At 34.1% G+C, this 126,087-nt stretch overlaps 12 protein-coding genes across 13 annotated transcripts; 6 read left to right on the top strand and 6 right to left on the bottom strand.

The window, feature by feature from the left end:
* The first annotated feature begins 13,121 nt into the window (after nucleotides 1–13,121).
* LOC109165863 (GDSL esterase/lipase At1g28590-like) lies at nucleotides 13,122–15,641 on the top strand. Its single transcript, XM_019314822.1, has 5 exons — nucleotides 13,122–13,502; nucleotides 13,609–13,836; nucleotides 14,528–14,676; nucleotides 14,768–15,044; nucleotides 15,132–15,641. The coding sequence occupies exons 1-5, from the start codon at nucleotides 13,244–13,246 to the stop codon at nucleotides 15,383–15,385; spliced, it is 1,167 nt and encodes a 388-aa protein (XP_019170367.1). The 5' UTR covers nucleotides 13,122–13,243; the 3' UTR covers nucleotides 15,386–15,641.
* Nucleotides 15,642–27,845: 12,204 nt separating this feature from the next.
* On the bottom strand, nucleotides 27,846–38,198 carry LOC109164605. Its single transcript, XM_019313124.1, has 2 exons — nucleotides 36,374–38,198; nucleotides 27,846–27,970 (listed from the first exon to the last, which is right to left on the bottom strand). Exon 1 carries the CDS (start codon nucleotides 38,068–38,070, stop codon nucleotides 36,412–36,414), a length of 1,659 nt encoding a protein of 552 aa, XP_019168669.1. The 5' UTR covers nucleotides 38,071–38,198; the 3' UTR covers nucleotides 27,846–27,970; nucleotides 36,374–36,411.
* Nucleotides 27,872–29,729, bottom strand: LOC109164606. The gene has a single exon (XM_019313125.1). It carries the CDS (start codon nucleotides 29,654–29,656, stop codon nucleotides 28,010–28,012), a length of 1,647 nt encoding a protein of 548 aa, XP_019168670.1. The 5' UTR covers nucleotides 29,657–29,729; the 3' UTR covers nucleotides 27,872–28,009.
* A 9,017-nt stretch (nucleotides 38,199–47,215) lies between the features above and the next one.
* Nucleotides 47,216–49,593, top strand: LOC109164632 (phospholipase A1-II 1-like). Its single transcript, XM_019313151.1, has 2 exons — nucleotides 47,216–48,070; nucleotides 48,973–49,593. Exons 1-2 carry the CDS (start codon nucleotides 47,408–47,410, stop codon nucleotides 49,573–49,575), a joined length of 1,266 nt encoding a protein of 421 aa, XP_019168696.1. The 5' UTR covers nucleotides 47,216–47,407; the 3' UTR covers nucleotides 49,576–49,593.
* Nucleotides 49,594–51,734: 2,141 nt separating this feature from the next.
* On the top strand, nucleotides 51,735–53,967 carry LOC109164633 (phospholipase A1-IIgamma-like). Its single transcript, XM_019313152.1, has 2 exons — nucleotides 51,735–52,372; nucleotides 53,221–53,967. Exons 1-2 carry the CDS (start codon nucleotides 51,788–51,790, stop codon nucleotides 53,848–53,850), a joined length of 1,215 nt encoding a protein of 404 aa, XP_019168697.1. The 5' UTR covers nucleotides 51,735–51,787; the 3' UTR covers nucleotides 53,851–53,967.
* A 6,622-nt stretch (nucleotides 53,968–60,589) lies between these two features.
* On the top strand, nucleotides 60,590–62,935 carry LOC109164698 (phospholipase A1-IIgamma-like). Its single transcript, XM_019313240.1, has 2 exons — nucleotides 60,590–61,340; nucleotides 62,189–62,935. Exons 1-2 carry the CDS (start codon nucleotides 60,753–60,755, stop codon nucleotides 62,816–62,818), a joined length of 1,218 nt encoding a protein of 405 aa, XP_019168785.1. The 5' UTR covers nucleotides 60,590–60,752; the 3' UTR covers nucleotides 62,819–62,935.
* Nucleotides 62,936–69,559: 6,624 nt separating this feature from the next.
* LOC109165760 (phospholipase A1-IIgamma-like) lies at nucleotides 69,560–72,429 on the top strand. The gene is made up of 2 exons (XM_019314679.1): nucleotides 69,560–70,307; nucleotides 71,722–72,429. The coding sequence occupies exons 1-2, from the start codon at nucleotides 69,720–69,722 to the stop codon at nucleotides 72,349–72,351; spliced, it is 1,218 nt and encodes a 405-aa protein (XP_019170224.1). The 5' UTR covers nucleotides 69,560–69,719; the 3' UTR covers nucleotides 72,352–72,429.
* Nucleotides 72,430–76,906: 4,477 nt separating this feature from the next.
* Nucleotides 76,907–78,756, top strand: LOC109165759 (phospholipase A1-II 1-like). Its single transcript, XM_019314678.1, has 2 exons — nucleotides 76,907–77,494; nucleotides 78,026–78,756. The coding sequence occupies exons 1-2, from the start codon at nucleotides 76,907–76,909 to the stop codon at nucleotides 78,656–78,658; spliced, it is 1,221 nt and encodes a 406-aa protein (XP_019170223.1). The 3' UTR covers nucleotides 78,659–78,756.
* A 2,164-nt stretch (nucleotides 78,757–80,920) lies between these two features.
* Nucleotides 80,921–84,511, bottom strand: LOC109165758 (protein trichome birefringence-like 38). Of its 2 annotated transcripts, none has more exons than XM_019314676.1 (7): nucleotides 84,140–84,511; nucleotides 83,296–83,467; nucleotides 82,413–82,512; nucleotides 82,184–82,259; nucleotides 81,767–81,925; nucleotides 81,382–81,678; nucleotides 80,921–81,278 (listed from the first exon to the last, which is right to left on the bottom strand). In XM_019314676.1, exons 1-7 carry the CDS (start codon nucleotides 84,448–84,450, stop codon nucleotides 81,164–81,166), a joined length of 1,230 nt encoding a protein of 409 aa, XP_019170221.1. In that variant the 5' UTR covers nucleotides 84,451–84,511; the 3' UTR covers nucleotides 80,921–81,163. The 2 variants fall into 2 exon arrangements, with proteins under 2 accessions (XP_019170221.1, XP_019170222.1); XM_019314677.1 differs by having other exon boundaries at nucleotides 80,966–81,287.
* A 7,563-nt stretch (nucleotides 84,512–92,074) lies between these two features.
* LOC109164630 (ervatamin-B-like) lies at nucleotides 92,075–93,833 on the bottom strand. Its single transcript, XM_019313149.1, has 2 exons — nucleotides 93,362–93,833; nucleotides 92,075–92,732 (listed from the first exon to the last, which is right to left on the bottom strand). Exons 1-2 carry the CDS (start codon nucleotides 93,801–93,803, stop codon nucleotides 92,152–92,154), a joined length of 1,023 nt encoding a protein of 340 aa, XP_019168694.1. The 5' UTR covers nucleotides 93,804–93,833; the 3' UTR covers nucleotides 92,075–92,151.
* Nucleotides 93,834–96,954: 3,121 nt separating this feature from the next.
* LOC109164629 (zingipain-2-like) lies at nucleotides 96,955–98,496 on the bottom strand. Its single transcript, XM_019313147.1, has 2 exons — nucleotides 98,003–98,496; nucleotides 96,955–97,753 (listed from the first exon to the last, which is right to left on the bottom strand). Exons 1-2 carry the CDS (start codon nucleotides 98,445–98,447, stop codon nucleotides 97,170–97,172), a joined length of 1,029 nt encoding a protein of 342 aa, XP_019168692.1. The 5' UTR covers nucleotides 98,448–98,496; the 3' UTR covers nucleotides 96,955–97,169.
* A 13,705-nt stretch (nucleotides 98,497–112,201) lies between these two features.
* LOC109164628 (ervatamin-B-like) lies at nucleotides 112,202–114,135 on the bottom strand. The gene is made up of 2 exons (XM_019313146.1): nucleotides 113,636–114,135; nucleotides 112,202–113,024 (listed from the first exon to the last, which is right to left on the bottom strand). The coding sequence occupies exons 1-2, from the start codon at nucleotides 114,081–114,083 to the stop codon at nucleotides 112,441–112,443; spliced, it is 1,032 nt and encodes a 343-aa protein (XP_019168691.1). The 5' UTR covers nucleotides 114,084–114,135; the 3' UTR covers nucleotides 112,202–112,440.
* Nucleotides 114,136–126,087: the final 11,952 nt, after the last annotated feature.

Below are 126,087 nucleotides of genomic sequence, written 5' to 3'. Positions count from 1 at the left end.
TATGATGCATACACATTCTTTAATTTAATTATTTAGTCTTCATTTATTTAAGAGTTAGGTTGTCTTAATTTGTAGTTGGTTGCATTAGTGTTGCTAAATGAATCCTTGTAATTATACCGGTCGTTTGTAATGTATTAAGACCTCACTTATATGGATTGAGAATTATTAGTTATCATTAATAAATATGGAAATTTTTACAATGTCATGTGTTATAATGTTGTGTTTTATTATAAAGTTATATATTGTGGTTTATAAGTTGTAAAATGTCGTGTTCTTTGTTGGTCATTTTTGTACTATTGGTAAAGCAGTAAAACATAATCTTCATCTTCACAAAGAACAATGTATTGTAAAATTTCTCTCATTAAAAAAATGAAGATGGTTACGTTAACTGGAAAAATAACACATAAGGACCAAATAACGCCCAACTCTTTCGATCTCTCTAAGAACTCTCATAATTGATTACGAGAGATTCCCAAGTCTCTCTATGCATGATTGCTTAGCTTTCTCAACCAACTTGTCGATTATTCTGTTTGGTTCATGTATTAATATATTAATAAGTGGAACTATATTGACAAATTGTAATTATATATTATCATACTAAACATAAGTAGAACTATATTGACAAATTGTAATTACATGTTATCATACTAAACAAAAAAAAAAAAAAATTAGAGAGAGAGAGAGAGAGAGAGAAGAGAGAGAGAGAGAGAGAAGGAATTGAACTTGATTTGTTGGATTGAACCTAGCAAACCAAGCAAGTAATGACATAAAGAGTACATGTATATTGAAAGGAGATGCAGTCAAACATAATAAATAACGTCTGCTTTAACACTAGCTCCAAAATTAACAGTTTTAGTAACTAAGGGTTTGTTTGACATATCTAGCATATAAGTTAGCGCAGGTTAAAGTTGAAAGTTTAAAAGTTAGTAGCTACTAGCTTATTTTGAAGTACTACCTTTGATAATGTTTTAAAATAAGTTATTATTATTATTATTATTATTATTATTATTATTATTATTATTATTATTATTATTATTATTATTATTATTATTATTATTATTAATCAAAGCTAAGGGAGGGGATAAATAAGCTATTATTTAAAATTTTTTAAATTTTACCAAATAAAGTTTATAACTTATTTATAACTTATTTTAAGTTATAAGCTCTAAAATAAACGGTACCAAACATAACTTTATATGTTTTTGTAAGACTCAAACTAATAAAATCAATTCAAGAACTCCTTAATTAGTTAAATATTTTTCTTAATTTTGGCAAAATTGGCCACGGCAACCTTGAATCACTCAATCACCAAATTTTCTATTGATGCGTGCATCAGGGAATGTGATACATATGTGATATGCCACTATGTCATATTTATTGATTTTTGTTAGTAGTGAAACATCCTTAATTTGACCGAAAAATAAATTAAAAAAAAAGGAAGAAAAATTAAATGATCAGGAAAAGTGACACCCGGCCATTTGATATAAATTAGGAGTACTTAAAAAATTGGTAGTTCAACTCCTAGTGAACATTACGAGGTTAATCAATGATTATTGTGTTTGTATTCTCAAAACTTTGGCCAAAGTCTCAACAGTAAAACGTATGGTTGGTTGGTTTTCACTACCAACTTCGACGGCAGTGACGTTTGACTTTGGATGTGGTTGGTGGGAAAAGCACAGCGCTAAAACAAGTTGCCGTTTTCTTCCCACCTAAATGAAACTATGAAAGTAATCTTATCAATAATGCACTGGCGTATCCATAAATTTTCTTCACCGGAGACGAAAAAATAAAATTAAAGAGATATTTTTAAAAAATGAAACGCTTACAGCACGTTTGGTTCACGGAATGAATTTTGAGGTAATAGGAATGCTATTCCATAAGGAATGTAATAGGCAAGAATAGAATAAGAATTGTATTCTATTGCTTGGTTCACGGAAGGAATAGATTTAGGAATTATATTACTGGTTGATTTAAGGAATAGAAATGGAATATGTTTTAAAAGACATAAATACCCTTATAAAAATATGTAATGGTGGCGATGGTGGTGGTGGTGGTGCTGGGGTGGTAGTGGTGGTGGTGGCGGTGGCAGTGGTGGGGGCGACGGTGGTGGTGGTGAAGGTGACGGTTGTGGCAGTGGTGGTGGGGGCGGCGACGGTTGTGGCGGTGGTGGTGGTGGTGGTGGCGGTGGTGCTGCTGGGTGGTGGTTCTAGTGGCGGTGGTGGTGGTGGCGGCGGCGGCGGCGATGGTGGTGGCGGTGGTGGTGGTGGTGGTGGGGGTGGTGGTGGTGGGGTGGTAGTGGTGGTAGTGGCGGCGACGGCGATGATGGTGGTGGTGACGACGACGACGGTGGTGAAATACGATAAATTTATATATAGGATAAAAAACTAGGTTAAAGAAAGGGGTAAAAAAGAAAATATATTCTAAAATCTATTCCTTAGCGTTCAGTAATAGGCTAATACCAAGGGGGGCCCTAGTAATAGCTATTACCTTATTTGAGGTAATAGGCTATTACCAGGAATATTATTCCTGGTAATAGAAATGGTTACCAAACAAAGGAATATGCCTATTACTGGGAATGCTATGCCATTCCCGGCCTATTCCGTGAACCAAACGGGCCATTAGAGAATAGATTCATAAATATTGTTGAATGTTAACTAGAGATGAAAAATTAAAATACATCAAGATAAAAAAAATATGAGTTAATACCATCTAGAGTCCTCCGAGTATAGTGATCTTATCTAGGGCTGTGCATCAGACGGGTTCGGGCGGATCGGTTTAGAAAACCGTTCATCCGCTCGGATTTCGGATTGGGAAAAACTACCCCAATCCGTTCGAATTAAGAGGGAAATCCTATCGGATTTCCCATGTTCAGATACGGTCGGGTGGGGTCGGATTTCGGTTTGAACTCGGATTAATATAAAACATACCAAAAAAAAAAACTGTAACAATGTTCAAACTTAATAACCATAATCTAAATTACCAAAGCTATCAGCTATGTAGGCATTTAGATTTTAGATACATAATTACATATTGCAGTTTCCAACTTGTGTTCAAAATTCAAAAAGCAAAAATGAAGTCCACAAAATGAGTTTTGTCTACAATACTCAAACAACACTAAACTACTAACTACTAACTACTAACTACTAAAGTACTCAACAAGTCAGCAGTCAGCAACTCAGCAAGTCAGCAAGTCAGCAGTCACCAATCAGCCATCAGCAATCAGCATTCATCCATTCCTCATCTTCCTGCTCAATTACAAAACCAGTAAAGACTTTAAACTTTAAAGCCAATAAAGACAAAGAGAAGTAGGGAACTAATAATACTTAATAAGAAAGGCTCAGATTGCTTTTTTTCATATCATTTTAGAGTTGGGGGCAAATTGCTTCATGAGTTTTGTCTCAGAACAACATACCAAACACCCAAACTCTTTTTAATTCAGACAAATGGTGGAAGCATCATCATAGCCATAAGTCCATAACTAAACAGAAATGAGAATATGAGAGGAAGGGAAGTGATATACCAGAATTCCAGAATACCAGAGATGTAACTGAGTAAGGGCAGCAACATTTATAAAAAAGTTACCAAGCCACTTAGCAATTAGCAGTTCTGGAATCTTACCTGATTTGCCTCAAAGAGTCCACACATTTATCAATCAAACTAAACAGAAAGTCAGAAAGCAATGTTATATTGTTATATAAAAGTATTACAGCAATTGTTGGGAGTGTTCCAACAGTACTTGGTAAAGAACCAGCAGCTCCAGTGGACAATTCTGCACAAAAAGGAAAAACAAAAAAGAGTTTAGAAAATGTAAGTAACAATTAACAATTTATAAAGTAGAAACCTACAAAAGATATAAAATAAAAACAGTACCCTTCTCTAATCTTTCAACATCATCCAAGTTTTCCTCCACAGAGATTGGATGATTGGGTGCTCTCAACCAATCTTGTGCACATACTAGGGATTCAACAATTTTAGGAGTTAATGAACTCCTAAAGGGATCTAATACCCTACCACTAGTACTGAATGCACTCTCAGAGGCAACAATTGAAATGGGAACAGCCAGCACATCCCTTGCCATTCTAGAGAGTATAGGAAATCTATCACTGTTAACTTTCCACCATCTTAGAACATCAAAGTCCACATTTTCTTCATCTTCCACTATTTTTTCACTTAGATAAATCTGGAGTTCAGTTTCTTTACTGCTTCCACCAGCCTCCATTCTCTGTTTTTTAAGCTGGCTTTTCATTCTACCCTGAGGTTTTCCAACTGAAGTTTGAGAATGGACTGGTTCAGATTGGGTAGATTGCACAGTAGGGGATGCAGACTGCACACTGTAGGTGGCTGTATAATCATTAAACAGGACAACCATAGAAGATTGAACCTTTTCAAAGCATGATTTTCCTTTTTCATCACCATACAACTGAGCAAATTGGGCAGGCATGTACTCAATCTTATCCCTAGGATCCAGAATATTGGCATAGAATATCAAGAAGTTCATTTTTTCAGGATCTCCCCAATATTTTTCAAATTTTTGTTTCATATGGGACCCCATATCCTATAAAACAGACATAACACAGAAAAAATTAAGAGATGCATACAAACACATTCAGATAAATGATACCAGTTTACAGTTTACCTTTTCAGAGGTTGAAACAGAGTTAACCATGTCATCCAGCATGCAACCTAAGTCAGAAATCTCAGAAAAGAAAGTATTTGAAGTGACATATAGAGAACCAGATATTCTCACAGTCATCTCATAGAAGCCTTTCAGGAAATGGACTAAGCTTTGCACAGAAAGCCAATCCATAAAGTTTGGAATAGAATCAGGTAAGTCAGCATTCAATGAGGCATCATTCTCATAAGCTTCAAAGGCCCTCTGGTATTGAAGGGCAGTGTTAAGCATCATGTATGTGCTGTTCCATCTTGTTGGAACATCAAGTTGTAATGCACATTTGGCTTCCACCCCATTAAGCACAGCAATCTCTCTAAACTTCTTAAGTCTGGCAGGAGAACTCCTCACCCATCTCACAACATCTCTAACTTTCTTAACAGAAGGACCTGCATATCTCAACCCATCCTGGACCACTAAGTTCAACACATGGGCTATGCACCTCATGTGCATATATTGAACCCTAACAGAAGACCCACCCCAAGACAGAAGTTTGTTCTTGAAAAACCCCAAAGCTGTGTCATTTGAAGAGGCATTATCAACAGTAACAGTGAACACATTTCTAATCCCCCAATCAAGAAGACAACTCTCAAGGGCTTTGGCTATATACTCTCCCTTATGAGAAGAAATTGGGACAAAGGAAATGATCTTTTTGTTTAGCTTCCACTGATCATCAATGAAATGTGCAGTAATGCACATGTAATTGATCCTTTGGACAGAGGTCCATGTATCAGTGGTCAAGCTGACCCTTTGGGTGCTCACCTTAAACAACTTTTTTAGGGTTATTCTCTCATCTAGGTAAATCTGATAAATGTCTCTAGAAATGGTCCACCTAGAAGGGATTTGAAACCTAGGACAAGCAACTAAAATGAATTTCCTAAAGCCATTTCCCTCAACAATCCTAAAGGGAAGTTCATCAACAATGATCATCTCACACAATGCCCTCCTAATAGCCTCTTGGTTGAAAACCCAAGTCCCCAAAACCCCCTCAGAAACTTCTGTTCCAGAGGCATTAAAGGTGAGAAGAGACTGCCTTGTGTCCTTACAATGAGGATTTTTTAGGCAGGCCTTCATATGGTTTCTCAAAGAGGAAGTGCCATGCTTTTTACTTTCACATTTATAGATTTTGGCACAATAAAGGCATTTGCCCTCAACTACTGGTCCCTCAATTTCACCTTCAGCAGGTGGAGCACGGATCTTTTCAAAATGATCCCATACTATAGATCTAGACTCCACCTCTTTCCTCTTCTTTGTAGGAACAACAGGAGGAGAGGGCATAGGATTTGTCTGAGGATTTCTCTCAGTACCTTGAGCTTCTACTCCATGCTCCTCATCAGTTGAGGTTGGAGGGTGTCCAGTTGCACTGATGCTTTCCATCTATAAAGATGGGCATCAGTATCCAAATAAAGCAGACAACCAATCATACTAAAGCTTCCACCATACAGTACTCATACATAGAAGTATTACATATTTACATATTACTTATTTACTTTCAGTTAATTTCACATGTCATCATGTATGCAGAATTGCACATAAACAATTTAAGGGTCCCATATCCATAAACTTAATACAATTTACAATTTACAAAGAAATCCATATTCAGGCATTCAAGCTAAGTGGATGTATGCCACTTCATAATGCTCATCATATATATGGATTTCACACAAAGGGGCTAGGGCTTCCACCAGATTAGGGACAATTACCCCTTTAAGCCTTTAACTCAGTTAGTGAGTTACACACATACAGATTAAGCTTTCACCAACAATCTTAAATTAGAGACAAGTGAGTAAGTAATCTGGAACTTCTCAACAGATCACAGTCCTCACAGTCCATACAAATCACAGAATCACAATCAGAATAACCCTAATCAAACAATCAAAGTATCAATCTTAAATTAGAGACAAGTGAGTAAGTAATCTGGAACTTCTCAACAGATCACAGTCCTCACAGTCCATACAAATCACAGAATCACAATCAGAATAACCCTAATCAAACAATCAAAGTACCAATCTTAAATTAGAGACAAGTGAGTAAGTAATCTGGAACTTCTCAACAGATCACAGTCCTCACAGTCCATACAAATCACAGAATCACAATCAGAATAACCCTAATCAAACAATCAAAGTATCAATCTTAAATTAGAGACAAGTGAGTAAGTAATCTGGAACTTCTCAACAGATCACAGTCCTCACAGTCCATACAAATCACAGAATCACAATCAGAATAACCCTAATCAAACAATCAAAGTATCAATCTTAAATTAGAGACAAGTGAGTAAGTAATCTGGAACTTCTCAACAGATCACAGTCCTCACAGTCCATACAAATCACAGAATCACAATCAGAATAACCCTAATCAAACAATCAAAGTATCAATCTTAAATTAGAGACAAGTGAGTAAGTAATCTGGAACTTCTCAACAGATCACAGTCCTCACAGTCCATACAAATCAAAAAATCACAATCAGAATAACCCTAATCAAACAATCAAACTAACAATCTTAAAAACTAGGGTTTAGAGAATAGAGATTACTTCGTTTCTCTAAAATAAACCCCCGAGAACAAAGGGCTTCGATTCCTAGCCAGCGAACTGCAATCCACCGGAGTATCGCTCCCACCGGAGACTCGCTTGGGGCTTGAGGGCTACCGGAAACGAATGGGGCTTGACTCTTGAGAGCTTCCACCGGAGAATAATAGCTTCCACACTACAGAGTACAGACACTCACACTCTCAGGCTCTCAGCGTCTCAGAGGCTCAAAGAGACTGTCTGAGAGAAGAGACTTTGAGAGAACTAGGGTAGAGACTAGAGAGAAGAGAGAACTGAGAGAGTTCTCTGGAAGAAGGGAATGAAGAGCTGCGCAAATGAGACTAGGGTTTGCGATTTCTCTGCTTCTTCTTCTATTTATACTTAGGCTACACGACGTCGTATTACATAGGGTTATACGTAGGCTTAGAAATGTTCGGGTTATCGGACGGGTTCGGGTGAAAAATATAACCCCCTCCCCGCCCCAACTAATGCGGCGTCGTTTTCGGCCTCGGATCGGTTTTGACTATTCGGGTTCGGTTCCCGATCCATTCCAGAATGACGGGTTCGGGTTGGTCGGGTTGGGCGGGTTGGACGGGTTATGCACAGCCCTAATCTTATCACGTTTAGTTTTAAACTTTCAAATTACCACCCATGGTCCTTCGACTTTTAAATTGTTACCATCTGTGGTCCAAGTTAATCACACATGTTCCTTCAACTATCAAATTTTAACCACCCATGGTCCTTCCAAGAGGACCGCGATTGGTTTTGAAAGTTGAAAGACCATGGGTGGGTAACTTGGACTACGGATAGTAATAATTTATGTAATAGCTTATAAATTATAGTATTATACAACGAGATTGATTTTAAAAACATTAACAACACGTTTGGTTCACGGAATGAATTTGGAGGGAATAGGAATGTTATTCCACAGGGAATGGAATAGGTAAGGAATAGAATAAGAATTGTATTCTGTTGTTTGGTTGGCTGAAGGAATAGATTTGAGTAATTGTATTCCAGTGTTTGGTTGGTTAAAAGAATAGAAATGGAATAGGTTTTAAAGACATAAATACGCTTATACATAATAATAATAATAATCATAATAATAATAATAATAATAATGATAATAATAATAATAATAATAATAATAAATATGATTATGATATACTAAATGTTATATATATATGATATACTAAATGTTATATATATATATATATATATATATATATATATATATATATATATATATATATATATACACATGTATATGCATGTGTGTGTGAGAGAGAGAATAATAATAATAATAATAATAATAATAATAATAATTATTATTATTATTATTATTATTATTATTATTATATAATACAAATACATATTTATATTTATATTTATTTTTTCACTTATCCCACATCGGTTGGAGAAGTAAGGAATGGAGCCTTAAGGCTCCTATAAAAGGACCATCAAGGTTCCATAATTTCAATTGCAATGCTCATCCGCTAGGCAAGCTTGCAATGCCCATCCGCTAAGCATGCAGATGGGCAGATCGACTACTTAATTTAGGAGCCAAAGCTCCATAATTAAGGAGTCTTATACAGTTAATTATATATATATATATATATATATATATATATATATATATATATATATATATATATATACACACACACACACACACACACAAATAATTTATTTAAATATATATTTATTGATAGATAAAAATTATAATTAATTAAATATATACATTTATATAATACATTATATTTATTAAATAAATATAAATATTATATAATGTGCAAAGGGTATTTTTTGGTATTTGTGATATAAAAGCTATTCCCAATGGTATGAGAATAGCTAATACCAAGGCCCCCCCTAGGAATGACTATTCCCCTTGCGAAGGTAATAGCTCATTCCTAGGCATGCTATTCCCATGACAAAATGATCCAACCAAACGATGGAATAGGTCTATTCCAAGGAATGTTATTACATTCCTGACCTATTCCATGAACCAAACATGTCATAAGAATAAGGGTCAAATAGGCCACCCAACCACACTAAAATGCAATTAGGCCACCGAACTTTAAAAAAATATGCAATTGGGTCCCTAAACAAAACAAAATTATGCAATTAGGTCCAAAATGACCTGTTTACCTGAAATTGTAGGTTACCGATTTTAAAAATAATTTTTAAAACTAATTTTAAATAAAATAATTAATTAAAATTAAAATTAAAATTAAAAAAAAATTAAACCTGCCGGAGACGATTGTCTCCGGTAGGCTTCGTCTCCATGGCCATGGAGACGGATGTCTCTTTGTCTCCATGGCCGGAGACCATCCGGAACCTTCGTCTCCATGGCCAGGGAGACCAACCTTTGTCTCCTGGTCATGGAGATGAAGCCTGCCGGAGACGATTCGTCTATGACACGTTTAGTTTTTATTTTTTAATTTTTTTAAATAATTATTTTATTTAAAATTAGTTTTAAAAATTATTTTTGCAATCGGTAATCTATAATTTCAGGTAAACAGGTCATTTTGGACCTAATTGCATAATTTTGTGTTGTTCAGGGACCTAATTGCATCTTTTTTGAGTTCGATAGCCTAATTGCACTTTTGTGTGCAGTTGGGTTGCCTATTTGACCCTTAGTCCAAAACATTATAAAAGTCAAATATCTTATAATTTGATGACATCACTATTACTATTCCATACAGAAGTCACTGATTCAAATCTCAATCCTAATTAAGGATGTTGGCAATAAGAGACAAACATGCGGTTACTATCCGAGAGTGTACACAGGTAAATCCCATTATTATGTAATAATCTACTAATAACCATACCGAGTAATACTACATTACTACACATACTTTCACTTTTTTATTCCATTTTGTATTCCTTACTTACATGACACTACACTTTGATTCATTCAAAAAAATGTGACCCACATTTTTATTATTTTCTTTTCTTCTTTCTCCAATAAAATCAAGACACGTGACAAGAGTTTTACTCCCTTGATGTTCCGTTATCATTTTCCAATCATACTAGGATGACCATGTACAATAGCTTTGACCAAAAACGTTTTGACATGACATGTACTAATTGATTAATGAAAAAATAAACAAATATTTTAATTATTATTTTTTCTTCTAATAAAATATGAACAATGTAGCGAGAATTTTATTCTCTAAGAATACACTTATCATTTTATTTTATTTATATGCATTATCATTGACTAATAATAATAATAATAGAATTATATACAATTTAATAATTACATTTATGAAATATTTAATATATAAAAACAGTGATCCGTAATCACTATTCAAGGGTGCAAGTACATTAGATAAATTTGACTTTTATAGAAAATAAAAAAAGTTGGAAAGGGCATTTATTTGGTCGTCAAACTTAAGAAGTAATGGATGGATAAGTACAACCCAACAGTACTCATTTGGTATAATTTGTATCTCCATTTTTAAAATTGCTTTAATTTTCCTCACCTACAAAATAATTTGTCTTTTTTATTTGTTGTCCAAGTTGACGACGTCGATCGGACCGGTTGAATAAATCATACTAGTCAAAAATGGGGCCAAGAGAACCGGCCACTTGGCCAGCAGGAGACTAAGCTCACCACGTAGCCAGACAAAAACAGGTAGGTTAGCTGAGCTGGCGAGTTCCATCATGGACTTGGTAAGTGATCATACCAACCAATAACCTCCGGTCAAATTTGGGGAATGATGATTATTTGTGTTCATTGACTACTATTGGTGTTTTTTCAAAAAAATTTGAATTTTCGATTTAAAAAAAAAAATTACTTTTAGTCTTTGATTATCCTATGTTTGGATAGAATTTCATATATTTATACACTTATAACGAATAATAGGTGATAAGAAATTGATACAGATTATCCATGTAGTTAAAAATAGAATTTGGGAAGATTTTGAAGAGTTTGTGTTTGAGTTGAACTCTGTAGAAGTGTATATTCTTTTTTTTTTCTTTTTTCTTTTTTTTGGTTGTTAGAATACTCAAAAGCAAATGGTTAAATAAAGTCGATTTTAAAATTGAAAACCAAATATAAAAAAAAGAATTAAATAATTGAGAAATACATGGAATTAGCTCTTGAGATTTTAATAAAAAAAACAAATTAAAGAAATATTCTCATACATACCGAGTTGCATGACTCTTTCCTATAACAAATGGCAATGAATCATAATTAATATAATCAAAACATTGCAAAATGTCAAAAATGTAACACACCCGACACTCCAACACCCATATCCAACAATAATTTGATCCTCCTTAATATATAACTATTCAACAAGAGAAAGAAACCAAACACTAATTAATTAATAAAAAATTCTTAATAACTAGTAAGGGAAAATTAACCTGTGGACCCGAGCCCACCTTACATACTAAAAATACAAAGTGAATCTGAGTTCAAAAATACATAATTTACACTCTGAATGTTCATAATTTACATACACAATTACATATTAAAACATTCAATACATACATTATATTATGAACATTTACTATGTAAATTGTGTATTTTAGACTCGGGTCCATGGTATAATTGCTAGGAAGATTAGCCAACCACCCCCACTCCACCTTTCGGCCATGGTGGTGAGACTGAGGGGCCCAGGGGTGCAATATATGGATAATCTCAAACCGTTGGCTTCCTTGCTGCCTACCAATATACATAATACATTTATTTTTGTTCAACATATATGTCTTTATGCATCTATACTTCATATTCCCTCCCCTCCATTATTTCCTATTTGAACCTTAATGAATGGAGGATATTGAAATACCTTCTTCATTTATCCATATAGCAAATATTTTGTATTATATTATTTTATAGGTATTCAAGAAGAAGATTTTTTTTTTTTTTTTGGTACCCAATTCTTATGCCATCCATATGATTTCACTATTTGATGGAGCGAAAATGACAGTTTGTTGTCATTGTGTTTATACAAAATACGAAGTAATAATTTTAATACATCAGATGTTGTCTTGTTGACATGAGTATTACTAACTTTTTATTTTTTTTTTAGGTGATGATTATGATAGTTTTGATTTTTTGACGGGTTAATTCATATAGATTTTATGGTTTATAATTGTAAATTATTGTTTTGTGTCTATATTCAGTAATAGACTGTATGTGTTAGACTATACTGGTCTCTATTGTAAAGGAACCAAAATCACCATCTTATAAAAAAAATAAAAATTAAATGCTTAATAATACTCATATTAACAATTGATAAGATACTAAAACCGATATTCCATATAAATATATGAACAAACAATGTTATTTTTCATTTGATTATTTAACTCGTAGTGGGTTGGTTAATCACATGTCACAATGACATTATATGATGCAAAATTTGTTAAAAAGATTTTTTTCTCAACATTAAATTCTTTCATTATCTACTTGAATTTATTAAGATTGACTTTCATAAATATTTATAAGAATTGACTTTAATTTCATTTACTATCCAGTTTTTTAATTAAATATTTAATTATAAGACTAATTATGGGTTATACTTTTCATTTTTTATATATATACCTACATTATATATAGTTTTTTGTCGGATTTTTTTAATAACAATAATGTATCGAGTATTGAAGACCATCTAAATACGGATTTATGTTCTTAATTCGACATTCCTTCAACTTAAATGGAAATAATATATGATAATCGATTTATATAATTAATTACATATTAAATATATATTCCGTACTATTTAATTTATGAAATACATCCTGAATGCATGTAACAGAAGCGGGAGTTAGGTGGGCACTATTACGAAAATATTATTTTAAGAAAATAAAATATTAAAATTAAAATGGTGGTTGTGGATAAGAGGAATTTTACATTTTAGTCCTTGGTAGGTGAACTCCTTCGTCTATAAAAGTGCGCCAAAAATACAAAAACCACCAGAGGACTTTCAGAGTGTAAACTGTAAAGCCTCTTGTAGACGACAGTTGTAATAATAAGCAATATATCAATATATACAAATATTTTTCTTTGCAAGAAATAATAACATTAAGCATCTGATCTGCCATGGCTTCTTCTTCTTCTTCGTGTAAAGGTTTTGCGTTAATTTATGTTGTTCTGAGCTTATTAGCTTCGTGTGGGTACGTTAATGGCCAGTTCCGGGCCATGATTAGTTTCGGCGACTCTCTCGCCGACACCGGAAACTTAGTCCGGATTTCTCAGTCCAATAAGCGCGTCGTCTCCGGCGAGCTTCCGTACGGAGAGACCTTCTTCCACCACCCCACCGGCCGCTTCTCCGACGGCCGTCTCGTGGTTGACTTCATCGGTACGTAAACTACTAATTAAACTGTGTTTTTACAACGTAACTAACCGCGCCGTCTGAATAAATTAAATTTGACTAAATTATTGGAGCATTGGTTATATATATGCAGCCCAGAGCATGGGATTCCCACTCCTGCCACCGTCTGCGGCGGGGAAAAGCGCCAACGCCGCCAGGGATTTTACCAAAGGTGTGAACTTCGCGGTGGCCGGAGCCACGGCGGTTGATATCTCGTATTTGGTGGCGAGAGGGGTGAGTAACCCTAGCACGAATGTTTCCTTGGGAACTCAGCTGGAATGGTTCAAGCAAATGCTTCCATCTTTATGCAACACTCCATCAAGTAAGTTAATATTTTATTAAGTCACCATGATTTACCAGTTCACTTTTTATCTGATTGAACAGATATTGTTATTAGTAAAATGAATCATCGTGATTTATCACATCCACAAATTCTATCAAGTCAAGATGTAAGATTCGAGATCGAATAATTTGGCCTTTTGTGAGTCAGATATAATTAATAAAAATAAAAATTTTTAAAAAATGAAGAAGATAAAAACCTGAGTGTAAAATTTTGAATTTAGGCCGAATTTAAGGGGTGGGTTTTTACTTTTTAGTTTCCGGCTTTAATGGAAAAGTAAAAAATATATATTTAAAAAAAAAAAAAAAGCATAAATAAAGAGTGTAACCGTTGGTAGGTAAATAAAGGGACGTTTGGCTCCACGATATTGAAAATGTCAATGCTTCCACGACCGCCGTTGTTGAATCTTGAAGAAAACGGCTGTCCATTTGCGTGTTCTGTTTGGACAATTTCTTTCTTGCTGGGAAAAGGTGTGGTGGGTTAGTCTTAACTCACCAACTACTTTTAAACTAATCATACAATGATTATTGCCGGTCGAAATTGAATTTAATTGGATTAAGTACAGAATGATAATAATATGAAACTATTTATTTAATTTAAAAGAAATTATTTGAATTATATAGTGGAAGTATTTAATTTATAATATTTGTAATTTTTGAATTATGGTGTCCAGGTTGCAAAGAGTATCTTCAAGAATCGCTTATTATGATGGGAGAAATTGGAGGAAATGACTATAATCACCCCTTCTTGCAAGGTCATTCCAAAGAAGAAGTCTTAACATATGTTCCTGATGTTGTCAACTCCATCAGCTTAGCTATTAATGTAAGACCTTTCACCAAATTTTATTGACCATGAATTTTTCTTTCATTATTATTTTTTGGTTTTCATCTTTGTGTTTTAACCATTTGTGCAGGAATTAATCGAACTCGGGGCTCAAACACTAATCGTCCCGGGAAACCTACCAATCGGATGCTCAGCTGCCTACCTTACATTTTTCGCCAGTGATAATAAGAACGATTACGACGCCACGACTGGTTGTCTCAATTGGCTAAACGAATTCTCCCAGTACCACAACCAACTCCTCCAGGACGAACTCAACCGCCTCCGCCAACTTTACCCCGACGTTAACCTTATTTACGCTGATTATTACAATGCTGCCATGAGAATCTACCGTGCCCCTAGCAAATTCGGTACATCTCAACTCCCATGCAATATTTTCCCACACGAAATCTTATTATTATCTTATCATAAACTAAATTTATTTCTTCGTGGGGCAGGATTTGCAAGTACCACAAGTGCATGTTGTGGAGGGGAGGGTCCATACCACTATCACTCTTCCGTCGACTGCGGCGGTCCCGGGTCGACGACGTGCGACGATCCGTCAACGTACGTTAGTTGGGACGGCGTGCACTTGACGGAAGCCGCATACAAATTGATAGCCACAGGATTGTTGCAGGGCCCATTCACCATTCCCCACATGAGTGAACTCTCTTCATTTACTGGCTTCACCATGGGCAAATCCGACCATTAACCATAATACGTACAATATATATTATAGTAATTAGAAACTGTTTTGCCATATATATATATATATGTACGTAATTACGTACTATATATATAGTCTGTCTTGGATATATCCTCCAGGAAGATATTGTACAGATGGTCTTTCTGGGTTTGGATTTTGCTTTTATGATGCCTTGATTGTATTTCATCAACTGTATGTAACGGTGATAAAAGAGTATATTATTAGAGGATTCTACAAGAATAAGACCACCCCTTCAAAATAATACTGATGTATTTATTGTTTAGAGAAAATTTTATGGTGTTGATTAGCACTTGTTACTCTTATATCTAATATATCACCAAAGCGAATAATAAAGATTTTAAATTTGTATCGAGTACAAAGTCAATATTGTTTCCACATTATTTGATGTTAAGGGTGTGTTTGGTTGGTGAGTTTTGCCCATAGGAATGGGTATGAAAGTGATTGTTGTTGTTTGGTTGATAGGTTTTTAGAACACTACTATGGGTTTCGAATATCCCATTAATTGAAAAACCCATAACCAAATAATATAAGGATTTCATTCCCTTATTCCTTCTCAAGCACTACTATTAGTAACTATTCTCATTCCACCCTACTACCAAACATGTTAAATACTTTCACCAAAAACTCATTACCATTACCAGGTATTTGATACCCATTCTGATTCCGATTACTACGTGCGAACCAAACACACCCTAAATTTGTACAAGGACTCAAGGAGGCCTCAGCTATTCAACACCATATCCTTTTCTTAATTATTTATGTTTTACTATTATTGAACATTTATTTAACCGCATAATATGAGATATTTGACTAGTGATATACTGATATGAATAAGACAGATATTATTTTCTCATCTCAAATTTATCTCTTAAAACTCACGTAGTAATACAACACTTTATATTCATTTATTTTTACTGATCCTATAATGATTTAAAAAATTTAATCAATAATTAAATATAAAATGTATAATTAGAATGTAAATATTAAAAAAAATTAATTAATTTTAGAGAATATATAACTTAATTATATGAATAGAAAAAATAAAGAGAATGGAGGACCCACCTTAGTACCTTACCAAACCCGCAAGGGCCGCATACATGAAAGGAGCCCTATCTATAAGGTGCAGGTGGGCCAACCGGCCAAGAAAAATAAGGAATCTAATCCACTTGAAGTTGTTTACAAGTGGCAGATATAACTGATTCTCTTCTCTGCGTACGCGTCGGTCATTGTTGTCGGTCGAGAGTTGTATCCCTACTATGAATATTGGAGGTTTAATTTTAGATTAGATTTTGTGTACATTTTAATATTAAGTTTTAAAGTAAGATTAAGTTGATTTATTTCTTTATAAGCCTAAAATAAGTTCAGATGCAAATTATATTATGGATCATAATTTACAATATATAGTTATTTTCAGTTAATAAATTATATGTACATATATAAATAAACATGCTTCATCATAGACATGGTAGATCTTGATCTACAATATAACAATTGTGAATTCTTGATATTTAGAATATAATTTGGCAAAATAAAAAAAGTTTTAAAGATAATAGAGCCTTGGTGACACGTTTGTAGTGTAATGCTATATATATATATATATATATATATATATATATAATAATCTTAATCATGTATATATATGCAATAAGATTACTAGAAAATGACCAAATATGGAAGCATACAATATCAAATAGCTACAAATATTAGTTGCATTTCAAATTGTTCATCATCATATATTTTGACTAATGCCACGTTTAAAAAAAATAAAAAATAAAAATAAAAATCATCACTTATTAATATTCATTCTATGATATGTTAGAATTAATTATATACTCCGTAATACTACTTTTTTTCTAATTAAATATTATGTAAATTTTTTATTAATTTCTAATTATTATGTTGACTAGTTCATGAGTAATTAATTGAAATAAAGAATTTTCAAAATTTTTATTAACAATGTTTCTATAGAAAATAAAATTATATAGTAATTTTAAATAGAAAAATAATATTCTTTTTTCATATATCTATGACCCTTAATTGTAAATAGTAATTTACCCATCTTATTTAGGAAAGCAAAGCTGCAAAGGTGTTCTGGCCCCTTCATTTGGTAGGTTTGATGTTGGTATCTCTTTAGGTTGATAGTTATCTCAATTTTGTCAATCTATAATAATAAGGATTAATATTTGATCAGTGTATAGCATCTATACATCGGCGGTGCATCAAATATTAATCCTTAGATAAAAACATGAGAGCCAATGATCTTGTGGTCCAGTGTCACCAAATTACTCTTTACTCTTTATGTTTCAATTGGAGTTAACAGATACTGCATTGGCAAGCTTCTCCTAGATTAGACGAAGACCCTTCAAAATTCAAATTAAAATCACTCAAGTCTATGCTATTACAAGAAAATATTTGTAAGCATGGAAGAAAATAAACATAATTTACAAGCTATCACTATAGTTTTATTTTTGTTTTTTTTTTTTTATCAACATTAAAATCTTACCATTATTACCTTTTCTATAATTTTTAGATTTTAAATTTGACCAAAAAAAAAAAACTTCATACAATTTTATATTCATAAAAATTGTATAAGACCATTTTACGTAAGACACATAATACTTTATAGTAAAAATAAAATATTTTTATGAGATTTAAGAAAAAAATTGTATTTTCATTATATATATATATATATATATATATATATATATATATATATATTACACGTGTGATGTGATACAATTTTACACTTAAACAATCGCTAATATTTTATGATTCCGATCCGTAGATGGTATCAACTCACTCGGTTGTTGCCTTGTTGGGTTGTTTAGCCAAAGCAAATTGGATAATGTCATTCTCAACTACTCCGTATTGTACATTGCATCTTAAAAGTTTAGCAACACAACTTAATCACTATAAGCATATCTACATACGTTTTTTTTTTTTTTTTTTTTAGTGACGAAGAAAATTCTTAACCATTATCCTAGCATGTGCATTGGATAAACTCTTGGCACGGGTGCACCATCTCCACCCATACCTCCGACACTAAGAATACCTTGTACAAGATGTTGTTAGAGGATTTTTACAAAAAATTCAAAATAGAATAATCCTTAAAAATTTTCAGTCCACAAGAACTAACAAAAATTCAATGCGCGTGATACTTATAATTTCCTTAAAATCGATTTGCTTCTTCCTGAGTGTTAGGAATGTTGAAACGTCAATTTTTCAGGATACAATGAATTACATTTAAATATTTGAGCACTCAGATATTAACTTTTCAGTGAATTTGAACAAAGACGCAGTTCGTAATTTATAATAGTGACAGAACACATAGAAGTAGAGAGATCGTAGGTAGAGAAAATTAGAAATTTTAGAGAGCAAAAGTACCAACATATTATGCCCAACAATTTGACCCAATCGCGACGTGTTCAGGTCAAGGGTGCACACGTGCCAAACTTTTAAGGCACACTCGTTATCTTTTTTTGAGCGTATAGTATAATATATCAAATTAAACATCATTTAAGAGAACCTTAATATATTTTGACTTGACCCAAATCAAAATTGGACCAACTATACAACAGAATGGCACTTTAAATATCAATTTAAGTAATTTTTAAATAGAGGTAAGTTGCACAAAAAAAATCATGTGCGATAGGTTGTACTCAGAGAGTACTAGTAAAATTGAACTTATAACCTCCAAATACAAGAATTACACTCCAACCTATCAGCAACCCTTTCAGGCCATTCGCAGTAATTTTTTATTGAATGACTAGAGAAACTTGTAATTACTACCTAAAGATGTGTACAAGGTAAATCTCACCATGTGATTCTAGCCGGTAAAACCACAAGGAGATAAACTGATTAAGTTACCCATAACTGAGTGACTCAAATCAAGAAGGTCAATACATCAGTCTGCTAAGTGAAAATCAAATTTGTAACCTTATCATTATTAAGTCAAAAAGAGAATAGATGGTGTTTTTCATGGTGTTTTTCAACAATAAGTGGTTGGTGGTTTTCGTGTGAAATAATATGACTGGGTTAGCCTCGTCAGTCAACACGTTACGACACGTCATCTACCATAACGACATAACGTTGCCACTGGCTAGGTATTTTCTTTCAATTTTGTTTTGCAATACAAGTCAGTTGATGCTCCACATACGATTTCTACATACTTCGTACGTACATAGTTTGTTTTACTACACAACATTTGTGTCGACTTGTCGACAGAAAGAAATAAGATAAGTATAATAAGTAATAAATTTACGTACACATAACAAATAATCATAAATTAATATCATTTTCTCAAAATATTGATACGTACATAGTCTCCTTTATCCACTATTTGTGATAATTAACGTAACCCACCAGTAGCCTGTTGGTATCGGTTGGTGTAGGGATATGGAAGTGGTGATAACTTGCACTTCATTTAATTGAACTGCAAATTGTACCTATTAAATATATGTATTGGTTCATTCACCTGTTATTATCGTCCATTTGACCTTCAAAATATCTAATGTTATGATGTAACCATCTTAATTACACTTATTAAGCATTGCTTTTTGTTTTTGTTTTTTTTTTTTTTTGTTTTTTGTTTCTTTTAAGTGACGAGAGAAACTCTCAATTATTATTTATTGATATGCATTAGTTAAATCCCGTCAAGTAAAAAACTAAAAATTAGTGTAGATTGTTCATAATTAATACTCGTTGACAGTTGAACTTGTAACGTTGTAATTACTAAGTCATCAATCTTACTAACATGCATGGCTAGGATTGGGCCACTTATTAAGCATTGTTTCATTGGCAATATGCATATACCACCAAAAGATGTTATCATCATATCACGTACATATATTTTATACACAAGTTTGTAAATGTCAATATAATTTTTATATTTTGTAGTTAACCCATCACAGAAACGTATCTCTATATATAATATAGCAGAATCAAGGTGAAAAAATTTTCCCTCCATTTGGTGCATTTGAGAGTTATGGAATATCAAGGGTTTAGGAACTTCATAATCATCATAAATCTTTATTTTCACACACACACACACACACACACACACACACACACACACACACACACACACACACACACACACACACACACACACACACACACACACACACACACACACACACACACACACACACACACACACACACACACACACACACACACACACACACATATATATATATATATATATATATATATATATATATATATATATATATATATATATATATATATATATATATATAGGTTTGGCCCATAAATTTTAAAAAAATGTAATTATATATTGGCCCAACATTTGTTATATTACAACTTTTATTTTTTTATTTTGTTATATATATATATATATATATATATATATATATATATATATATATATATATATATATATATATATATATATATATATATATATATATATATGAAACAGATTGTTGAGTTTATACAACACAAAGATGCAAGATAAAAAAATGCGTATAAATTTATAAATTCATGTAATCATGAATTAATTAATTTCTACGAGTATTATATATCAATTTTGATTTTATATATATATATATATATATATATATATATATATATATATATATATATATATATATATATATATATATATACTAACTTTTTAATAGTTTGTAATTTTGATTAGTTTTTAATAATTTATTTACAAAGAAAGTTAGGTAAAGTAAAATTAAGTAGGGAAAAAATTTTCCCGCCTAAGTGTGAATGCATATTAATAGATTTGTAAGATCATTATTTTTTTGTGTGTAAACCACGAGGTGGTCCGGGTCTTTCTCTGTCCGTTTAACTTTGTAAGATCATTATTGCAAATGAGATTAGCAATATGAATGCATTTTTTGTCATGTATTGTCTTAATATTTAAATATTACAATAATGTATAATTATACTTACATTTGTAATAAAATTAATTCTGCTTTGTATCATAACATTACAACAATACTTATAAATTTTTGTCCGTGTATCGCACGGGGCAAATACTAGTAAAGATTTATTACTGTTAGTACGAAATTAATAATAAATATATTAATTGAGTACATGTTTTACTTGTTATTGTCATATGTTGGTTCAAAGCTAAGTAGTTTAGTACAGTCTCTGTAGTATTGTTATTTTAGTATTTTGTAAACCAATGAGTCTACTTTTTAGGAGTTGAGATTTGAGAATGAGTCCTAAATGAGTTGTCATAAGTGGCAAGATTATCTCAACAAATGTGTGGTTGTAAATACATCATGGAGGGGTTGTGTAACATAAAACATTGAAGTTTCAGGAATTAAAATACATAGAATTTATTCCTGAAAATACTTCAAGCAAAGGGACAGATTGGGGTACTATCCGGAGAAGCTGCTCAACTTGATACTATTACAAATTGTGTGAAAATTCATGTCGTCGGTATACAATTTATATAGTTGTCATATTAGCTCAAATTGTATATATCTTCAAACTTTTTACAAAGTTGTATAAACTTGATGTTAAAAATATCAGATATACCTAGCTAGTTTTTGTAAATTATTAGAACCTTAATTGTACTTATAAAAACGTCGGTTGATCTAGTGGAAAGTTTTGGGCATGATCCCGTAGATTAGGAGGTGTTCTCTGACTGCAATAAAAATATCTTGTGTATATATTATTGTTTATTCGGTGGCTGCGGTTTTTGCACATCTGATCTATAACCGAGGCTGTAAAAATCGCTAGGTGCTAGGCGCCTTTTTTTTTTTTTTTTTTTTTTTTTTTTTTTAAGACTTGATAATTATAAACTATTTAATACTTTAATAGCTAATACAAAAATATTAAATATTAACATAAAAAACATCTAGAATTGTCAATTCTATATAGATTTAAAGAATCAAAACACAATTCCATAAAATCACAACTCACAAAGTATATATTAATATTATAGTAGCTGATTTTGATTTTTTTTAAAAACATTTCTTTTTGGGTTTGCGACCGATTTGAACGATTTGGAGTTATTTTACTCAAAATGACGTCGTTTTGACCAAAATAACTCTTTAAAAAGAAAAAAACGGAACAATAGCTAATCGGTCGCCTAGTCCACCGCAGCCTAGTGTGTTATGGAATATATATTTAATATATGGAATCTCTATAAATTAGGCAATCTTAGGGATTTGGGTAGGTAAGCATATGAAAACTTGTTTCCTTATTCGAAGTCTTGTAGCATGTAATTATAGGGTTTTATATTCTTTTTTCTATAAGACAGTATTCTATTTTAAGTACGAGTTAGTATTTCTTTTTAGTCCTGCAAGTCCCCCTTGTGTTCTGAGTAGCGCGTGAGGCTCATGTGTCGGCGCTTGAGGCTCCTCCAACGATTGGAAAACGTTTTGGTCAACTTGTTCCTGGGTTGCCTAAGTCAGTTAGTCTTGAATTGGTTCTGGACTTAGTTTGGGCCATTGTCTTCTGCTTTACGTACAGTCGATTTGTCTCGTACACCTTCATGCTCCCTTTATTGTGTGTTTTGTGATCTTTGTTGGTGGGTATGGCTTAGTATAAATGTGCGGTTTTAGTGCTGCCTCAGGATCTTATCACGAAGAGGGTGATTGGCGAGGGGCTTGCGTCTGTGAGTCTCTACATTTGACCTCTAGAAGGATGGAGTTCATTGCTTGTTTTGGTGTTGTCCCTCTCTTTTTTGATGCTCATTGTTGTTTGGGGCATGTTTCCCTTTCGTTGGTAAAGAATGTGTCACCTCCAGTTCAGAGTTTGTCTTCTTTACCTTGTGTGTCCAAGCTTGTTCGGCCTACTTTGTGGCGCCTAGGCGTTTTGGACAATTTTTGCAACAATGTCTATAACCAACTAATAAGTACTGATTCACTGAATAACCAAAATTTTTAAAAAATTTAATAACTGATAACTAACAGAAACCCGAAAATGCAGTTGGTTCGGCTATCGGTTACTGGTTTCATGATTTTCGATAATTATGATCACCCCTACTTCTAGTAACAGGGTGGGGTTTTAATTTTGACTACGAACATTGAATTTAGGTTTGGGTTTGAATTGAATTTCTTGTAAGCAGAGAATGTACAGTTTAATGTTTAATGTACAGTTTAATGTTGAGTCTTAAAGTTAACTCATTTACCTCATGATCCTGGAATGGAATCATGGCGTCGAAGACTCGAAAATATAACTTAATAAAATCGAAAACCTAAGTTATCAAAAATAAAATATTTCAATTGGAATGCATAATGCAACGAACTCATCAAAGTCCTACAATGATTTAAGATCAATATTACGAGAATATTTGTTGTAATGGGCCGAGTTCCACTATGGGCTTCTTGGACTGAAATGATGAGTTTCGGCCTTGTAATTTATTTATTTATTTATTTTTTGAAGAACGACCTTGTAAATTGAATTGTCTAAATTCTGTCATTTGTTTTGATTCTATGGGTAGTTAAGAAGAGTTTGTTGGATTTAATGGATATGACGATTTTAATTTTGCAACATTAAACCATGTAAGCCTTCTGTCAGTCCTTATTCCAGGGACCATGATCTATATATTTTAAGAATGTTAAAAATGTGTATTGCATTCATATAGTCTATATAATTATGTGAACGATGGTCCACACATATCGTTTTCGATGAAAATCTAACAATTATTATTTTATGGACCGTAGTTTACATAAATAGTTGTGTACATTTTTAATATATTAAAAATACATTATTTAAGTAAGAAATATACATTATTTTGTATAATATTAAATAATATATATTATACAATAAAAAATAATATATATTCAATTCATAAATAATATACCTTTAATGCATTAAAAATATACCTTTTATTCATTTCCATAACAAACTTTGTCGAACATTTAGATGGTTGTATTTGTTCTCTAGATGAATTAACACCAACAAAATATGTAAAAAGTTCTCGTTAAGTTGATCTGAATTATCATTGAGGATTTTGTTTGACAAACAGTCAAACAGTCTCTTTTTTTTTTTTTTTTTTTTAATAGTATTCAATATTTTATTTTTGATGACATTCAATTGTTGAGTTAATGTCAAATGTAGTCCATTAACTATTAACATTTATTAATTTTTATTATCTTCGACTTTCAATTGACTATATAAATTGTCAATTGACTATTGATATTTATCAATTTTCATATTCGACTTTTAATTTGACCGTAAATAGTCTTTTGATTATTGATTTTGTATCAAATTTCAATTTGTATCATTGACTTTCAATTTGACCATAAATAATCAATGACACATCTGTGATTCTCTCAAATGGTGGTTACAAGTTCGAACCCTAATGAGGGCATTGATTCTATGGACATATATACTACATTGTAATAGAGGAGAATTACGCCTAGTGAAAACGAGATTTATAGGACATTAAAATATACTACGAACGAGATTAGCAGACATGACTTTTACAATTTCAATTCCAAGACTATCATTAATTGATTGGAGTTGAATTTAAAATTCAAAATCAGTATTTACATGAACATTTACACCTATTTCAACACTATATATAAATAAATCATCATACCACATCCATTATTACAATTTTGTTTTCATCATGGCTGGAATTGGAAGGATAATCCTGGCTGAAATAGGGAGAAGATTAACTATTCCTTTCCAGATCATCTTAGATATTTTATGGGGCTTTATACAATTTTATTTTATGAATATTTCTGGGAGCTGAAAAACTCAAGTAAATTTTTTGTTTCTTCAACCTTTATTTCTTTGCTACTTCTGACAGATTGGGTGCATGACGCAAGATGACTTAATAGTTGGAAATTAAAAGTTTCGCATAAGAACCTTAGCAAGTGAGTGATTTTTGATATATATATATATATATATATATATATACAAAAGAGACGAAAATTGATAAATGTCAATAATCAATGAACCATTTATAATTCAATTGAAAATTAAGATAAAAATTAATAAATACTAATAGTCAAGAGATTATTCCTAAAATTAACAGTTGAATTGTTTGTGACAAAGTATCAACACCATCAATTAATCTTTTATTTGTGACTTTCAAGTGCTGGCACTGTGACGAATATATTAAATTGAGCATCAATTCTCAACTCCTAAGTCTTTATCCATGACGTCGTAACGTGTTAACTTTAGGGCAATGTAATCAAAGTTTGTACCAGATCAACAAGTCAATTAATATGAGTAAACGCCAGCAGCCAGTATGTGTTATTATATTGTTCTTTCTTCCCTATATATATATATGTGTGAGTAAACGCCAGTAGCCCGTAGGTGTTATTATATTGTTTTTCTTTTTAAATTACGAAAAAGTCAATAATCATTATTTAAAGGTGTGCGTGGGTTGAAACTAGTTTTATGACTTTAATCGGTAAAGGAACACAATAATGTAAATCAACATAAATTATTTGTGGTTGACTGACTGAAATCAAGAAGACCAATATGCTGCTCCAAGAGGGTGGCAATATTATTTCTTGTGACAATTGACTTTGTCCAATATTATAGGCAGTTAAAATGCTAGGTATTATGTAAGCTAAAGATGACTTACATAATTAAGTAACACGTATATATAGCTAATAGGATATATAAGCGGGAGTTCACTTCTATATATATATATATACCACCACTAATTTGACAATTTCAAATCATAGTCATCACTAGTCAGCATGTAACTTAGTTGTCAATAAGTCGATCGTGACTAAGGGAGGTGTTTTCAATCAAGACTTTTATAAATGTTCATAAATTTTTAACAACTTTAAAAATTTGGTGGTATTTGATTTACACTTTTAAAGAGTCTTTAAATCGATATTCGATTCATATTTTTAAAAAGTCTTTAAAAATATACTGATATTCAATTCAAACTTTTATAAAGTCTTTACAAATCTACGGATATTTAAAAACTTAATAACTTTTATAAACTCTATCATAATACGATTTTTGTAGACTTTTCCTTCACAAATATAAATAGTTGAAATCTAACCATCTCACCACAAACTTTTCAATTTTCTCTACATTTTTTTTTCTCTGTCTAAACCAAACAAACTTTTAATCTATTTCTATCAAATTTTATGGTACGTTTTAAAACTTTCATAAATATTCATATACTTTTAATTTTTATCTTCTTATTTTTACACATTTATAAAAAATCATAGCAAATAGGTATACATGCTAGTTTGATCACTTGCACTAACTTAACAAGTTGAATTTAGAAGACGCTTCATAGCCAAGATCAAATTAAATTTTCTTGGAATTTAAAAGGTTGAATTTTTTTATTTATTTTTATTTTTACTTAAAGAACGTTTGGGTCAACTAAAAATCTAATTCCAACCTGACAGAGCATTTGGGAGTATGTAAATCATGGTAACTCAACTGAACATGGACCACAGAGGCTAGATCGTGATCACTGCGCACAAGGAACCCCCCTCACTGTTTGGTGAGACTCGATCCCTGGTCATTCTTTCAAAGTTTCACCTCTGTGACCAGTTGAGCTGCCCATGCGGGTTAAAAAAAATTTAATTCCATGCTATTACGAAAAGTAAATCTAGCTTAGGGATAAGATTATTTTTTCTGAGTGTTGGGAATGTATAAAATTCATAGAGCATTGTTACCGAAGAATTTTCTTATATTCTTCTAAAAGGTTGAACCCCAACCCTAAGGGTCCTCCCACACATCGACCCGACAGAGCATCTGGGAGGATGTAAATCAAGGTAACTCAACTAAACATGAACCACATAGGCTAGACCTTTGCTTACTGCGCACAAGGAGCCCCTCACTTTGGAATTTTCTTATATTTGCTACATATATAGTTGTTAAAAATTCCGAGTGTTATACATGCATACATATATAAAAATATATTATATATTATTCAAGTTTTTGTAAAAAAAAATTATAAATAATGTATTAATAGAAGTTATGAAATGTTTGTAAAAGTGTATTCAATTTAGAGTTTTAATGACTTTTGTAGACTTTTTAATATGAAAAAGTTTTAAAAATTTTATAAATGGCGGAGGCAGTATGTGTTCGTGAAGCTCCATCTTGGCAAGGGAACGGGTCTTGGTGATGTGGATGTGGAGACGGATTCCCAACTTGTTTTTTCTACTTTAAAATCAAATTAAACTCTTTTTCTCCTGCTTTTGTTTTTAATTTATTATTGATTATTGATGACATTAAAGAAGTTGCCTCCGAAATACACAGGTAGATTTCTGTTTCGTAAAGCGATCTGTGAATCGTGCTGCCCATTTTGTTGCTCGGGAAACCGTTTGTGTGTCAGGTTGCGAGGAGTGATCCTCCTCCTTATCTTCCCGATTGTTTGCTATCTGATTTAATGAATTGATTTCTTATTCTCAAAAAATTTAGAAATGTTTGTCTTACAAACTTGTATAGACTCTACATTCTAGGAAAACATAGAAAGATTATATGAAAATCATTTAAATCCTATCACTTTAAAATGCTAAAATAATTAGGAAGCTAGAGCAGGGAATCGAATTCCATGAAAGAAGGCATACATTCCTTATTGCACACAGAAACAAGAAGAAATTTAAACCAGATACATTATAAGCAGACCTGCATGCAAGCATAGTATATATAATAATAAATTAATTGTTATCCCGAAATTTTCATGGATTAAGAATCCCAAATAGGACCAAATGCAGCAATACCAGCATCTTTACATGCATCCACCACATCCCTACTCCCTTCGGGGTTGCTGGTGACTATCACCACCTCAGCTCCCCATCTTTTGGCCGCATCGACGCTCATCTGAGAAACATTCGGCCGCCCCAGCACCGCCGTGTCGTGAATTATCACCTTCTCTTTTGGGTGCCCGCTCAGCATTCCTTTGATCTCTTTCCCGAAGTTCTGCTCCACTCCTTTCGTCACCCAGAGCAAGCACACCTCGGCGGAGCACGGCTGCAGTAGGAACGACAAGAACACGCATATTCCGGAACCGGTCGCCACCAACAGAACCCTGTCGTACATGTTGGTTAGGTAAGGAAGTCCGGCGAAGTGCACCTGCCGGACCCAAAGGTGGGACGGAGGGTTCGAGACTAGGGATTTCGTGAAGTCCCCGACGGCGCCGGCCAACATCATGTGCTCGTCTTTCCCGTCGGAAATGATGCCGAATGCGTGCCATTCGGAGAACGGCGACGGGCTGATTCTTCCGAGGATTCCGGCTTTGATTCCCCCGGAGAACTTGATGATCGATGCATGGCCGGAAGGGGAGGATAACCTAACGGGGACGCGTCTCACTGTTATCCATGGAAGGATAATTAAGATTGTTATGGCCACTGTGAGCCAAAATTCTTGTTGTTTGATCAGCCTGGAACCGATCTCTTTACTGTATGATTCTGTCGTAGGATCATACGAGATTGTTAAGATGATGAAAGCCCAGAGAAGAGCTAATGCCGACCATCCAGCGAAGCGGTGGGTCCTCTCGAAAATATTGTGGTGGAGGTGGCGGACCAGTGGGAACGCCGCCATGCAAGACAAGACGAGTAGGGAGAGAATGGCGGAGGCGATGCCGATAATTTCCGGCGAAGTGTTTTCTCTGTGTTTCAGCGTAAGGACTAATGCGAAAATAAGCCACGCGACGGCGGAAATGCCGCAACTGCTGTGAATTCCGCCGAGGGATTGTAAGAGAGAGGTGGTCATCGTCTTGAGCCGGAGAGGGACCCACGACCACCCCAAGCAGTTCACGGCGAGCCAGAAAACGACACGCAGAACCGCTTCGCTTCTGCACAACGTTAACGCTAGAATGTTCCCGATTGAGAACAAGGCGGGTCTTTGCCGTGCGTATCCGAAGTTTTCGGTGGCGGCGAGAATCAAGAGCGTGATGTTCACGGCAAAGGACACTACAAAGAGCCTTTTATAAACAGTGAACAAGCCTTGATCAAGAAGTATCACCGATAATCTCGACGACTTTTCTCGTTTACTTTTCGCCGGAGGAAGTGGAAGCGGGAGGGGAACAGGCTCCACTTTCTCGTACTCACGGCCTTCTTCAATGTCGGGCAAAGTGGCGTCATCGTCGTCATCGACGTCAAGCTCAAGGTCGCAGAAATGGCTGCTAGCATGGCTCATGGATCTCTGCATGAGATCTCCAGAATTAGGGACTATTCTCTTGGAGAGGCTTCCCCATGGAAACCAAGAGCGTTTGCTGCCCCAGCCGGCGTCCATGGCGGCTGTAGGGATGGCGAAGGGGTCTTCATGAGGTTTAATCTCGAAAGCTACACCTCTGCAGCTAGAAAACCTCCCAAGTCCCTTTTGGTTTTCCATTGCTCCAAACCCAATTCAGAAATGTGAGTAAAATTGCTAAATAGAAGAGTGATGATATTTTGGTGCTCTTGGCTGTACAAACGTCTAGTATTTATAATGCAAAACGTGTATAGTACTTTAATATAATGATTTATTTTTGTGACAATGAAAAGCCACAGTGACCATCTTAGCATGCACGGGTAAATCGGCCTAAGTCTTGTAACTTAGTTGATAAAGAACCACAATACTATAAAGCAGTTGAAGCTATACACAATTAATCGGCTCAAATCAAGAATATTAACAGACTATTCATGTGATTAAATTTGTAATTTTATGGTTGCCGGGTGACTTTTTTAATGATTTATTCTATATTTGAGCTGAGGTTGTCTGATATGACTTGGTCGTCTGGCACAAAATTAATGACAATTATATTATGTGAATACAATTTAATAGGTTTAATTTACTTCGGTATTTTAACTGCAATCTCTATATTGTTGGAAGAAACATAACAACTGTCACCGTTGCCAAATGTTGTTATTGGGTTATAATGTTATATATGCCGAAATTACCTTCATATTAATTATAGCTTAGCTTGTTTGTCCGACGACCAAGTTTAAGATGGAAGTTTCTTGTGTATGGCCGCGCCGGTTTCTCTTTTATTGAGATTTTTGTTTCCACAGCTTAGTACGCCGTATTATTTAAATTCCAATGTTTTTGTTTCCTATTTTACGTACATACAAATATACAATTAATATAGGATGTAGACTGCAATATGTAAAGCAAATATAGGATTAGTCCCACCCTGTTGCATTCCTAGTATACAAATTTTTTAAACTATTATACTTTAAAGCAAGTTATGAAGCAAATTTTTTTGCCCATTGAGTAACAATGCATGTTATAGTATGGTTGTGCCTTGTCCCCAGGATAATAATGGCTAAATTGTTCACAATGTTACTGGTGAGACTTGATCTTTCGTCTCTGGTGTGATAAATTGTCTTTATAATTAGAAGAATTACCCATGCCACAGCCCACAAGTAGCCAACTCTAATATTATGGCATGCTGGCTTTAAAACCTAATTAAAGAAAACTTCAAACCTCTTTAAAAAATGGCAACGAGATCGTGGAAGAATATTTCATCTATTATTGTGAACAACAACAATATTTCATCTCATCTATTATTGGGAACAACAACAATATTTCATCTATTATATAATTGAATAGATATTTTCATCTTGTAAGTCCCAAGAGAAAAGGTGTCAACATCAAGAATTTGTGAGAGGCAGTACAAATTAGGAGTAAGAAATGAGAATACATGTAGTATTTTACTATATAATTACCTAAATTGACCTTTTCAACAAAGAGATTAAAAATATATATATCTTTTACGAGTACGACTGTACTGTACGAGGTGGTTTGGTTTTGTTTCCTATGGAGATTCACGTCTATGTTCAAAGATCTAAACATCAAAAATCTTTCCAGTTGCGCAAGTTGTTCATATTTCATAAGGCACTTACTAATTATGAGTTACAAAGTTTGAAAATTTGAAACTTGAATTGAATTGGTTAATTAGTTTTTAATTTACGCGTTAATTTCCATTTATGGAGTAGAACCAGCATGTTGACAAGTGACAGGAACGATACAGCTGACTAAAATGGCAATTATTGCAACACACATACGATGATTGAAGCTTTAAGGGGAGTTGACTTTCCTCATGTTGATCTTCCATTCTCATCAGTTATCACAGACGTGAGACGACTTCAAAAAAGCTGACATTCCTCTTAATGCATTATGAAAATTATGTTTAACCTACTCAATAACTCTTTTTGAAAAGAAATATTGTTGTTTTCATCCTTATATATAACATCAGTTAGTTTCATTTAATATTTTACACACATTACGGTTTTACATGCTAAAAGAATTTTGTAGGTAGGTGATTTTTTTTTTCATGAACTACATTATTAGTAATTTAAGATTTAAAATCAAGACCTTTAAAAAAAGATTATACCATCTTATCCCACCTCATGATTAATAAAGTATACTTATTAGTTATTACTATAGCTAGATTAATTAGTAAACGAATTTTCTGATCACTTTTCAAGTGTGATTATGTATATCACGGTATCACAGTATATTATCACTTATTGCCTATTCAAGATCAAATTAAGGAAAGTGACTGCCATAATTAAATTAGGTATATGTATGCCTTGTGAACACTCAATTGATTATATGTATTCTTTGTCTTGCTTCCCTAGTCAAGATCAAATTAAGGAAAGTGATTGCCATACTTAAATTAGGTATATGCATTTGCTATGCCTTGTGGAACACTCAATTGATTATATGTACATCAACATAAGCAAGAACATAACATTGAATGGTACTATTGACTCTGTTACAATGTAGTATCTGTCTATACATACTTTTACAATCTATTGAAACACAAAGAGTCAATGATCCCACCGAGGTTGAACATTGCATGTGACTTCCCATTTGAGAGAGTTACAGAGGTGCCATTAAGCTACAAGATACTTGGTAACACAGATGTATAATACAATACAATCAATAAATATTTTCAATACCATTAATAAATATGTCTATTACAATTAACAAAACAGACACAGGCAGAAATATAATGCAGAAGCTAAGGTGTGATCCTTCTTAGGCAAAGAAATTTGTTAAGGCACTATGACCCAGTTATATTCTTGCTAAAAACAAGACCATTTCTTTCTTGATTTCACTTCTTAATTTTCACATCTTTACGTGTAAATATTTAGTTGTTTAAAAAAATTATATTTGATTAATAAATAAATTAATTTTCAAATATTGAGTGGGATTGACCAATTCAAGGTATGTAACCAATGAATTAAAAACATTTTATTGTCACCTTAATAGCATGTTTTGTTCCTAAAATGAATTTTAAGGAAATATAAATGCTATTCCATAAAAAATGAAATAAACCAGAAATAAAACAATTATTTCCATTCTCGGGATAAGAAGACATTAACAAACAACAAAATAGTACTTTCTCGAGAATTTCATTCCATTTCAGGCCTATTCTGCGAACAAAACCTGCTATAAGAGTTGAATTAGAAGGTAAAATTATGATGAGAAAATACATTTTTTTTTGAAAATAAAGAAACTAATTCATTAATCATAGGCTGAAACGTTTATAATAAAATTGATGGAATGGTTAAACATACATTATTTACAGTCAGACATAGAAACAAATTTCCTAGCAATGCTACAGAAAACTTGATTCGCAGACTTTTTCACAAATTTGAAGCTGAATTATTTTGATGAACTTAAAGCTTCTTTAATGATATAGTCAAACGTACCCAAGACTAACTTTCGTAGAATAGTCTTGCACACCACCTGAGTATCTATTTTCATTCTTCTTTCCATTGACAATATCTCCATCGGGCTGAACTGCATGTCATAGTTCTGAGGAGTCTCTTTTTCATTGTCGTGTTTGTCACCCATGATGATATTCACATACGCTATGACCAGTTTTATCGTTTCACAAATTATGAAAAAGAACTCGTCAAGTAAACGAGAGGAAGAAACTCGTCAAAACAATGAGAGGAAAAACACAAAAATTGCAAACAAAATTAAACTAATAAAACAAAACTAAGGGAAATAGCAGTGCGAAAATAAGTGAGTAGCGAGGGGAAGGCGTACTGGGTGACGAAGACGGAGAAGGAAATCATTAAAAAATATTTAATTTGGAAAATAAAAAACGTAACTACTATTATTAGTAAAATTTCTTTTAGGGAGCGACCACAACGGGTTTCCCTAATTCCCTCGGTACTAAAAAAAAAAAAAAAATCGTTTTAATGTGTGCGGTGAATTAAACCACGGCTATACATGTGCCAATTACCATATAGTGTTATGGCATCCCGACTACCATTCTAAATGGATGGTCAAAAGTTCGAACCCCCGGTGATGGGGCTTAGATTATATTCTTTGGCTGAAATTGTTTGAGAAAGTTCACAGCTATGTAAACTGCACAATACTCATATGTTTTTGAGTAGGCAATAATTCCCTTCCCGGTAACATGCCATATGGAATTTGGGCACTACCAAATGCAAATATCATTAATAATTCAAATAATGATTTTAAAGGTCAGGTTCCATTACTTATGATATTGGAAGAACAAAGGCACTAGGTCAATTGTTCCTTCAAAGCTCAAGCTCTTGTCAACGATGAGAAGGAAAATCGGAAGACGGTAGGCAATAATTCCCTTTCCGGTAACGTGGCATCTGGAATTTGGGCACTACCAAATGCAAATATCATTAATAATTCAAATAATGGTTTTGAAGGCCAGGCTCCATTACTTATGATATTGGAAGAACAAATGCACTAGGTCAATTGTTCCTTCAAAGCTCAACATCTTGTCAACGATGAGAGGGAAGACGTACCGGAAGAAGAAAAGATGAGAGATGTGAAATTACTTTTTTGTCCTTAAATTTAACAGTTTATAGATGAAATTTTTATGGAGGACCAAATTAAGTAGGATTTTCCTAGTTGAGGACTTAATTAGGCAAAAATTATAGTCGATGACCAAATCAGTAATTTCGCTATAGTCAAGGGACTATTTCAGTTATTAACTCTCTCTCTCTCTCTTTATATATATATATATATATATATATATATATATATATATATATATATATATATATATATATATATATTGGCATTGTGCTCCAATTGATTTAGAAATGAGTAGGTGACTTATTATTATTATTATTATTATTATTATTATTATTATTAAATAGTCATGATTCTTTACAAGATATTATATGTTCTATACTTTTTCAAATATTTTCAACCCAAAGAATCTAAACTCCCACCATCAGAGTTCAAACCTATGATCGTCCTTTTGAAATGGTAACTGAGATGTCATCATACTACATGGTAGTTTAGCGGGCGGCATTTTTTAATTTAAAAAAAAATCAAAATTTAATTTATTTACACTTTTTATATAAAAATAATAGGTTTGGATCTTTTAACCCTAGAGTCCAAATCAATTGTTATATTGTGTATCATGATCGTTACAAAGTAGACCACTGATATGTATGTTCAGTTTTAATAATTTCATTTAATTGAAAATCAAGATAAAAATTAATAAATATAATAGTCAAGATATTATTCCTAAAATTGAACACTTCAATTGTTTGTGACAAAGTATCAACATCATCAATTAAGCTTTTATTTGTGACTTTCAAGTGCTTGCATTGTGACGAATATATTAAATTGAAGCATCAATTCTCAACTCCTAAGTCTTTATCATGGCAATGCAATCAAAGTTTGTACCAGATGAAGAAGTCAATTAATGTGAGTAATCGCCAACAGCCAGTACGTGTAGTATTGTTTTATTTTTTAATTAATGAAAAGTTTAAAACTATATTACTTAAAAGTGTGTGAGATGAACCTCGTCTTTTGACTTTAACCAATAAAAAAACAAAATAAATCAATAATATAAAGAGTAAATACCCAAAATGGTCCCTCGACTATAGCTAAATTCACAAATTGGTCCTCGATTTTTAATTTCAACCAATTAAGTCCTTAACTTTGCAATTTTAACACAATTTGGTCCTTCGTCTATTTGACCGTTTGTTGACTGCGCTTTTTTAGGATATATACGTAATTTCATGGTCCACCATCAGTTTTTAAGGTTCCGGTTGCATTTATAGACCGCACTGTTACATTTGAATCCACTGCCGGCGCTGCACCCCATGCCGGAGAGATTATAGCTTTTGATAGATAGATCGCGGAAGTCCCTGGAGTGGCTCTTCGAGAAAGCCGTGACTCCAAGCAAGGTAGGCAAGCTGAACCGGCTCAAGATCCCCAAGCAGCAAGCGGAGAAGCACTTCCCCCCTCCGAAACAGCGCTGTCACCTCCAAGAGCGTTCTCTAAGCTGAACCGGCTCGTGATCCCCAAGCAGCAAGCGGAGAAGCACTTCCCCCTCCGAAACAACGATGTCACCTCCAAGAGCGTTCTCTTGAGCTTTGCACGTGAAACTATATATATATCCTCAAAGATCGCGGTCAACAAACGGTCAAATAGATGGAGGACCAAATCATGTCAAAATTGTAAAGTTAAGGACTTAATTGGTTGAAATTGAAAGTCGAGGATCAAATTGTGAATTTAGCTATAATCGATGGATCATTTTGAATATTTACTCTAATATAAATTAACATTGATTACTCATAGTTAACTATCTCAAATCAAGAAGATGCCCTTAGAAAGTGACAGGAAATATTATTTATTGTGACAATTGACTTTGTCCAACTTTGGTGGACAATTTGGTGACTCATAGCAGAGCCACGTGTCCACCAAGATACGTGGAGACACAAGCTCACTCTCACATTCCCAATGCCAATTCTTTATGTAAGCAAAATATTACTTACATAACACGTACACCCGATAGTCTTATATTATATATTATATATATACCTGAACTAATTTGACAAATTCAAATCGTAGTCACTAGTCATCATCACTCAGCAGCATATAACTTAGTTGTCAATAAGTCGTCACTAAATCTTTAATTTTTACACGTACTATAATTAATTAATGTTCACTGTCCATAAGATAATGATAAAATGCTAAAATAATTAGGGAGATAAAGCAGGAAATCGAATTCCATGAAAGAAGGCATACATTCCACATTGCACACAGAAACAAGAAGAAAATTAAACCAAATGCATTACAAAGTAGACCTGCATGCAATCATAATATATATAACAAATTAATTGTTATCCCGAAATTTTCATGGATTAAGAATCCCAAATAGGACCAAATGCAGCAATACCAGCACCTTTACATGCATCCACCACATCCCTACTCCCTTCGGGGTTGCTGGTGACTATCACCACCTCCGCTCCCCATCTTTTGGCCGCATCGACGCTCATCTGAGAAACATTCGGCCGCCCCAGCACCGCCGTGTCGTGAATTATCACCTTCTCTTTTGGGTGCCCGCTCAGCATTCCTTTGATCTCTTTCCCGAAGTTCTGCTCCACTCCTTTCGTCACCCAGAGCAAGCACACCTCGGCGGAGCACGGCTGCAGTAGGAACGACAAGAACACGCATATTCCGGAACCGGTCGCCACCAACAGAACCCTGTCGTACATGTTGGTTAGGTAAGGAAGTCCGGCGAAGTGCACCTGCCGGACCCAAAGGTGGGCCGGAGGGTTTGAGACTAGGGATTTCGTGAAGTCCCCGACGGCGCCGGCCAACATCATGTGCTCGTCTTTCCCGTCGGAAATGATGCCGAATGCGTGCCATTCGGAGAACGGCGACGGGCTGATTCTTCCGAGGATTCCGGCTTTGATTCCTCCGGCGAACTTGATGATCGACGCATGGCCGGAAGGAGAGGATATCCTGACGGGGACGCGTCTCACTTTTATCCATGGAAAGATAATTAAGATTGTTACGGCCACTGTGAGCCAAAATTCTTGCTGTTTGATCAGCCTGGAACCGATCTCTTTACTGTATGATTTTGTCGTAGGATCATACAAGATTGTTAAGATGATGAAAGCCCAGAGAAGAGCTAACGCCGACCATCCGGTAAAGCGGTGGGTCCTCTCAAAAATATTGTGGTGGAGGTGGCGGACGAGAGGGAACGCCGCCATGCAAGACAAGACAAGTAGGGAGAGAATGGCGGAGGCGACGCCGATAATTTCCGGCGAAGTGTTTTCTCTGTGTTTCAGCGTAAGGACTAATGCGTAAATAAGCCACGCGACGGCGGAGATGCCGCAACTGCTGTGAATTCCGCCGAGGGATTGTAAGAGTGAGGTGGTCATCGTCTTCAGCCGGAGAGGGACCCACGACCACCCTAAACAGTTCACGGCGAGCCAGAAAATGACACGCAGGACTGCTTCGCTTCTGCACAACGTTAACGCTAGAATGTTCCCGATTGAGAACAACGCGGGTCTTTGCCGTGCGTATCCGAAGTTTCCGGTGGCGGCGAGAACCAAGAGAGTGATGTTCACCGCCAAGGACACTACAAAGAGCCTTTTATAAACAGTGAACAAACCTTGATCAAGAAGTATCACTGATAATCTCGACGACGGTGGCGGCTTTGGCTTTTCTCGTTTACTTTTCGCCGGAGGAAGTGGAAGCGGGAGGGGAACAAGCTCCACTTTCTCGTACTCACCGCCTTCTTCAATGTCGGGCAAAGTGGCATCATCGTCATCGATGTCAAGCTCAAGGTCGCAGAAATGGCTGCTCGCATGGCTCATGGATCTCTGCATGAGATCTCCAGAATTAGGGACTATTCTCTTGGAAAGGCTTCCCCATGGAAACCAAGAGCGTTTGCTGCTCCGGCCGGCGTCCATGGCGGCTGTAGGGATGGCAAAGGGGTCTGCGTGAGGTTTAATCTCGAAAGCTACACCTCTGCAGCTAGAAAACCTCCCGAGTCCCTCATGGTTTTCCATTGCTCAGAACCCAATTCAGAAATGTGAGCAAAATTGCTAAAAATTAAAGACGAGTGATGAGTTGTGGTGCTCTTGGCTGTACAAACGTCTCCTATTTATAATGCAAAACGTCTAGTACTACTTTAATACGGAGTATAATGATTTATTTGTGTGATGAGAAAAACTCGTGGTTACTACTCTAGGGTGCGTGGGTAAAACTCAGCCTGGTGACCTAGTCGATAAATAATCACAAGGATATGAAATAATTTAAATTACACATAGCTGATCGGTTCAATCTAAGAATATCAATAGATCACTTTTACTTGATGAAACTTGTAACTTTATGATTATGAATTCAATAACCTGATAAATTTGATGGGTAGGGTTGCCTTTTTTAATGATTTATTCTATATTTGAGCTGAGATAGATTGTCTGATATGACTTGGTCGTCTGGCATAAAATGACAATTATGTGAATACAATTTAATAGGTTTATTTTACTTGCGTATTTTAACTGCAATCTCTATATTTTCACAACGGTCATCGTTGCCAAAAGTTGTTATTGGATTATGCTAAAATTACCTTCATATTAATTATAGCCAATGACAATGCATGTTATAGTGTGGTTGTGCCTTGTCCCCAAGATAATGATGGTTAGATTGTCCATATTGTGGGTGATGAGACTCGATCTTTGATCTCTTGTGATAAATTTTTTTAATAACTAGTAAACCTGATCATGCGAGAAGTAACCACCTCTAATATTATTGCATGCATTTAAAACCTAATTAAAGAAAACTTCAAACCTCTTTAAAAAATGGCAACGAGATCGTGGAAGAATATTTCATCTATTTTTTAAGTACCTAAATTGACCTTTTCAACAAACATATATATATATATATATATTGTAGGAGTACGACTGTACAAGGTGGGCCCGTATGAGCAGCTCAACTGATTATAGATGTGAAAGTTAAAAACGACTCTACGAGGTAGTTTTATTTCCTATGGAGCTTTAATGAGCAATCTAAGAAACAGCAATATACAGATTGATCGAGCATATCAACCGTTCATAATGAAAAAAAAAAATACAGTGACATTATGATAATTTTGTCTATGTTCATAGTTTAAGGTGCGTAAGTTTAAATCTTAAGGTGCGTAAGTTTATAGTTTAAGGTGCATATAAGTTTATAGCTTTAGGTGCATAAGTTTGAACTTAAAGTGCTTAAATTTAAAGCTTAATGTGCGTAAGTTTATAATTTAAGGTGCGTATGTTTAAAGCTTAATGTGCATCACTTTTTAGTTTAAGGTGCATCAGTTTAATTCTTAAACTGCACGACTTACAGATTCCAGGTGCATAAATTTTGAGCTTAATTTAAGGTGCATGAATTTAACTCTTAATGTGCACAATCAACTTTGATTCATTAGGAATATAGACTTACATGCTCTAGGTGCATAAATTTAAAGCTTAAGATGCATCTCTTTGAAACTTAAGGTGCATCAGTTTACGACTTAAGATGCATCAGTTCAGTACTTAAAGTGCATAATTTCGACACTTAAGGTGCACCAGTTTGAGACAAAATGTGCACCACTTCGAGACACTTAAAGATCATTTGCATCCATGTTGTCAGGATGTGTGGTTTTTTTTTTTTTAATTCATTCATTTTGAGCCGTTAATCTAATCTAGATCAACCACTCAGATCTCACCTTATTTTCACTTGGGAGACCCTTCGCACGTGAGCCATACACTATTCATATATTGAAAGAGGATTGTCGTTGTGTGTTATATAGGTGAAACTAGTCATGAATTTACATGTTACGATCTCAAAAAGTATAATATGTTACGTAGTATATATAATTTCAATGAATCAATAAGTATTTACTCCGATCCTGATGATGAGCATATTCACGTCTATGTTCAAAGATCTAAACTTCAAAAATCTTTCCAGTTGCGCAACTTGTTCATATTTCATAAGGCACTTACTGGTCATGAGTTACAAAGTTTGAAAAATTGAATCTGGAATTGGTTTGCCAATAATATTTTTAATTTACGCGTTAGGTTTCCATTTATGGAGTAGAACCAGCATGTTGACACGTGAAAAGGACCATACAGCTGACTAAAATGGCAATTATTGCAATATACGACGATTATTGAAGTTTGAACGAGTTGACTCTCCTCATATTGATCTTCCATTCTTATCACAGGCGACTTCAAAGAAGTATATATTTCTAAGGATTTTGTAGGTAGGTGATTTATTATTATTATTTTTTCATAAACTACATTATCAGAAATTCAAGATTCAAACTCGAGATCTTTGAAAAAAAATTATGCCATCTTATCACACCTCATGAGTAATAAAGTGATACTTATTACTACTATAGCTAGATTGGTTCAAGATATTTAAAAGCCACAATTCTTGTATACATATATAAGGAAATTAGAGATGAACTTAATGTTTAAATGAGACAAATTAAATATGTATGCCACTAAATATTAAATTCAATCTGGATGGTGTGGCGAGTGAAAGAGACTCATCCATCCTTAATCAAAGGTCAAAGAATTTTGATCCTTGACTTTTGGGTATGGAGTACGGTATAAACCCTGGGTGCACTCAAAAAAACTACATATTAAATATCCAAATATCATAATTTTATTGTAAGAAGATGCATGGTAAGCCTGAAAAGATGGTCGAGTAGATAGAATATTATTTTCGTACTTAAAAATATATTATGCCACTAAATATTAAATTCAAATATCATACTTTTTTTTTTGAAGCAAATAATAAATATCATACTTTTATTGTAAGAAGATGCATGATAACACGGAAATGATGGCCGAATAGATAGAATATTATGCTAATATTTAAAAATTATAAATTTATTTTTTGACAACACCCTTTTAGATTAAAAATTATAAAAACAAAAAAGTCTGCCATTCAGATTAAAAATCTTAGTCTAACAGTTACAGAGTAGACTCAGTCCACGTGCATGTTATTGTCCGCGTGATGACTCTCATAGTAATTAGTAAACGATTACAACAAGAAGAATTGGTCCCTTGAAATCCATCGACGTGTATAAATATAATTAGAAAGGAGTTAATTCTATTTTTGTTTTAAATTTATAGGTGTTAGTATATTTTTAGTAATTTTATTTTTAAATATTTATCTTACTTCTTATCCTAGTATTATTTTAACATACATGATATATCATAAATTATTTTATCAACTTATTGAAGCTCGAGTCAATGCTGCCTCCAATGAAGTTTAAACACACAACCAGGGACGAGTCTATAGTGGGGGCAGCTGCCCCCTCCCACCCCCAACCTCATATATAGTACTCCTTGTGTATGTATATGTATGTATAGTACAAGATTAGTAGATAAATATATTTCATATGTACAAGTAACTAAAAGTTTAGTTAGTTGGAAAGGAAAGTCACGATTGAAATTTGGGAGAGGTCAAGGGGTTGATTGTCATGGCTTCCCTAAAATTTTACATTGTTTAGTCTTTTCAGAGATATTATATTTTTACATTGTTTTAGTCTTTTAAAAATATTATTCCTTACTCGTCAAAAAAAAAAAAAAAATCTTTTAAATGTAATATGTGCAAGCATTTGTATATATTAATGGTGATATGTATAATTTATAATGTGCTTTCTATTTGAATCATTTTATCAAACTAATTATATGTTATATTTTTGTCTAAATATTTTTTTTATAAAGTTTTAGTGTGTGTTGATTTTTCGCCCATATCCAATAATATTTATGGTTATGTTTTAAGTGTTTTTTTTTTTTTCTTTCAAACCATCTATTTTATATTAATCTTTCGCCGCCACCAATAAGAAAATTCTCTGAATCTGCCCCTACCCACAACCTTCCACATAGGAGAGTAACTTGGTGTCACTTGGTCACAAGGTCATTTTGGTCTATTTAGCTAAGTCATTTTCCTCTTCTTTTTTTTTTTTTTTTTTTGTCATATATTTATATGTATCATTTAATTTTTAGTCTTTTTTTTTTTTCAAAACATCCCCGTTAGTTCTAGTATTACTGTAGCATGACACTTTTTTGGTAATCTGTCAACAAATATATTTAAATGACATTTTAAACCTTTCAAATGATATATATATATATATATATATATATATATATATATATATATATATATATATATATATATATATATATATATACATTTTGTGCTCCAATTGATTTAGAAATGAATAGGTGATATTTTTAAAAATAATCATGATTCTTTACAAGATAGTATATGTTTTATAGTTTCTCAAGCATTTTAAGTCCAAAAAATCTAAACCCCACCACCAGGGTAGAGCCGTCAAAATGGGTTTTACTCGTCGGGTCGATCCGTCCCGTCCTACCGTAGGTAGGGGACGGGTTCTTGATTATTGTGGGCTTTTTAGCCCGCCCTGCCTGGGTCACGGGTCCAAGCGGGACGGGTCAGGCGGACCGCGGTTTTAGCCCGCGGCCTACTAATCTATATTAAAAAAAAGTATATCGCAACATGCTTCTCAATTTTCAATTTCCAAATCAATGACGATAGAGATCAATGAGAAGAAGACCATGATATGAATGATATAATGGTTGATGAATTATGAGTTTTAGAAGTTTAGTATTTGCAAAACTATTTTATTTTAATTCCTAATGTTGAATAGAAATTTGAAAGTTTGGATAATTTCTATTAGTTGTTAGTTATTTTAATTTGTATTAATATTTAGTACTCCGTATTTAATACATGTTGTTAGTTTGCATGTCATTTTTTTAAATTAAAAAACTTACATAGTAATGTAACTACAAGCATACAGTACAACAAATCTTTTCTAATTACAAAAAAAAAAATATTGGCTAGCGGGGCGGGCCGGCCACATTCCAAGCCCGCTAAGAGGCGGGCTTTTTAGCCTGCGTCGTTACGGGGACCGGCTTTGGTGTGTTTTGGTCCGTCCCGCGAGACCGTTTCGACAACTCTACACTAGGGTTCAAACCTATGACCACCCATTTACAATAGTAACTGGGATGCCGTCATACAAAATTATAGTTGGCGACATTATTTTATTTAAAAAAAATCAAAATTTAATTATTAAAAAGTACATTTATCAATTTTTATATAAAAATAATAGATTTGGATCTTTTAACGCCTTAGAGTCCAAATCAATAGTTATATTGTGTATCATGATGGTTACAAAGTCAATCGTTATGCTATGGACCCGTGTCCAGCATGCATGCTAGACACGGGTAACAGTGTTGTTATCTTCTAGGAGTATATGTTCATAGGAGTATATGTTCATAATTTTATTACTATATGTTCATAATGTCAGAGCTCTGTGTTCATAATTCCATAACTGTACATTTATACTTCCATAACTGTACATTCATAATTCAATAACTGTACATTCATAATTCAATAACTGTAACTTCATAATTTTTGAAGCTCTATGTTCACAATTTTAGAGCTCTATGTTCATAATTTTATCACTATATGTTCATATTGTAAGTTCATAATGTCAAAGCTCTGTGTTCATAATTTCATAACTGTACATTCATAATTGCATAACTGTACATTCATAATTGCATAACTGTACATTCATAATTCCGTAACTGTACATTCATAATTCAATAACTGTAAAATCATAATTTTCAAAGCTCGATGTTCACAATTTTAGAGCTCTATCTTCATAATTTTATCACTATATGTTCATAATTGTAAGTTCATAATGTCAGAACTCTGTGTTCATAATTTTATAACTTACATTCATAATTCAATAACTGTGCATTCATAATTTCATAACTGTGCATTCATAATTCCATAACTGTACATTCATAATGACACAAATGAATAACGCCGTTAACTGCGTTAACGGTGAGACAAAATTATTTTTTTTTTAAAACTGAAATAACGCGTTTTTCCTGAAAACGACGTCATTTTAAACTTATGTCCACAATGCATTGTGGATACGAGTCCACTGCATAATTTGCGTTACAAAGTAGACCACTAATATGTATATTCATCAGTTTTAATAAGAGCAATCCTAATACGGGGTTCATGGGCCCGCCCCTCTCAAATTATGCTTTGTTTTATTTTGTCAGTTTTTTAGCCATTCTTTGTTTGAGTTTTTTGCACTTTTAGTCCCACGACTATAGTGGCACTGGCAGAATTGATCCACGACTTTTAGCCATCAATTCTGCCAGTGCCACTATAGTCGTGGGACTAAAAGTGCAAAAAACTCTTCTTTGTTTTATTTTTTTAATTTTAAAATGAGGCTTGCCGTTGCAAATGCAACGGCCAGTTTTTTTTTTTTTTTTTTTTTTTTTTTTTTTTTTTTTTTTTTTTTATTAATTATTTAATTTTTTACTTTTTTTTAATTTTTTAATTTTTTAATTTTTATCTTAACTTTTTTAACTTTTTCTAATTTTTTAATTAGTAATTTAATTTTATTTAATTTTTTAAGTTATTATTGTTATTAAATTTATAATTATTAATAGTATTGTTATTAAATTTATAATTATTAATAATATTGTTATTAAATTTATAATTATAATTTTAAAAATAATAATAGATAAAGAAATAATTAAAATATATAAAGTAAAATTGTGGGTCAATAAAAAATTGTGAAAAAACTTAAAACTAATGGGAAGAAGAGTTTTTGTGATTGAGTGAGATAGTGGATGATGAGGTGGATGCTGGGGCCCACGAAAAATGAGAAAAAATTCTCAATTATTTAGGATGCCCTAAGTTCATTTATTGTGTATTACCTAAAAGTGAGCATGAAATATAGTAAAATAAACCTATATGAATGGTCTATTTTGTAATTGTAATGTAGGTCATGATCTAAGGTATAATTTGTCCTTATAAGAGTATTAGGCTGTTTATTTGAGTATTGCAGTATTTGGCTGTTTATAGGAGTACTGTTGTATAGGGCTGTTTTGGATTTGACCCTATTTAGTCCATAAAATTGTATTCAAGTCTAAATGTACAATTATTAATGGGTGGCATTAGGATCGAATGTGAGTCCCAACATCGATAATATATTTTCTTCTAAAATCATTTATAGATATCCATTTCTTATATGTATTTTTATATTCAATTATTATGTACATTTTTTTAATTAATGGATCAGAGGTGGGGATGACCTTAAAAGAGGTTATCTTGTACTTGATAGTGTCTAGAGAGAATTGGAGTGTGTAGTAATTAATATGATTCCTTATCGACTTCATTCACTATAAGTTATGAAGTGTTACTCAATTTTAAGGGGCTCTCCTATATATCGAGCTGGTCTTTCTAAATGAACACTCTTATTGAGATAACTAATAATTATTCTTATTTATTACTATTTTTTCAAGGGATAAAGTACAAATAAGCCATTAAACTATTTGGGAAAAAACAATTAAGCCATCGAACTCAAATAACCCTCAAATAAGTCATTGAATTCGGAAAAAAAGAACAATTAATATTTTTAACAGGTTAATTCTAGGTTTTTACTGACTGGATTGCCGAATGTTTATTTTATTTATGTTTTTTTTATTATTATAATCCATCTACATAGTAATATATTTTAAAGTAATTATAATCAAAGTAGTTTTGTCTTGTCTAGATCTAATTTATTTATTTATTTATTATTTTTTAAACAAAAGATCTAGTGAAAAAATAATAATAAATAAACAAATCAAATATCGACAAGATAAAACTATTTTGATTATAATTATTTTAAAATATAATACTATCCAAGTGGATAATATTAATAAAAAAAATAATAAACGTAAATAAAATAAACATTTGGCAATCCAATCAGCAAAAACTTGGAGCTAACCTATAAAAAATGTTAATTGCTCTTTTTTTCAGGGTTCAATGGCTTATTTGCTCTTTTTTTTCCGGGTTCAATGGCTTATTTGATGGTTATTTGAGTTTGATGGTTTAATTGCTGTTTCTCAAATAGTTCAGTGGCTTATTTGTACTTAATCCCTTTTTTCAATCAAAGTGGCAAGCGGCCAACCATGAATGATCATGGCAAATTATTGTGTGGGCTGTGGTTCACACGGCTGTGAGGACCACGGTCCAAAACGACGCCGTTGAATATTATGAGTAAAAATAATGTTTATTATGTGTTAAAATAATGTATATTATGTGTTAGAGTAATACATATTACGTGTTAAAATAATGAAACTTTTGGAGTAATATAATGTACATTATATTCTAGAATAATGTACATTACGCTTTAAAATAATATACATTATGTTTTACAATAATGTACATTATGAGTTATAAAAATGTATATGTTGTTGCGGGTCGCGTGAAAAAAAAAAATACAAAACGCAGTCATTTTTAGACTGTGGTCCACACAATTCAACGCAATAACTATTGGAATAATCATTTATATCATCTCAAATCATGCAAGATTTATTTATATTATTTTCCAATAAAAAATATCTATATGCATGTCATTTTCCAATCATATTTGGTAATATTCTTAGTATTTCAGGCAATATCATACATCACTATACATGTCCCAAAAGCTTGAAAAATAGTGTACAAAAATAGCATCTATACCATACGTTAACGCCAGAAATTCGTATTGCAGAGGTTGGGTGGTTAAACTTGCGAGATGTATATATTCTTTATTCCATATTAATATTCGCCGCTTTTTGTTGGTAACTTGAAAGCAATGTCTTTTCTGTTTGGAGCCAAGCTAGTTTGAGAAGCTTTCAAGTAAAGCAAAATTTCTAACCACTAGTTGTTCATTATGATTTCTCAAAATTCTGTAATAATAATGTTTTTGCACCAACCTTGAAATGAAATGACAATTAAGCAATCAAGCATATCAACAACTCCCATTATTCTTTCTTATAAATAAATAAATCTTATTATAATAGCTAAAAAAATATCCAAATAATTTGTAGTACAGTAGGGCGTAAGGTTCAAACTAATGCACAAACAAGCTTACAAGCTTCAATTGTATTTCTGGTTTCTTCGGTCATTAATGAATCGTTTATTTTCAAAAAAAAAAAAAAAAAAAAGGCTTGAAGATATAGAGGTGTCTTAGATGGTAAGTTTAACATTCTGTTATCAAAATATGACATTGATAATTATTAAAAAAAAAAATTGTTATTATATTTTGATTATTTTCACAATTAATTATAATTTTTGAAGTAATTGTAACTGCTTTATTCCACCGAAACAGAACCAGGATGCCTTTTTAGCTAACTAGCTTGAAGATGTAAAAGAGGTAAGGTATGGCGGCCACGACCCATCATTGCAGTTTCACAAGATCAATACAGATAAGATAAGACACCGATACGTATATAAAACCAGGAGTCATCGTCAGATCCAAACAGTTTATGTAACCAAACAATATAAGCAATGAACGTTGTTCTAAGATTGAACAGAACAAGAAAGATTATGAGCAATTGGTTCCTCAAAAGGAAGAAGAAGGTGGAGAAGATGAACAGCATTGCCAGAAGGTGGAAGCTTCTGAGCGGGAGAAACCAGTGGGAAGGCTTATTAGATCCTCTCGACAACGATCTGCGGAAATACATCCTTCATTACGGCGAAATGGCGCAGGCAACCTACGACAACTTCAACCACGAGAAAGCGTCGAAATACGCAGGAAGCGGTCGGTACGCTAAAGAAAAGCTGTTCGATAGGGTCGGGCTGGGGAAAGGGAATCCGTTCAAGTATTCCATCACCAAGTATTTGTACGCGACGTCTTCGGTTCAGGTCCCTGAGGCGTTCATCGTGAAATCCATGTCCAGGGAAGCGTGGAGCAGGGAGTCGAACTGGATTGGGTTTGTGGCGGCGGCCACGGATGAGGGCGCGGCGGCGTTAGGGAGGAGAGACATTTTGGTTGCTTGGAGAGGCACTGTTCGAACGTTGGAATGGGTTAATGATTTCGAGTTTGCATTCACCGATGCGCCGAAGATATTCGGGGGAAATTATGATCCTAAGGTTCATTGTGGTTGGTACTCGATTTACACTTCGGAAGATCCAAAATCGCCATTTACTAAGATCAGTGCCAGAGACCAGGTAAACCTCAAAGCTTTAGTGTTACTTATTGGATAAACTTTTCGTCCACTTTTTCAGCACAAAAAAGGGATAAAAAGTTGTGATTTTTAAGAACTTTTATACCACATACTGTGGGTAGTAGTCAAAAGGATTGCAAAATCCTAACTACTCACTAACTCACTAAAGATGATTTAAACAAAAAAAAAAAAAAAAAAAAAAAAAAAAAAGAAGAGGGATACGAAAATTTGTGATTTTTGAGTCAATTTATAATCCTAATGCTTTGATGTTATAAATTGGCGAAAAAATGACCATTATATTCCTGTTCACCAAAAATATGGATGAAAAATTAGGTTTGGTAAGCATGAGGTAACAACAATGTTACAAGTTTGACTTTCAGTGAAAGCGATCTGTTGGTCCTTTTGTTTGAACCGGTCAATTATGTATAACTTAGGTTAGTTTACTTCATTGATCTTTTGCTCGCTAAGGTCACAAGGCGGAGTTTACCCCGTACATACCTTCAGGTAGTGACGGGGTTTCCCTCGTCATCCAAAATTTAAGTTTGGTGGCAACCCCAACTAATTAAGTTGATGAGTTTGTTAGCTTGGTAATCATAAGGTTTAAAATTCGACCCCTAATGGAAGCAGTTTATTGGACTTTCTGGCTTGAGCGGATCTGCTATGCGCGACCTAAGCTAGTTTTCCTCTTTGTAGTACGAACATGGCCAATTTATATAATGCACACTCTCAATAGTGATTGCGATTCGTTACTAAAAAATAATTTTTCAACTTTGTTGACCCGAGGGTAGTAATAAACAAATGGATAGAAATTCTAGTCACTCAATAAAGATTAAAAATTTTTGGTAAAATTTATAATAGAAGTGGATAATAGAAATTTTGATCACCTGTTTTTAATAAAATGTTTAGGTTCTCGGAGAAATTTCAAGGTTGGTGAATCACTACAAGAATGAGGAAATCAGCATAACCATAGCAGGCCACAGCCTGGGTGCAGCCGTCGGAACCCTAAACGCGATCGACATAGTCATCAACGGATTCAACAAGGCGGCGGCCGGAAAACCAGCCTGTCCGGTGACGGCCTTCCTCTTCGCCAGCCCTCGAGTCGGCGACTCCACTTTCAAGAACGCCATTTCAAAGCTACAAAACCTTCACATTCTACGCGTCCGCAACGCCATGGACGTCGTCCCAAATTATCCTCTCATAGGCTACGCCGACGTCGGCTCGGAACTAGCCATCGACACCACCAAATCGGAGTACCTAAAGAGCCCTGGAGATTTGGGTACTTGGCACAGCTTGGAAGCTTACTTGCATGGAGTTGCGGGGTACCAAGGGGCCAAAGGAGGGTTCAAGATTGAGACGGGAATTCGTGATATTGCACTTGTGAACAAGCATTTGGATGCTTTGAAGGACGAATATTTTGTGCCGGTTTCATGGTGGGTCGAGAAGAATAAAGGGATGGTTCAACAAGATGATGGATCATGGATTCTTATTGATCATGAGGATGATATATGATTTTTTTTTTCCTCCATATATAATTCTTTATTATTTCATTAAATTATTTTATATATGTGTTAATTAACATTGTTTTGATGTTACCTTGTAGTTCGCTGAGACTCTATTTTAGATGTTTTCGAAATAAAAACATTGAGATCATATGATATTCATAATATGGTATATATCTTGTGTTGTTTCATTGAGGAATTTTCTGGGCATATGTTTTAATCTTTTCCTCTCCGAATGATGCTCCGAATTCATTAATTTGTGTAGGATTTATTTTGTCGTATACCTATATACTATACAATTCTTGCTTGAGTTCTGTGCATCTAGTTTCATTTCTAAACAATATAATTTTGGTTTATATTTAAAAAAAAAAACATATTTGAGGGGGCCATTTGAATTTGGTTAAGCCCAAGAGGGTGGAAGTAGATGGGCTAGGAATTAATAAGACAAAGGGTAGGCTTGGAAAGAGGTTGGGCTAGGTTAGGGGTAAGGCGTGGGCAAGGTGGACTGGTGGGGAGGGATGGAGTTTGGGAGTTGGGACGGCAAATTCATCCACAGAGTTGCGTGGACCACGATCCAAAACGACATCGTTTTGATGTTAATCGAAAAAAAAAAAAAAAATTGCTCTGCGCGTATGCTACAATAATGAACATTTTAGGGGTAAGATAATGTATTTTATGAGTTAGAATAATGTAGTTTATGTGTTAGAATAATGTATTTTGTGAGTTATAATAATGTACTTTATGTGTTTATAGACTGTGGTCCACATAGTTGTGAGGATCACGTGATGACTCTTATTTTGTAATATATTTCCACCCCATTCTTATTTCTTTTTGCACTTATTTTGAAGTGTTTATTTGGGTTTCCAGACTAAAAAGAGTATTTTGTGCTAAGAATGATCGAAATACACTTTGGAGGAAGGAAAGTGAAAAAAGAAGGAAAAGGTGATCATTTTAGAGCAAAAATGCATTAAAAGGGAGCATGGAAGTAAAATCGGGGAAAAACGCGCAAAGGATCCCAGCCAAGAAGGGCGTTGCGTGCGCCGAAATCTTAGAGTCTTAATTCGTGAGACAATCTCAGACAAGTGTACTATTGTTTCCATCTGGGATGATCAACCAAATTAAATTATGCGTGTTAGGTTGTATGAGGGAATCAGTCATACTTAATTGTTTACAAGTAAGCTTCGCATTCGCTGATGAATTTTGTTCATCTCAATTGTATTAATTATTTTTGTACCGACACACAATGTTAATGTCAATACTCATATATCTACCTAGAAAATTAAACGAAATTTGACTTCCAATGAGAATGAGTGATTAGTCTTCTAGATTTGAGGTGGTTATTATAGACAATTAAACTAATTTATTTCATTGTGATTTTTTACTGATTAAGATGAGATTTATTAAATAGTGATTGACGTTTCTCTTAACAATCAAAAGAATAAGGCACAATGATAATATCAATACCTATTTACCTATAGAATTTTGAGTCATTTTTTCTATTCATCCGTCAATGTAAAACACTCAAATCTCAAGTGAATAATTTATTCCAAAAGATTATTAGCCTAATAGGTGGAGAACTCTTCAAAGTTATGTCGATCGGGTAAACTTGGAAGAGGTCAAGACTTTAACAGCTAAGCATATATTGCGAATTGTTTGACCCATTATTATTTATAAGCATAATTATTATTTTCTATGAGACCATTGGGCTAGGTTTACCATCCCAGCACGTCTAACCACGATGTCTTTTCCAACTAAAAAAAATATTACCTCAACTCGCTCATTGCTTAGTGAAATATCCAGTATACTCATAAGCTTCATATATCCTTTCTTGTGTTCCTTTCTCTTATGCAGTTTCACCAGTTGAAGCTCGATCAAAAATACATGGCTTTTAATTTCTAGAGATGCAATGTACAAATATGGACATCCATTTATTATTTAAGAATCAATACATGCTGCTTGGAAATATTCAAATTCCTGGAATTAAGCTAACCCTATCCTAGCAAGAAATGATCAAGATCCATGACAACTAAGCAACTAATATTGGTTTTCGTAAAAACAAAATTAAATGGAATCGTGTTTCATGCGCAGCATTAAAGAAATGCACGGCATTGGCTATATAAACTGGGTTTTCCATAACAATAATCCCAAAAGAAACCTGTACCCGTAACTCGATCAGTTGGTTCTTGAGTGACAGATTGTGGATAAGAAAACGCAGAAGAAAGATGAGTAGCAGTATAGCAGAGAGGTGGGAGGTGCTAAGCGGCAGCACAAACTGGGAGGGCCTAACAGACCCTCTCGACCTCGATCTCCGAAACTACCTAATTCACTACGGACAGATGACCCAAGCAACCTACGACACCTTCAACGCCGACTCCGCCTCCAAGTACGCCGGCAGCAGCCGCTACTCGGAGGCCAATCTGTTCGCCAAGGTCGGACTAGACATGGGAAACCCGTACAAGTACGAGGTTACCAAGTACTTCTACGCCACATCCTCGTACACCCTCCCTGACGCCTTCATCGTCAACCCCACTCCGCTGGATGCGTGGAGCAGGGAGTCCAACTGGATTGGGTACGTGGCGGTGGCCACCGACGAGGGAAAGGCGGCGCTGGGAAGGAGAGACATAATTGTTTGCTGGAGAGGGACGGTTCGAACGCTGGAATGGGTGAGTGATCTTCAGTTCTTGTTAGTGCCTGCGCCGGAGATCTTTGGCGCCGGTGCTAGTCCTCAGGTTCATAGAGGCTTTTACAACCTTTACTCCACTGAGAATCCAGATTCTACATTTAATACCATCAGTGCTAGAGATCAGGTATATATTGCAACACCTACAACTACATATATCCATTTTTCTATATTTTCATGTGATCCAAATGTGTAGAATTAGGTCCAATCTGTTATTGTATATGATCGAACCATACGAAATTCTGAGTTCATTAGCAACATATGCATTACATTAATGAAAAATTCAGTAGTCTTTGTCGTTTATTGTTACGCTGACAAGTTTTTTTATTGCTTATGTGAAAATTACATCCAATGTGGTAAACTTCTAATGTTATGGAGACCTGACACATCCTTTAACTTAATAGGTCACTAAGTTATTGTGATTTATCCCTCCAATATTCTGTCTAGTGGAGGTGTGAGTCATGCATGCAACAAGGAATTTTTTTTTTATTTTTTTATTTTAGGCAAACAATGAGATGAATTTTTTCTATTTTTATTTAGATTTTAAAAATTACGGAGTATATATATGTTTTTATTCGCCACATCATTTAAAATATATACGTCTATTTTTATCTATACATCTTATGGCTTTCGTTATTAGGTAATGCAAGTATCATTGTTGTATAAATTCAGTCAATGCACAATATGCATGCACTATTTAATTATCAAAATATGTTTTAATTAAACATTGTATTTTATAGGCTCAACTCTCTAGATATAGTACTATTCCAGTATATTTCACTTAGCTTTGGGGAAGTCAACTTTTTTTTGAAAGCTTGGGGAAGTCAACTTAGTTTTATTTTATCTTCAACTGCATTCTCAAATCTCAATATAATAATCTCTGCACGTTCGCCCATGACCCCATGTGCAAACTGACTTTAAAATAGATAAATGTCAAATTATCTCTTAACATTTTATTTTTATTTTACAAATTAGGTTTTGGCGGAAGTGAAAAGGTTGGTAGAGCTATACAAGAACGAGGAAGTAAGCATAACCGTTTGCGGACATAGCCTAGGAGCATCACTCGCAACCTTAAATGCAATCGACATAGCCACAAACGGAGCCAACACAACAAGTGACGGAAAATCTTTTCCGGTCACCGGTTTCGTGTACGCCAGCCCCAGAACCGGCGACTACAACTTCAAAAACGTTTATGACGCCACGCCGAACCTCCATCTCTTGCGCATCCGCAACGTCCCCGACATCGTCCCCCAAGTTCCGCCGGCTACCCCGTTGATCGGTTACACGGATGTCGGAGTAGAACTAACGATTGACTTTAGTAAATCAAGTTACGTTAAACCAAGTACGGATATATGGAATTGGCATAACCTAGAAGGTTACTTGCATGGAATTGCCGGAACAGAAGGCGCCGGAGTTCTTGATGGGTTCTCGCTGGTAGTGAATCGCGATATCTCGCTGGTTAACAAGTCACAGGATCATTTGAAGGAGGAGTACAGTATTCCTGGGAATTGGTGGGTTGAAAAGAATATGGGAATGGTTCAACAGGACGATGGATCTTGGAAATTGATGAATAATGAAGAGGGTTATATTCCACGGCCGCCATAACTACTATTCCTAGATAGCTTCCAAGTTTAAGTGCAGCTGAAAGAGCCAAGCATGGTGATTTTTCTCCATGATTCCTAGCTTATTTATTTCTTAAAATTATATTCCGTGTTAAAACTAGACTTCTTTTTTTTTTTTTTTTTTTTTTTTTTTTTTTTTTTTTTAAGGAACTAGACTTTGTATATTTGATTATAAACTTAATTTGTATGTGTATTCAAATAAAAAAGTTAGGACCTTGTATTGTGGATTTCTCTGAACATGCAATGTTTAAATCTCTTTTCACTAATGCCATTAATTTGTAGTAAAAAGACTTCCTTTGAGCGGTATGGTGGTAATTCGATCCCTAAGTTTGTGATAAACTTCTTTGTGTGTAAAATTGCATAGTTTTGTATTGAGTCTCGAAGTTAAATTGATTCAATTTATCAATTCATGTGTCTGGTATTGGTTCATGGAATCTAAAATGTAATTCGACAAAATTGAGAAACCTTAATTTAAAAAAATGAAATTGAGAAAGTAATATCATATCTTCACATAATTTGTACTAAAGATAGCAATATGATCGAGTTATACCCATATGGGTTGAGATCGCAAATTATGCTGTGCAATCGAATGCACCTTGCAAGGTGCATACGGTTGCAAAACGGCGCCGTTTTGGTTAAAAAACGCGCGTCCCACTTAAAGATGAAATCAGGTTCGATTTCCGGCAATAGCATTTTTATATATCCAGAAATTCATAACTATATATCCAGAAATTCATAACTATATATCCACAGTGAATGAATGAAGTAAAAATCCACAATGAATGAATGAATGAAGTAAAAATCCACAATGAATGAACTAAATATCCACAATGAATGAACTAAATATCCACAATGATTGAACTAAATATCCACAATGAATGAACTAAATATCCATAAATTCATAACTATATATCCAGAAATTCATAACTATATATCCATAAATTCATAACTATATATCCACAGTGAATGAATGGAGTAAATATCTACCATGAATGAACTAAATATCCACAATGAATGAACTAAATATCCATAAATTCATAACTATATATCCACAAATTTATAACTATATATCCAGAAATTCATAACTATATATCCACAATAATGCTATTGCCGAGAATCGAACCTGAATTTTTTTTTAAAAAAGTGAGACGCGCGTTTTTAGTCAAAACGACGTCGTTTTGCATCGTATGCACCATGCGCATGGTACATTCGGTTGCACGGCATAACTATTGGGTTGAGATGGACCCCACAATATGGGTTAGCCCAGACACATATGTGCTACAATCCTCAATTCTAAGCGGCCCATACTTCGGCTCGACAAAGTATTTAGAAAGATATAAATTACGGTGACTCAATGACATATTCTATGCAATAGTTATGCTGTGCAACCGAATGCACCATGCGCATGGTGCATACGATGCAAAATGACGTCGTTTTGACTAAAAACGCGCGTCCCACTTAAAAAAAAAAAATCAGGTTCGATTCTCAGCAATAGCATTATTGTGGATATATAGTTATGAATTTCTGGATATATAGTTATGAATTTATGGATATTTAGTTCATTCATTGTGGATATTTAGTTCAATCATTGTGGATATTGGAGATATTTAGTTCATTCATTGTGGATTTTTACTCCATTCATTCACTGTGGATATATAGTTATGAATTTGTGGATATATAGTTATGAATTTATGGATATATAAAAATACTATTGCTGGGAATCGAACCTGATTTCGTTTTTAAGTGGGACGCGCGTTTTTTAACCAAAACGACGTCGTTTTGCATCGAATGCACCAAGCGCATGGTGCATTCGATTGCACAACATAATTTGCGCATTCTATGTGTTGCAATACTTGAGTCGACATGTCACAACTTTGTATACAGGAGGCTATGCTGGAGGCAAATTATATCGTGCACCACACTGCTGGAAATTATGAAATTTTCGACCACCTGAAAATGATGTTAAATCAAGTCGAAAGTCTTGTTCCGACCACTTTTGGTATCAGGAAAAACCATTGTTGCTATTTCCGACCACTTTTTGCTTTCGACTTGATTTAAGATCACTTTCAGGTGGTCGGAAATTCCATAATTTCCAGTAGTCAGAATGCACAATGCATTGTGCATCCTGACCCAAAACGACGTCGTTTCTATAAGTTGGGAGAGTTACATTGACGCAACAGACATTGTTCCGTCCGTCCAATCCCGTTACAATTTTTTTTTATTTTTTTTTGTTTATGTGTATTATGTATTATGTTAGATTATGTGTATTATGTTAAGGGGGTGTTTGGTTCAGGTTATATAACATAACCAAGGGAATGTTGGTTCATGTTTTCTTAATTTTTTTTTTTTGGTGGACGTTCATGTTATCTTAGTGAATATAACATTCCCATGAAACATTCCATCCACATAGGATTTAGAAGGGAATATGACTCCCTTCCATTTCTTAGGTTATGTAATATAACCTTCCTTTGATATTTATAAATTTTGTCATTTACCTTTCAAAAAAAAATTTGCATTTTAATTATAATTATTTAAAATTATATATTTTATATTAGCTTTTATATATATATATATATATATATATATATATATATATATATATTGTAATTATATATTTTTTTTATTTTTATTACGTTATGTTAGCATATAAAATAATTTGTTTCTCAATTTCAACATTTTAGTTAATTATTATTATTCATGTGCCCTGGTGCACGATATAACAATCGTATGCTGGATCAATCGTTATACCGTGCATTACGGCGCACATAGCAATGTGCGTCCGATTTCGCTGAAAACGATGTTGTTTTGTTAAGTTATGTGGGGAGTTGACGCGACATAGTGTATGTGTATTATGTTATATAATTATGTGCGGATATTTTAGAACTCATACTCGCATACAAAATTCCTCCCATACCCGCATCCATTACCTAAATTGTGCGAATATTTTAAAACTCATAAGGGCATGCGGGAAACTCATGGGTGCGGATAGAATTGCCATCCCTAGACTGGACCGATCATTCTCTTCGCCCTCCGGGCTTGCAGGAAATCATTGAGGGGACGATATGTTGGGGATCCCTACCCGGCGTATGGTTATGACCACTCTGTAGGCTTTGTGCAGGGGTGCCCCCCTCATTTCCAATAAATAAAAAATAAAAAAAATTCAAGAGAATAAACAACAAAGTTTTTAAAAAAAAAAATTTAAAAATACTACACTAATATCTGCAATTTACCAGGGAAACTAATTCAAACATATTTTGGCAAACCTATTTGAGGATAGCTCTTTGAAAGCCACTGATACCTACATATTCTTTAATTGCTTTTGTCATTGATGAAGGTGCAAAAATATTTATTTTTAGTTTTTATTTATATTTATCATAATTGTGAGTGCAAAAATATTTATTTATGATTTATCAACATATATAATGAAACTTATCACCAATATTATTATTATTTTTTAATTTTTCCAACTACTTAAAAATGGTTGGAAAGTGAGAATTTCAACCACCGACCAAAATGTGGTCGACATTTCAGATCACTTCTCTACGGTGGTCAAAATGCTTTCAAACCTTATATTGAAACACATTCATAAAGTAAGGGGGAAAAGAAGAAAAGAAAGAAGAAGAACAGAAGATTATCAACAATTTTTTTTTATATAAAAATACATTAAAAAAATGAACTTTTGATTTCTGATCACTTTTTAAGTGTAACTATATATATCATACTATCACATTATATTATCGCTTATTCCCTATTCAATTAAGATCAAATTAAGGAAAGTGACTGCCATAATTAAATTAGGTATATGCATTTGATATGCCTTGTGGAACACTCAATTGATTATATGTATTCTTTGCCTCTCTTCCCTATTCAATTAAGATCAAATTAAGGAAAGTGACTGCCATAATTAAATTAGGTATATGCATTTGCTATGCCTTGTGGAACACTCAATTGATTATATTTATTCTTTGCGTTGCTTTACATTGCTAACATCATCATAAGCAACAATATGAAATGGTGCTACTGACTATATTACAATATAGTATATGTTCATACATACTTTCTCAACCTATTCAAACACAAAGAGTCAATGTCTCCACTGGGGCTTGAACATTGCATGTGACCTCCCATTTGAGAGAGTCACATATGTGTCATTTAACTACAAGCTACTTGGCAACATAAGTGTTGATTAATTAGTTTTTTGCTCCAAAAAGCAAAAATTCAAAAAGCAACTTATAACAGTTTTTTTCGATAAACTTTTTTATAAAGTCATTTTGTATATAATCAGCTATCAGTTAACCATTAACAGTTATTTTACCAAACATCTTTCTACAATCAGGTAATACTATCAACTAGTAAAACTCACTAACTTAATTAGCTAACAACTATTTACCAATGCAAACACCCCATGCAGTCGTGTGTCATTTGGGCGGTGTCTCATTGACGCACCCAAAACAGGAAATTGGTTCTACATGTATATTAGATGTTACCAAATACCTCAATATTAATTAATTAAACTATTTAAATAATAGGTCAAAAAAATTAAATTATGTGTGTTAGGTACTACGAGGGAATTAGTCATGCTTAATTGTTTAGAAGTGACGACATTCGCTGATGACTTTTGTTCATCACTCCATATTCATTTTCAAATCTCATCCAATTCATATTAATTTAACGTTGATGGAAAAGAATATGCTAATTATTTCTTCGCCGCCAATATCTACGGTTTACCCCTAGAATTATATTGGTTATATACACAGACGTGGGTACAACTAATTTTGAATAATGCACAATTGGGTCCTTTCTTGGCAATGGTAGACATACACTCAACATCAAATGAATAATTTATTTCAAAAAATTATTAATTTAATAGGTGGAGAACCCTTCAAAATTTAAAAGTACCATTCATAATTTTGAACTAGATAATTTTTTGTTTTTTGTTTTTGTTTTTGTTTTTTTTTTTTGTTTTTTTTGTTGTTTGTTTGTTTTGTTTTTTTTTTTTTTTTTTTGTTTTTGATTTTTGTTTTTGTTTTTTTTTTTTTTTGTTTTTTTTTTTGTTTTTTGTTTTTGTTTTTTTGCATTTAATTTGTCTTGTAAACTTGGATTAGGTCAAGACCTTAAAAGCTAACCATATATTGTGAATTGTTTGACCCAAATTTTATTTATTTACTATGAGACCACTGGGCTAGGTTTATCATCCCAACACATTTAACATCAATACCTATTCCAACAAAAGATTATAGTGCAAAAGAATATATCGGAGGTGCTTGGCAAATAGTCGTTAGCTGATAGAGTTAACTAGTAGCTGTTAGCTTATTGGGTTAGCTGGTTTGACAACCGGTTGATAGTATTAATTGGTTATAAAGGTGTTTAGTAAAATTTGTTGTTAACTGATAGCTGATTGCATGTAAAATGACTTTTAAGAGTATAAGTATATTGTTTTATTTTAACTTATAATGAGCTATTATTGATTTTTATAATAATAATAATAATAATAATAATAATAATAATAATAATAATAATAATAATATTTAAAACTATTATAAAAGTAAGTAAAAATGAGTAAAAGAATGTAATAGCTCAAATTTGAACCCAGAACCTCTAGCATCCAACATAGGTCACAACCCACCAAGGTACTTCAACTATTATAAATGAAATAAAAATAAGATACAACAACCAACAACAACAATAACAACAATAATGCAACAACAATAATAATGCAACTAGCCACGGGTCTGCAGTTGAGACACCCGTTGAAGAGTGTTTTGAGGAATTTTTTTTTTTCCCAACATGCTATTCTAAAACACTGATTCTAACAGAGTTTTAAATTTCAGCGTTTTAGAACAAAACGCTGTTTCAAAATGCTGATTTGCCAAACACTATAATTGGTTTATTTGACCAAGTTAAACAGATAAAAGTATTTTTTTAAAAAAAAACAACTAATAGTGTTAAATCAACCAAAATTGAATGATCAGTTGTCTTACCAAACATGGCTACTAAATAGATGATATACACACTTGTTGATTGTTTAATATATAAACATAAATGTATAGCTCAAATCTGGGTGTAGTTGAGTGGAATGGACTCATCCATCCATAACCAAAGTTCAAAGGGTTCGGCGAGGAGATTAGTTACTATGTCCGACGGTGGAACCCCTGAACTACAGCAAAAAAAAAAATGTATAGCTCATTAATTAATTACCTTTTCAATTTGATATCAAACTATGGTCCACTTAATGTGTGTAATCTATCAAAAACTTTTAGTTAGATTAAGAAAAAAACACATCTTTCAATTGAATAAATGCATGAAAACACATGTACAATCGATCAAGCAAAACTCTCATCACTGAATAGTGAATATTACCGGAACTCCTTCACTGCTTAGTGAACAAAAATTTATATCAAGTAAATTCATAAGATTCATCTTTCACTGATCTTTTTTTGTGTTCCTTTAATTTCTCTTAGATAATTTCACCTTTTCTAGAGATGGAATATACAAGGAGTAACTTCACTTGATGGTTAAGCAGTTGATCTGAAAATTAGAATGTTCTAAGTTTAATTATTCATAATAACAGTCTATTAACTTTTTGGGTGTGATTGTGGGTCGGACTTTAATTTATTGTAAATCAAAGAGATGCAATATACAAATGCATGGACGCTAACCCTAGCAAACAATGATCAAGATCTATCCATGACAACTATTGGCCTGGCCTGGTTGTCGTAAAAACAAAATAAAATGGAAACGAATATATTGGCATCGTTTTTCATGCGAGCCATTAAAGAAATACACGTCATTGGCTATATAAACTGGTGTTTCCATGGCTAAAACCACAAACAAAAACACCATAACATATATCCCTGCAAGAAAACACAGATCGAACGAAGAAAGATGAGTAGTAGTAGTATAGCGGAGAGGTGGGAGGTGCTAAGCGGCAGCACAAACTGGAAGGGCCTAACAGACCCTCTCGACCTCGATCTCCGAAACTACCTAATTCACTACGGACAGATGACCGAAGCAACCTACGAAACCTTTAACGCCGAGCTAGCCTCCAAGTACGCCGGCAGCAGCCGCTACTCGGAGGCCAATCTGTTCGCCAAGGTGGGACTAGACAAGGGAAACCCGTACAAGTACGAGGTTACTAAGTACTTCTACGCCACATCCTCGTACACCCTCCCTGACGCCTTCATCATCAAGCCCATTCCGCTTGATGCGTGGAGCAGGGAGTCCAACTGGATGGGGTACGTGGCGGTGGCCACTGACGAGGGAAAGACGGCGCTCGGACGGAGAGATATAATTGTTTGCTGGAGAGGGACGATTCGAACGCTGGAATGGGTGAGTGATCTTGAGTTCTTGTTAGTGCCCGCGCCGGAGATCTTTGGCGCCGGTGCTAGTCCTCAGGTTCATAGAGGCTTTTACAATCTTTACTCCTCTGAGAATCCAGATTCTGCATTTAATACCATCAGTGCAAGAGATCAGGTATATATTGCAACACCTACAACTACATATATCCATTTTTCTATATTTTCATGTGATCCAAATGTGTAGAATTAGGTCCAATCTGTTATTGTATATGATCGAACCATACGAAATTCTGAGTTCATTAGCAACATATGCATTACATTAATGAAAAATTCAGTAGTCTTTGTCGTTTATTGTTACGCTGACAAGTTTTTTTATTGCTTATGTGAAAATTACATCCAATGTGGTAAACTTCTAATGTTATGGAGACCTGACACATCCTTTAACTTAATAGGTCACTAAGTTATTGTGATTTATCCCTCCAATATTCTGTCTAGTGGAGGTGTGAGTCATGCATGCAACAAGGAATTTTTTTTTTATTTTTTTATTTTAGGCAAACAATGAGATGAATTTTTTCTATTTTTATTTAGATTTTAAAAATTACGGAGTATATATATGTTTTTATTCGCCACATCATTTAAAATATATACGTCTATTTTTATCTATACATCTTATGGCTTTCGTTATTAGGTAATGCAAGTATCATTGTTGTATAAATTCAGTCAATGCACAATATGCATGCACTATTTAATTATCAAAATATGTTTTAATTAAACATTGTATTTTATAGGCTCAACTCTCTAGATATAGTACTATTCCAGTATATTTCACTTAGCTTTGGGGAAGTCAACTTTTTTTTGAAAGCTTGGGGAAGTCAACTTAGTTTTATTTTATCTTCAACTGCATTCTCAAATCTCAATATAATAATCTCTGCACGTTCGCCCATGACCCCATGTGCAAACTGACTTTAAAATAGATAAATGTCAAATTATCTCTTAACATTTTATTTTTATTTTACAAATTAGGTTTTGGCGGAAGTGAAAAGGTTGGTAGAGCTATACAAGAACGAGGAAGTAAGCATAACCGTTTGCGGACATAGCCTAGGAGCATCACTCGCAACCTTAAATGCAATCGACATAGCCACAAACGGAGCCAACACAACAAGTGACGGAAAATCTTTTCCGGTCACCGGTTTCGTGTACGCCAGCCCCAGAACCGGCGACTACAACTTCAAAAACGTTTATGACGCCACGCCGAACCTCCATCTCTTGCGCATCCGCAACGTCCCCGACATCGTCCCCCAAGTTCCGCCGGCTACCCCGTTGATCGGTTACACGGATGTCGGAGTAGAACTAACGATTGACTTTAGTAAATCAAGTTACGTTAAACCAAGTACGGATATATGGAATTGGCATAACCTAGAAGGTTACTTGCATGGAATTGCCGGAACAGAAGGCGCCGGAGTTCTTGATGGGTTCTCGCTGGTAGTGAATCGCGATATCTCGCTGGTTAACAAGTCACAGGATCATTTGAAGGAGGAGTACAGTATTCCTGGGAATTGGTGGGTTGAAAAGAATATGGGAATGGTTCAACAGGACGATGGATCTTGGAAATTGATGAATAATGAAGAGGGTTATATTCCACGGCCGCCATAACTACTATTCCTAGATAGCTTCCAAGTTTAAGTGCAGCTGAAAGAGCCAAGCATGGTGATTTTTCTCCATGATTCCTAGCTTATTTATTTCTTAAAATTATATTCCGTGTTAAAACTAGACTTCTTTTTTTTTTTTTTTTTTTTTTTTTTTTTTTTTTTTTTAAGGAACTAGACTTTGTATATTTGATTATAAACTTAATTTGTATGTGTATTCAAATAAAAAAGTTAGGACCTTGTATTGTGGATTTCTCTGAACATGCAATGTTTAAATCTCTTTTCACTAATGCCATTAATTTGTAGTAAAAAGACTTCCTTTGAGCGGTATGGTGGTAATTCGATCCCTAAGTTTGTGATAAACTTCTTTGTGTGTAAAATTGCATAGTTTTGTATTGAGTCTCGAAGTTAAATTGATTCAATTTATCAATTCATGTGTCTGGTATTGGTTCATGGAATCTAAAATGTAATTCGACAAAATTGAGAAACCTTAATTTAAAAAAATGAAATTGAGAAAGTAATATCATATCTTCACATAATTTGTACTAAAGATAGCAATATGATCGAGTTATACCCATATGGGTTGAGATCGCAAATTATGCTGTGCAATCGAATGCACCTTGCAAGGTGCATACGGTTGCAAAACGGCGCCGTTTTGGTTAAAAAACGCGCGTCCCACTTAAAGATGAAATCAGGTTCGATTTCCGGCAATAGCATTTTTATATATCCAGAAATTCATAACTATATATCCAGAAATTCATAACTATATATCCACAGTGAATGAATGAAGTAAAAATCCACAATGAATGAATGAATGAAGTAAAAATCCACAATGAATGAACTAAATATCCACAATGAATGAACTAAATATCCACAATGATTGAACTAAATATCCACAATGAATGAACTAAATATCCATAAATTCATAACTATATATCCAGAAATTCATAACTATATATCCATAAATTCATAACTATATATCCACAGTGAATGAATGGAGTAAATATCTACCATGAATGAACTAAATATCCACAATGAATGAACTAAATATCCATAAATTCATAACTATATATCCACAAATTTATAACTATATATCCAGAAATTCATAACTATATATCCACAATAATGCTATTGCCGAGAATCGAACCTGAATTTTTTTTTAAAAAAGTGAGACGCGCGTTTTTAGTCAAAACGACGTCGTTTTGCATCGTATGCACCATGCGCATGGTACATTCGGTTGCACGGCATAACTATTGGGTTGAGATGGACCCCACAATATGGGTTAGCCCAGACACATATGTGCTACAATCCTCAATTCTAAGCGGCCCATACTTCGGCTCGACAAAGTATTTAGAAAGATATAAATTACGGTGACTCAATGACATATTCTATGCAATAGTTATGCTGTGCAACCGAATGCACCATGCGCATGGTGCATACGATGCAAAATGACGTCGTTTTGACTAAAAACGCGCGTCCCACTTAAAAAAAAAAAATCAGGTTCGATTCTCAGCAATAGCATTATTGTGGATATATAGTTATGAATTTCTGGATATATAGTTATGAATTTATGGATATTTAGTTCATTCATTGTGGATATTTAGTTCAATCATTGTGGATATTGGAGATATTTAGTTCATTCATTGTGGATTTTTACTCCATTCATTCACTGTGGATATATAGTTATGAATTTGTGGATATATAGTTATGAATTTATGGATATATAAAAATACTATTGCTGGGAATCGAACCTGATTTCGTTTTTAAGTGGGACGCGCGTTTTTTAACCAAAACGACGTCGTTTTGCATCGAATGCACCATGCGCATGGTGCATTCGATTGCACAACATAATTTGCGCATTCTATGTGTTGCAATACTTGAGTCGACATGTCACAACTTTGTATACAGGAGGCTATGCTGGAGGCAAATTATATCGTGCACCACACTGCTGGAAATTATGAAATTTTCGACCACCTGAAAATGATGTTAAATCAAGTCGAAAGTCTTGTTCCGACCACTTTTGGTATCAGGAAAAACCATTGTTGCTATTTCCGACCACTTTTTGCTTTCGACTTGATTTAAGATCACTTTCAGGTGGTCGGAAATTCCATAATTTCCAGTAGTCAGAATGCACAATGCATTGTGCATCCTGACCCAAAACGACGTCGTTTCTATAAGTTGGGAGAGTTACGTTGACGCAACAGACATTGTTCCGTCCGTCCAATCCCGTTACAATTTTTTTTTATTTTTTTTTGTTTATGTGTATTATGTATTATGTTAGATTATGTGTATTATGTTAAGGGGGTGTTTGGTTCAGGTTATATAACATAACCAAGGGAATGTTGGTTCATGTTTTCTTAATTTTTTTTTTTTGGTGGACGTTCATGTTATCTTAGTGAATATAACATTCCCATGAAACATTCCATCCACATAGGATTTAGAAGGGAATATGACTCCCTTCCATTTCTTAGGTTATGTAATATAACCTTCCTTTGATATTTATAAATTTTGTCATTTACCTTTCAAAAAAAAATTTGCATTTTAATTATAATTATTTAAAATTATATATTTTATATTAGCTTTTATATATATATATATATATATATATATATATATATATATATTGTAATTATATATTTTTTTTATTTTTATTACGTTATGTTAGCATATAAAATAATTTGTTTCTCAATTTCAACATTTTAGTTAATTATTATTATTCATGTGCCCTGGTGCACGATATAACAATCGTATGCTGGATCAATCGTTATACCGTGCATTACGGCGCACATAGCAATGTGCGTCCGATTTCGCTGAAAACGATGTTGTTTTGTTAAGTTATGTGGGGAGTTGACGCGACATAGTATATGTGTATTATGTTATATAATTATGTGCGGATATTTTAGAACTCATACTCGCATACAAAATTCCTCCCATACCCGCATCCATTACCTAAATTGTGCGAATATTTTAAAACTCATAAGGGCATGCGGGAAACTCATGGGTGCGGATAGAATTGCCATCCCTAGACTGGACCGATCATTCTCTTCGCCCTCCGGGCTTGCAGGAAATCATTGAGGGGACGATATGTTGGGGATCCCTACCCGGCGTATGGTTATGACCACTCTGTAGGCTTTGTGCAGGGGTGCCCCCCTCATTTCCAATAAATAAAAAATAAAAAAAATTCAAGAGAATAAACAACAAAGTTTTAAAAAAAAAAAAATTTAAAAATACTACACTAATATCTGCAATTTACCAGGGAAACTAATTCAAACATATTTTGGCAAACCTATTTGAGGATAGCTCTTTGAAAGCCACTGATACCTACATATTCTTTAATTGCTTTTGTCATTGATGAAGGTGCAAAAATATTTATTTTTAGTTTTTATTTATATTTATCATAATTGTGAGTGCAAAAATATTTATTTATGATTTATCAACATATATAATGAAACTTATCACCAATATTATTATTATTTTTTAATTTTTCCAACTACTTAAAAATGGTTGGAAAGTGAGAATTTCAACCACCGACCAAAATGTGGTCGACATTTCAGATCACTTCTCTACGGTGGTCAAAATGCTTTCAAACCTTATATTGAAACACATTCATAAAGTAAGGGGGAAAAGAAGAAAAGAAAGAAGAAGAACAGAAGATTATCAACAATTTTTTTTTATATAAAAATACATTAAAAAAATGAACTTTTGATTTCTGATCACTTTTTAAGTGTAACTATATATATCATACTATCACATTATATTATCGCTTATTCCCTATTCAATTAAGATCAAATTAAGGAAAGTGACTGCCATAATTAAATTAGGTATATGCATTTGATATGCCTTGTGGAACACTCAATTGATTATATGTATTCTTTGCCTCTCTTCCCTATTCAATTAAGATCAAATTAAGGAAAGTGACTGCCATAATTAAATTAGGTATATGCATTTGCTATGCCTTGTGGAACACTCAATTGATTATATTTATTCTTTGCGTTGCTTTACATTGCTAACATCATCATAAGCAACAATATGAAATGGTGCTACTGACTATATTACAATATAGTATATGTTCATACATACTTTCTCAACCTATTCAAACACAAAGAGTCAATGTCTCCACTGGGGCTTGAACATTGCATGTGACCTCCCATTTGAGAGAGTCACATATGTGTCATTTAACTACAAGCTACTTGGCAACATAAGTGTTGATTAATTAGTTTTTTGCTCCAAAAAGCAAAAATTCAAAAAGCAACTTATAACAGTTTTTTTCGATAAACTTTTTTATAAAGTCATTTTGTATATAATCAGCTATCAGTTAACCATTAACAGTTATTTTACCAAACATCTTTCTACAATCAGGTAATACTATCAACTAGTAAAACTCACTAACTTAATTAGCTAACAACTATTTACCAATGCAAACACCCCATGCAGTCGTGTGTCATTTGGGCGGTGTCTCATTGACGCACCCAAAACAGGAAATTGGTTCTACATGTATATTAGATGTTACCAAATACCTCAATATTAATTAATTAAACTATTTAAATAATAGGTCAAAAAAATTAAATTATGTGTGTTAGGTACTACGAGGGAATTAGTCATGCTTAATTGTTTAGAAGTGACGACATTCGCTGATGACTTTTGTTCATCACTCCATATTCATTTTCAAATCTCATCCAATTCATATTAATTTAACGTTGATGGAAAAGAATATGCTAATTATTTCTTCGCCGCCAATATCTACGGTTTACCCCTAGAATTATATTGGTTATATACACAGACGTGGGTACAACTAATTTTGAATAATGCACAATTGGGTCCTTTCTTGGCAATGGTAGACATACACTCAACATCAAATGAATAATTTATTTCAAAAAATTATTAATTTAATAGGTGGAGAACCCTTCAAAATTTAAAAGTACCATTCATAATTTTGAACTAGATAATTTTTTGTTTTTTGTTTTTGTTTTTGTTTTTTTTTTTTTGTTTTTTTTGTTGTTTGTTTGTTTTGTTTTTTTTTTTTTTTTTTTGTTTTTGATTTTTGTTTTTGTTTTTTTTTTTTTTTGTTTTTTTTTTTGTTTTTTGTTTTTGTTTTTTTGCATTTAATTTGTCTTGTAAACTTGGATTAGGTCAAGACCTTAAAAGCTAACCATATATTGTGAATTGTTTGACCCAAATTTTATTTATTTACTATGAGACCACTGGGCTAGGTTTATCATCCCAACACATTTAACATCAATACCTATTCCAACAAAAGATTATAGTGCAAAAGAATATATCGGAGGTGCTTGGCAAATAGTCGTTAGCTGATAGAGTTAACTAGTAGCTGTTAGCTTATTGGGTTAGCTGGTTTGACAACCGGTTGATAGTATTAATTGGTTATAAAGGTGTTTAGTAAAATTTGTTGTTAACTGATAGCTGATTGCATGTAAAATGACTTTTAAGAGTATAAGTATATTGTTTTATTTTAACTTATAATGAGCTATTATTGATTTTTATAATAATAATAATAATAATAATAATAATAATAATAATAATAATAATAATAATATTTAAAACTATTATAAAAGTAAGTAAAAATGAGTAAAAGAATGTAATAGCTCAAATTTGAACCCAGAACCTCTAGCATCCAACATAGGTCACAACCCACCAAGGTACTTCAACTATTATAAATGAAATAAAAATAAGATACAACAACCAACAACAACAATAACAACAATAATGCAACAACAATAATAATGCAACTAGCCACGGGTCTGCAGTTGAGACACCCGTTGAAGAGTGTTTTGAGGAATTTTTTTTTTTCCCAACATGCTATTCTAAAACACTGATTCTAACAGAGTTTTAAATTTCAGCGTTTTAGAACAAAACGCTGTTTCAAAATGCTGATTTGCCAAACACTATAATTGGTTTATTTGACCAAGTTAAACAGATAAAAGTATTTTTTTTAAAAAAACAACTAATAGTGTTAAATCAACCAAAATTGAATGATCAGTTGTCTTACCAAACATGGCTACTAAATAGATGATATACACACTTGTTGATTGTTTAATATATAAACATAAATGTATAGCTCAAATCTGGGTGTAGTTGAGTGGAATGGACTCATCCATCCATAACCAAAGTTCAAAGGGTTCGGCGAGGAGATTAGTTACTATGTCCGACGGTGGAACCCCTGAACTACAGCAAAAAAAAAAATGTATAGCTCATTAATTAATTACCTTTTCAATTTGATATCAAACTATGGTCCACTTAATGTGTGTAATCTATCAAAAACTTTTAGTTAGATTAAGAAAAAAACACATCTTTCAATTGAATAAATGCATGAAAACACATGTACAATCGATCAAGCAAAACTCTCATCACTGAATAGTGAATATTACCGGAACTCCTTCACTGCTTAGTGAACAAAAATTTATATCAAGTAAATTCATAAGATTCATCTTTCACTGATCTTTTTTTGTGTTCCTTTAATTTCTCTTAGATAATTTCACCTTTTCTAGAGATGGAATATACAAGGAGTAACTTCACTTGATGGTTAAGCAGTTGATCTGAAAATTAGAATGTTCTAAGTTTAATTATTCATAATAACAGTCTATTAACTTTTTGGGTGTGATTGTGGGTCGGACTTTAATTTATTGTAAATCAAAGAGATGCAATATACAAATGCATGGACGCTAACCCTAGCAAACAATGATCAAGATCTATCCATGACAACTATTGGCCTGGCCTGGTTGTCGTAAAAACAAAATAAAATGGAAACGAATATATTGGCATCGTTTTTCATGCGAGCCATTAAAGAAATACACGTCATTGGCTATATAAACTGGTGTTTCCATGGCTAAAACCACAAACAAAAACACCATAACATATATCCCTGCAAGAAAACACAGATCGAACGAAGAAAGATGAGTAGTAGTAGTATAGCGGAGAGGTGGGAGGTGCTAAGCGGCAGCACAAACTGGAAGGGCCTAACAGACCCTCTCGACCTCGATCTCCGAAACTACCTAATTCACTACGGACAGATGACCGAAGCAACCTACGAAACCTTTAACGCCGAGCTAGCCTCCAAGTACGCCGGCAGCAGCCGCTACTCGGAGGCCAATCTGTTCGCCAAGGTGGGACTAGACAAGGGAAACCCGTACAAGTACGAGGTTACTAAGTACTTCTACGCCACATCCTCGTACACCCTCCCTGACGCCTTCATCATCAAGCCCATTCCGCTTGATGCGTGGAGCAGGGAGTCCAACTGGATGGGGTACGTGGCGGTGGCCACTGACGAGGGAAAGACGGCGCTCGGACGGAGAGATATAATTGTTTGCTGGAGAGGGACGATTCGAACGCTGGAATGGGTGAGTGATCTTGAGTTCTTGTTAGTGCCCGCGCCGGAGATCTTTGGCGCCGGTGCTAGTCCTCAGGTTCATAGAGGCTTTTACAATCTTTACTCCTCTGAGAATCCAGATTCTGCATTTAATATCAAGAGTGCAAGAGATCAGGTATATATTCTGTACTTCATTACAACCACATATATCCATTGTGTGTTATGATCCAACTGTTCAGAATAATTAGGTCAAAACTTCTCATAGAATTATACTAAATACTCCCATAGTCAGTTCTACCTGTCTTATTCACTATTCATTTCCCTACTACTTTTTTTTACTTTTAAAATTTTAATTTTGGTATTTAATAGTATTTTTAGTGTAGTTTTTAAATATATAAATTTTATATATTAATATTAAATTTAATATTATGATAAATTGAATTAAAAATAATTTCAATTAAGCATGGTTAAACAAATAATAAAATAAAATGGGAGGACGGAGACAACATAATAATATCCACTCACTAATAAGCTTTTCAGAGTGAAATTCTGCTTTCAGTGGAAACAGTACATATACATCAACTTTTTTCTAGTATTATATATGCTCTGAAAGTGGTGTGTTTCACTACTAAAATGCATTTAATAAATGAGTTTTGTTGTCTTTTTTATGCTATACGTGAAATTTAAAGTCTGTCTATTTTTGTCTATGACAACTATCATTTTTATGGTATAAATTCAGTCAACGCATAATATGCCTGATCTTTAATTTGATGTGTTGATACATGCATTTCATCTTAATTTTAATTAATCATTAAAATTAAAATATTTTAATTAAAAATTTGATAGACTCAACTTCAAGATATAATATTCCAATATCCCATCCGGATTACTTAGAGCAACCTCAATAATTGTATATTTTTGTGAGTTTTTTGCGGGCCAGGTAGGAAAGAGATGCAAGTGAGAAGTAGAGAAAAAATGAGGAAAAAAGAAAATAATAAATTTTGACAAAAAAAAAATATATACAAAAAAATTAACGGTATTACGCGCCCAAAGGCGCCCAAATTGTAGTTTTCACCTTTCCCCTAATAGTGAACTCCATCCAAAAATCATATTTGGAGAAGAAAAATCTAGTAAAAAATTTCCTTTCTCATTAGATAAAAATTAACTCTTAATTTTTTTTTATTTTTTATTTTTATAAAAAACTGAGCAAAAATTACTATTATTGTGATTACTCTTAAAATCTTAATTAGTTTCAGGAGTCAACTTAGCTTTATTTAATCTTCAAATGCACTCTCAATAGCAGAAGGCAACACATAATATAATAATCACAATCCTAAATCAATTGAATTGAGAATATTTAATGGATCTAATGATGTATATCAAGTTATCAACCCAATCAATATCGTTCGTGTAGTATTAACCTAATTAATTAATTGGCAAGAATGTATATGTATCATCATCATGATGGAGAGTGATATTAATTATTTAATTCCGTGGAAAAACTATCATAGCTCTATCTAGCTACTTGCTAAACCCTATCAATTAAGTTTCTTTTTTCTATAACATTTTATTTTTATTTTATAAATTAGGTTTTGGGCGAAGTGAAAAGGCTGGTAGAGCTATACAAGAACGAGGAAGTTAGCATAACCGTTTGCGGACATAGCCTAGGAGCAGCACTAGCAACCTTAAACGCAATCGACATAGCCAAAAACGGAACCAACACAACAAGCGCCGGAAAATCTTTTCCGGTCACCGGTTTCGTGTACGCCAGCCCCAGAACCGGCGACCACAACTTCAAGAACGCTTACGATGCCACGCCGAACCTCCACCTCATGCGCATCCGCAACGTCCCCGACATCGTCCCGCAAGTTCCGCCGGCCACTCCGCTAATCGGCTACACGGATGTCGGAGTGGAGCTGACGATCGACGTAACTAAATCGGGTTACGTGAAGCCGCCGGGGGATCTAGCGAGTTGGCATCTTCTAGAGCCTTACTTGCATGGAATCGCCGGAACAAAAGGCGCCGGACTTCTGGATGGGTTTGAGCTGGTAGTGGATCGCGATATCTCGCTGGTTAATAAGCTGCTGGACTATTTGAAGGAGGAGTATTGCATTCCTGGGAATTGGTGGATTGAGAAGAATAAGGGAATGGTTCAACAGGATGATGGGTCTTGGAAATTGCTGGATAATGAAGAGGGTTATGTTCCACTGCCACCATAACTATTTTATACCCAAAATTGCTTTGGTGTCTGTGTGTTTGTGATTTTCTTCAAAACAATAAGATCATGTTGAGATTCATATATATGTGCCTTTTAATTACTCCGTATAAATAAGAAGGTGGGCATATGTTTTCAAAAAAAAAACAGAAGGTGGGCATATATATAAATTATAAAGTACTATATGAAATAAAATAGTATACATTTATATTGCACTTGCTCTTATTTTTCCCTCAATTTATTGTTCTTGATAACATGGCACATTCTAATGAGTCAAATTTGGAACAACTACAACCGAGTTGATAACACAATTAGCTTGTTAACCACAAGGTTTCAAGTTCAACTTTCTATTAGAGTTATCTATTGATTTTCTTGATTTGAGCCGATCAAGTATAAGCAATTTAGACTGGTTTACCTTCTTATGGTCCTTTGTCATGCTAAGATTATAAGACGAAATTCACCTAGAATATACCTTGAGATAGCGGTTATAAATTTTCTCATAAATCAAAATTAGAAAAAATGCAAGGTACCACATGTGGGTTACAGCTTGCTTCGCCTTTGGGTTGATACTGCAATAACCGCCGTTATGCAGCCAAATTTTTGGTAGACTTAAGGCATCTTTGGGACTGTTTGGCAAGCACTGTTGGAGGCATTGTTGCATTTGTGGCTAGCCTATGGTTGCGATGTTCAATAGTTATGCTGTGCAACCGAATGTACCATGCGCATGGTGCATACGGTTCAAAACGACGTCATTTTGATTAAAAACGCGCGTTCCACTTTAAAAAAAAAATCAGGTTCGACTCTCAGCAATAGTATTATTGTGGATATATAGTTATGAAATTGTGGATATATAGTTATGAAATCACTACTGGAAATTCTGAAATTTCCGACCACCTGAAAATGATCTTAAATTAAGTTGATACCAAAAAGTGCAAAAAGTGGTCGGAAATAGCAACAAAGGTTTTTCCGGATACCAAAAGTGGTCGGAACAAGACTTTCAACTTGATTTAAGATCACTTTCAGGTGGTCGGAAATTTCAGAATTTCCAGTAGTGAATTGTGGTTATATAGTTATGAATTTATGGATATTTAGTTCATTCATTATGGATATTTAGTTCAATCATATATTGTGGATATTTAGTTCATTCATTCTGGATTTTTACTTCATTCATTCATTCATTGTGAATTTTTACTTCATTCATTCATTCATTCATTGTGGATTTTTACTTCATTCATTCACTGTGAATATATAGTTATGAAATTGTGGATATATAGTTATGAAATTGTGGTTATATAGTTATGAATTTATGGATATTTAGTTCATTCATTGTGGATATTTAGTTCAATCATATATTGTGGATATTTAGTTCATTCATTGTGGATTTTTACTTCATTCATTCATTCATTGTGAATTTTTACTTCATTCATTCATTCATTCATTCATTGTGGATTTTTACTTCATTCATTCACTGTGGATATATAGTTATGAAATTGTGGATATATAGTTATGAAATTGTGGTTATATAGTTATGAATTTATGGATATTTAGTTCATTCATTGTGGATATTTAGTTCAATCATATATTGTGGATATTTAGTTCATTCATTGTGGATTTTTACTTCATTCATTCATTCATTGTGAATTTTTACTTCATTCATTCATTCATTCATTCATTGTGGATTTTTACTTCATTCATTCACTGTGGATATATAGTTATGAAATTGTGGATATATAGTTATGAAATTGTGGTTATATAGTTATGAATTTATGGATATTTAGTTCATTCATTGTGGATATTTAGTTCAATCATATATTGTGGATATTTAGTTCATTCATTGTGGATTTTTACTTCATTCATTCATTCATTGTGAATTTTTACTTCATTCATTCATTCATTGTGGATTTTTACTTCATTCATTCACTGTGGATATATAGTTACGTTATGAAATTGTGGATATATAGTTATGAAATTGTGGTTATATAGTTATGAATTTCTGGATATATAAAAATGCTATTGCCGGGAATCGAACCTGATTTCTTCTTTAAGTGGGACGCGCGTTTTTTTAACCAAAACGGCGCCGTTTTGCAACCGTATGCACCTTGCAAGGTGTATTCGGTTGCACAGCATAATTTGCGTGCGATGTTGGTAGCATGCTAAGTATTGTCCTTTTGCATGTTACTTAGGTTTGTGTATATTGGGCCCAGACGCCCAGTGGTTCTTTTTGTATCTAAGTGTTGGCACCCCATTGCATGAATAGTTATGCTGTGCATACGGATGCAAAAACGACGTTGTTTTATTAAAAATGCGCGTCTCTCCTTTAAAAAAAAAAAAATCAGGTTCGATTCCCAGCAACAGCATTATGTTGTTCATTGATTCTGGAATTATAGTTCATCGATTCTGGAATTGTAGTTCATCGATTCTGAAATTTTAGTTCATAGATTCTGGAATTTTAGTTCATTCATTCTGAAATTTTTAGTTCATAGATTAGATTCTGAAATTTTAGTTCATATGTTGTTGCTGGGAATCGAACTTGATTTTTTTTTAAGGGGAGATGCACGTTTTTAATAAAACGACGTCGTTTTTGTATCCGTATGCACCATGCATGGTGCATACGGATGCACAGCATAATTTGCCCCATTGCATCCTTCACCAAGGCCTTCGTAGATTTTGGGTAGGCTTCTTTTAGATTGAGGTCTACTCTCCTATGCTCTTTACATATTATTTTGGGTTAATAAAATTGATGCTTTTCTTAATTTTTTTTTAAATAAAATCAGAAATATGACATAAGTATTGGGGCAGTATATATAAACATCGGTTAAATTAAATAAGAAGCCTATCTGGCCACTGAATTATGGATATCAAGGAAGAAATTGGGCCCAACTGCTGGATTAAATAATGTAGATGAATTTCAGGACAGCCCACAATTCCACATAAAACCTTTCAACGGTAAATAATGTCAATTCTTATACCATGGATGAGGATCCACTTTGCAAGGTGGATTCAAATTCAAAATACACAATTTGTATACTGAATATTCACATTTTACCTACTCAATTTACATACTAAATATTCATAATTTACCTTTTACAAAATTGTGAGCATTCAATATATAACTTGTGAACATTCAGTATGTAATTGTGTATTTTGAATCCGGATCTACCTTGCAAGGTGGACTCGGGTCCACAAAATAATTTGCCAAATACAATTGTTATAACATGGATCAAGATTCACCTTACATCGTGGGTCCTAGTTCAAAACATACGTATTGCAGTTAAATATTATACATTTTCAGTTCATGATTATGTGTCTATAAATAAATTGAAATGATATAATTTAAAAGTTATTTTAGATTAAAATTCACAATGCAAAGGAGATCTTGATCCATAGTATAATTTGTCGAGAAAGGTACCCAATTAAAGGGTAATCCAAGGCCGACCTTGGGTCAACCTTGGCTGGAGTTGGCATCAACACGAACTCAAAAGTCAAAATCCCCTTAAATGAACTCCTCACTAAATATAAGCATACAACACACAAGAACACAAGATCAAACATAAACAACATAAGAGAAACAAATAAAAGGAAACTAATATATGGGTCATCTAACATAGTATTGTTCATATTTTATTAGGTTAGACCTAATAGGCACACCAAGGTTTGCCTACGTCATTTGGTGGAAACTAATGTATGGGTCATCTAACCAAAAACAGAATGAGTCATCGTAACCTATAAGAACACTTGATGTCATCCAGGTTTGGCCTTGCTCCACTAATGAGGCCAATAAAAGACAATCCAACAAAGAGCAACCTCAATCAAATTGGTCAGTTAACTTGGTAATCACAGAGTTACAAGTATGATCTTCAATCTTATTTCAGAATCAAGCACTTAATAATCACTATGTGAAAACCCAGCACACTCCTCGAACATGCACAAACATTTGCTATTTAATTTGTTTTCCTTTTGGCTTAAAATTGAAAGACACCATAACAGATCGAGGAGTTGATGATACCCCAATAAAAGCAGAAAATACCTAAGTTCAGAAGTTGAAGCGTACACAATTGAATGTTTGGTCTACAATTGCTTAGACTACTAAATTGTATCCCAAAAAGAAGAGAGAGAAGCTCGAAATGCTTGATCGTTACTACCATACCGTTATGGACTTACAAAAATAACAGATAAAACAGATGGTTTATTAAACACGACACGGTATATAAAGGTGATATATATTGTATTTAGCCATTTACATGCATGCATGGATCACAAACATGGAGATGATGATGAGAGAACCCTAGAAATGTATGTCTTCATTCACTACTGGAAATTATTGAATTTCCGACTATCTGAAAGTGAAATCAAGTTGAAAGCAAAAAGTGGTCGGAAATAGCAATAAGGGTTTTTCTGGATACCAAAAGTGGTCGGAACAAGGCTTTCAAACTTGATTTAAGATAACTTTCAGTGATCGGAAATTTCAAAATTTCCAGTAGTGATTGGCTATATAATCTAGTTTTGCATGTCAAAAAATATACAGAGAAAATATGATTGAAGATCCAAGAAGAAGAAAGATGGGAAGTATAGCGGATAAGTGGGAGGTGCTAAGCGGCAGCACAAACTGGGAGGGCCTATTAAACCCTCTACACATTGATCTCCGTAAGTACTTAATTCACTACGGGGAGATGACCCAAGCAACCCGCGACGCCTTCAACGCCGAGCCGGCCTCCAAGTTCGCCGGCAACTGCCGCTTCTCGGAGGCCAATCTGTTTGCCAAGGTGGGACTACAAAAGGGCAACCCCTACAAGTACGAGGTTACTAAGTACTTCTATGCCACATCCTCGTACGCCCTCCCTGACGTTTTCATCGTAAAGTCCACTCCGAATGATGCGTGGGGCAGGGAATCCAATTGGATGGGGTACGTGGCGGTGGCCACCGACGAGGGTAAGGCGGCGCTCGGAAGGAGAGATATAATTGTTTGTTGGAGAGGCACAGTCCGACCGTCGGAGTGGGTTAATGATTTCGAATTCTCGTTGGTACCTGCGACGAAGATCTTTGGTAATGGTGCTAATAATATTCCTCAAGTTCATAGAGGGTTTTACTTCATTTACACTTCTGAGAATCCCAACTCCGCTTTTAATGCTACTAGCGCAAGAGATCAAGTATGTTTTCTTCTATCCTATGTGATTAATTATAACATTTTTTTCCCACTATTTAATCGATGCATCCATTGTTGGACCAACATTTTATTACTTCTTTGTTTTAATAAAAAAAAAGTGTCAAATAAGTCCTTAAATTCATTGTTTTTGTGTAAATGAGTTACTGAACAAAAAAGTGTGCAGTAGAACCATCAAACAAGCAAAATATGTGTATTTGAGACATTTTTCAGGTTTATTTTAATATTTGAGTGGAAAACATTTAAATCTTTCATCCCAACTCGTATGCATGGTAGAGAAAATGAAGACTCTTAGTATATAGCATGTAAGGAATATGATCAAATTCTATTTGAAAAAATGTCCAAATTGTACATATTTAGTTTGTTGGATGATTAAATTGCACACTTTTTAAAGTTAAGTGACTCAATTGCACATAAGCAGTGAATTTAATGACCTATTTGACATTTTTTCGTTCTAATAAAGAAAAGGTATAGTTAGAGGTCCTAATTTTATACTTCAAATTTCTACATGCATTAGATTTTGAGTGAAATGAAAAGATTGGTGGAGCTATACAAGGACGAGGAAGTGAGCATAACGGTTTGCGGACACAGCCTAGGAGCAGCACTTGCAACCTTAAACGCAATCGACATAGTCACCAACGGAATCAACACAACAAGCGACGGAAAAGCATTTCCGGTTACCGGTTTTATATACGCAAGCCCAAAAACCGGCGACCGCAACTTCAAGAACGCTTACAACGCCGCCACTCCGAACCTCCACCTCTTGCGTGTCCGCAATGAACCAGACATTATCGCAGATGTTCCTCCTGCGACTCCGTTCGGCGGCTACAGAGATGTTGGGGTTGAACTGAGGATCAATGTAACTAAATCTGGTTACGTTAAACCAGTGTCGGGTGTTTGGAATTGGCATAATTTAGAAGGATACTTGCATGGGATTGCTGGAACGAAAGGGGTTGGAGTTCTTGATGGGTTTGAGCTGGTAGTGGATCGCGATATCTCGCTGGTTAACAAGTCACAAGATTATTTGAAGCAGGAATATTGTGTTCCTGGGAATTGGTGGATTGAGAAGAATAGGGGAATGGTTCAGAAGGATGATGGATCTTGGGAATTGATGGATATTGAAGAGGATTATATTCCACTGCCGCCATAACTGTTTCAAACCCTGTGCTGATTTCATCTTTCTGTGTGTTATGTCCAATAAATTGTGTGTCTCCTTCCCATTATATTCCGGGGATTTTTTGTCCCTATTTCTCGAAAAAATTTCTGTCCCTATTCCATTGTGACGAGGACCTAATTTCCTCATCGGATTCGACTGTTTTGATTGAATTAAAATCTCTAGTTTATGTAAAATTTAATCCTTTAGCATATAAGGCATTTAATTTCCTTAGATTACAAGCTCTATATATCAATCAACTTCAATTTAACTTTGCCCTCATTTAGTTTGTGCCCACCGGTTGTAAAGGTTTCTCTAATTTGATTCTTCTATCCGCATACTAAAGATTGTAATTAATTTCATCTATTACTCTTCCTCATTCAGTTGGGGGATTGCATTGAATTTTTAAACCAAGTCAAAATATAAATAAATAAAACATTTGGGCCTTTACTGCTTGAAACAATGCTTTGAGAAATTGGGCCTATGCTCCGGGGAAGCTGAGTGAAAAGGCCCAAATAAATGTTATACTATTTTGTTTTGGACTTGTACACAATAATGAGTGAATTGGCAAATTATATTGTGGATTATGAATAAATGTTCATTTTTAATATATTAAAAATTTATTTTTATATAATATACCAAATAATGAATCTTCATACACAAAAAGAAAATGAATATTTGCGCATGTGGTCAAAGCCACTACGGGGCTGGTGGAAACTCAATGTGGACGGTTGCTACAAACCGACGAGGCATCTGGCAGGATGTGGGGGAGTAATCTGTGACCAACTAGGAAGCTGGATACAAGGTTTTACGCATAATATACGATCTTGCTTGGTGGATGAGACCGAAGCTTGGGCTATCTTGGTGGGGCTGAAGGTGGTGGCAAACCTTGGAGCCACACGTCTTGTGGTAGAAAGTGACTCCCTACGAACGATCAACCGGGTCAAGGCATGCCTTTTCACTGGGAAAGGCACCAACATTGAGCAGCTCTGTGCCCGGGAGGCACGTGATCTACTAGAAGTGGAGTTTGCGCATGTTTTGCGGGAACGTAACAGGGTGGCGGATAAGCTTGCGACGGCCGCGCTAGCCCATGGACTAGGGACGCAAATCCTTGAGAATCAACCGCGCTACGTGGAGGACCTGCTTTGGGACGACAGAGTCGGGGCCAGGTTCAGACGCGGGACGACTTGAGTTTTCTTTTCTTTATCTTCCGGGCTTTGTCCCTCTTTTTGTTCCAAAAAAAAAAAAAGAAAATTAATATTTAATATACTAAAAATGAATATTATATTAGTGATTTCCAGGTTATAAGATGGACCATGGCTCACGATATAATGATTGCACAACGGCAAATTGAATGCACATACTATGTTAACTATAGACATATAATAAGTTAGTTGCAGATACTACTACATAATATCTAGTTAACATAGTATGTGCTTGTAGTTGACATATTATGTGTCTGCAGTTAAGTACTTAACAAATTATGAGCGTTCAATTTATAGACCATATGTTAAATGGAGATACAATTTTTGGACCAAAGTCCACAATGCAAGATGGATCCTGATCCATGGTATAACAATCGCAAATTATGTTGTGCAACCGTGTGCACCATGTATGGTGCACATGGTTGCAAAAACGACATTGTTTTGACTAAACACGCTCGTTCCACTTAAAAAAAAAAAAAAAAAATCAGGTTCGATTCCCGGCAATAGCATTTTTTTTTTGCATAATTTGAATTATATATCCACAAATTCATAACTATATATCCACAGTGAATGAATAACACAAAATCCAGAATGGATGAACTAAATATCCATAATGAATTAACTAAATATCCACAATGAATGAACTAAACATCCACAATGAATGAATTAAATATTCATAAATTCATAACTATATATCCATAAATTCATAACTATATATCCACAATAATGCTCTTGAGGGGAATCGAAACTGAATTTTTTTTTAAAAAAAAAAATGGGACGCGCGTTTTTAGTCAAAACGACATCGTTTTGCAACCGTGTGCACCGGTTGCACAACATAACTATTGGTATAACAACTGTGACAGAACTATATGTTTATTTGGACCTTACTTTTAACTACAACAATGTAGGCAATTCATGGCCATATCTTTGCAACCTTGTATTCTCAAATTGTTTGTACCAGCAGCTCACCATTATTGCATATTTGCAGATCAAGCTGGCATCAGTTAAATTAGGTTTAATGTACAAGCAGAGGGTAGTTGTCACTTGTCAATGCTGGTCCCAAACAAAAACACATTACATTCACTCATTCCAGACTATGTAAACTCAACTACTCCCTAGCTACTTTCTTACTATATAAAACAATTCTGAACAGTTTCAAGACATTGTTGTCTCTCATATATACATATGAGATTGATTATTAAACTTAACAAAAACAATTGTGTATACCTAATTCACTGATTGTACAAACAGATGAGACAAGAAAATTAAAACAATTATTTGAAGATACAGTTGGTTCTTACGACATGAATGCTGCACACAGAAGTAGATTCCAACTACTTAGACCACGATGACGGCCAACAGGGATGTGGCGAAGCCCGGTATTTGCGCCGCTTGGAGCCGGCGGCGGTGACCTTCAGAACCTCCAGAAATGTACAGTTAATGACACTATTAGAGTGAAACAACGTAAATCACAATTAAGATGATACGAGGTTAATTGGTCTTCATTATCCTCACATAGTGACAGAAGCATAAAGCAGGTGGTTCCAGGTATCTGGGAGGCCAGGAAGGCACCAGTGGCTGCAATCCACGTCAGAGCTGTCGCGGCCGCCGCCGTACATAGATGGGTGGGCGTCTTTTCTCAGCTGAGACAGAAACGTTATATCCAACAGAGTAACCGGTTTCGCAATCCTACTTAGGACTTTGTTCACCACCACCGCCGCTTCCGGTGGCCCTGCCGGATACTTGGCACCTTCCAGCGGTAGTTGCTCGCCGTTGCAGTTCTTGCGAAACGATGATTTCCATTCATTTCCCCTGTTTAAGTATTTATGCATGTTAAATTCATAGAAACCAGAAACTTTGAAAATTAATTAAATTTTGTGTTTGTTCTTCATATGCTTACATGTAATGAGTGGGGGATATTCCTTGGAAGAAGACTTTAGTCTTTGAAGGGTCAACGTTGTGGTCCACCCATCTTGCCCAAGTTGTTAAGCCTTTGTAGTACGCTAGTAGCCGGTCTATATCCTTGCTTACCTTAGGACCATCTTGTACATAGTCCCATCTACCAAGGTAAAAGGAAATAAATAATGGATATATTATGGAGTTGGTGATAAAATAATTTGCTAATTTCTTGATTAAAAATAAATGCATAATAATTTTTATAGAGCTAATAGTATCATATTAGAAAGACCACGTGTAATAAGTAAGAGCTGAGAACCCCTTTTAAGGGTGTATTGAGTGAGAACACGATATATTAAGGTGTATATAAGTATTTACGAAGTTAAAAATTTGAACTAGAAAGGCAAGGAAAGAAGCATACGGTTGAGATCTTCCTTTGTGGGTCCACCAATGCCAAGAGTTGAAGATCAACACATCCATTCCTAACCATGCTTTACCTAATTTTTTTTTCCAAGTAAAACGAAATTCATTAGTTCATCAAATTTGAGAAAAGTACATCAGAAAAAGAAAGAAAATGAATGAAAAGTCATTCGGTATGATCAAACAAAGAAATAGTTTCCCTAACTATAAGGTCGGTAGTGCTGCCTTACCTTGTTGTATGGAATCCAATTTCAGTACCCTTCCCATCTTTTCCTTTACTATATCTACCAAGTATGTGGTGTGATAAAGATATAAAGTTACTCCATACTCCTGCAAGATGAAAAGATGAAATTAAAGAGGGCATCAAACCCCCACAAGAACGAATATTGTTCAAACTTTATGATTGTGGCCCCAAATTATTGAAGCAATATTCGAAACTTCACCTCATCATGTTCTTGAATATTAAATTAGTCACCGTACCCTTAAATGTCTCATAAATGCTGTTGGGTTGACAGCCACTTGTGTTAGATGCTTTTAGGAAATGGTAGTTATATAATTCAGTTACTAGAGCTTTTGCCACAACTGGCTTGGCACGCATGATCCCTGCCTACCCATCAAAATGTCCCTACATAACTTCTCAAGTCCAAAACTATCTGCCAAGGACCTAGTGGTCTAGTGACACCCAGTTACTCTCTCATATAAGAGCTGAGGTTGTGGGTTTAAGTTTCAATGGAGGCGAAATTGACATTTTGTATTTCAGTAGATTGAGAAAGTAGTTATGAACAGATACAAATTGTAGTTTAGAACTGGAACCAACGGTTTCAATTCCTATAATTTGCAAATAGAAACCAAAACTTTTGTACAATTATATGATTCTAGTTTGATTTAACAGTTCACGATTCAGTTCGAATCGAACCGTGTACCATCATCATTTACTCATGAAGTGCACGCAGGAGAAGGGAAAAGTAATGACCACACAAGGTGGGAGAAGAAGACAAAGGAGCAAGACATTTACATAGAAACAGAATAATAAAATAACAGTAGACATGCCTGACTGGGTAAGTAGCTAAAGGGGAAAAGTAATAAATAAAAAAGACAGAATAGGGGGCTGACCTTAAAGGTAACATATGAGAGCGTTTCCTGTCTTGAATAGGTTATCTTGGAGGTTGGCACCGACGCATGAATCATGCAAGCCAGCGAGTTCCACATGTTCAGACTCAGTGAGTCACCCACAAACATAACCTTCTTCCCCCTCCATCTCTTCAACAGCTCCCCACCATCAAACCTGTATACTTTCCCACTCCAAATCAAAACTAAACCAAGAATTTCAAAACTAAACAATAATAATACATTTTTACTTTTGTCTAAAAAAGTAAATTTCTCTAAAAAATTTAAGTCTTTAAACATGAGATCAAGAGTTTGAACTCATACTTGAGCAATAATACCATTGAAAGAGCTCTGTACTATGGAGTATGAAAAGAAAAGAAAAAACAGGAGTAATTCCAGCCAAATTGATTAGACTGTTGCTTCTAGTGGAAGCTACCTAGTGACCTTAATTTGAGTCTGTCAATTATATATATGTAACATAGGCTTTATTGAGGTCTTTTACCGGCTAGAGTCACCATTTACCAATGCACACTATTAAGATAAAGTGCTGGACTTCTCCGGTCTCCGCCTAATAATCTTACATACAAGTCTACCCGTAGCCTAATTTTTATACCACTTGTTAGGATAAAACGCTTATCACTACGCCAAAAGCTATAATTCGCAACAAATGCTCAACTTTATTTTCTTATACAGCCACATTTTTTAGAGGTAAGGTGCTGGACTTAGTCCTTCACCCGTCTCTGCCCAACACACGCCCCTCAAGGTAGTAACTGTTGTAGGTTTCTCTCGTCACTCTGAAAAGAAAAAAGAAAAGAAACAGGGGAGGGAGATGAGAGGATTGTTGAAGTACCTGGGCAAGTCACAGGAGTCAGGCTTCCAAGCATACTTGAGGTACTGTTTATCCGGGCGGCCATATTTGATGCAGTCGAATTCTGGGTCAATGAAAGGGCAGTTGGAAGGTTGATAGAGAGGATACGAGGAATCAACCACCCATCTGCCACGGAAGAGGTTGCAGCCACCAGAAGAGACTATCTCTTTGCCTCCCCAACTCAAAAGATGGCTGACATTATTCTGGGCAGCTCTCCCACCATGGCCCTGCACTAACAGAAGAACAGCAATGATTACAACTCCACTCCACATGACTTTCTGCCCAACACCCATCTTTGGATTTTGCCCAGATTATTCAAGATTATAAAGAGGACAGCACTTGCCTTGGAATTTTATCCTTCATATATATATATATATATACACACACAATCCCAACCCAATAAGAAAGCTCTTTCTTCTTTTTCTCTTTTCTTCTTCTTTTATTTATTTTTTTCCTTTTATAATTATATTTTTTGCCTGTTGTTCCTTTTCTTCTTGGCCAGGTTTGCCTTTCTGCCTTGATCTTTTACTTTGATTGGTTAAAGTAAGTGGGGAAGTGGTATATGTTTCACATGGGAAATGCTAGTAAGAATGCCCCTTTTTGGCGTCTGACATGAGGTGTAAAGCTTGGATGTATTCGATGAATCTTGGAATATTACTGCATATAACTATTGCATTAGCCCACTGTATTCTAACTAAATCAATTTTGATCAAAGATTTGATCTTTAAAAAAAAAAATCAAGGGCCACAAAGGCTAGACGATGAGGAGTTATTGTTTTCAAACTTCACATTTGTGACCAACTAAGGAGTCATTATTCTCAAAATTTATCTCTCTGATCAACTGAGTTGTCTGTCCATGCAGGCAAAATATATATATTTATATTTCTATAATTGATGATGAAGTACAAAACAATAAATATATGTGTATGTCATTTAATTAGATAGGACCATCATGCATATTTTAACAGGCTGGATTGCCACTTAAATTATAGAGCAGGAGAAACTAATGACCTCTTTAATAATACAAAATGATTTCCCACATATTTCATTTTTTATTCTTCAATTTCTGCATAATTTTTGTTTTTGTATTTAATTTACTAGAAACATTATTATTCCTAGTTAGAAAATGGTGTGCTAAAGTTGTGTTTAATTATGAGGGGAATAACTAGTTCATCTATCCAAGCCGTAATGGTTGATACATACAGCCATTTCAGGGTCTTTATAAAAAAGTGATTGCGAAAAGAAAAAAAGTTGGTCCTTTTTACAACTGTCAACTTTTTAATCACGCCAATTCACTAAGGCAAACTTTTCAAAACGTTAATTACATAGAAGACTTTATATATTTTAACATGATTCTTGTACTTAAATGTTATAAGTTTAAATCTTGACAACATTTTATTAGTTGAACTCGTCACACATAATTTTTTATTATAATTTATCTTTCATGATTTGTGAGTTATTATTAAAAGACAGTTTATCAATGCGATTACAGATTTCTCTCATTAAAAAAAAAAAAAAAAAGATAAAAGACTTTATATTATGCCAATATTGAGAGTCATCATTATACTGGTAGCTATTGGAAGGCTGGAAACATCTAAGACACTACCCCCCCCCCCCCCCCCCCCCCACCACACCGTTGAAAGCTCCCCTTGCTGTGGCATGCATTTGATAAAGTGAAGACTGAAGAGGATATATAATAATGTAATGCGGAATTTCTGCAGTGTAAATTAATACTATTTGTGTTTTATTATATCATATATAATTATGTATGCTATTTAGATTATATTGAGTGTGTTGAAACTTGTATTTATAGTATCTTGTGTAATTATGTACTTCTTATATCTTTTATGATTGTTTTTATACAAAAAATTACTTATGCATATCTACAACTTAAAAAGTGTTATGACGATGATGACAATAATAAGTGAGGAAATATAATTTCTTAAAATAATCTTTGCACTAAATTATGAGTAGTTCATTACGTTTATTTTTAAGTAACTAAATTATCACTTCAATATATAAGTTAATAAACTAATTAATGTTTCAAATTGATTCAAGTTGAGCCTCACATATCAATAATAATATAAGAGTTTGTGGTAGAGGTATCAACTCTTTAGGGTTATAAAGTGTTTGAAATGGCATATGGGAATCACTACTTTAACTTTATTTGATTAGATTCTTTGCTAATAAATAGAGGTCGTTATGATGAATAACTAAGATAAGGTAGCAAGAAAAAAGGCATATTCTTCAACCTTTCATTATCCAAAAATGAAGCCTCTTTAAGAAACCTAAAAATCAGACGTAAGAGATGTTTTGGTTTCATTGGCCACAAGTGTATTGCATGGAGAGTGCCAAGCAAGGATTTCGTAACACATAGTATATATTTTGATTTGTCAATGATAGTTGATTTTTATTAAAAAAAAAATTAATACTTTTGTATGAAATATATTAATTTTATCATTTATGAATAATTTATTGAAAATTTCAACAATCAAAAGTAAATTAAAAATGTTATAGACTTTATATATACGAGGTGCAACGAGATATTTCGGTACAACTCTTAAAGTTTTTTTTTAAGTTGTACTTGGTGCAAGGACATTGGTATAAGTCAACACCATAGACTTTCTCATAAATTATTATATGCTATTATTTGGGATTTGTAATCAATTATTGTGTGATCGTATTGAAGAAAAATATTCCATACCATCAATAATTATTTTTGAGATTTTCTACTGATAATATCGAGTATAATTATACATATACTATTATTTTTTTCTGATATATATCATCTATTACAAGTGTTGGTGTTAATAGTATCTTAGAGGAAAAGGTTGTAATGTCTATTAACACGGTACCTTTTGTATCCAGTGCAAAGCCTTAAAACTTTAGAGAGCGTTTAACTATTCACTTGGAAAGTTGGAAAGATGCTAGGTTTAGAGAGTTACCCTGCGGATCGGTAGGTTAGAATTTTTGTATAATTAGATATATACCACAAAAATGTATATTTGATATATTATGAATAAAATATTGATGGGTAGAAAAATGAATTCCATATAGACATATAGTACAATCTGATGTGAGGAGAAGGAGAAGGGCAGTACAGTGGAGTGGGGTATAGAGACAAGTTGTTAAGGGTGGGTCAAAACATTAGCTAGTTGGTCTGAGTGGGTGGCATTGGCCCACTGGAATGGACGTTTAGAAGTAGGAAGCATGTTGAAATTTTGCAACTTGTGATGGTGACCTAATTTGTAAGTTGCTTGTTAAGTTGTCCCTTTTAAGCCAGAAAAGAATTGATGGGAAATCATGTTATAAGTAATAATATCAGCAATATAATGATGTGAACGAAACAAAGAAAACGACCATTAGACAAATGGAACGTGGTATATTAGACATAAGCACCCATCATAATGCAGCTTGCCACTATGCATGTGGCCATCTTTCACTACACGCCATGTATGGACGCCAAAATTGAAAATTAAAGAGTTTATATATATATATATATATATATATATATATATATATATAATTAGGTTTTGGTGCTGTTGTCAGCCCCAGGTGCGGTTGTAGGTTAAATATGAGCCATTGATCTTGCTTAAATCAGGTTCAGGATTACCAAAATTTTTTAAAAAAACGCGGTGGTAATTTGACAATTTTTTCATCTAAGTCAAATTTAAGGTGCGTGAGATTTGTGCTTAAGTGCGTGAATTTTGTGCTTAATGTGAGTACTTGTTAAAACTTAAAGTGCGTGAGTTTTGTGCTTAAGGTGCGTGAGATTTGTGCTTAAAGTGCGTGTGTTTTGTGTTTAATGTGTGTGAGTTTGTGCTTAAGGTGCGTGAGTTTTGTGCTTAATGTGCGTGAGTTTGTGCTTAATGTGAGCCATTTTAAAATCTTAGGTGTGTGGGTTTTGTGCTTAATGTACTTTGTTCTGTGCTTAAGGTGCTTTGTTTGTGTGCTTAAGGTGCGCCATTTTAATGTTTAAAGTACGTCCAACCGCACAACCTCACGGGAAACCACTCCCGCATGCACCTTAACCCTTCCATATATATATATATATATATATATATATATATATATATATATATATATATATATATATATTTGCTTAGAAGTGTTACGTTGTTATATGTCATAAATAGTCAAGTATAACATTTTGTTTCTACATTTATCAATTGATATATAGAGCTTGTTACGAGATCAAAACTGGCAAGTGCTAAGAAATAATTGAACAGAGGCTTGAAAATCTAAAATTTACATCCTATTACCAGTATACATTTGTGTTTTAGACATAATCATAATTATTTGATCTCGATACATTATTACTTGTATTGCAATGTAATGTTAGAATTGAGATTAATAATTGTTGTGTGTATTGATGACTTCTGGTGTACACGATGGATTATATTCATCCATCATTCACTTGATACAATTCTTTTCCCTAAACTATAATAATATTTCATATTTAATTTTCAACTTTTAAATTGACTAAATAAACGTAATCGCTCAACTTTTTTGCATTGAATTGTTTACATTCAATTCAAAAATATCTAAGATGTCCTTACTTCCACCAAACTCCATCCTTTACCATGTGTAGATGCAATCAAATTTGAGAGCAATCTCAACCAAATTGGTCTGATAATTAATTTGATAATCATTAAATTTTAAGTTTGTCTGTCTTTGAGAAGTGTTTATTGGCATTTTTAGTTTGACTAAGAACTATCTATTAATCTTCTTGATTTGAGAAAGTCAATGGCAACCTAACTTGATTTACCTCATTATAATCATTCACCTTAGTTACAAAGCGGGCTTGCCTTCTTAGTTTGAGAAGGTTAGAGGCAACCTTGGTTGGTTTAACTATTTGTGATCCTTCACCCAGATTACAAAGCGGACTTCACCCATTGCACATATTCAACCATTCAGGTCGTAGCTGCAGATTTTTCCATTAATAAAAAAAATGATGAATAAAAAAAGATAAGTCCTTTCAAAAAAAAAAAAGAAAGGTAAGTAAACAAGACTACATCACGGTAAATCTTATTTATGTATTATCCTACAAACCACATAGGAGATTAAGCGGCCATAAAAAATAAAAATAAAAAAATAAAAAAATTATGTTCTACGAGTTAGATGAGAAAAATTTGATAAAAATCAAACTTAAAATCTCACAAAATTTATACTCCAGTCGTTGGACCTCCTCTTACTTAGCAACATATCTTTTAGACATCAAGCAAGGTAATTGATAACATCCAATGTATGATTGTATGTGATGAGTGGTGGTGGCTAAACAACATACGCCGTACTATTTAATATCCACTTTTTATGAAACACGTATATAGCTAGATTTTATGTTTTAATAAAACTCTTATTTTAATTTATTGGGAAGTACGTGTTACATGATTTGTGTTGAATATGGTTAATCATTATCAATCATTATTATCCACAACTTGTCCAAGTTGTGCACAAATACTTTTCCATTGGATATATCTAAAATTCTTATCCCATAATTTCTAGGACGACTATTTTCATCAGCGTCTGCATTTTGATTTGTAATTATCCCCAATCAATCATGTCTGATCTTTCTCTAAACAATAAGAAAATGATAACCTTGTAACATAAAATAAAATTCTTGCCACATATTTTATTTAAAAAAAAAAATAAAATGAATAAAAAATATGATTAATCTTTTTATTTAACAGATCATATTAATCAAGTATTCAAGTGTAAAATATAAGAGCATTTATAATATATATATTACTCAAGTCAAAAGAATAATAAATTAAGCTAGAGTTGGAGGCTCTCCATTTGGAAATATACAATAAGTTAAATATAGGTGGAGTAGTTGAATTTTTGTCCTCATTTATATGGATTTTTTTAATTAATTAGTGGTCTTTGAATTTATTTCTTAATGTGAAATAAAATATTTTTATATTTATTATTTTTGTTTGTTTATTGATCATTTATAAATTGATAGACTACGTAACAAGTTTAAAATAAAATTAACTTAATAATTAAATGAAAAAAAAAAACAAATAGTATCATATTATGAGGTGGTAAGTTTTTGGGCTAAACAAAAGATACCTAGCTGAATACAAACTATAAAATAATTGGGTATCTAAAGTCTTAATCTCTTAATACAATATTAACAAATACTTAGAGCAACTTTTCAGCTTAAAGTGAACTATCCAGATTCACAGTCTATCACGTTTGTGAAGACAAACAGAACAATCGCTTTTTGAAGTTGTGGTTGAAGATCTACTGCTCAAGGTGACTCTGTGGCTAACTCTTGGAGTAGAAGTGTTGAATATCATAGGGGCCATTCGAATCGAAGGAACACTGCCGCAATTATAGTGCTTTGTGGAATGTGAATACACTGTGATCGATTTCACTTATATTTTGTGACAAAGAATACTAGCGAAAACCTTCTTGAACGTTAAAGGAGATAAGTGGAGTAGGTAGTTGCCGAACTCCACAACTAGCCAAGAGTTTCGCATTTGTCAATTGAGTTCTTCGCACTCCTCTAGTTCAGTAAGTGCTCATTTAAGAAACGTTGACCGCTTAACTGAGTTTGTTTCTTAACGATTTAATTAATACTTAGAACTTAGATCATTCTTAAAACGTTTACATTCTGCACTTTACTTTTCCAGTTGATCGAATCATATATTACTTTACACACGAAACACGCTTTAAGCTTTTTAAAACGAAAAACTGCAGCTGCCTATCACTTGCACTTAGTGATAAACTCTATTTAAAAAAAAAAAAAATTGTTTTAAGTTAAAATTTTTGAAAAAGTCTATTCAACCCATCCTCCCCCCCCCCCCCCCCCCCCCATCCCCCCGAACCAACATGAGGTGTGATAGGGAATATACCCTACAAGGCGCGGATTACTTCCCGATCTAGCCTGACCTAATACTGTGCATGACGAACCTGACCTAGTGGTCGAATGTTCTTACGGCTTAACAGGGACTTTGCCTCCATTTTCATGTGCTCGGTCCCGAACTGATTACTTGGGCGATATCTCGAGCACAGACACTAACACTTAAACCGAGTCCAATAACTATTGACTAGACAGATTATTCTTGCACATGAACGCTCTCCCATATGCATAGGGCCTCGAGGCCATAGGGTTCATGAGAGATACTTGTCGCACATGCCGACTGACGCCATGTGTCCCCTCCCTTCGCCTATAAATCCCCGCGAGACGCTAAAGATGGGGACTTTTGACAATTTCTTTATAGTTTACGTAGTTCGGGAACCTTTGGCCTCATGCTGTTAACCAAGCATAAATCTTAAAACAACAAGCAGACTATAATTAAAAGGACCTAAACCCGACCCAATCCTGCATTTCATACGCATTTGTAATAATTGCCGTATTTACTACACCAAGTTAAATATTAAAAGATAAATTTAAAAGGAGTGTAATACAGCTCTTATTGTAATGATTACTTGAGATGTGTTGTAATTATATCTTGATTATTAATCAATTATAATTAAGTTCACAATTATATATTATCGGCAAGACGTACAAAATCTTTTTGTTTTTTTATTACAGAGTATTATTTTGAAAATCATTGATAATCACAATTCTAATAATAGGCTGTGGGTCGAATCGCTGTCCGGATTGGTTGAAATAAATTGGCTGCTTAGCAGTCTGAATAAATTATAGAAATATGGCCCATAGGGACACAGGCTGGGTTTTAAAGCCCACATCTATCGTCTTGTCAAGTACCCATTAGCCAAATTAATTTTTTGAAAGATTAAATTGTAAATCATTTGAATCGATTTGTAAATACTCAGTAATTTAATAATTTATAATCCAATGGTACCTGTGTGACTTGATTGCTCTCTTAAATGGAGAGTCACAAATTCAAATTTCTATAAAGACATAAATTCTTTGTGGTTTAATAAGTTCAAAAAACACTACAAATATAAAAGTATCAATGTAAGTTTGTGTAAAACTTATTAGTAGATAATTAATTTAAATTCAGCGCAATTTAGGGTTAATTAAGCAGTGGGGTACGCAGCATCATTGGCAATGCCACACAGCCCTCCCTCCTCGTCGGTATCCCTGGCCATTTTCATGTACCCTTTTTCGCCCCACCCCGTGCCCCATGAATTCTTTACCACCCAATATTTTTGACCGTCATTTGTTGCACCGTAGCCCACGACGGTGACTGCGTGGTAGGATCCGCTGCCGCAATCGCCGTCGAAGACGCCGCTCGAGTACAACTGGAACTCTTTCCCGCCGATGGTGATGCCGGCGGAGACAGGCTGGCTGCTCACGGCCTGAAGGAGCGCGGATTCGCTCTTCTCAACTTGTTCGAACCCAGTAATGGTCGCCGCCGGGGAGCCTTGGCTATTGCACGTGCCTTCAGAAGCCTCGTAGGGATAGTTGGATTCCGACGATAGCCCGCCCATATCTTCTACCGATTGGAATGCCTCTGTAATCACTCCGCCGTCGCAGCCGAAACGATTCAGCTGGTCGCAGTCCAGAAGCTGTTGTTCCGACAAGGACACTAATTTTCCGGTCTTGATTTCATTTATTCCCTCCACCGCTGCCACCACCGCAAATGCCCAACACGCAGCTGATACAACATGTTTGCAATCACGAAATGCCACAATTAAATATAAGAATTTTATGACCAAGGAAACCAACCAACCATTATTTTGATATGAAAACTAGATAGTCAAAAAACTCTGTAATTATAGGTGATCTACTTGAAAGTAAGCATACTGCAGCGCTGGTATCAGAGCCTAGTTCACGGGTTCGAATCAATGGTGAGGTAAAAGCGGAGTCTAGTCCCATATGCGATGTGGGTGTAAGTTGGGCTAAGTCCAATTCCAAGAGGAGATTAGTGGACTCAAAAGTTAAGAACTGAGTCAAGCATGCTACTGAATTTTGTGATCAAAGGTTGTGACAGCACTAGGTATTCCACTTTGTGATCTTAATTGACAAAGAGTACATCACAAGAAGGTAAACTTGTTCACAGTTGTTGACTGACTTAAACTAAGAAGATAAACCAAACTAATTTGTTCATGGTTAGCTTGTTCAAATCAGCCTAAGTTGTTTATAGTTGACCAGCTCAAATCAAGAAAGTAAACCAGTCTAAATTTTCCATTGTTCAACTCAAATCAAGAACTGTCATGCCAGCAAAAGTACAAGCAATATATATATATTTATGCATGTAATAATTAAATATTCTAAAATACTCACAACAGTTGGCTTGATCTTTGACTTGAGTAACTGCGCCCTTTTCTCTCCAGTCCAAACTATCTGGAACATCATTCGAATTTCCATTCCCATTTCCTGCCGGGAACAGATTAAGGTGATAGAGTAGGCTGTCTACGTTAAGCAACGTGGTTCGGAACTCCTCATGAGTCAAATCAGCAAATCTATTGAGGCCCAATTTGTAAGATCGAGTGCCTTCGTTGTTGAACGATTCAATAAACTGTAAGTTTTGTTTGAAAATCTCGAATCGCTGTGCCTTTTCAACGTCGTTTTTGTAAGAACGTGCATGGTGAGCCATCCACTGCTCATGACGCTGGAGCAAGGATAATGGCTCTTCTAGGGTGCGGGAAGTGGCGTGGATACTGCATGTCCACAAGAGGAACAGAAAGATGGCAAGAATGCATTTGGGATCAAACTTGATTGCCATTATTTATGTTTAATGCTAGCTGCAGAATGGGGTGAGGACAGGAGGTCTCAAAACTGTATATAACTATTTATAGAGCACCAAGGTTAATGTATAAATGGCCAATTAGGTAGGAGTGTAAAGGTGGACCGACGCCCGTGGGACAGTCCTAAATCGCCTCGCAGTGGAGCAGGTTAGGGCTTATAATTTTTGACCCACGAAAATGCAAGTCTTGCGGGCTGGCAGGCTAGTTTGCGGGTGGCCTGTAAGCTTTTCATAAATTTATATATATATATATATATATAATATTAACATTTTAAAAATGTTAATTTTTAAATTTTTAAACAAAAAAAAATATTATTTAGGTTAAATTATGTAGATTTTATTCATAGTCAATCAATTACATGTACACCTTCAATTTTTCTAGTGATAAAGGAAATCCGTAGTCACTATTTTAGAGTGTGCATTGAGCCGGAGTCACTATTCAAGAATGTGCACTGAGTAAGTCCCGATCTTAGCCAGCAAAGTATACAAAGAGAAAAACAACCTAAGCTTTCATTAATGTAATATGTTTTCTTACCCTTTTCATACGGAGTACATATGTGAGCGGAGATGGCGGAGTTTCATCGGAAAGTCATTCAATACCCTTAACAATTATGAAGTAGAATTCTATATAAACGATTATGACGGTTATTGTGACAGGTATTGAAATTCATGGTATTAAGCGGAATATTTGATGCAAATTGTGATTACGGTTTGTATTTTTATGAGAAAAAGAAAAATGAGTTATGAACAACTGTGAAGTCCATGGATGATTGCAAAGAATTGTTAGCTAAACAGTTGTTTTTCTTTTGTAGTGATAGTAGAAATTGGTTGCCTTTATTCGAGTGTGTACCAGAGTGAACTCTACTTTTATGCAATAATCAATAAATCACACGTAGAGCAAAACCATACTAGGATAATTAGCTAAACTGTTGATTGGTGGTGTCCTTGCATGCAAATTAATTGCCATGAAAAGTGCAAAATTTGTATTGACGGACCGAATCAAATTCGTATTTGTGTGTGTACTACATTGACATCCCGTAACACAATGCACTTATTTAGGATTCAAAAACGCGCTTTCCAACAAGAGAAAGTGAAACTGTCACCTTGCATAAAACTCTTGGGAAATAGGTTTATAGGAGTAACATAATTGAGTTAATAATCCATATTATATCTCCAAAACAAAAAAAAAAAAAAAAAAATCCATATTAAAGTTCTTCAAACCAAGGTTTTTTAGCTACCCTCTTACAAGGACACCCCTAATAGTGATATTCAAAAATCAAAATATGCATAATTGGTTTGAAATTATTAATAGTGATGATCAGAGTTGAAAACGGATTGACTTTATAATATATTATAGTTATTAAATTTTTAATAAATAATAATAATAATTTTATCAGTATTAAAAATAAATTATATTTTATTATAAATAACTTTATAATCATTTTTCATAAAATAAATCAAATAGAAAAATAAATAAATTTTTGACTTTCAACTAACTAGGATAAGATAGTTGTCTAACTTTTAGACAAACACCACCAAATGAAAATATTTTCTAAAAATAATCATTTTTCAAAAACTGATTTCTGATAAACATTTTTTTTCTTTCAAAGGGTAAAATCAATTCATTAAATCATCAGCCAAAATATTCACAATGAACAAAAGCGGTGCATGGAGCCATTCACCACAACGTGACTCAAAAGTCAAAACCAGCTCCCCTAACAATAGTATGGGCAGCATGATTCACATATCGTTTAACAAACTGGAAACAGATATAGTACAAGTACTAGTTATGTCCTTGACATCATCAATAATTAAACCTAAAGAAGAATGCAAAGATATAGTTTTTAAAGCGAAAAAAACTTATTGGAAATCAATTTCAACATGTTTTGAATTTGTAGAAGGATACAAAATTTAAAAACTACAATTATATAATTGAAGGATCAAAATTAAACTCCCCTCCTTCCCGTTGGATCTAAATCATTCTCCCAAATTAGAACCATACAAATGTAGTAGCGGGAGTAAGGTCGATCCCACGAGAAGTAACTAGTTTAACTTTTGTGCTTAAGGAAATGATTGGGGGTTTGGAATATAACGAGAATAAAGATCAAATAAAAGAGAATTTAAATAAACAAGAGATTTAAATGAACGAATAAAACTATGAAAATAATATATTGAAAGCACTTATAATAGAAAACCTTGGTTAGTAAAGATCCACCACCGGAATTTAACACACACTACCTATTACCTATGTTGTCTTTCCCATATAGATACTGGTTCAAATATGGACAGGCTTTCTGTACGGTCGGTGCAGATTGCACCATTAGGTATGCATAAATGCACCACACAATATTCAAAAATGAATCAGAATGAAATGTATAAATGCACCATATATTTCAATACGAATGGTACGTAGGTCTCGGACTTTTCTCTGAGGAAGACAACCCAAGAAAAGCGTGAGAAGTCATCTACGCATACTAAAATATACATTTTACCTCCAATACTTTAAGTGCGTGTTGGTCCTATAAGGCCATTCACCACTAATACTATTCACCATTCATCATTAAAGATTGCGCTTATACTTTTGGTAGGGCCTCATTTATTTATAAGAACGGGGCCACAAAAATCCAAAACCGACTATGATTTTAATATTATTATATTATACATTTATACAACGCGGTAAAAAATTGAAAATAAAATACTATAGTCCGATAATCATATATTTATTAATCTGATCTCTTAAATATTACAAAGTTAGTAGTGTTCAGTAGAATTTTTGTCTTGAACATCGAAATCTAGTTCGTTTGTTTACCTGTGATAATGAAGAGAATTATATATGTTTTTGTTATCTGATACTACTTGCTAGGATCAAGTACACGACTGTTTATATCGTTTGCTTTATTACTCGTGCAATATAAATTCTTGAATTCTTGAGGCATGCATCTGGCCGGGTTTCGGTCGAATTTCATGAAGTTAAAATATAAAGTACGGCCGGTGTAGATCTTGAGGGCAAAGATCTTGAGCCGTTCTAGTGGGATGGTATTGATTTTCTGTGTTTTGGTAGGTTGAAAAAGTAACTATAAACAGATACTAAATTGTAACAATACTACTCAATAAATAATATGTCAGAACGTTTAACGTCAACAATATCGGAGCTTATATTATGCTCCATACTAAATCATTAATACAATTAATATTTCAAATACAAAATAAAACTGTCACCTTGCATGCAAAATAACTTGCATTGCATAAAACTCTTACGAAATAGGATTATAGAGTACCATAATTGAGTTAATTATCCAAATTAACGTTCTTGGATCAAATCAAGGTTTTTAATTACTTAATTAATCATATTTCCAGCATAGGGTAAACAGCATTTGTGGCAAGGCCACAATGCCCTTCATCACTATTGCCTCTCGCCATTTTTATGTATCCCTTCTCGCCCCAACTCGTACCCCATGAATTCTTCACCAGCCAATACTTCTCTCCCTCGGCGGTGGTGTCATAGCCGACGACCGTAACGGCGTGATGGGACCCGCTGCCGCAATCGCCATTGAAGACGCCGCTCGAATACAGCTGGAAGTCGTCGCCGCCGATCGTTATGCCGATGGAGACGGGCTGTTTGCTCACGGCCTTATGGAGTGCGGCTTCGCCCTGTTCCACTTTCTGATAACCAGTGATGGTTGCCGCCGATTGGTTTTGGCGGTTGCACATTCCTTGGTTTCCGTCGTCGTACGGGTAGTCGGAATCGGACATAAGGCCGCCGATATCCTGTATAGATTGGAATCCCTCGGTAATCAAGCCGCCATTGCAGCCATAGCCGCTCTCGTCGCAGTCCAGAAGTTGTTGCTCCGACAACGACACTAGTTTCTTGGTCTTAATTTGGTTTATTCCTTCCACCGCTGCAACCGCCGAAAATGCCCAGCATGCACCTGAAACATATTATTTGCAAGAATGGAAGTGAATAGCCTTTGTGTTTATTTTGATCAATTATAATCAACATAAACTGGTTTTGCTCTGTTGAACCTAGGCTGTTAAAGACAAAATTCAGCATCATACCTCTTGAAAATGTGATAGTATATAAGGGGTTTAGCTTTTACACACCCTTAGGTGTAGAGGCTATGGTTTCCCTTATTCAAAAAAAACAAAACATTGCAAACAATAAAAATATGTAATTTTACCGCAATCGCCTTGATCTTTGACTTTAGTAACCGCTCCCTTCTCTATCCAACTCACATTGTCTGGAACATCAATCGGGCTATCATTCCCAGATGGGTTTCCTCTATGTAGCCAATTAGGGTGGTAGAGAATGCTGTCGATATTAAGCATTTTGGCTCTGAACTCTTCAGAAGTCATATCTGCAAATTTATTGAGACCCAGTTTATAGGATCGGTTGCCAGCTTTGTTGAAAGACTCGATGTATTCCAAGTTTTGTTTAAATATTTCGAACCCATTGGCCTTTTCAACATCATTCTTATAGGAACGTGCATGTTGAGCCATCCACTGCTCATGAAGTTGTGGGAGTAAGGATATTTCTTCAAGGGTGCGAGAAGTGGCTTCATAAGCGCACGTCCCCAAGAGGAAAAGGATTGTAAAAATGCATTTAGAGTCGGAGTTTAAGGCCATAATGGTTCAGGCAAGTAAGCTTGAGGATGCTTTGTAAATTAAAGCTTGTGTGAGGAGATAAAAAGTCCCAAACTTGCTGTAACTATTTATAGGGAAATTTTAAGTAATTAATTAAGAGTAAATACCAATTTTGATCACACAAATATTAGCAAAATGACAGTTTTGATCCACATGTTTAATTCCTACCAATTTTCATCCATTACTATTGTTTTAGTACCTATTTAATTTTCATCTACAATTATTGTTTTAGTATCAAAAGTCATCACATTGGTCACTCCTCTGTTTTAGATATGTCGAAATATGAAATTATTAAGGGTATTTTTGTCATTTTCAAATTAAGATCCCAATTTGAGCATGAATAAAGGAATTTCAGCCCTAAGGTCGATCTCAATTCACATTTCTCCTCCTTAAATTAAGGTAGGATGAAGAGGAGAACTGCAAATTGGGATCGATCTTAAGGCTTAAATCTCATTATTCATGCTCAATTTGGGATATTAAGTTGAAAAGGACGAAAGTACCCTTAAAATTTTTAGATTTCGCAATGTCTTAAACGAATGAGTGATCGGCGTGATGAATTTTAACATTAAAACAATAGTCGTGGATGAAAATTGGTACTAAAATAATATGGAAAATTAGTAGGAATTAAACATGTGGATCAAAACTGTCATTTTGTTAATACTCATGTGACCAAATTTGATATTTGCTCAATTAATTAATTATAGATTTTGTGAGAAGATTGTATAAGTTATTTCCGTGAGGTGTTGACTTACGCCAGTTGCGGGAGAACAAAACATAAGTTTAGTTGTTAAGACATCGATGGATTACCTCGTCAACTGGCCATTGACTTTGCAGGGAAATCGCTGGCCTCACGACAATACTAATAACGCTAACAGGCGTTTGGTTAAAAGGAATTTAAATTCCCTTTCCACTTAATTCTCACCTAATTCCAAAGGTCACAAAATTTCCTTGTTTAGTTGAAAGGAATTATAATTCCTACATTTTCATGGAATTAAAATCTCATGTCTCCCCTGGGATTTTAGTTTCTGAGATTTGATGAAGAAAAAAAGATAATGATGAGTCAAAATTACTCATTCTTTTTTTAACCATTCCCAGTAATTCTATTCTTGTAAACCAAACACTGGAATTTAAATTCCCACTTTATTCCCAGTAATTCATCTCTCATGGAATTGCAATTCCTTTCCCACATAATTCCCCCTCTCCAACCAAACGCTCTATAAATTGTATTGAATTACTTGTACATTAGTCCTTAAGAATTTTTGTAATGTTATTTCCCTGTTTGTTATTTTGCGTGAAGTGAATGAGATATATTATTTTTTTGTATCGAGTATTGAGTACTCTCAACTTACTGAAGTCCAACAAGTTAATACCGAACACAAACCCATGACCTCCCACTTGGGAAAGTCACTTCATGCCGCTTGATCACAAACTAAGGTCTTTAGCTTTTTGTATCGAGTATTAATTGTATATGTAATATTTTTTTATTTACATATCAATTAGTATTTTAAGTTTTTATAGAAGATTTTTTATACAACATTTAATATTTTTATCACTGTAAGGCTAATTTTAATCTAATTCAACTTGTGGTGTTAGAGTTTGACAAATTTAGATCAGAGCTCTTTAACATGATTCACATATATAAGAGTTAATTTTCTAAAAGCTTTTGCATTTTTTTTTTTATGAAAAGTGTAATTTTTTAACACCCTGCTCTAACCTGCTTTACCGTGGAACGGTTTAGAGTTGGCCCACGCACTTTGGCCCATCTTAAAAGCCTAGCTATGACTAAAGATTACTAATACAAATTACAAACCCTTCACATGTAAATTATGCGTTGCCTACTCGTTTATTTGCTTACAATAAAATTATTTCCTATGTTGGCAAATTATGTTGTGCATCCATATGCACCATGCATGGTGCATACGGATGCAAAAACGACGTCGTTTTATAAAACGCGCGTCTCCCCTTAAAAAGAAAAAAATCAGGTTCGATTCTCAGCAACAATATATGAACTAAAATTCCATAATCGATGAACTATAATTCCATAATTGATGAACTATAATTCCATAATCGATGAACTATAATTCCATAATCTAATCTATGAACTAAAAATTTCAGAATGAATGAACTAAAATTCCATAATCTATAAACTAAAATTTCAGAATCGATGAACTACAATTCCATAATTGATGAACTATAATTCCATAATCAATGAACTATAATTCCATAATCTATGAACTAAAATTCCAGAATGAATGAACAATATAATGTTGTTGCTGGTAATCGAACCTGAATTTTTTTTAAAAGGGGAGACGCGCGTTTTTTAATAAAACGACGTCGTTTTGGCATCCGTATGCACCATGCATGGTGCATACGGATGCACAGCATAACTATCCTCCTATGTTATACTCTTGATGCAATACTATTTAATTTATAACTGAATTCATTTCCCGTGTACGTAACTTCTTGACAGCGGTGGACTCATGGGTTGGGGTGCTTCGAAGTTGGATATGGCCAAAGCATACGACCGTATGGAATGGCCATTTTTACAAAGAATGTTAATGGCCTTAGGGTTTGATGGAAGATGGGTGGAATTATTGATGATGTGTGTAACCACAGTATCCTATAGTGTGTTGGTGAATGGGACACAGAGTGAACAGATAATCCCGACTCGTGGTTTGAGGCAAGGTGATCCCCTTTCACCATATTTGTTCATTATTTGTGCTGAAGGGCTTTCACTGTTATTGCAGCAGGCACAGGCAAAAGGAGAAATACATGACTGTAGGGTTGCAAGAGGAGCACCTTCTATTACCCACCTTTTCTTTGCCGATGATAGTTTACTTTTTTTCAAAGCAAATGTGCAAGAGGCAGAAGTAATTAAACGATGTTTATCGGAATATGAGAAGATGTCGGGACAGGCAGTCAATTATCATAAGTCGAATATTTGTTACAGTAAAAATACGCGTGGAGAGACAAGGGATGAGGTTGCCAGTATATTGGGGGTGGTGCAGGCTCAGAATTTTGGGAAGTATTTAGGACTTCCATCGTTTGTGGGCAGAAATAGGAGGGCAGCATTTTCGTATATTGAAGATAAGATAAGACAGAGGATCAGCTCATGGAATAAAAAATTGCTATCACAAGCAGGAAAAGAAGTTTTATTGAAAAGTGTAGCCCAATCTATGCCTACCTTTTCAATGAGCGTTTTTTTACTGCCGATGACTTTATGCACTGTCATTGAGCGAACCATGAATCGATATTGGTGGAGATCTAAGAATGACCAGGGTATACATTGGAAGGCATGGGATAAGTTATGTATCCCAAAGAAGTATGGAGGGTTGGGATTTAAGGACTTACATGCCTTTAATATTGCTATGCTAGGGAAGCAAGGGTGGCGTTTTCTGACACAGCCGCAATCATTGGTTTCGAGAGTTTATAAGGCCAGGTACTACCCCACTAATTCTTTCTATGATGCATGTTTGGGTAATAACCCGAGTTTTTGTTGGCGGAGTATTTTGGCGGCTCAGGAGTTAATTTGTGGGGGTGTGAGAAGGAGGATTGGGGATGGTAAAACAACGTTGATTTGGAACCACCCATGGTTGCATGATGAAAATCACCCGAGAATACAAACGGAGAAACCACCCCAATTGGCACAGGCAAAGGTAATGGGCTTAATAGACCAACAGACCGGAACCTGGGATCCAGATATTCTAACGGATATTTTCATATCGGAGGATGTGGAACGAATTAAAAAAATACCTGTGTCACCTGAGTATGATGATTTGTGGTACTGGTATGGGGATCCAAATGGTGAATATTCTGTCAAGAATGGGTATAGGAAACTAGTGGGCAATTACTCCCAGCCACTAGGGACCTTTGATAAATGGAAGGTTTTATGGAAACTCAAAATCCCACCAAAGTGGAAGACATTTTTATGGAGAGCCCTGAGTAATATTTTGCCTACCTCAAACAATCTACTTATAAAGAGAGTGGATATTGATCCAACATGTGCTATGTGTGGGAATTCACATGAAGATATTGTGCACTCTTTGATCACATGTGGCTATACATCAAACATTTGGACACAATCTCACCTTCCAATCCCCAATAGTGTCACAAATGTTTTCAGTGATTGGTTTAATGATTTGATGAATATTTTAGATGATAATGAGATTATTTATGCAGTGGCACTTCTATATTACATTTGGCGTGCGAGGAATGGGGCTGTGTGGGACGCATGTTTGCCCAGGCCTCAGAAAGTAATCGCGATGGCGTCCTCAGCTGTACACTCTTGGAAAATTGTGCACCCGACACACACGCAGCCGCAGGCCAATGCGGCCGTGATGGATCAAGATGGGGCACGGCTGCTAGTTGCTGTAGATGTCATTCCCGAACCGGCAGGCAATGGGCGGTCCTTGAGCAGTGTCGCAGTGCAGCCGCATGGGCAGCAACAGCTACTGCCAAATGTGCCATACGTGGATCCCCTAAAATGCTACTTCGACGCGGCATACGACCAACAAACGAACAGGGCGGCAGCGGGTGCAATTATTCTGGACGCGCAAGGAGGATATATTTCCGCAATGACTGCCCCTATGTCAGATTGTTTTACACCGTTAATGGCGGAGGCTTTAGCGTGCAAAGAAGTTTTGTCATGGTTGAGAGATCGCGGTATAAACTCTATCCAGCTCTTCACGGATTGTTTAGTACTACAACAATATCTGTCATCTACGACTAGATCACCACGGTCTTACTTGGGCTATACCATTGATAGCTGCAGGACTAGTATATTAGCTTTTGAGTATTGTTTAATTCGATATGTTCCTAGATTAGAAAATTATTTAGCTCATACTCTAGCATCTATTGCCTTTACTCAGACGACTATTATGTATTCGGACTCAAGTCCACCAGCTGCTATTTCTACATATTTTAAATAAATGCCGCACAGGCTCCTTTAAAAAAAAAAAAAAAAAACTTCTTGACAGCGAGATGGCGGATAATGCAGTTTTTGGAGATTGTCGTTTAATATCAATCACCGCTCATAATATAATAACTTCGTAAGCTGTCTTTTGTTTTCATAAGTCGATTGGCTTCCCCTGTAGATAATTTGCTTGCCTTGTGATTTGGTGGGAGGACCCAATTTATGTAGTATTAAATTATATATGAACTGTAGTGCAACTTTTTTTTTTCTTTTTTTTGGAATACAATATTAGGTTTCTCAATTTATGTTAGAGTGTCAGACTAATCTTAAGCTTCATAAACCTTGTCTAAGAGCTGCTGAATAAGGTAAATTGTGAGTCTCTTCGTCAATCCTTAGGTTCCACCCATTGTCTGTGTATATATACTCTGCACACAATGAGTCTTTATCACTTCTGATTGGTTAAGGTCTCTCAATTGCCAGTGAGATTCGAACTCTTACACTAATACTATCGCAAAATTTTAGGGTGATTGATCGAATCAATTGAGTTAGTCTTTGATGCATTGTAGTGCAACTTGATGGCAAGGTTTTGACTCTTGAACTGATTGGGTATGCTGGGTGAATAAGAAAATTGCCAATTTCCCACAATCGGAAAGAGTAGTTGGAGAAAATACGGGTCAAATCTATCTATCTATATCTATATCTATATATCTATATCTATATATATATAAAAGTAAAATCTTCCTAACAATTTTCCCCCCCAAAACTTTTGTAGTAAAACTTATTTGGTAAGTAAATGTCAAATGGAAAATAAATAAATAAAATCCTCCTAACAAATTTTCCCCCCAAAACTTTTGTAGTAAAACTTATTTGGTAAGTAAATGTCAAATGAAAATTAAATAAATAAATAATAATGTTAATAATAATAATAATAATAATAATAATAATAATAATAATAATAATAATAATGTTATTACCTTAAATAAATAAATTATTATACTTTCCCTTAAATAAATAAATTATTATATTTTCCTTTTGAATTAGTATTTTCTACTTATAAATACAAGAGCTTCTTCAATCAAAGAATCTCAAACTCATCTTTCTGCTTTCTTTTTGTATGAATTTTCTACATTTTTCTAACTATATTCTCACGTACTTCAATATGTTTTGCAGTTTGGACATCATGAATAGCTTCATCAACGATATCTTCTTGAAGCTTGCCCAAGAGGTGACTCGCTTGGCCCACTACAACAAGAAGCCGATAATCACTTCCCGCGAGATTCAGACCGGCATGAGATTGGTTCTTCCTGGCGAATTGGTAAAGCACGTTGTCTCTCTAAAAACACTAAAGCAGTCACCATATTTACAAGCTCTTAGATTAAATCATTTAAATCTATGTTTCCTTATTATATAATCTTAATTAGGGGTTAATAGATGTAAAGTAATTTGGATTTGAGTTTAATTTCATATTATTCTTCCAAAAGGTTTAATTTCATATTATAAGTATTGTTATCTACCTTCAACTATCAGTGAATCGATTAGTATTCTCAAAAAAAAAAAAATGAATGTCTATATCTACGTGCATTTAAGATGCAACATGTGTATGATTCATTAGGCTTTGAGGCAGAAGAACACATCTGGGTACATTGCATATTAGTGGATCTGTATCTCATTGCAAAAAAAATATCCATACAATTAATTAATTAATATAATTACAATTATCATTATTCTAAATCAAAAAAAAAAAAAAACTAAAGAATTAATTGTAATAATAAAATTTGTTATTAATATTCTGTTACTAATTAACACAGAAATCAGACCAAAAGAAAAACGAAATTAATATTAAAAATGGACTCGAATTAAAAAATGTGCTTAATAAGTAAATAACTAATTTGCTAGACAGAAAATTTGGGTAAAGGAAAAAGAAAATAATTATTAAACATTGTACCAGATTGTTTTTATGATTGAAAATGAATATTACAAACGTACCAGATTGTTTTTATGACCTGAAATAAGAATGGATTTTACACACGAGAATCTATTATTAATATTCTGTTATACTAATAGGCATGGGAATCATGCCAAATGAAAAAAGGATTTAATATTAAAAATTTATTGGAAATATAACAAAGTTTTCCCTACGAAAAAAATTAGTAACCACCAAATGAAATATTAGGAAAAAATTATGAAGAAAAAAGAAATGGAAACAAATATTAACTCTTTCTATGAATGAAAAAAGGAAATGAATATATCCATATTTCACTTAAAATATAATCAATAATTATATTATTATAATTATATTAATTATTTATGAAGAAAAAAGGAAATGAATATGAAAGGAAAAAAATAAAATTTAGACACGAAAATCTATTATTAATATTCTGTTACTAATAGACACGGGAATTAGGCCAAATGAAAAAAAAAAGATTTAATATTAAAAATTTATTGAAAATGTAACACCGTTTTCTTTACGAAAAAATTAGTAACCACCACGTGAAATATTAGAAAAAAATTATGAGGAAAAAAGAAATGAAAATGAATATTAACTCTTTCTATGAGTGAAAAAGGAAATGAATATATTCATATTTCACTTAAAATATAATCAGTAATTATATGATTATAGTTATTATAATTATATTAATTATTTATGAAGGAAAAATGAAATGAATATATTAATAGTTTACTGGAAATATAATCAGTAATTAAATTTTTATAATTATATTACTTTTTAATTATGTGGAAATGAATATTAATTCTTTTTATGAACGAGAAAGGAAATGAATATTTCACAAAGAAATCTGTTATTAATATCATGTTACTAATCGACATGAAAATCAGGCCAATTAATCGACAATTATTAAGGAAAAAGAATAAAAATCAATATTAATTCTTTTTATGAAGGAAAAAAAAGAAATAAATATATTCAAACGGAAATGAAATATGATGAAAAACGAATGAATATGTTTATATTTCACTAAGAATATAACACAGCTTTTGGCACAGAAATCAGACCAAAAGAAAAAAGAAATTAATATTAAAAATGGACTCGAATTAAAAAAAAAAAGTGCTTAATAAGTAAATAACAAATTTGCTACACAGAAAATTAGGGTAAAGGAAAAAGGAAATGATTATTAAACACATACCAAATTGTTTTTGTGATTGAAAATGAATATTACAAACGTACCACATTGTTTTTATGACCAGAAATAGGAATGAATTTTACACACGAAAATCTATTATTAATATTATGTTACTAATAGGCATGGGAATCATTCCAAATGAAAAAAGGATTTAATATTAAAAATTTATTGGAAATATAACACAATTTTCCCTACAAAAAAAATTAGTAACCACCAAATGAAATATTAGGAAAAAATTATGAAGGAAAAAGAAATGAAAAAAAATATTAACTCTTTCTATGAATGAAAAAGGAAATGAATATATCCATATTTCACTTAAAATATAATCAGTAATTATATTATTATAATTATATTAATTATTTATGAAGGAAAAAGGAAATGAATATGAACAGAAAAAACGAATTTTACACACGAGAATCTATTATTAATATTTTGTTACTAATAGACACAAGAATCAGGCCAAATGAAAAAAAGATTTAATATTAAAAATTTATTGGAAATATAACACCGTTTTCCCTACGAAAAAATTAGTAACCACCACATGAAATATTAGGAAAAAATTATGAAGGAAAAATAAATGGAAATGAATATTAACTCTTTCTATGAGTGAAAAAGGAAATGAATATACTCATATTTCATTTAAAATATAATCAGTAATTATATGATTATAATTATTATACTTATATTAATTATTTATGAAGGAAAAATGAAATGAATATATTAATATTTTATTAGAAATATAATCAGTAATTATATTTTTATAATTATATTATTTTTTAATCAGAAAGGAAATGAATATTTCAAACAGAAATCTGTTATTAATATCCTAATCGACATGGAAATCAGGCCAATTAATTGACAATTATTAGGAAAAATGAATAGAAATAAATATTAATTATTTTTATGAAGGAAAAAAAAAAGAAATGAATATACTCAAAAGGAAATGAAATATTAAGAAAAACAAATGAATATGTTTATATTTTACTGAAAATATAACACAGCTTTTTAAATTTTTAAATATAAATCTATTAATACAAATTATAATGAATGAATTATATTATAGAATTTTTATATATACATATTAATAAATATTATGTGTATATACAATGTATTATTCAATCATATAAGGATATGCGTCCGATTAGAGTTTATATTTATTCATACAAAATTTAGAATTTACATTTTTATTGATTTCTAAGTACAATTTTCTTAGTTATTATTATTATTAATATTTTTGAAATTATAATATATATATATATATATATATATATATATATATATATATATATATATATATATATATATATATATATATATATATATATATATATATATATATGAAATACAATTTGTAATAAATCAATTTAATTTTATAAATTTTTTCTATAAACTTATCTAAATATGTACATGATTAGATATTATACTAACCATACAATATTTTAATTTTAATTTTGTATGTTATGAAAATAGATACTTGACCAAATATATAAAATTCCAACTATATTATTATATTGTACATTTTAAAATCTTTTTATTTTTCTAATTTCATTTTAAATTCATAATAACAAAAAAAAAAAATTCTCGAGTAAAACACTATATTTTAAAAAATACAATTTGATAAATATCATAAATTAATTAATACAATATCATTTATGTTTATAATAATTAAAGAAAAAAATAAATAATTCAAATATGTGAACCAATAATTTCAAAATGAAATTAATATATAGTTACAAATAAATATAGTATGAGTACATTTACTTTAATTAGTTTTAATTCCCTTAATGATATGACTTTTCTTTATCAATTGTTTATGGGAGGCGAAGGGAGTGTTGAGTTGGTGGAATTTTTATTTTTTTTAAATACTTACTAATAAAAAATAATTTTAAAATATTTTGTAACCCCTCATACCATTTGTAAATCTTATATTTTTTAAACAATACAATTTGATAAATATCATAAATTAATTAGTACAATAACATTTCTGTTTATAAATTATAATAATTAAAAACAAATTCAAATATGTGAACCAATGATTTCAAAATGAAATTAATATACAGTTACAAATAAATATAGCATGATTAGATTTACTTTAATTAATTTTAATTTCCTTAATGAAATGACATTTCTTTGTCAGTTTTTTTTATGGGAGGCTAAGGGAGTGTTTGGATTGTTGAAAAATATTTTAAAATAAAAATACATACAAATAAAAAATAATTTAAAATATTTTTTAACCCCTCATAACATGTGTAAATGTTATATATTTTTAAAAATACAATTTGATAAATATCAAATTTTGTGTTTATAATAGTTAAAGAAAAAAATAAATAATTCAAAAATGTGAACCAATGATTTCAAAATGAAATTAATATACAATTGCAAATAAATATAGCATGATTAGATTTACTTTAATTAGTTTTAATTTTCTTAATGAAATGACTTTTCTTTATCAGTTTTTTTTTTTTTTTTTTTTTTTTTTTTTTTTTTTTTTTTTTATGGGAGCCTAAGGGAGTGTTTATCCTGCTGGAAAATATTTTAAAATAAAAATACATGCTAATAAAAAATAATTTGAAATATTTTTTAACACCTCATAACATGTGCAAATGTTATATAAATACAATTTGATAAATATCATAATTTTTGTTTATAATAGTTAAAGAAAAAAATAAATAATTCAAAGATGTGAACCAATAATTTCAAAATGAAATTAATATACAATTACAAATAAATATAGCATGATTATATTTACTTTAATTAGTTTTAATTTTCTTAATGAAATAACTTTTATTTTTCAATTTTTTATTAGAGACTAAGGGAGTGTTTGGGTTGCTGGAAAATATTTTAGAAATAAAAATACTTACTAATAAAAAATAATTTTAAAATATTTTTAATCCCTAAACATGAGAAAATTTTACATTTAAAAAAAATACAATTTGATAAATATTATAAATTAATTATTGCAATATCATTTATGTTTACAACGAGAATAATTAAAGAAAAAATAAATAAATCAAATATGTGAACCAATGATTTCAAAATGAAATTAATATAATATGATTAGATAAAGTGACTAATGCCCCTCTTTTGGGTGAAAGGGCTGGCCTGGAGATTTAAAGTTGCTCAATTCTCAAAGGCAATGATCAAATCCTTGTCTTTGGTTAATAAGGATGGATGCGTCCCTTCCACTCAACCACACCCTCCAAGTTCTTAGTGAAATGACTTTAATAAAAGTAAAATCCTCCTTTACAACATCCCAACCCAAATTAATATGAATATTAATTAATTAGTAAACAATAATAAAGCTTAATTGGTAACAAAATTTTATATGAAAATTAACTAATATCCAATGAATTGTTACCACAGATTAAAGTCAATATGTATATAAAAATGAAAAATGGTTACCAAATTATGAGAATAATTAAATTATTATAATTATAAAAATAATGGATACAAATTCTACGTAACAAATGAGAAAATTCGTTTGAAATTCTGCGTAATTTTATAAACAAATAATAATTTATTAATTATTATTTATACCAATTTATACTATTAATAAAAGTAAAATTATCATCTTCAACATTCCCGCCCAAATGAATATGAATATTAATTAATTGGTAAAAAAAAATTTAATAAAGCTTAATTGGTAACAAAATTTTATATGAAAATTAACTAATATCTAATGAATTTTTATCACACATTGAAGTCAATGTGTACTTAAAAATGGATGATGGTTATCAAATGCTGAGAATAATTAAACCATTATAATTGTGAGAATAATGGAAACAAATTCTGCGTAATAAATGAGAAAATTCATTTGAAATTATATGTAATTTTATAAGAAAATAATAATTTATTAATTATTATTTACACCAATCTATATTTATACTATTAATAAAAGTAAAATCTTCAATTAAAATGTCTTTCGCCCTTCTGATACGAGATTGCCATTCAAGTTCTAACGAAAACAATTCACGTTGATGCTCGCATATGCCATGACTATCAACAAAAGTCAGGGTCAAACATTAACTCACGTTGAGTTATTACTAAAACAACTCGTCTTTAATCACAGTTTATTGTATGTGAATTTTTCCCGAGTCATTCATCCTGATGGTCTGGTGGTTTTAACTCTAGACGAGAATGGATAAAATTCCGTTACTACTACCAATGTTGTCTACAAAGAGATTTTCAATAATGTATAATTCAAGTTATTGATATTATGGTTTTTTATATACAAAGATGACAAAATTGCTATATATCTACATAGAAAATATATCTTCCGTATAAATAATTTCTATAACTGAGTTGCTAGACAACGAGCTAATTAGTCCAATTAATACAAATTATAAACACTGATATATAAAATCTCTAAAGTTGCAACACCGAATGCGTATATCTACACGTTAACTATTAATTGGGCAATTATTTACTCGAATTCTTCAAGTATTGATAACATCAGAAAACATAATCGGTGCAACTCAATTCTTCAATTATATTTTATAATATTCGATGTTATAATTTATACAATTGTATATCGATCTAAATATTTTTAAAATATTATAACAAATTCATTCCGTGCAACGCACGGGCGCAAATACTAGTACTGAAATAATGGAAATATATTAGAAATGAATTATTATTATTTTTTAAAAAAAATATTAGAAATGAATTGAACGACAAAAATGAGAAGATTTTAAAATGTAGATAATATAGGAAAAATTCACTTGGGACAGAAACACATGTCCCAAGTGATTTTTACAAACATTTTTTTTTCTTTTCTAAAAATAATAAGAAAAGCAAGTGGTACATGTGTCTTTCGTATTATACTATACATACGTGAGACACAAGTGACACTTGTGCCTTGGCTTGTGTATTCTTCTGCAGAGTAAGGCCTCCTTTTGCTTTGGAAAATGTAAGACGTTTTCGTTGTGGGAAAACGTAAAACCTAAGACGTCTCACGTATATTCCACTCTCCGGTCGCCCTGGTTTTCCACAAGCCAGAGACGCAATTGCCACTTGCATCTCACGTATAATACGTAAGATGCAAGTACCACTTGTGTCTCTTATTATTTTTTTAAAAAAATATGTTTGTAAAAACTCATCATTTGGGATATACATTTCTGACAAGGAACGCATGTCTCAAATGAATTTTTTTCAATATTATTCACCTTTTAAAACTTTCTTATTTTTGTTATTGATTCCTAATATATTTCTATTTCAGTCTTTGACCCGAGAAAATATAAGGCAATCAGCTGAGATTATATATGGAATGATCATTACAGTGCCCATAATTTGAGATTATATAAACCAAGTTCACCCAATAGTATACATACATCACCATCCTAGCTATCAAGTCTTTCTAATGGGGTGCCTAATTCAAATTATTTCACATAATTTTAAGCTAAGAATGTGAATATGGTAATATCTAATACTTTTCAATTCATTGTGACTTGTATCAATTTTAGACTCCACGCTCATGAATAAAACACATAATTAATATTTGTTTTTGGGGTGATGAGGAAACTTGCAATAGCTATTCGAGGGTGCACACTGAGTAAACTACACCTTGTAGCCCTAACTAACAAATAACCACGATGAGGTAAACGAGCCTAAATTATCATAATTGACTAGCTCAAACAAAAAATGTTAATAAGTCATTGTCACTAGGATTCGAACTTGAAACGTTAGTGAAACAAAATTCAAATTTAAATATTTAGTATTATATTTCTTTTGATACATCAATGAAACAGAATTCAGAATTTATATTACACTCTACCTTATGCATGTGGAGTATAATCTAAACTTTTTGGATACAAATATAATATTACTATATATAATTGATAGAGTGCAAAATATCTTGCATCAAATTAATTAAAGTCCGACCCAGTCCAAAGCCAGGGTTTAAACTTAATTAATTATATTTAGATGGTTAATCAATGGTAGGGTAAGAAGCCATTTTGGCCAGGCCACAGAGTCCTCCCTCAACCACGTCTCTCGCCATTTTTATGTACCCATTCTCGCCCCAGGTGGTGCCCCATGAATTTTTTACCAGCCAATACTTTCCCCCCTCCATGGAGGTGTCGTAGCCCACCGCCGTGATGGCGTGCAAGGAGCCGCTCCCGCAATCGCCGGAGAAGACGCCGCTGTCATAATGTTGGAGCTCGTAGCCGTCGAGAGATATGATGATGGAGACTGGCTGGTTGCTGACGGCCTGGAGGAGCGCGTCCTCGCCCTCCTCCACCTGCTGAAACCCGGTGATGGTTGCCGCCGCGTAGCCTCCGGCGGTGGCGCACGTGGCTTGCTGGTAGCCCTGGTAGGGATAGTTGGATTCGGACATGAGTCCGTTGGCTTCCTGCACGTACTGGAATGCCTTGGTTGGCCAGCCGCCGCCGCAGCCGCTGTTGGTCGTGTCGCAGTCCACGAGTTGTTGCTCCGACAAGGGAACTAACCGCCCGGTTTTTATCTGGGTTATTCCTTCCACTGCTGCGACTGTTGAAAATGCCCAGCATGCACCTAATTTATAAGAGGAAAATTTGTAGTCAGTATTTAATGGTACGCATCACATAAATTTGGTATTGTTACTTCAGTAAAGGAAGTAAATCAATCTAAATTGCTAATAACTGAATTTTTATTTCACTTTTGGTTTCATGACTATGAGACTATTTTCAGATTTGGTCTCCGATTATTAATTTTTTCATATTTAGTTTCACGACTTTTAAATCATTACCACATTTAGACCTTCTAACCTAATTCTAATTACCGGTAATCAATTTTTAGTTATCGGTGACTTATTTTGAAGGACAAAATTGTCATTTTCAGTCCCCTCACGGAGAAGTTTACTAAAAAATGTAACAAATGACAATTTTATCCTTTAAGATAAATCACCGGTGACCAAAAATTATATCGACAGGAGTAACGATTTAAAAGTAGTGAGATTAAATTTGGAAAAAATTCTAATCAATTCAAACGAAAAAGGTCAATAAATTATCTCATTCGGTGTTGAACTTGTAACCTTTTTGTTATTAAGTTAACAGTTTGACCAACTTGATATTGATGACGGATTGCAAGTGTAATACCATCACATGCACAATAATATGAAATAAATAATATCATTCATTACTTACCACATCGATGTTGATTTTTGATTGCAGTAACAGCTCCACTCTTTATCCAGTTCACACTGTTTGGAGCATCAATGAGACTCTCATTATTTCCAAACGAGTTTCCTTTCGGAATCTTAGTAGGGCGAGCGACAAAATTGTTTTCGTCAATAAGCATTGTGGCTTTGAACTCTTCGTGGCTCATATCTGAAAATTTGTTCAGACCGAGTTTGTAAGATCGGTTGCCAACTTTATTGAACGATTCAATGAACTCTAAGTTTTGTTTGAATATTTTGAATCGGTTAGCTTTTTCAACATCATCTTTATATGAGCGTGCATGGCGAGCCATCCACCGCTCATGACGTTGGACCAAGGATGCCTCTTCAAGGGTGCGGGAAGTGACTTCGTAAGCGCACGTCCCCAAGAGGAAAAGGATTGCAAGAATGCATTTGGAATTGAAGTTTAGGGCCATAGTGGTTCGGGCAAGCTAAGCTAGAGGATGGGTGGTGAGTTTTTTTGAGGATACAATGTCCCAAATATGCCATAACTATTTATAGATTTCATCCATACCGTTTGGGGTAGACCAAAACAATAATCATATATATATATATATATATATATATATATATATATATATATATATATATATCTTATGGCAATACTATTCAAATAAAATGTTGCGATATTTTTGTTGTGGAACGCGTACTCATAAAAGCATAGATGTTGCGTGATTACTTACGAGTTGTGACACCATTTGCGGGAGAACAATATAAAATTTTAATAATTAATCGTCAAGTCATTGATGGACCACGGCGGTCGTTACGTCACTCGTCAACGAACCGGACATTGACTTGGCTGGGAAATCGCTGCCATCATACTAAAGCTAACTAAATCATATTCAATTATATTTGGTGTGAGGATTAAGCGCATTGGCCTCCTAATATCAATATGGAGAGTTATGCCTTGACCCGTCTTTCACCATATGCATGGTGGACACGCTGTACATTTATAATTTTTATATTATACATTCATAATTTCTATACTGTAGATTCATAATTTTTATACTGTAGATTTATAAAATTTATAATGTAGATTCATAATTTCTATACTGCACATTCATAATTTCTATACTGTAGATTCATAATTTCTATACTGCACAATCATAATTTCTATACTGTAGATTCATAATTTCTATACTATAGATTCATAATTTCTATATTGTAGATTCATAAAATTTATAATGTAGATTCATACAGTACAGACATTATGAATGTGCAGTATATAAATTATGAATCTACAGTATAGAAATTATGGATCTACAGTTTAGAAATTATGAATGTACAATATAGAAATTATGAATATATAGTATATAAATTATGAATGTACTGCGTGTCCACCATGCACATGGTGGACACGGGTCCATAGCATAATTTGCCATATCAATATCAATTGTCAGATCAAATACTTATTATGATAAACGTTATAACTATTAAACAAGACGCAATTTTATTATCTTATATTTGCGTAGTAATTAATACCAAGACTATGTGGTCTAATGGTACTCGGGTTAAACTTTTGATGTAGGGGAAAGAGGTGGTGAGTATACGGGTGTAAATTGTCGTTCCGCAAGGGATTGGGACTATGGCACGTACTTGAGTGATAACTAAAGTTCTAGGCACCAAAGTATTGGAACCCACAAGAATCCAAGCAAATTCAAATTCATGGTTGGGTAATGTCAACAATTAAGGGCTAAAAATCTAGTTAAGACAATGCAATTTAAACACAAGCAATCACAATGATAAAAGATGGGCTCAAATTAGGGGATGTTGCCTTCTAGATGCTTTAACAACTTAGGGATTAGGGGAGAACATTAACCAAGGGAACATAAGGGCAAAGCACATAAAAATCCTAGCTTAAAGCCATTTTCATAAGCTAAAGAACAAGGATTAGAGCAAGGATTGCCCCACTTTCATGGTGTATCAATTCCTAGCTCTTAAAGCACATAAGCATTTAGGCCCCCAATTCTTCCCTATTTTCATAGAAAGAAAATGGGTTTAGAGAAAGGAGAGGCTTAAATTCTTCCCCCAACTTTCATTGTGGAGAAAAACTATCCAAAAGCAAGCTAATAAGAGTTACGTACCAAATATTAGCAAGATTAAACATAAAACCAACTCAAACAAATGAACCCTAGGTTAGGGTTCTTCCCCCTTATGCAATAATCACCTATTTAGCATCTAGGTTAGCAATATCACCCTAATCCAAGCCCAAAAACGAACTACTCACACTTCATAAGCATAAATAACAACAAAGCACAAGAAAATATCATAAACATTGCACAAAAGCTTAAGAAGAAGAGTAAGAAGCTTCTCTATTGAAGATGAAGATTTTGTGGTTGAATCTCACTCCAATCCATGATTACAAGCTTTGTAGAAGAGTTAGAGATGAAATACTAGACTAATCTAAGCTAAGGAAATGAAAGGAAAACGAGTTCTTGCTATCTAGGGTTCTCTCCTCTCTTTTTTCTCCAAAAAAAAGAGTTATAACCGCAGTCAAAAGAAAACAGAGATGGGCTGCTCGACATTCTGCCAGGATTCGACGCGTCGAGAGTAATTCTCGACGCGTCGAGTGCTGATCTGCAACAGAACTTCGACTTGCAGGCTAATTTTGACCCTTTTTTCTTTAGAATTAGGTTTCGGTGTCTTCATGAAAGTTGTATATCTTCGAGTCTTCTTTCAAATGGCGCAAGAATCACTTAATTTGGACAATCTTAGGCCAAGATATGATCAAATTACCAAATAGTGGTCAGTTTCGGGTGAAATCTGTAAGTTCGGAACTTCAACTTCAAGGATGATTTTGACCACTGTGGCTTCCTTTTTAGGCTTTGATGTCTGAATATGAGTTGTAGCCCTTTGAGTCTTCTTTGCAATGGGACAAGAATCATGTAATTTGGATGTTTTTAGCTTGAGATATGGTCCAAGAACCATGACGTCGACGTGCAGGTCAGAAATTGCAATTGCATGGTGCTTGCTTCTCTTTTGCTTTGGTTTGCCCACATGACCAAGACCATTGAAAGAACCACCCTAGACTCCTTTGGAAGTGTTGCATCCATCTCCATAGCTTCATATTTGGCTCTCATTGACTCCAAATTCATCCAAAATACCTCAAAAATACACAATTGCCTGCACTCTACAATTTATGCATCAAAAGATATAAACAAAGGAATTAAGGCACTTCTTTGCATAAAATCAAAGTGGTTGTCACTCAAAATATGTCTATACAAGGGGTAAAAATATGGACATAAATGCACTTATCAACTCCCCCACACTTAAACATTTGCTTGTCCTCAAGCAAAGACAAGACAAATTACCATCCAAGCAATGAAATTGATCACACTCCCAACTTGCACAACTTATCAATCCGCAAACCGACTTGCTACAACGCAACTTCTTTCAAGAATCATTTTAGCATCCCACACAAGTTCCATTCTCAAGCCAATAACCAAGCACCAAAATTATTAAAGTGTGTGAGGATCAAGTGTGCACAATACTAAGTTGAGATTATGCAAAACTTGGCTTTGAATGAGATTCCATAGGCTTGCCCTTCATACTCCCACTAGTTCAACTCCAAGATTGCATGCTAAGATCAAATAGGTCTTTATTAGGCTTGTAATGGGGCTAAGGGTGAATGACTAACAAAGAAGGGGTAAGGAAAATAAACAAAGGAGAGAACTTCACATTTATTCACAATTGAGGCTAGAAGAGATATGACATTTATAAGCTAAGGAGCAATTTACAATGAAACATAAAGCAACACTCTAAAGTAGTGGGGGTTGAGTACAACTTTCAAAACAAACTAGAATCAAGCTTCAAACTTTTATTCTTCTTCCTTTTCTTTTCATTTTTTCTCATTTCATCTCTTTTTTCATGACTTTTTTTTTTCAATTTTCTCATCATTATTTTTTTCTTTTCTTTCCTTTCATTGCAAAACAATAAACAAACTTGTTCCATGAACCAATACCCCCACACTTAGACAAAATTATCAAGAGGATTGCTAACAAAATAAGCTCCAATAAAGATCTCTTCAAAGAAAAAAGAATAAATGTTCTATTCTCTCAAGGGTGGAGGGAAATATTTTGGCTAGGGGTTAAGGGTAAATGATGAGGGTTAACACAAGGAAAAACAATCACAATGAAGGGACAAGTGCTTAGCACTTATTAAACAAACACAAAAGGCTCAACGGGGACAACTAGTGGTAAACACATGTGTAAATGGTAGGCTTGAAAGGCTCGGGCTAAACAAAAATGGCCTAAATCATTTCTAAACATGCAAATCTTAGACTTCACTTGGAGAGTAATGAGGCAAGTTCTAGCAAAACAACCATGACCGGAATCTCACATAAGCCTTCACTAGCAAAGCATAACACACAAGATCAAGAATTTATTCATTTATTAATAGGTTAACAAGGCAATTGGCAAGAGAATAGATCAATCATGTGTTATACCTCAAATCATCAATCACAAATTGCATTGCAACAAGCACCACCAAATCAAACCACAAACCAACAAAGAGGGAGTGATCACAACTTCAAACAAAGATGAGAAATTTACCCAACATTATGCACAATGACTCATCCAAGCAAGGTTTCAAAAAGTTTCAAAATTTCAAAATTTTCCCTCCAATATTTTGTCCACCCCCCACACTTAGAAATTACATCGTCCTCGATGTAAAAGAAAATAAAGCACAAGGGATAAAAGGTAGCACAATAAGCACAAGTGAGAGCATGATATATCAAAAATAAAAGTGTAAAGAAAAATAGAGAAGAAAGTAAAGTGTTATAAAATGAAAGATAACATGGGGTGCCTCCCATGAAGCGCTACGTTTAACGTCGCTAGCTCGACTTGACCTTTGGTGTTCAAGTATATGAGGGATAGAAGAGATCCCAAACCACATTAGCCTCCTTTTCTTTGAATTCCGGCTCATTGAAGAGCTTCAACCTTTGCCCATTCACCATAAAAGGATCTCCCGACTTAGCCACAATTGAAACGGCGCCCGATGGGTAATGTTCCACTACTCGGAAAGGGCCCGACCACCTCGACTTGAGTTTACCGGGAAACAACTTGAGTCTTGAATTATATAGTAACACTTGGTTACCCGGTTCAAAGTTCCTCCTCAAAATTCTCTTATCATGAAAGTACTTGGTTCTTTCCTTGTAGATCCTTGCATTCTCATAGGCATCCATCCGGAACTCCTCAAGCTCATTCAAATGTAACAACCTCTTCTCTCTTGCCGAGTCCTCATCCAAATTCAACCTTGAAACTGCCCAATATGCCTTGTGTTCATACTCAACCGGCAAATGACATGACTTCCCGAACACAAGTTTAAACGGGGAAACACCAATAGGAGTCTTGAATGCGGTCCTTAGGGCCCATAATGCATCATCTAGCTTCAAAGACCAATCCTTTCTTGTTGGACTCACCACCTTTTCAAGAATAGATTTGATTTCCCTATTGGCCAACTCTACTTGCCCACAAGTTTGTGAATGGTAGGGTGTAGAGAGCCGGTGATGAATACCATACTTGAGAAGAAGTTTCTCCAAAAGCTTGTTGCAAAAATGTGTGCCATTGTCGGTTATGAAAGCTCTTGGCATGCCAAACCGGGAGAATATATTCTTCTTGACAAACTTTATCACGGTCTTTGAGTCATTCCTCGGAGTTGCAATTGCTTCTACCCACTTGGACACATAATCCACCGCTACAAGGATATACTCATTCCCAAAAGGAGGAAATGGGCCCATGAAGTCCATCCCCCACACATCAAACAACTCCACTTCAAGTATACCCTTTTGAGGCATCTCATGTCTTCTTCCAATGTTGCCGGTCCTTTGGCAATTGTCACACTTACGCACAAATTCTCTAGCGATAGCAAACAAAGTAGGCCAAAATAAACCGGATTGTAGCACTTTAAGAGCCGTGCGGTCGGCACTCATGTGTCCTCCATATTGTGAAGAGTGGCAATGGCTCAAAACACTTAAAAATTCCTCCTCCGGTATGCACCTTCTCACAATTCCATCGGCACATCTCTTAAACAATAGGGGCTCATTGATAAGTGCATTTATGTCCATATTTTTACCCCTTGTATAGACATATTTTGTGTGACAAACACTTTGATTTTATGCAAAGAAGTGTCTTAATTCCTTTGTTTATATCTTTTGATGCATAGTGTAGAGTGCAGGCAATTGTGTGCTTTTGAGGTATTTTGGATGAATTTGGAGTCAATGAGAGCCAACTATGAAGCTATGGAGATGGATGCAAAACTTCCAAAGGAGTCTAGGGTGGTTCTTTCAATGGTCTTGGTCATGTGGGCAAACCAAAGCAAAAGAGAAGCAAGCGACCATGCAATTGCAATTCCCGACCTGCACGTTGACGTCATGGTTTTTGGACCATATCTCAAGCTAAAAACATCCAAATTACATGATTCTTGTCACATTGCAAAGAAGACTCAAAGGACTACAACTCATATTCAGATATCAAAGCCTAAAAAGGAAGCCACAGTGGTCAAAATCATCCTTGAAGTTGAAGTTCCGAACTTACAGATTTCACCCGAAACTGACCACTGTTTGGTAATTTGATCATATCTCGGCCTAGGATTGTCCAAATTAAGTGATTCTTGCACCATTTGAAAGAAGACTCGAAGATCTACAACTTTCATGAAGACACCGAAGCCTAATTCTGAAGACAAAAGGGTCAAAATTAGCCTGCAAGTCGAAGTTCTGTTGCAGATCAGCGCTCGACGCGTCGAGAATTACTCTCGACGCGTCGAATCCTGGCAGAATGTTTCTGTAATTTCTCCACGCGTCGAGAATTACTCTCGACGCGTCGAATCCTGGCAGAATGTTTCTGTAATTTCTCCACGCGTCGAGAATTACGCTCCACGCGTCGAGCAGCCCATCTCTGTTTCTTTTGACTGCGTTATAACTCATTTTTTGGAGAGAGGAGTGATGTTAGAACCCTAGATAGCAAGAACTCGTTTTCCTTTCATTTCCTTAGCTTAGATTAGTCTAGTATTTCATCTCTAACTCTTCTACAAAGCTTGTAATCATGGATTGGAGTGAGATTCAACCACAAAATCTTCATCTTCAATAGAGAAGCTTCTTACTCTTCTTCTTAAGCTTTTGTGCAATGTTTATGATATTTTCTTGTACTTTGTTGTTATTTATGCTTATGAAGTGTGAGTAGTTCGTTTTTGGGCTTGGATTAGGGTGATATTGCCAACCTAGATGCTAAATAGGTGATTATTGTATAAGGGGGAAGAACCCTAACCTAGAGTTCATTTGTTTGAGTTGGTTTTATGTTGAATCTTGCTAATATTTGGTACGTAACTCTTATTAGCTTGCTTTTGGATAGTTCTTCTCCACAATGAAGGTTGGGTGAAGAACTTAAGCCTCTCATTTCTCAAACCCCATTTTCTTTCTATGAAAATATGGAAGAATTGGGGGCCTAAATGCTTATGTGCTTTAAGAGCTAGGAATTGATACACCATGAAAGTGGGGCAATCCTTGCTCTAATCCTTGTTCTTTAGCTTATGAAAATGGCTTTAAGCTAGGATTTTCTTGTGCATTGCCTTAATGTTCATTTGGTTGATGTTCTTCCCCTAATCCTTAAGTTGTTGAAGCATCTAGAAGGCAACATCCCCTAATTTGAGCCCATCTTTTATCATTGTGTTACTTGTGTTTAAATTGCATTGTTTTAACTAGATTTTTAGCCTTTAATTGTTGACATTACCCAACCATGAATTTGAATTTGCTTGGATTCTTGTGGGTTCCAATACTTTGGTGCCTAGAATTTTAGTTGTCACTCAAGTACGTGCCATAGTCCCAATCCCTTGCGGAACGATAATTTACACCCGTTTACTCACCATCTCTTTCCCGTACATCACTCATCCCAAAAGTAATCTCTCACATCATGCAAAAATCTCTTTTTCTTGTTGAAATTGAAGTCCTTTGGGATGTACCCGCTCACAAGGTAATTCACAATGTCCGCGAACCAAGGCACATAATTTCTTCCCAATTCACTCAAAATGAAAAGTGTTTCTCCCATGAATGAGTCATCAATGGGCAACTCATTTTCCTTGTGGCCTTCAAGTCTTGAAAGGTGGTCTGCCACAACATTCTCGGAGCCTTTTTTGTCTCTTATTTCCAAATCAAATTCTTGAAGAAGAAGAACCCAACGGATCAACCTTGGCTTGGCATCTTTCTTTTGGAACAAGTACTTCAAAGCCGCATGATCGGTGTGAACTATCACCTTGCTTCCCATGAGATAAGACCGGAATTTGTCCATGGCAAACACCACCGCTAGAAGCTCTTTCTCGGTTGTTGCATAATTCACTTGGGCTTCATCAAGCGTATGACTTGCATAGTGGATCACATGGTAGCTTCGGTTCCTCTTTTGGCACAACACCGCCCCAACCGCATAGTCGCTTGCATCACACATTAACTCAAACGGAAGACTCCAATCGGGGGGTTGAATGATGGGAGCATGGCATAGGGCCTCCTTCAACTTGTCAAATGCTACAAGGCAAGACTCATCAAAATGAAAATCAACCTCTTTGGCAAGCAAATGAGTAAGGGGCTTTGCAAGCTTGGAAAAGTCTTTTATGAATCTTCTATAGAACCCGGCATGCCCAAGAAAACTCCTCACTCCCTTAACGGTGGCCGGCGGTGGCAATTTTGATATGACTTCTATCTTTGCCGGGTCCACCTCAATTCCTCTTGCCGAGACCTTGTGCCCAAGAACTATTCCTTCGGTTGCCATGAAATGGCACTTCTCCCAATTTAGCACGAGATTCACCTCTTGGCACCTACACAAAACCTTGTCAAGATTGATTAAACATTCATCAAATGACTTCTCATAAACGGAGAAGTCATCCATGAACACCTCCATGATCTCCTCCACCAACTCGGAGAAAATAGCCATCATGCATCTTTGGAAAGTGGCCGGCGCGTTACACAAACCAAATGACATCCTTTTAAAGGCAAAGGTGCCGTATTGGCATGTGAACGTGGTCATATCTTGATCCTCGGGGTGGATAGAAATCTGAAAATATCCTGAAAATCCATCTAAGAAGCAAAAATATTCGTTTTTTGACATTCTTTCAAGCAATTGGTCAATAAATGGGAGGGGGTAGTGATCCTTCCTAGTAGACTTGTTCAATTTTCTATAATCAATGCACATTCGGTGCCCGGTAACAAGTCTAGTAGGAATCAACTCATTATTCTCATTTTCAATGACCGTTATACCGCCCTTTTTCGGAACAACATGTATGGGGCTAACCCACTTGCTATCCGAAATAGGGTATATAATGTCGGCCTCAAGCAACTTTAAAATCTCTTTCTTTACCACATCTTTCAAGTTAGGATTCAACCTCCTAAGGGGCTCTACAATGGGCTTGGCATTGTCCTCTAAATAGATCCTATGCATGCAATACTTAGAATCAATGCCAATCAAATCCCCAATTGTGTACCCAATTACCCTCCTATGTTTTCTAAGCACATTAAGCAATTTATCAATTTCATCATTGTGCAAAGAAGAGTTAATAATCACCGGGTAAGTAGAGTTAGAGCCAAGAAAAGCATACCGGAGATTTGGAGGTAAAGGTTTTAATTCTACCTTTGGGGCATGCTCCTCTCCAAGGGGGTCAAGAATGGCAAGAGCTCCCGTCATGTTATCAAAGTTGCTTCTCCACTCTTGCATGCCAAGGTCCACCTTGATTTGGGTGCACTCTCCCAACTTTTCAAAGAAATTTCCCACAAGAGAGCTTCCTTGGTTATCTCCTCCAATTCCAAGCACCTCTCCAACGCATTCATCTATGGCTTCCACCATGTTGCACTCATCAATGTAAGAAGGTTGGTGCTTGGCCATCTTGAAGATGTCAAACTCAATTTTATGGCCGGCTACCTCCATCACAAGCTTCCCTCTTTTGACATCTATGATTGCCCCGGCGGTGGCTAGAAATGGCCTACCAAGGATTATTGGAACCTTGGTATCCTCCTCTATGTCAAGAATCACGAAATCTCCCGGAATGTAGTATTGATCAATCATGACCGGGATATCTTCAAGTACTCCCACCGGGCGCTTGATGGAACGATCCGCCATTTGGAGTGTCATGGTAGTGGGCTTGGGCTCTCCAAGATTGAGCCTCTTGCATAGAGAGTAGGGCATTAGGCTCACACTAGCCCCGAGATCACATAGAGCACGGCTCACCACAAATCCTCCAACAATGCAAGGGATAGAAAAGCTTCCCGGATCCTTCAACTTGGGAGGCAAATTCTTTTGGAGAACGGCACATGTCAAAGCTCCCTCACTAAGGTCCACCACCGCACTCTTCTCCAATCTCTTCTTGTTACTCAAAATATCCTTCAAGAATTTTTTGTATGAAGGTATTTGAGTAATGGCTTCCACAAAGGGCATAGAAATCTCCAACTTATCAAGCATTGTTTTAAACTTGTTTTCTCTCTCGGTTTCTTTTGTTTTCCACAACCTTTGTGGAAATGGCAACAAGTTGCAAGGAATCACCGAGTCATCTATTTGCTTGCCCTTGTTCACATTCTTCTTACTTGAGTTGTTTCCTTCTTGAATTGGCTCCTTCCCTTTTGACTTGTTTCTTTGAATTAGAGGCTCATCATCATTTTCACTCTCAAGATTTTTTTCAATTTCCTCTTCATTTGGCATTTCCTCATCTTCATCTTTCTCAACATCTTCTTCAATTGTAAGATCATTAGAAGGAAAGGGTGGATCCTTCAAAGATTTTCCACTTCTAGTGGTGATGGCGTTGACATGATTTCTAGGATTTTCGGTGTTAGCCGGAAGTCTACCACTAGAAGATGAGGCTTGTGTAGATCCTTGAGTGCCTCCTCCTTGATTTTGGGTTTGTAGATTCTCCACTTGAGATTGCAACTTGCTAATTTGAGACATTTGAGACATCATCATGTTCATTAATGTCTTCATGTCCACATCTTGAGAAGGTTGAGAGGATCCTTGTTGATTTTGATTATTTCCATATCCTTGATTTCCTCTCCATTGTTGATTCAATTGATTTCCACCTCTACTTGCTTGATTTCCTTGAAAACCCGGAGGTGGATTCCTTCCTTGCACACCTTGATTGTTCCAAGAAGACCCAAATTGATTTCTTCCTTTTTGACCATAAGTTCCATATCCTTGCCCTTGATTTTGAGGTCTAGAGTACCCAATCATATCCACTTGCTCCATGTTTGGTAAAGAGCTTTGGCCACTAGGGTCCAACAATAGACAAGCTTGAGAAGCATGAGCACCACCACATATAGCACAACAAGCTACCATTGCCATGCTTTGAGAACCGGGAGGATTGCAAGTAGCTTGTGGCAAGGAATACGGAGTAGACATGTAAGATACTTGAGGAGTTTGAGTCACCGGTTGCACATTTTGCTTCGGAGCTTGCATCATATTCTTGAGCATGTGTTGAATTGAATCCAATTGAGCTTGCATGGCCATCTTTTCTTCAACCTCAAACATCCCGGCGGTCTTTTCTTTCTTGGGTGGGTCACTTCTTTCATTATACCAATATGCCGTGTTAGAAGTAATCCTCTCAATCAATTGTTCACCATACTCCGGACCCATATCAATAAAAATGCCTCCAAATGAAGATGTGTCAAGAATGGTTTTTGAGCTATCCAACAATCCCTCATAAAAGGATGAGATTACTCCAAATTCTTTGGACATTGTCTTCTCAACTCCTTAAATCTTTTCCAAGCTTCATACAAATTCTCATTTCCAAATTGTTGGAAATTTTGAATTTGTTTCTTCAATTTGGCGGCCTTGGAAGGAGGGCAATACTCTTGCATGAAGGCCTTGTAAAGTTGTTCCCAAGTTGTAAAGTGGTTGGCCGGAAAGGAATTGAGCCAACTCAATGCTTGGTCTCTCAATGAAAAAGGGAATAGCCTCAACTTGATTGCATCACTAGGAATCCCATTCATCTTGATTGTTTGGCAAATCCGATCAAAGTGAACAACATGAGCCTTGGGATCCTCAACCCTTGAACCTCCAAATTGATTGGCTTGAACCATTTGGATAAGAGAAGTCTTGAGTTCAAAATTGTTAGCATCCACCCCCGGGTATACAATGCAATCCTCTTCTTCAAACTCCGGAGCTAGATGGGCCGCCATGGGTTGCCTTTGTGGAACACCTTGATAGAAAATAGGAGGAACTCCTTGTGGAAAGTTTTGAGGCATGTTGAACATAGGATTGGCAAAGTTGGGGTTCATTTGGTGAAGAAGATTTTGCATACCAACCCCTTGGCCTTGTTGTTGTTGAGGTTGCCCATACCCTTGAGGAATGCCCCCTTGATTCATGTTAGGATAAAATGGGTATTGAGCTTGTGGAAACCCCATTCCTCCTCCAACATAAGGATTAACATTAGGATTTGCCATGAAGTTTTGTGCCGGTA

The sequence above is a fragment of the Ipomoea nil genome, unplaced genomic scaffold (assembly GCF_001879475.1).
Source record: "Ipomoea nil cultivar Tokyo-kokei standard unplaced genomic scaffold, Asagao_1.1 scaffold3069, whole genome shotgun sequence".
NCBI classification, from domain to species: domain Eukaryota; kingdom Viridiplantae; phylum Streptophyta; class Magnoliopsida; order Solanales; family Convolvulaceae; genus Ipomoea; species Ipomoea nil.
The sequence above is the reverse complement of the archived record's forward strand: the minus strand, read 5'-3'. Positions and strand labels throughout refer to the sequence as shown.

Coding starts and splice junctions, on each gene's coding strand:
- LOC109164633 (XM_019313152.1), top strand. CDS start 51,788: ATGAGTAGCAGTATAGCAGAGAGGTGGGAGGTGCTAAGCGGCAGCACA. Junction 52,373..53,220: donor CCATCAGTGCTAGAGATCAG/GTATATATTGCA, acceptor TTTACAAATTAG/GTTTTGGCGGAAGTGAAAAG.
- LOC109164605 (XM_019313124.1), bottom strand. CDS start 38,070: ATGGAAAACCATGAGGGACTCGGGAGGTTTTCTAGCTGCAGAGGTGTA.
- LOC109164606 (XM_019313125.1), bottom strand. CDS start 29,656: ATGGAAAACCAAAAGGGACTTGGGAGGTTTTCTAGCTGCAGAGGTGTA.
- LOC109165863 (XM_019314822.1), top strand. CDS start 13,244: ATGGCTTCTTCTTCTTCTTCGTGTAAAGGTTTTGCGTTAATTTATGTT. Junction 13,503..13,608: donor TCTCGTGGTTGACTTCATCG/GTACGTAAACTA, acceptor ATATATATGCAG/CCCAGAGCATGGGATTCCCA. Junction 13,837..14,527: donor TTTATGCAACACTCCATCAA/GTAAGTTAATAT, acceptor TATGGTGTCCAG/GTTGCAAAGAGTATCTTCAA.
- LOC109165760 (XM_019314679.1), top strand. CDS start 69,720: ATGAGTAGTAGTAGTATAGCGGAGAGGTGGGAGGTGCTAAGCGGCAGC. Junction 70,308..71,721: donor TCAAGAGTGCAAGAGATCAG/GTATATATTCTG, acceptor TTTATAAATTAG/GTTTTGGGCGAAGTGAAAAG.
- LOC109165758 (XM_019314676.1), bottom strand. CDS start 84,450: ATGGGTGTTGGGCAGAAAGTCATGTGGAGTGGAGTTGTAATCATTGCT. Junction 83,468..84,139: donor GACTCCTGTGACTTGCCCAG/GTACTTCAACAA, acceptor GAAAGTATACAG/GTTTGATGGTGGGGAGCTGT. Junction 82,260..82,412: donor ATTGGATTCCATACAACAAG/GTAAGGCAGCAC, acceptor AAAAAAAATTAG/GTAAAGCATGGTTAGGAATG.
- LOC109164629 (XM_019313147.1), bottom strand. CDS start 98,447: ATGGCCTTAAACTCCGACTCTAAATGCATTTTTACAATCCTTTTCCTC. Junction 97,754..98,002: donor CAAAGATCAAGGCGATTGCG/GTAAAATTACAT, acceptor AATATGTTTCAG/GTGCATGCTGGGCATTTTCG.
- LOC109164698 (XM_019313240.1), top strand. CDS start 60,753: ATGAGTAGTAGTAGTATAGCGGAGAGGTGGGAGGTGCTAAGCGGCAGC. Junction 61,341..62,188: donor CCATCAGTGCAAGAGATCAG/GTATATATTGCA, acceptor TTTACAAATTAG/GTTTTGGCGGAAGTGAAAAG.
- LOC109164628 (XM_019313146.1), bottom strand. CDS start 114,083: ATGGCCCTAAACTTCAATTCCAAATGCATTCTTGCAATCCTTTTCCTC. Junction 113,025..113,635: donor CAAAAATCAACATCGATGTG/GTAAGTAATGAA, acceptor CTTATAAATTAG/GTGCATGCTGGGCATTTTCA.
- LOC109164632 (XM_019313151.1), top strand. CDS start 47,408: ATGAACGTTGTTCTAAGATTGAACAGAACAAGAAAGATTATGAGCAAT. Junction 48,071..48,972: donor AGATCAGTGCCAGAGACCAG/GTAAACCTCAAA, acceptor TAAAATGTTTAG/GTTCTCGGAGAAATTTCAAG.
- LOC109164630 (XM_019313149.1), bottom strand. CDS start 93,803: ATGGCAATCAAGTTTGATCCCAAATGCATTCTTGCCATCTTTCTGTTC. Junction 92,733..93,361: donor CAAAGATCAAGCCAACTGTT/GTGAGTATTTTA, acceptor ATGTTGTATCAG/CTGCGTGTTGGGCATTTGCG.
- LOC109165759 (XM_019314678.1), top strand. CDS start 76,907: ATGGGAAGTATAGCGGATAAGTGGGAGGTGCTAAGCGGCAGCACAAAC. Junction 77,495..78,025: donor CTACTAGCGCAAGAGATCAA/GTATGTTTTCTT, acceptor TACATGCATTAG/ATTTTGAGTGAAATGAAAAG.